Source organism: Scardinius erythrophthalmus, assembly GCF_964197995.2.
Source record: "Scardinius erythrophthalmus genome assembly, chromosome: 24".
Taxonomy (NCBI): Eukaryota; Metazoa; Chordata; class Actinopteri; order Cypriniformes; family Leuciscidae; genus Scardinius; species Scardinius erythrophthalmus.
Genome location: NC_138244.1, coordinates 12,073,265 through 12,193,603, shown reverse-complemented (window position 1 = coordinate 12,193,603; position 120,339 = coordinate 12,073,265). Strand labels below are relative to the sequence as shown.

The window sequence follows — 120,339 nt, the reverse complement described above, 5'->3', positions numbered from 1 at the left end:
TCACTGCATACTGGCATGTTCTATTGCTTGTAGAATGGATGAAACATTCATCTTCAGATTTTTCCCTCCTTCTGTGGTCAATAAAGAATGAGTGTTTGCTCAGTTCACCTGCAGTGCAGCTGCACATTCATTATGACGATAAGGGTGTCACGGCTTGACAGTTCAACAAAGAACAGGTTGTTCTCACCAACCCTTGGCATACCCCATTTCTCTGAATTAAAAAGAGATGTTGATTTTATAGCAACCATTTATATCTATGTGTGGTTTTCCAGGAAAAATTTCCACTGAGGTCTGCAACATAAATCCAGATTAAATTGTTGAAGACCTCCCAATCACCCCCCTCTGAATGCTTTTCTTTCACGACTGAGCTTAGCTCGGCCTGTGGACTTGTGTGTTAATTCACTGTTAGCCCTGTCATCGCCATTAACTGGTTCCACTGACACGGAATCTAATCACTTTATAGAGGCCATGAGGAACGAAGAATTGTCCAAAGTCCTCCTTCTCAATGAAGACGAGCTTGCCAGTAGACATTAGGCTCTACTGGCCTGACTGACTAGCAAAGCTAAAGTTCTTTTCGCTGAACTTTGTTAGATGCACATGTGAGCTGTTCTGATTTCTATTCCAGGCACTCGCCCAATCAGGTTACACTGGGCTGAAGTTCAACATTTTGAAGTTTGTGGTTTGCTTTCATGTCTTTTAAGTTTTTCAATGCACAATTTTTCAGTTGTTCGTGTTGTTGGTTCACCTGTACTTAGAAACAGAGAATGTGGTCCAGTGTATATATTCATATTAAACTCTGACATACAGTATTTTCACTATTATTCATTGAAGACTGAAAGGTGAAAAGTTTACGAGTAACCTTGTTGAACCTATAGGTGCATTGATGTCATTTTAGATAATCAAGTCTTTTTTTGGTGACGTTGCTTCGAGGTGAGGAAAAACAGCATTGAAATACAAAGATGAATTTTCTATTCAGTCCTAATTTACTATTAAATCTACTGACAGGTTTTTTTTTTTTTTTTTTTTTTTTCAAGTTAAGGTTCTGAAATTGGACTTTCTGGGCATCCAAAGGCCCATGCACTTTTATTCACAAATAAACATTCATCATCTCACTCATCAGTTGTGGTGAACGGAAGCTCAAACATGTTTGCTTGACGTGCGAGAACCAATGAGGTTCATTCTCGTGTTACGCAGCACGTTTGAGCTTCTACAAGAACCAATGAGGTTCATTCTCATGTTACGCACCACGTTTCTACAAGAACCAATGAGGTTCATTCTCATGTTACGCACCACGTTTCTAGAAGAACCATTGAGGTTCATTCTCGTGTTACGCTGCACGTTTCAGCTTCTACAAGAACCAATGAGGTTCATTCTCGTGTTACACAGCACGTTTGAGCGTCCGCAAGAACCAATGAGGTTCATTCTCGTGTTACGCACCACGTTTCTAGAAGAACCAATGAGGTTCATTCTCGTGTTACACAGCACGTTTGAGCGTCCGCAAGAACCAATGAGGTTCATTCTCGTGTAACGCACCACGTTTCTAGAAGAACCAACGAGGTTCATTCTCGTGTTACGCAGCGCGTTTGAGCTTCCGCAAGAACCAATGAGGTTCATTCTCATGTTACGCAGCACGTTTGAGCTTCAGCAAGAACCAATGAGGTTCATTCTCATGTTACGCAGCACGTTTGAGCTTCAGCAAGAACCAATGAGGTTCATTCTCATGTTACGCAGCACGTTTGAGCTTCAGCAAGAACCAATGAGGTTCATTCTCGTGTTACGCAGCACGTTTGAGCTTCAGCAAGAACCAATGAGGTTCATTCTCGTGTTACGCAGCACGTTTGAGCGTCAGCAAGAACCAATGAGGTTCATTCTCATGTTACGCAGCACGTTTGAGCTTCAGCAAGAACCAATGAGGTTCATTCTCGTGTTACGCAGCATGTTTTTGAGCTTCCTCAAGAACCAATGAGGTTCATTCTCATGTTACGCAGCACGTTTGAGCTTCAGCAAGAACCAATGAGGTTCATTCTCATGTTACGCAGCACGTTTGAGCTTCAGCAAGAACCAATGAGGTTCATTCTCGTGTTACGCAGCACGTTTGAGCGTCAGCAAGAACCAATGAGGTTCATTCTCATGTTACGCAGCACGTTTGAGCTTCAGCAAGAACCAATGAGGTTCATTCTCGTGTTACGCAGCATGTTTTTGAGCTTCCTCAAGAACCAATGAGGTTCATTCTCGTGTTACGCAGCACGTTTCAGCTTCTACAAGAACCAATGAGGTTCATTCTCGTGTTACGCACCACGTTTCAGCTTCTACAAGAACCAATGAGGTTCATTCTCGTGTTACGCAGCACGTTTCAGCTTCCGCAAGAACCAATGGTTCATTCTCATGTTACGCACCACGTTTCTAGAAGAACCAATGAGGTTCATTCTCGTGTTACGCAGCGCGTTTGAGCTTCCGCAAGAACCAATGAGGTTCATTCTCGTGTTACGCACCACGTTTCTAGAAGAACCAATGAGGTTCATTCTCGTGTTACGCAGCATGTTTGAGCTTCCGCAAGAACCAATGAGGTTCATTCTCGTGTAACGCAGCACGTTTGAGATTCTGCAAGAGGTTTGTTATTGTGTATCAAGCAGGTTTGGTTAAGCTTCTGTTTATGTTCGTTGATCAATGAATAAAATAATCTGTTCATCATATAAAACGATCGTGTCTCTTCTGAAAATTTGGACTAAACCACTCAATTCATATGGACTAGTTTTACAATCTCTTTATGAACTTTTTGAAGCATCAAAGTGGTAGTTGTGTAAGCTGTCACTTATGGGTTTGGAATGACATGAGGGTGAGTAATTAATGAAAGAATTGAAAATTCTGTTGTCATGATGTTCGTAATTCTGTCATCGTAATACTCTAATGTTGTTTTGTATTTACTCTGTGCAAAAAAAAAAAGACACTAGTTCCTTTTTCTATGCATTTACAATTTAAGAGACACTGGAGCTTCAAATGCTTCAATGCAAGGATGCATTAACACCATAAAAGTGACTATAATCATTTTTGGCTGAACTGTTTCTTTATTAAACATCGTCTTCTCTTGCTGTGCCATTGGATAACATTCTCTATAGGACACTTTTGTGACCTCTTCATTTATCTTTTGTAATGCTAATTCACTTTTTTTTCTTTAGAATACCATCTGATGCAGTTTGGGTTAAATTAGGTGAAGGACTACCCACTATTGCATTGTGGAAATCTTTTGTTAATTTCATCTCAACAGTGTTTAAATTCAAATTGGTTTCACATCAGATGCAAAATATTACATCCTGGTTTTAAATTGAATTGCATTTATTTTACTCCTCACAATAATACAAAAAAAATCCCTGGAGTTTAAAAAAGCAGAATGAGATGCATACTATACTTATACTTATCTGTGCATCATTGCATCTACTTTTTTTTTTTTTTGCATTATCATTTTTATGATAGACATGTTATGTCTGTCTGGAATCCATTGGAATTTAAGAGTCGTAAACATTTTATGATAAGGAAATCCCAAGTCTTTCTTTGCAGATCCTGTTCCCCTACCTATTTCTGTTCTATTTCTTTTTGTCCTTCCTTTGAGCTGGAAGCTCAGTGGCACAATGTACTGTAAATGGCCCCAGTGATGTGATGGGAGATGACTGGTGTTCTGATAGACTCAGGCAGCTGAGTTTTCTTTCCTTTTAACTCTGCCTTTGGCTTTGCTATTGTCTCTTAGCCCGCTTATCTTTTATGCTATTGAAGCACACTGGATAAGATCAGATGCATGCAGATAAGTATAGGGTGAATTCAGGTGAATGTGGGTCCATTGGTTACATCAAAACTGGCCTGATTTACCTGAATTCACCCTAAATGTAATAAAGAAATGAAGTTTTCAAACTACCCAACTAATATAGACTACTGTTCAAACGTATCTATTTTAATCCTCTTTCATCCATTCGTCCTCCATCTTTCTTTGTGGAGAAACGAGAATGTGGCTTTTTAATAAGTAAGTGACTGGGACTGAGGGTGTGAAGACCACCTCATGACAGTGGTGTGTTTTCAAAGGGCAAACCTCCCCCATCCGTGCTTTGCTTCGCTAAATAATAGATGCAGTCTCAGAAACGCCTCACAATCAGAGTAAGGGGCTGCTGAACACAAGCCTCTCAAAGACCCCCAGATGGAATTCAATTGAATAGTTTCACTGTGAGTGATTAGTTCACTTACATCAATGCCTGATCATTGTGTAACATTTAGTTACATTTTTTTATTTTATATTTGCACCCTTTAATTTTAAGTGAAGCAAAGTACTTGCAGTTCAAATCCAAAGTATATTCCCTTGCAAAAGTGACATTGATGTCTCTGTGAGAGCAGAAGAAAGTTTGCTGTCTCATATGGTATTTGAACACTGTTTTTATAAGTATTTAAACAAAAAGCATGTTACTGCCCTTTGCTGTGATGGGGTCAGTCTAACAGTAGGTGGCAGCACTGCTGCAAATTGCACATTTACTGCCAAGGTAATGATTATTCCCTAAGACTGGTTTTAAATACCACTTGACTCAAACTGAAAATGCCTTTAAGCTTACACTTAGGGTTTGGGTTCATATATTTAAAAAAAGTCAGGCTAAAATAATTGGGGTTAGCCTGCTAACTTATTAGAATTAGACCTTTGGAGATGACTACTGCATTGCGTTTCAAGAGAAGATAATATCTATAGGTTTCCAAAATTAAGTGTGCTTAGTAAGGTGGGTATTAATTTATTTATTTTCTGATATTATATAATATTAAAATGTTAATTAATATTCTACAATTTCTGCCTGAATTTTAAAATGTTTAAATTTAAAAAATATCCAGATGTTGAAGGAGGGACCCAGTCTATACCAATATTTATTGAATTATTATTATTATTATTATTTTTACAACACTCAGGCATTGTAGTGGTGAGTTTTGCAATGTAAAATCAAGTTACAGACAGTTTTACTTCTTGCTGAATATTCTGGAATCATTGCCACATTTATGCGATAATCCCACCGCTAACTCACTAAAAGGCTTGAAAAAGTACTTCCTAAAGTAGTTCCTGACTTAATTTGTCCCAGTGGTTGCATGCAGGCTGGTATATTCTGGTTCATTTTGCCATGAGCTCAGAAGTTTTTGGGGATGAGTGACATCATCACACAGGTTGATGTGTTTTTGGGGTTTTTGTGTGTTTCCTGCTATTAGCGTTAAGTTGGACTGCGGAGTCTAGAAGCGGGTGTGTGTTTAACCAGATATCAAAGCCATGAGGATCTGGCAGCAAAGAAGTCTACAATTGAACAGCCCCAAATATGACATTAATCGGATGGTTTGTTTTTATTTCTATCTGGCTCTGTAGGCAATTGATTTAACATGTGTTCTTCCTTTCCTCTAATTCAAACCTTTTCAAACCACCTAAATGAGACAATTTGGAGATTTTCTAAGTGGTGTATTCATTTCTAGAAGTTTCTGAGAATGCTTAAGCTTTCAGCATATAAGGAAGCAACTATTTATCTCATTGCAGTTGCTTGCGCCTTATCTCCCCAATGGGAGTGAGAAGAGCACAATCTCGGGTCCCTCAGACACCTCGTCTTATCAGAGGCATTGTTCCGTGTGTGTTCCTGTTTCACACGTTTGCTTCCTCCAGGCCAACTGTGTCTCATGTCGTGTGCCACTGTGATTCTCTTCTCTATCTCCTTCTATTTATACCTCCTTGCTTGTTCTCTCAGTTCAAGCAGTACTGCTCAAGGCTTTGACCTCCTCCTAGCTTAGAAAGGAAGGCCATTCAGGGAGTGTAGAAGTGCCGTAAACCATAAAGATTGATTTCAGTAACATCTCCCATTCTCTTTTAAATGGCACAGTGTACATGTATTGATGAGTAATGCATACTGTATGTGAGTGGTGATAGCCTGGTGCTCTCTAAACTGGTAACACATCAGGTTTGACCCCAGGTAGAGTCAGACTTTTGACCATCCGTATGAAGTTTGTTGCAGTTAAACATGTGGTTTGAATTTTGTTTTTCAAGGTTGATCTATAGTGTTAATAAGTTCCAGTTTGTTTTCAAGCTCATCACAACAGGCAAGCAATGTTTTCACAGATTCAACCTCTGTTAGCATGGCTCGGTGTACATGCTAGCAGGCATTAGGCTAAGATGCTAATCTTGTGTGATATGTCACTAATGCCCTTATGCTATTAGCAGTTTGTGAATGTTGCTTATCACTGCTGACTGCAGACTGAGCTGGAGATGTGTGGTTTTGGTAAGAGGATTCAGAAGCAGGTGGTGTTTGGTGTGACGACGTGACCTTCTGTGTTTGATTCTGAGCAAAACAACACATTCATTTACTTTGGAAACACCATGTTAAAGCCGAGACTCCTCCTTTGTCCTTTTTCTTCATCTCTGTTTGAACTGTTTTGTGGAAAAGAACATTTACGAAATTATAGTCAAATCATTTTGAGAGGCTCTTGCTGAATGTCAACACAAAGTTAAAAAGGTAATTTACTCACCCATATTTAATTTGTGGTTGAAATATAACTTTAAATCGTATTTATTGCTTGAAAGGTTATTTACATGAACATTGTATGACAGCTGTTGACGTTTGACATGAAGGGCAATGTATTTATCTGTGATCCCTCAGAAGGTGTGATCTTCCTGTCTCTGAACCCAGCAAATAAGCCAGTAACAAGATTGTTTGCTGACTGGGCATGCAAACTGTAATCTGATCATTGGCTTGGAAAAGTGGAATAAACTGCCGTTCCAAGAGTCCGTCTGTTGCTTCTCACCAAGCTTGCGAAAGGAAATGCATGGGGTGGAATAGATCTCCATAATGACCCTGAATTTACTAGGTCAAAATCTTTTTAACCCTCTTTTGCTTGTGATCACTACATTGGGTAGTGGACACATCTTTAAAATTCATTATCAAGGCTGATTGATTGATTGATTGATGAAGAGCCAACTACCTTTAAAACATCTACTTCAGTAGAATTAAATATTTTTTTCAGTGGAATAAGATCTAAGGAACACTTTCAAAGTACACTACCATTCAAAAGAATTTATGATATAACAACATTATTAGAGCATGTTGTTTTGTGAGTTCATAACAATTGTGTGCAGTTGCTAAAATATTATTTTTTAATAGTTTAAAAAGAGTATGCTCTTTGGTTCCCTACAAATTGGCAATCATAGCAAAATGTGGCAAAACTATTAACGCTGGTAATTATTGTAATCTTTTCCAATAAAAGAAACATTATGTCTCTGAATAGGTTTTAAAAAGCAGTACGGACCGCTTTAGGCATCAGTCATTCTCTGATAGTGTATCACTATCTCTGGGTCTGCATCCTGTTCAGCAGAAGCTTGCCACTGTCAATGTGCGGCTGACATTTGGCCATGCACTCGTTTAAAGTTGGACATATTGCAGAATATGCCTGAATATACTGTTTTGTGTTGATAAGTTGTGGACAGCATACTGCATAGTGCAAAAATGTTGGCGAATTTGATATTTTTGTTCTGAATTATTAACAGGAATGGGAGTGTGTGTGTGTCCACGTGTGCAGGAAGATATACCTCAAAGTGCCTGCATAGTTTTGGATCCGGACGTGATTCTGTTTCTGTCAGCAAGATAGTCCTGTGACTGTCCAGCACTGTGGAGATTTGCTGAAGTGGTGTGTCTGTTTCACATCCTGCACACACTTTTGTCTGATAGGATCCATGGATGGCCTCTGGTTCAAATTGGTCCAAAAGTGAGTTTTCACGAGTGATGCCTTAGAAGAACCAGTTTTGGTCGCCCAAATAACCTTTTAGTGATCAGTTCTTAAAAGAACCATTTTGTCTTAGTGTGAAGATCTTTTTTAAATAATCTAAAGAAACTTTTTTCACTATAAGCAACCTTTTGTGCAATGGAAAGTTTTCATGGATGCTAAAGGTTGTTCATGGAACCATCAATGCTTGGGGTTAAACGGATCGTAGTTGATTCGTGATCCGTACAGTCTAGGCCCCATGGTTCGGCGCGCATGTGATTCGCGGATTAATCGCAAAGTTTAACCATCATAGAGTGAAATTTTCTCATTTGCACGTTTTAGTTTACAAATTCAAGTGATTTTAAACCATTCCAGTGAAAGAAGAGGCAAAATAGGCAAAATTTGGTACTTGTGCGCTGTTACGTTCACACAGTCACAAAATTATGTCAAAATACCAATCTCAGCAAGTATTCCAAGCCTAATTATTACATTTCTGTACCTGAATACTAACGTTAGACCTTACTTTATTTGTAACTGTTATATTGTATTTATCTGTGCTTGTAGTTTGTGTGTTTGTCCTTGTTTTGTTTTTTTTTCAAAATATTATCCGACCCTTTACTCAGAAAGCGTAATATGCTCCGAACCGTGAGTTTTGTGATGTGTTGAACCACTAGAAAGCCATTTAAATAACTTTTATTTTTAAGAGTGTAGCATGGTGATAGCTTACTACTTTCATAAAGTTGTACACTGTTACACTTTTAACAGGCTAGTACTAAACACAATAGGTTCAGCAGGTTCATTGTCCATCCCGAGACCAGCGTGATGTCAACCTGTCCTTACAGTTTAAGGTTACTGTGACCTAAGAAGTAACCTGGCACGCTCTGTCCGCAGAAACGTATTGAGTGTGAAGTGGGCAGATGTCCACTCACAACAAGTGACCATATGGAATAAGCTGCTTCTCTTGGGCTCTGTTTAAAGGCTAACTTTAGTGAAGAGTTTGACAGTCAACGTCAGATGACCCCCCCCCCCCCTGTGGTGTGCACAGACATTCTCTGGTCTTAAAGAGAAAATATGATAATTTGCTGTTCCACAACCTGCCCACAGAAGCAGCATTTCAAGTTATCGTAGCTGTCCAGAAGGTTTTATGATACCTAATTTTGGCCAGATTTTAAGCCAGTGTATCATAGTCTTTCATAGAGATTGCATTGTGACGAGTAAAAAATCACACCAAGATAGTGGATAAAGTAAAAGAAATTTGATTACAATCAGTCTTGTTACTGCATTGTTTTGAATTTAGATAAAATTGTATTTTTTAGCTTGTCCTTTCCATTTAGTTTCAGTTTTTTAATTAGTTTTAGTTTTTAATTTGAGTATTTCTGTGCTGTGTACTGATATTTAAATAACATCATTAAATTTCCCAGGGCTGTATGGTGCATCTAGTGGCATTTTTAATGAACATCCATCCATCCATCCATCCTCCTGAGAGTCTCTCTTCCGTTCAATGACAGATGAAACGAATGTTTATATAGCCTACACCGTTCAATATAATGCCGAAAGAGCTATTCTGTACTGTAATGTCAATGTGTCATAAGAAAAGGGGATTCATTCAAACTAGTCTCACATAGCCAGAGGCGTACTTCATAATCAAACTATCAACAGTGTAATTTTAATTACCTCATCTGTCGACATGATGCCGGTGAATCGCAGTTCTGCTGCGAATGATCAGATGCTTTCTTAACTGCTGCTTTCTCGCTGCTGTCATTTTTGTTGTGCGTTTATTTTGTTGTTGAGAGGAAAAGCGCGCAGCACATATTTTCATCTGAACGTCACTCTCAGCAGCGTGGACAGCATCGGGATGTTTGTTAAAATATATAGCTGCAAATGTATTTCCAACTTTGTTTTACTTCTAAGCAAAATACTAAAAAGAACTTCACTGTGAGTATCTCACGGCATTGAATCATGTTCAGTCTGGAGCACAATAATTTGCTGGCTGCAGTTCACTTAACGGCCACCAGTGGTGCTAATAACACGGGTTTCTGAATTCTACACTAATTCATTTTAAAAGTGAAATGTGGGTGAAATAGATTGGGCATGTACTACTGCTGTAGATGTTGCCGTCCAAAAGCAGTTTGCCTTCAAGGAGTATTCTTGTTGCATGGGTCTGTAAAACTGATCCCATGCTGTGTGTTGTGGTTGCACATGTGTGTTTACCAAAGCCTCAACCTAGCAACCTGCAACCTACCACCCACCATTCCTGCGGTAGGTTTATTACTGTGTCCTCTGCTTGATTCCCAGTGCTGTTTTAATGATCTGAAATTAGTATAATGAGAATCCAAGTCCAACATGTCAACATTGGTGCAAAAATATCTGTTTGTTTGACCAATGGAAAATGAAGGGAGGGTTTGGTGGTGCAGGACTCATAAAATGTGGCTCTTTTGCACCTGTTGAGATAAACAGAGCATTGAAAATGGGTGATATCTCAAATTCACAAGAAAACATTGGCTGACACGTATCTGTTCAGTAGTAGTTGATATTTCAGGTTTCCAGATCCGTGCTGTACTGGCATCATCATCAGTTTTGCACATTCAACATAGTTTTGGAGTCAGTGGACAGTGATTCTCTGAGGAAACAATGCATCAGTGCCAGGCTTCAGAGAGGCAGTGGGTTTCACTCGTCCCCACAGGGATTATTGGGTTCAATCTGTAGACACTCAAAACTGCTGCTCCAACAGAATTTCATCCTCCCAAAGCCTCGGCTCGGGCTGCGTGAATAACCAAACACTCCCTCTCTCAGCATGCTGTTAGAAACGCAACCGGGCATGGGAATTCAGCGACTGCCGAAAAACAGGGCGAATGAGACTTAACATTTCAATCATGGTAAAACCGCATACAAAATTTTAACTGCAAGTAAAAATACTAAGCTTCGAGGCAGTTTTGGTCATTTGCTGATTTTAATCATGCCTAATAGATGTTTTTGGCAGTGGATAAATTGCTTTGTTGAGATGACAACAAGAACAAACAATTCTCCTTACCATTTTGCCTCAATTAGTTGTACTTGTAGTTGGTTATGATCACACAGCCAGATTGTTAAAAAAGTATCCATTTTGGATTTTCTTGGAACAGAATTAGACTGAGAGGGGTTTTCAAATTGGGGTTGCAAGAAAAGTTCAGAGAAAAGTTAAATATTATAATATATATATATATATATATATATATATATATATATATATATATATACATACATACATACATACATACATATATTGTAATAATTCTAATTATTTCAATGTTTTTTATTAATTATTTTATAATAGTTATAATTATTTAAAAAAAGTTATTTAAATATTAGAAGAAAATAAATATGTATATAATATAATAATTATTTAATAATATAATAATGTTTTTTACACTTTAAAAATGATGCTTTGGATGACATTAATCACAATTATTTTAATATGTTGATAGCCCTAGCTTTATTTCTCCTCAAGTTTATACATATAACAGTACTTTAATTGTGGGTAGAAAAAGATACATTGTCAAATCAATATTTTTCCAGATAATATTTTTATGTATTTTCCAAATTTATAATATTTTTTTTACTTCCCCACAGTATAAATGTGTCTTTATACTACTGTCTTTAATATTTTAGGGTTTGTGGCATCAAAAAGTTTTAAAAGCTATAAACTAAAGCAAGACTTTTCTTCTTTGCTTGCTAATTGTCCATTTCTCTGGTGCATTGGTGAGAAGGGAGATATTATGGCTGATTAGGCTGTCACCCAGGGGTGTTAGCGTTGAGTTTTCCCTATAAGACACATCTGCTGTCTTGCTAATGGCTTGTTAATCCTTCTCAAGCTTGAGACTCATGCCTTGCTGCCACTGCATCTGGGGGCTGGTTACACTTCCATGTACAAACTGTAGGTTTCTTCTGCTCTGACAACAAATTGCATCCTGCCTGCTTCCCACTTATCTGTGATTTCTGCCTGCCAGAGAGCTATATTGGGCGACTCCTCGCTGCTGTGGGACTAGTAGCAGGTGGCGGGCGGAGTCCAGATCCCAAGTCGAATATGGAGTAGAGCTTCATTGGACAAGAAGAACACTGAAGATACTGATGACGGGGAAGGATTTGGCTGATTGTCATGGGAAAATCACATTATTAGAAGGTTCAGCAAGACGTCTGTGTGCTGCCAAGCTTTCCAGTGCTGCATGAATGTGAGTTTGTGGACACACTTCCCACTGCATTGCTCCAGCTGTTAAGTCAGCGTGTGCGGTTGCTCCGAGCCTTGTGCCTCTGCAACCAGACAACTTTGTGCCAGCGTGTGCGTGGTTGAATGTAAAAGGATAAGAAGATGCCTGCTATTCTAGTCGCGTCCAAGATGAAGTCGGGATTGCCCAAACCTGTGCATGGTACCGCGCTACCCATTCCAGCTAGGGTAGCAACCCAACAAAATGGACCACTGAAGCCCACCCAGCCCAGCCTCATCCCTCCCATCTACAGACAGCAAAGTCAAGGCACTGCAACTTTACAGAAAAAGTACCAGAAGGCCAAAGAAACATCAGGAGACCCTCAGGTTGGAACATTGATGCTTAATTTGTATGTGGCTTTGTGGTTGCATTTATTCATGTTCTAACAGATGATCTCCCTTGTATGGATAGTTTGATTCCACACAGACAGTTTTATACTTTTATACTTTGATTAAATAAATACAAATGAATTAATAATTTGTGCATTGACCACTTGGTCAGTTATCTTTATAGTACTATTGATTGTCTTGAACCCTTTAAAAGACCTCATCAAAAATATCAGGCTACAACAGTTTTTTTTTTGTAATTGTGCAAATTATTACTTTGTTTCTTGCAATGCAACTTGATAAATCAAAATTATGACTTTGTTTCTTGTAATGGAAACTTTATATCTCACAATTGCAACTTTGTGTCTCATATACTTAAGAGTTGCGACTATATCTTGCAATGTGAATTTTCAAGTAATTGCGACTATATTCTCACAATATGACGTTATATCACAGTTACGACTTTATAATGGCTACTTTATATGTTAAACTTACAAATATCTTGTATCTTTTTATCTAACATTTGTTTTTTACACTTGCGACTATATCTTGCAGTGTGACTTGTTTCTCGTAATTGCAACTTTATATCTCACAATTAAAACTTTGTTTCTTGTAATTGCTACTATATATCTCAAAACTGTAACTTTTATCTCATCATTGGGACTGTTTCTTATATTTGCAACTTTATATCTTGCAATGTGACTATATCTCACAATTGACACTTTATATCTCGCAACTACGACTTTGTTTCTCATAATTGAAACTTTATATCTCACAATTGTGACTTAAAATCTCCTCTCTCACAGTGTGACTATACTGTATCTCACAATGGCTTTTTGTTTCTCATAATTGCAACTTCATATTTCGCAATGTGACTTTATATCTCACAATTACAACTTTGTTTCTTGTCATTGCTCCTTTATATCGCAAAACTACAAATTTCTTGTAACTGTTTATCGCATAATAGGGACTGTTTCTTATATTTGCAACTTTATGCCTCGCAATGTGACTTTGTTTCTTGTAATTGCAACTTTAGATCTGACATTTGCGACTGTTTCTCATACTTGCGTACTTACAATTGTGACTTTAAAGGTCCCATATTGTACACCTTTCTGAAGTTTTATTTTAAGTTTTGATGCCCTTAAGAATATTTATTTGTGGTATAAGTACCAAAAACCATCCCAATATATTTTTACTGCTCCTTTCTCAGGAGCTCTGCTAAGAACAGGTCGATTTTGTCCTTTCCTATTAATATTCATGAGCCTCTCTTCTGATTGGCCTGTTGTTTTCTGAGTGACGCACGACCAGGCCAACCACAGGTAACTAGGGTCATGTATGCTGTAGCCTGCTGTGGCTTGGTGATGCTCACAAGTAAGGTAAATAAAACACCTGTAATGATGGACTTTGCTGAGGGAAATGTTATCCGGCCTTATATGTTCGATCCCGAATCGGCGACGACAGGAGACAAACACCTCGTTATTGTTAGAGTATTATAATTACCATTACATCAATGCTGCACGCAACGTTAACGCTAATTTAAATTTCTGTAAACAAACTCAGACTTTTTTTTTGTCAAATTCGATTTAAATCTCCAAAATATGTACGTTAATACGTTATACACTTAACTGCTTTATAACAGACACTGAATGCAGTAAGCTATGTAACTATTGCTTTCCTACTGATACAGTAAGTTGACGTGTTACAATTTCTTTTACAATGTTACTTTTTCTGTAAAAGATGTACTTGTGATAAATGTGCAAAGATGCTCACAGAACGCGAGAACATATGCTGCAATTGACGCCCAAAACTTGTAAAACTATGAAGTGTATAGGGACTGCAGCATCTTTGAGGAGTAGCTTCTTTAAAAAAACGGCATTGAACTGTGCCTGATTGACGAAGCAGTCACTTGTGAAATATGCAGAACAGACGGTTAAGGTCGAACTAAACTGCTGTGGCGTTTCTGAATAAATAAACCGTAGCCACTGTTCTCTTATATTAATGTTGTTCGGAAGCCTGTGCAATGATGTAGTGTGGGCAGTGCTCGGGGTGGTGACTGAGTACTTCTGACATCACATTTATACGGAAGTCACAACGGCTCGTGAAAAGGCACAGCTACTTTATGCAGGCTGTGTGCATTTGTCTGTGGATTGACTGTTATGAAATGTATATGGTAGTTTCATAGCCCCTAGACCTCTGCTATCAGGAAAAAAGCCAGGAAATTTCAGTTTTGACAATATAGGACCTTTAAATCTCCTCTCTCACAGTGTGATTATATCTCACAATGACGTTTTGTTTCTTGTAATTGTAACTTTATATCTCACAATATAAAAATTTACATTAAAAAAATTACTCTATGATGGAAACAGGCTTGCTTGCAAGGTGTTAATTGTGTTTTTGGAATATTAATGAACAGAAAAAAAGAAAAAAAACACATTTATTTGTAACTGCAAAATGCTTTTGTTTGTCATGTTGAAGTTCAAACTTTGCAGAGTAAAGCTTGTGCCCATATTCCACCATGACTTGACCTACAACAGCTGTGTACATTGTATTCATGTCTTCGAAACAGTTTCTCTTTGGCCACATTACCACCATTGTAGAGCTTCCCGCTGAAAGCTCATGTGTTTATACATTTACATGTTAAAAATATTATGCTTTGTAAGAATAGATCCTGCTGACCTGGTCAAAGCAAATTGCCTATGAAAAGTCGCAATGTTCTTCTTTTGGTCCACGGCAGCGGTGTGTACGTTTATGTCTATGTGTGTATGCGTACATGTGTTTATATAGCTTCATACGTTCAGTCGAGCTTTGAAGGCAGCGAAGAGCCAAGTTCTTCATGTGGCGGGGTAGAATGAAAAGCTCAGCCAGTTGGCCTGTAATTACAGCGCACACGCACACATAGACACGGTCATGGAGGTTTTACTACAGTGCTCCATTAGTGGCGGTGAGCCGCACTGCAGGTGGGCATTTGGCCATATGGTTGGGATGCCACACACACCAATCCCAGAGGCCAATAGTGGGCACCCTTTAGCATACACTACTAATATACTACTATGCCCTCACACTGCACTGCTGTCCTTCTTTGTTTTGGCCAGGAAGCTGGAAAATGCTACACATTAATGAAAATGGCACTAAATGTGTTTTGGGACAGCATTGGTGTGATGATTAGTCATGGTTGGTTGTCTTGTAAAACAACGTGATGATTGCAGTTAGTTTGTTAAATATCTGCTTTTAGTCTTGTGTTTGGAAATGATGGAATTACCAAAAAAGACAAGGAATGGAAAGTCCATTACAAGTTTAGGGAGTACTTTTTGCTCTCTAAATTGTCCTGCACAAATTGAATTGCTTGGGTTTTATTGAGCAGATCTTTAAAAACTCGATCTTGAACCTTAAATGAAAAAATACAATGTGGCATGTTTGCTCTGTTTTACAAAAAGTGCTTTGGCGGTACCATAGTTTGGTGATACTGTCCAAATACCATAGTTTCCCATACTTGGATTCGGTATTCATATTTAAATTCGGTAGTGACATGGTACTCCAAGTCTGTGATACTTCAAATGGTATTAGCATGGTAAAAGTCCAACAAAACCGTAGTAATACCATGGTGCTCCTTTTTTTTTTTTTTGGAGGTATCTTGTTTTTAGCAGCACTGTAAAAAAAATATTTTGTCAAATCAACTTAGATAGTTAATCCGGTTTAGATAACATAATATTTTGAGTTCACTTTGTTTCTTGCAATACAACTTGATATATCAAAATTACGAATTTGTTTTTCGTAATGGCAACTTTATATCTCACAATTGCAACTTTGTTTCTCATATACTTCAGAGTTGTGGCTATATCTTGCGATGTGAATTTTCAAGTTTGCGACTATATTTTTACAATATGACGTTATATCACAGTAACGACTTTATAATGGCTACTTTATATGTTAAAATTACAAATTTCTTGTAACTTTTTTTCTCACAATTAAAACTTTGTTTCTTGTAATTGTTACTGTATATCTCAAAACTATAACTTTCTTGTAACTTTGTGACTTTCTTATATTTGCAACTTTATATCTTGCAATGTGACTACATCTCACAACTGACACTTTATATCTCGCAACTATGACTTTGTTTCCCATAATTGAGACTTTATATCTCACAATTGTGACTTAAAATCTTAAAAAAGATATAAATACTTATTTGAGATATAAGTATTTAAAAAACTAAAAATTTCTTGTAACTCTTTATCTCACAATAGGGACTGTTTTTTATATTTGCAAGTTTAAGGCAACCAGGTAACTTACTTTTTTAAGTTAAACCAACTTTTTCTTTTTTTACAGTGAGTGTTGTTATTGTAAACTATTAAAATTCAGTAATTGAAATAAAGCTTAAATAATAAAATATAAATATTAGATAAAATCTTCAACTTAAATGAAAATTAAAAATGTTGCCTTGGCTGAACTGATATAAGTTTCCTAAATTTATATTTAATATTTAAAAAAAATATATAAAAAAAAATGAAAAAAAAAAATAAAATAAAAGCTACAACAACATTTCAATAAATCCTATAATAATATATAAAAAATATTAAAACATCAATGTCGATTGACCATGAAAACACTACCAGCTGATTAATCTTGAATCTCAACCCTCATTTTTTTGTTGAGATTGACTTGAGATTGATTAATGTAATGAAGTTTATTAACAGTTCTCCGAAAAATCATTAACCAATATGTTTGTTATTAAAATGATTGTGGTAGACCCCAAACAGAACATGATGGCTAAACGCTGATTTGTTTAAATGTAATTGCGTATGTAATGCATCTTCATGTTAACATGGAACCTGGTTACTCATACCTCTTCCCCTATGTTTTTATTATTCAAGATTATTATTCCCACATGCTGTCCACCGCAGCCTAGAGGTTTTGTTTACAGTGAAGGGGTGGAGCGGTTCTCCAGGCTCTGTGGGTAGAAATACAAACAACCCCCTGCAGAACTCACAAGGAGTCTCTGTATTAAAACCAGCAGTGGCTCCAGTTTTAAATGGTCCATGCTTAGCTCTGATCTACATGATGGGCAGTCACACCAGTTCTTATGTCCCATTTAGACCCATTTAGACATGGCTAGACCAGCAACAAAACACCTGCAGCCCTTCATTTCTGACCTCTAGGGGCCTATTGAGACTCTGCTGCCTCCCAATGCTCACTTTTTGTAGTTGCATGATGATTTTAGAGAAGATAGGCATCAGGTATGTTTGGAATTGCATAGTACCATAATACACATGCTAATTTTGCATTGTATAGCATACACAGTATTCAAATATTTTGTATGCATAAAATGTCAAATTCATTCTGTATTATATAACCAGAACACATGACATACTGTATCACACAATGCAATGTGCCTAAGTTGATCTACCATTTTTGAGAACAGTAAATTGTCTGGAAGCCGTAACAACCAAACTTTTTTCAGACTGCTACTTTTTTCCATTTATAATTTTGTGTTTTATTTAAATTATTTCTTTAAATATTTATTCACAAAACAACAACAGCAAATATAATAATATTTGATCAGACTGCCATTTTTTCATTTATAATGTGTGCATATATATATATATATATATATATATATATATATATAAATTATTATTATTTTTTATTTTTTTTTAAATATTTAACAATAAATAATGTCATCAGACCTCTGTTGTTTATATAAAATGTTTTAAAGCATTTAAAAATATTTGTTCAAATACAATAACAATTATTATTATAATCATTATTTTCACATTTTTGCGATTTTTAATCCAAAAAGTTAATTGATCATGAAATCAAATATGTTTCTAAAGATAGCATACTACTGTTTAAATTGTATTTTTGTGTGTGTGTGTGTGTGTGTGTGTGTGTGTGTGTGTGTGTGTGTGTGTGTGTGTGTGTGTGTGTGTGTGTGTGTGTGTGTGTGTTGATGTTTCAAGTATAAGACTTTTTTTATTATTATATGTACAAGCTGATATTCCAGACCCTTTTGACAGCTTGCTTTTATTAATTTTCTTAGAAATTTCCCTGTCTACACTCTGATATTTAAATGGTAGCTGATCGGCCACAATGTGGCATTTGTCTTTCATCCATGTAAGCTCTAAACCCAGAGTTAGATGTTAAGTGCCTTTTCCTCATTCTGTCTCTCTCTATTTTTCTTTGGATGAATAGATTTATACAGATTGGGCCAACCACTACCTAGCCAAGTCCGGACACACACGCCTGATTAAAGACCTCCAACAGGATGTTGCCGATGGCGTTTTGTTGGCAGAAATCATTCAGGTTGTAGGTAAGATTAAAGATATAAAAAATCATTTTCCATAGTTCAACAAACCCCTCTTCTTCCTTCAGAAAAAGTTAATACATAAAACCTACAATTTTGCTCCACCGTACCAGTAAATCTAACTATAATGAGTAGTTCGAGGAGGAGGGCTGGGAAAGAAATGGACACACATAAGTATCAAGAAAACTCAACACCTTTGTTATTTTGAATGTGTTCTGAAGCTGTTTTATGAGATCAGTTTCTGAAAAGGGCCAATTTGTGAAGGTTTATGAGGCTACAAAACTGAGTTGTGAACATTTTATTAAGCCAAAATGTAATAAACGTATGCAAGAGGAGGATACGCATTCCTATTCCCATTCCTATTACAAATACAAAAGCCTGAAGACCACTCCAAGTGGATGATGTGTTCATAAAACCAACTAGCAGGTATAAAATGGTGTTACTTTAATTCAGTGCCTCTGTTTTCTTTTTTCCATTCAGCAAATGAGAAGATTGCCCATATCAACGGATTCCCAGAGAGTCGCTCTCAAATGGTAAGACTCAAAATTTGTTTATCGTCATTTCTGTCCGGCATGATAGGAAAAGAAACAAACCACAATATGTCAAACTCTCAATCGAATGTCACTGTCACTTGGTGGTGGATCTGGTGAAGAAGTGATCAAAATATTGGTTTTGAAGGTATTGAAAATGATAGTTTTGAGAATATGGTAGACAGGCCTCGACATTTAAGCCTTGTCATGTGCTTGTCCTTTGTTTCATCAGCTTTTACTTAAATCTGCATATTTTTTACATTTACCCCAGGGCGTTATTTACTTTTTGTTATTTACATTTGATCAATAAATTCATTTAGACAGGGCTGTTACCAATCAAAATAAATAATTTACATAGCAAAATTACAACTGCAACTAATAATGTTATTAGATTAATAATGTAAATAAATGTTTGAATATACATCTAAGAAAAAATCCAATGATACTTTTAAACTTGAAACTAAACCGCCAAAAGGTGGCGGCAAGTGACCGTCTTAATGAGTGAGTCATTGAGTCACTCATTCAAACGATTCGTTCGAAACACTGAATCATTTAGTAACAAAACACCGCGCTGAGTGTTGCTTTCCTTTGGAACCATTTTCGTCGTTGAAAATGGAAATAGAACAAAACAGTCTATATTGTGTCTAAAATGTAAGTAGCTAAACTAATTTTAACTACTTATTGAACTATAAAATCAATGTAACATTTTCAATCGTGATAATATTCAGCAAAACAGCTTCCTTGGTCGTGTTATGTTACTTAAGTATATCATATGTTTAGTTATATAAATATATATAACTCAACATTTTTACCTCAGTATGTGTTTTTTGTGTGCTTTTATGCTCATTTGTTTTGATTTCTCCACGAAAGTCACAAGGCAGCGCGAGCCTCAACAGCGCGCCTTTTGTTATCAATCGCTGTTTTAAACTGGATGTAAGTTAATAAAATCAGAATCATTTGATGCTTATTTTTTTTTGTCACTAAAGTTTTAAGCCACCTGACTGGTCGGGCAAGTAAAATTTTCTTTCACTTGCCCCTTCAATAAATCCACTTGTCCCTTCAATAAATCCACTTTTCCCTTCAATAAATCTGGACAAGCTAGTGTTAAGGGTTAGTTCATCCAAAAAGAAAATGATCCCATAATTCGTAGATTTTCCTATTCGCTGAACATCTTCCATTTAAGTCAAATATACATGACTGCAAATGAGAGTGAGTATATTATGACGGAATTTCCATTTTTGGTTAAACTGTCCCTTTAAGAAACAACCTCAGGGATGACAATGGCAGGTCTTGTTGACCTTAAAATCCTGGTGTTAACCAGCATGCTGTAGTCCGTCGTCTCGCCAGTGGTCAGTATATACATTATAATGTCACAGGAACACCGCAGGATGGACCCACATGGTTGTAAACCACAAATCTTCCCTATTGAGCACCATCTGTTTGGTTATGTTTCCTCTACACCTGAGTAAGTGTGCAAACCGGCCGTGGTGAGGTCACATTTACAGAGGGGAAAATTATTAGGCTTGATTTCCGACAGCAAGCTCTTGATGGATGTCCGTGTTTCTCTCTCAAACAGATTGAGAACATTGATGCCTGTCTGTGCTTCCTGGCTGCTAAAGGAGTGAACATTAAGGGACTTTGTGCCGAAGGTGAGCGGACTCTTAACTAATGCTCAATAATATTTGAAATAAGATGTCAACACTATTCTTTTCTTTTTCTGCCAAACCACAGAGATCCGCAACGGCAATCTGAAAGCCATTTTAGGCCTTTTCTTCATTCTGTCGCGCTTCAGGCAGCAGCAGCAGACTTTGAAACAGGCCTCCAGCAATGTTCAGATGCTCCAGAACAACCAGGCCCACCGATGCGCCAGTCCTGCCCTTCCTCCTCGCACTTCTCCCCGGAGCTCTCCCTGTCCTTCTCCTATCCAGCAACACTACACCTCCTCCCCATGTGCACAGAAAACACAGACAGACCTGCAGTCCAGGTATTGTTTTCAGTGCATCTACTGGATAGCTTCTTCATAGACAGACAACATATCAGCTGGATTGAAAGATCAAAAATCAATTTTTAATCTTTAAATAATTTTATTTTCTAGAAAAAGAAGCTCTTCTAGAAAAAGAAGAGCAGTATGAGATCATCTGAAAATGTAATATGTTGGCATCATGGTCACAGCAAGTCCAATGCAACAAGAATCTTATCTACAAATGTTATATATATATAGAGCGGGGGAAATAAGTATTGAACACGTCATCATTTTTCTCAGTAAATATATTTCCAAAGGTCCTATTGACATGAAATTTTCACTAGATGTTGGTAACAACCCAAGTAAGCCATACATACAAAGAAACAAACAAAAATATGTTCAGAAATTAAGTTATGTGTAATAATGTGAAATGACACAGGGAAAAAGTATTGAACACATGAAGAAAGGGAGGCACAAAAAGGCATGGAAAGTTACTTTCCAACTTACAGTAATGAACTTATTTTTGTTTGTTTCTTTGTATGTATGGCTTACTTGGGTTGTTACCAACATCTGGTGAAAATTTCATGTCAATAGCACCTTTGGAAATATATTTACTGAGAAAAATGATGACGTGTTCAATACTTATTTCCCCCGTTGTATATATATAAAATTTTATATTTATATTATATTTATAAAATTTTATATATATATATATATATATATATATATATATATATATATATATATATATATATATATATATATATATATATATAAAATTTGTAGAATAAGATTCTTGTTGCATTGAACTTGCTGTGACCATTATACCAACATATTACATTTTCAGATGCTCTCATACTGCTCTTCTTTTTCTTCCTCCTTTCTTCTTCTTTATGTCCTTAACATTTCAAATGATTAACCTTTCATTTTCATTTCCATTTCTAATTTACAAGTTCTCTGTTATTTCCAGTGTTATGTTAGTATTATTTATTTATATACTATTATAGTATTCATATTTTGAGTGAACTTTGATTTTTATTTGATTTTTTATTTTCATTTTAGTTTAAATAATTACATAATTTAGTTTAAATAATAATATGTGCTATTGTAATTTTTATTACATTTTAATATTATATAATAATTTTGTTTAGCTTACATTTATTTTAGTTTCATTTTAATGTTTTAGTGTTAGTATGTAATTTTTTATTGTATTTTTTATTGTAGTAACTCATCTTAAACTTATTTTATTTTAGTTAGTTGCCAAGGCAACATTTCTTATTTAAGATTTGTAAGTAAAAATTGTTAATCTAATATGAAATATGAAAAAAAAAATTACTTATAAGTATTTACTTAATACTTAAAAAAGCATTTTTAATCATTTTAGTTTTAGTTAACAATAACAACACTGGTTACACACAGTTCTCTAACACTTCTATTCATCCCTTTTTCTTTCTCTTTTTTTTCCTCTTGATCTTGAAGTCATCCATCAAAAGGCTCTGATCAGGAAAAAGCTGCGAGACTCTCAGTTGCTCAGAAAAAGAACTCTAGGTCAGCTTTCCAGATTTCTATGTCCACTCTTGAAAACATCACAATGTGCCTGATCTACTTGTCCTCCTAGTAAATTACTTCACAACAGCACCATCTACTGGTGATACAAGCCTATCTTGTTTCCTCAGGGCCAAAAAACATGTGAATCCCCTTCAATAGTCATTTTGTTCTCGATCATATGATCAGATGTGGACTTGAATATAAAAAGGTCACTGAGGTTTATTTATATAATTTGCACTCCAGTCTTGGGTCTTTGCAGCATAAATAGTTATTGTTTAAAGAGAACGGTTGAGTTTGTTCTGACTGAACTCTTTGTCAGGCTTCAGAGCCCCTCTGTGAGGGCGGCTGGAACGGGCGGAGAGAGTAAACCTCGAACCTCAAACACCAACAGACGCAGCCAAAGCTTCAACCAATGTGACCGATTAAAGCCGTCAATCTCTGCTTGCGCTCATGAAAGAGGTGAGTTAATCACATTCATTTACACAATCTTGAGAATTTTCCATGTGTGTTATGTAAGCAGTCATTTAGTAAAAACTGTTATTGTTAAATCATCCTGAAAAAAAACCCAAGGTGTCTTGCTCAGTGCACAATGAATAACTCTTTGAGGTATTCGAACCTATAACCTTTCACCCAGATCTTTAACAAGGTCACACCACCCATGGAATCGGCAGGCTTTATTTCAGTATTATTTTTTACTAGAATTACCTGTGAATTTTTTTCAAATTGGTATTGGTATTATTGGTCAAAAAACTTTTTTTTTTTATCAAGAAAATATAACTTTTTTTTTATTATATAAATATATTATTAAAAGACTGTATTATTATTATTTTCAGATTGGTATTTTTAATACAAACCTCATTGGTTCTTGTGGAAGCTCAAACGTGCTGCGTAACACAAGAATTAATTAATGTAATTAATTTGATCATCATATAAAGCGATTGTGTCTCTTCAGTAAATTTGGACTAAACCTCTCAATTCATATGGATAAGTTTATGAACTTTTTGAAGCGACAAAGTGGAAGTTGCGTAGACTGTCAATGGAGGGACAGATATAACTCAGATTTCATTAAAAATAACTCCATTTGTGTTTTGAAGGTGAATGGAAGTCTTACGGGTTTGTAACGACATAAGGGTGAATAAACGATGACAGAATTTCAATTTTATATGAACTAACCGTTTAAGCTCTGAAAAAAAAAAAAAAATTAAGTGGATAATGAAGAGAATTTGGGTCTGTTCCTCATGCTAAATTATCGTAATGCTTAAAAAGGCTGGGAATTTTATGGTAATTTATGGGTCTTTTGACCATAAAGACAACTTTATAGTTGTATTAATTTTTTGGACAGTTGTTATTGGACATGAATTGTCAAGTTCTACAAAATATTTTGATCCAAATTTTTCATCAGTTTCATTTGAACATTTTCTTCCTCACAATGAGTGATCCAAACCATCCTCCCATGATTTGTTTAAACTCTGAGTTAGGTTGATTCATTTTTATGATTCTTTAATTGCATGTTGTTGACACATTTTTGGCACGCTGTTGTTACATTATGGCGGGCTTGGTTTACACACTTCAGCATTTAGTTATTTAGCGTGGATGTTTCCCCACTAACATGTCACATAGTTGAATATGTGGAATTTTTGTATTCAAGACATATTCATAAAACCGTATAAAAATTATTTTTTCCCATTTGCACATGCATGATGTACATGTCTGTGTGCATGCATGCATCTGTGTGTGTGTGTGGTCTGGTGGACTCTCAGCTGCACACTGCTGGATCTGGTGTGTTGATGATGAGGCGTTTGCTACTTACTGATTCAGCTCTAATTAGTGTACTTGTGGCAAAACCAGCGCAAGAAGAGAGAGAGAAGTCAATGATAATGACAGAGCTTTATATACAGTGAGATCAAACAGCTAGGAAGACATGCAAGGAATATGATTGTTATGTGAATTTTGCTCAGATTGCCTGTAAGGTAAGCACCGCTAAACTGAGTTTTTATGCAACAGGCTAGAAAATAATTGATAATTAAATAATGCATACAAGGGCAACCACCAGTTTAGCAGTGCAGGAAAATGAAATCAGGGAAATAGGGAAAGACAGTGACTGATCAGAACAGGTAAAATGAAACATTTAACATTTTTAGTCAGGCTTTGCAAGAGTTTGCTTTCATTACATACTGAATTTTCATGCAATTCAGACTAATTGTATATGCTATTAAATATTATATAATGTATTGTATGTAATAATGATTAAAAAAAAAAACTTTTTGTCGATTTTTATTTGTTTTTTTACATTAGGATTATGACTGAAAGCACATAAATATGTACCTTGGAAATGGTTTGTTTTTATATTTAACCAAATAATCAGTTTCTTCACTCATATCTCAAATGTCATGAAATGTTCCACAGTCACTCTCCTTTACTAACCATCACAGAAAAATCCTGGATCTCGAAAATAAATATTAATACATTACTTCACATACTTTAAATATTTATCTTTATAGTTCATGCTTCCTTTTCTCAGCACTTCATCCAATACGCTCTCATATTTTCAAACTCCCACGGGTGTCACTCTTGCTAATGTTTGTGTGCAACAGCTTGACTGCACTTGCTAGTGTTTGAAAGATTTGACCCACTTTCTCTGTGCCAGATTGACCATTTGTCCTCCCTACTTGTCCAATTGCCTGTTACAGTAGTTGAGTGTACAAAAAGGGACACCAAGCAATGGATAAATGTATTTTTTTTTATTTAATTTATAGTCTAGTTTACTTAAGCAATTTATTTTTTTTACAATTTATTATATATTATTATATTATAATTTTTTTTTTAATGGAAATTTGACAACCTTGCTTTTCACCATTGCGATATTTCAAAATATGGATGTGTACTTGAGCAAAAGTTTTGCAAAGCACAGAAGCGGTTGTGATGAAGAGCTTATATATAAATGTTATATTTCCTCGTGAATTTACAGAGAAAACAACCTCATCACCAATAATGGTTGATCATGGACCAATCAGCTCTTCCATTCCTCCACCCGGCTGCACCAGCACCACAACTTCCACCTCTAAACCCTGGAGAAGCAAGTCGCTCAGCGCTAAACACACTGCTACATCCTCCATGGTCACGGTTAAACAACCAGCTCCAGATTCTCTTGAGGTTCCTCCTAATGTGATTGCCCAGAAGTCCATGCTGGAAAAGCTCAAGCTCTTCAACAGCAAAACGGGTTCCAGAGCCTCCAAGGTTGTCAGTACAGACGATGTGAATGATGTTGAACCAGAAGGTGGCCAGATTTGCCCCATCCACCCTGGAAACCAACGGCCTGTCACCCCCAGCAGTTCTGGCAGCTCAAGTCCCAAGCTAGCGCTGAAAGGCTTTGCACAGTTGACGCTTGGAAAGTCTTTGGCGCCGAAAACAACCTCGGCAAAAGCGTCTGAAAAACTTAAAGAGAAGTCAAAGCCTAAAGAGAAAGAAAAGCTCAAACAGCTTCCTGTTACAGAACCCGAACACCTTAAAGGAGACACAAAAACTGACGGACTTGTTGTACTAGAGTCTAAGAAGGCTGTTCCCAAAGGAAACAAAGCAAAGAAAGACAATGCAAAATCAGCCATGAGTGGAATTCCCAAACCAAGCCAAGGAGGAAAGGGTTCATCTGCAAATAAGACTGTAGCGTCGCCCCCTTGTGGTGCGGAGGGAGAACGGTTACGGAGCACAAAGATAGGAGGTCTGTCTGTGCATAAAGGCCAGAAAGATAACAGAAACAACAGCTTTACCTCTAGCTTAGCATTTTCAGATGGGAAAAGTTGCCAAGATCTCACTCTTGGTGCGCAGACCCACTCAACAACCAGCAATATGGTCAGTGTGCAACTTCCACAACTCCAGCAACAATACAGCCATCCCAACATGGCCACTGTCGCCCCATTCATGTACAGGTAACAGAACACATTTGTGGTGCTGTAATGCGTTATCATACATAATCCATGAGAGACTATTTGGCTCTAAACTAGTATGTTGTCCAGGTCTCAAACTGAAATTGATAAGACTGGGCTTATGGCAGGAGTGGAGGAAAGGAGGGAACGAACAGGCCTGTGCAGCAAATCCATCCATACTTCTCTTGAGAACCTGACAGGTAAGCATTATGAGCATAATGAGAGTGAGTACAGAAAAATAAACTTGAGTTGCAAATAGCAGTGTTGGGGAAGCTACTTTGAAACTGTAATTGAAAATAATATAACTAGTCACAGCCACAAGTGAGTTGTTTAATCATTGTAGTGATTCACAGTGAATCATTTCAGTGATTCATAGTGAATCGTTTTAGTGAATTGCACCATTATGCATTTAGCAGAATTATAGCAAATCATTTTAGTTACTCTTAGCAAATCTTATTGGTGATGTCATAGCCCTTCATAGCAAATCATTTTAATGTTTCATAGTGAATAATTTTAGCAAATTATTTGAATAATTTAACAATTCACTTAAATGAATCAGACATTGCAATTTAGGCATGTTTGTTCAGCTTGCTCAGGAAACCATGTGAGGTAAAAACAAATCAAAGGTAAAAAAAAAACAAAGTTTTACCATGTTACAAGGCTGAATGTTGGACATATCGCTTGTTACTGGGAAAAACTGTTTCAAAGCAGTCTAATATCACTACTAAACATTTTAGTAGTGTTGCCACTTTTGGATAGTTACTCCCCAACTCTAATGCCTAGTTAGGACAAGGTCATTTACTGTGTCTTTGTATAAAACAACACTGATTATTTAAGAATAAGTGAGCAGTGTTTTCCGAACTTTGAGGCCAATGTCAGGCCAGTCTGTGAGTGAACAAGAAAACAAAACAGCACTCATCTGCATTTAAAAGGCTATGAATGTCAAGGAGTTGCCAAGGCGTACCAGCATGTGTGTGTGTGTGTGTGTGTGTGTGTGTGTGTGTGTGTGTGTATGTGTCCTTTCTCAGTCTGTCAAACTTTGTGTAGAGAGAAAAACTCTTCTCCACAGGGGAAGTTCCCTGGGCTGGTGTGGACATGAGAGCTGTATTCTAATTTCCCCTCTCTTTTCCATGGAGGAAAGGAAAAGGCAGGACCGCCGTCACAAGAGCTTCTTTCACAAATCAATCGGGACATTCTCTGGGAAAACAACTCCGAATGTGTCAGACAGACCTTTTATCCATCTTAATAGAAGCGTAGGAGAGTCAGGGACACGTTGCCACCAGAAAAAGCACGGGACATTAGTGGCTCTGTGAAGTCTTTTTCTGCAACCGAGACAAAGATCTGTACCACTGGAAGAAGACCTAAACGAATCTTCTTCTCAATGGACCAAGCAGAATGTCATTGTCCTTTTGCATCTCCTCTCCGAACTGGTGGAACAAGAGATGGTTCTTATGAGGACATCTTAGACTTAGACGACTGCTTCAGTCTCAGGAGAAAGGACAGGTTCTGGGGTGTAGACAGTTCTGGTGGACCTCCAACATCATCTAAATGTATGGCTGAACACACTCACCCATGTGTTTTGAATGAAAGGGAGCTCAACACGTTCAGCTCTGTATATCAGCTGCATTTGAGCCAACACTCTTGTGTGTGGGATGGAATTGCTCGGGTTAATGAGGAGATCTTTCTAACCATGTTGGACATGTTTGAGAAGCATGAAAGTGAGTAGATGAGTGTTGGACGATTTAACACACCTGAAGTCTTTATTATCCATTTTTAGGGGCTTTTTGTCACTTTTTATTGATAAAGACAGTAACGAGAGGAGAAATGGACCTGCGACTTTTATATCAGCATGTGTACTAACTGTTAAGACACATCTATTTTTTCTTGGAAGTCTGCCATTGTTGGCTTGAAAGAGAAAACTGACTGTAGAAGAGGATGTTTTCGCATAGTGCCCCTTTTGGCAATTATAATCATGTGCGTTAACTGCTTGGCTACAGCAAACCTGTTAAAATGTTTTTTTAGTTTAGATAATGACCCTGCTTAGCAGAAATCTGCCATGACAGCAGTTGACTTGAAAACTGAATATAGACGTTTACGCTAATGCACGCTAGCGCCCCTTGCATTGAAAATCCAATTCATAGCCTACTTGCGTTGCATTATAAACTTTCATCCCATCAGATATCTTTGCAAATAAAGCCAAACTAAATGCTGTTTTAAAATAAAATGTTCTATATTTGATGTAGTTTGAGAAGAAGCTAGTTTTTTTCACCCAAAAGGCTGGTAGAGAACAAAGATTAGCATTAGCCTCAGCGAGTAGGTCTGAAAGAGGTTGTTTGTGGTTTTTACAGCCTCTAGGAATGTACTTTTCCACGGCACTCATTCTTTTACACGTTTTACATCATGTGTGAGTGTTTGTGTGTGTGTGTGAGTCTGCTCTGTACCTTCTGAGCCCCTTATGGACCTCTTATGATCAGTAAACAGCCGTTAATCCAAGCAGCCAAATCCCCTCTCACCTACGGCATACACTGCCTGTTTATTTTTAAGCAGCGGTTGGCTAACGTTTCGTACGTTAACATTGGTGCAAGAAAACAAAAAGCTCTTTAACGGAACGCTCGGAGATTTAACTTCACGAGCAAAAGGGGCAGGGTTAGTGCTGTGATGCTAATACAGAGTTCGAAGTTGCTTCATTTACACCATTCCATGATTCTCCAGGTTTTAGCTGCATTTCTGAAGCATTTTAGGTGTGTGTGTTCAGACATGCTTTAGAGTTATGGTAGCAGCTGTTTGCAGACTGTGGTGATGGTGATGAGTCTGGTTTCCTCAGGTGAGGACTCCGAAACCAAGAGGCTACGTACTGCGAAAAACATTGCTGATCTGAGGCAAAACCTTGAGGAAACCATGTCCAGTTTGAGGGGGACGACACATATCAGTCACAGGTAAAACCAGTGTGACGTGCATTTTATTTTTTCTCATATTTTGTGTATGTTTCAGCCTGATAGAAGTGACTAAAGTTAGTTTTATTCATCTAAAATATTACTTATCTTAAAGGAATGTTCTTGGACTTGTTCCTCATTTTCCACACTTACAATTGAAGCGAACGGGGCCAAGCCGTAAACGTTAAAATTTACTGAAGTTTTAACAGGAGATTTATTCTAAGTGATTTTATAGAATTATAAGCGTCAAATGTTTGCTTTAAATCATTAATTTAAAAATAGGCCCCATTCACTTCAATTGTCTAAAAGTGTCGAAATTATTTTGATCAACCCAAAGATGATCCGGCGAACTGGCGATCAACCCAAAGGGCTCCCGTTAGTGGTAGTTGCTTCTTACTGCACTTTCTCTAGTGTCAGTTCATGTTCAGACTCTAAATGACTTCTATTCATTAGGGTTGAAGTACAACATGACATTAATAATGACTGGGCACAGACATCACAGCACAGTTCAGAAAGCACCCCATTGTTCCCGGGTGTGTGAACCCTTTTATCTCTGGGGGTTTGTGAACGGTTAAACTCTAAATGGCTTTGAGGAAGACATTTTGATTGGCATTAGGAGCTCATTTGGGGGGTGCCGGGTTTTTGTCTTTGAGGTGATCAGTTTGATACGCGTCTCGGCCTTCCAGGGTACAAAAGCTGGCCGTGAAATCGTCTGGAGGCCACATACTGCCTGCTAATACTAGATAAAAAGCTTGTTTTAATATCCCAATGAAACCCTGTCCCAATGAAAAGGATGCATAATTTTGCCAGAAATTCAACGATGTTTTTTGCTTGCTGCTTGCACTCTTTCTTTCAAAAAGGTATATTTACCCAAAATAAACTTTCATAATTTACTCACCTTCATGTCATTCCAAACCCATATTATTTACTTTTCTTTTGTAAAACAAAAAAGGATTTTTATTTTTTTTTTGGAAGATATTTTGCAGAATGTCTATGCTGAAATATATTGTCAGATGTGGCTTGCATTGTTGTTAGTTAACTAAAACTACATGAATTAGTTGAAATCAAGCTGGAAAAAAAAATGTAAGTAAAGAATATTAAAAAAAATATATTGTCAACTTACTAACCAAAATCAATATAAATTAAAGCTAAATGATATAAAAAACAACAAAAGTGACAAAAGCACATAACAGAATTACTAAAATTAAAATGAAAACTGAAAACAGAAATAAAAGCCTATTTAAAATATTAGTTAATACTATAATGGCATAAATAATACTAAAATAACACTTTTTTCATTTATGAAAAACAGTGGTGATGTAATACTTTATCCAATAATAAATGGTTTGACTCTATTTTGTTTGAACATACAAAAACCTGAATTTGTCAGGTGCCTGAAAACCCTTTTTATCATGTAAACCTCTTATTTGACACTTAAAGGAGAACTCCGGTCAATTTTAACATTGATCTCATTTTATTGTACATTTGGAGTGCTGTCAATACAGAGAACAATGACAAAAATCGGTGTTGCCTACACCGAGTTATTCTATTTTTAAAATTTGCACCCTGTTGACTTCAATAGGGCAAGTACTAAACCTGCTTTTAGGCTCTTAACATCCTTTATGTGTCATTACAAGTGCACAGAAAATGTGAGTGATTCCTTCTGAGTGAACACGAGTGGATCTGACTGCAGTAGATGTGAAAGATATGTATAAAAATGATGTTATTTAAGCCAGCGCAAATACCTGTTTACATCCTGTTTTTCGGTTGAAGTCCAAAGTAGTCGATTGCCGAGTTCACGCGCGTGATCATAGGTAACTAAACCTATGCGCGTGAACTCGGCAATCGACTACTTTGGACTTCAACCGAAAAACAGGATGTAAACAGGTATTTGCGCTGGCTTAAATAACATCATTTTTATACATATCTTTTACATCTACTGCAGTCAGATCCACTCGTGTTCACTCTGAAGGAATCACTCACATTTTCTGTGCACTTGTAATGACACATCAAGGATGTTAAGAGGCTAAAAGCAGGTTTAGTACTTGCCCCATTGAAGTCAACAGGGTGCAAATTTTAAAAATAGAATAACTCGGTGTAGGCAACACCGATTTTTGTCGTTGTTCTCTGTATTGACAGCACTCCAAATGTACAAAAAAATTAGCTCAATGTTAAAATTGACCGGAGTTCTCCTTTAAGATTTTTTAGGTTAAGAATAGGTGTTATAGGTCTAACAAGTGTGCAAACAAAATCAATAAATAATATAAATATGCGTAGTAATTTGATTATTCGCTGATCATTGGTGTGTGTTTTGAACATCTTAAATTAATTTGTCACATGGTGTTGTCAGTGGTTACAACCCTTTTTTCAATATTGAAATCAAATAAAATAATGAACAAAGTCAAGATGTTAACAAACCTATGGTCAATGGTTATGTCATTAACTTCTCATGTTTTTTACCTGCCAGCACTCTTGAGACGACCTTTGACAGCACAGTAACCACAGAGGTCAATGAGAGGGCCTTGCTTACCCTCAGTTCCCGCCCTGCTTCTGCACTGCCCTGGCGGCTGGGCTCATCCAGCCCTCGTCTACAAGCTGGTGATGCCCCCTCTTCAGGAAACACGTTCGTACACCACGGCAGTGGCTGTGAGCGGCACACACACAGACATCAGACCTGCACACACAACGGAGTCGTCTGCGGCCTTGAGCTCTCAGAGAAGGTGGAGGAGCTGGAGGGCGTCGCCATGGAAACGCCAGGGTACATGAGTGATGGAGACATCCTGGGCAAGAGCATGAAGGTGGATGGTGTTTCCAGTGGGTGAGTGTGGTTTGATGGTGTGTTTGCAAAAGTTTTCAAATGTTTCATCTGCTAACTATTGATAGATGATACACCAGCGTTAAAGGTAGGGTAGGCAATTATTTAATAAAAATGTATATACTAAATTAATATAAAAAATTAATACTAAAACATGTACAAATATCTTCTGTGGAAGTCTCAGGACCAAAAAAAAATGTTCGTCCAATCATTGCATTCGGTCCGATACGATGTCCTACCTGCCTGTCAATGTTTACATATATGTGTATATACACATAAACAAAATTAAGATATTTTACAGGTAACATACAGGTAAGAATGCATCTCTTTGCATCTGCCTCTGGGTGGCGCTCTTTAGTTAGTCTTTTTTGACTAGTTTATTTTGAGTGAGTTACTTTCAAACAAGAATATTGTAATCAATAAATTTTCAATCAATCAATCAATCAACTTTTTTGAATATGCAAAATTTTGATGCCGGCTACAAAAATTTGCAATTCATCCTTTAAACAAGTTAAAATGTCCGTTTAACGCTATATATCAAAAGATGCAGTGTTAGATGCAAATGCGCAGTGGCTCGACGCGCCCTGCACTGAATTCTTACTGTGTCCCATGAGCGGTTAGCCACAGCTTTTTAGCATGTAATCATGTAACGCCGATCCAGCTTTCTTTATTCACTTCACTCTTTCATTGTGCCGTTCCCTAGGAGCTCTGCCAGGTTTTGCCTGCATGCTCAAAGTCCCCGGTGCACTGGTGTGGTTTGTGGCAACATGCAAATTACAGTATGTTTAGATGGCGTTGTTTCTTGGCTCTTGGCTTTGGTTTGGATCATGCAATCACATCCCAAGCCCGCCTGCTTCTTTATGCAGCTTTAAGTAGCTACTGACATAAATGTGCATTACTGTACGATAACATTTTAGAAGCCTCAATAGCTCTCTCATGTTAGCAGTTATTTTGTTCATATGTCTGTTATCAGCTGTTAATTTCGCAGTCCGTCAGTAGGACATGAAAACGCAACATGTAGCCTGTGGTAAGAGAACGGGAGTCAAGGGTCATGGGAAATATTCATGGTTGAATCCTGAGAGAGGGCGAATATATGAATATTTGGGGCACAAAGAGAAAGAGAGTACTTGAATTTACCTCACAGAGATGCATTTAGCTGACTTTTCATGGAAAAATGTGCAACCTTTTGACCCCATGGAAGAGATATGAGGTTGGATCCAAATTTGGAAATGCGACTAAATGCACAAACACACGCAGCAGATTCAGAAATGTCGTGCATAATCTTTCCCTAGTCCTGTTCAAACAGGAATCAGACAGACACCTTTTATTGGATTCTCATATTCCTTCTGCTCAGTGCTGAATTCCAGTAGAGTGATTCTGTCACCACAAGAAAATCTTTGTGAGACATTTGATCATAGTTGGAAAGCTTTTAAGCCCAATTACTGAGACCATATATGGATGGATTTTGAAACGCAGTCAACATTGGGTACTTACAGCAAATTCTGTTTCTAAAACCTGATGCTTTGGTTTGGATTATTGTCTTTTTACTAGCTTATCTTAGTACCATCTTAGTTACAGTACATGTTCGAATAATCGGATAAGGATAACATAAAAGGCATTTAAACAATGTTTTGTGGGAGATTATGTAGGGAGAGTCTTGATTATATCCACTGAGATTTGACTGAATTGTGGATGCTGTGATTTTATATATTTTTATTAGGGCTGTGTATTGGCAAGAATCTGGCGATACGATATGTATCACGATACATGGGTCACGATTCAATATATTGCAATATATTTCGATACTGTGCATAAGGCGATATATTGGGATTTTTTTAAAGTAAAATATATTAAAAATATTTTAAAAAAGACATGATGTGCATAAAAGTCAAAGAAGTTTACTTTAGGTAAACAATTCAGTACACAGAAAATCAAACTGCCAGTTTGGGATTGTGGTTCACAGGTTCTTAGTGAGCAAATTTTTATATGCTCAAGTAGGCCCTAATAAAAGAAAATAGGTACATAGCCCCTGTCACAATACAAAACAACAACGTGAACTGGACGAAAATGAATTAAAGTGGATGAAAGTGAACAAAATGAATGTGTCATATTGAAATCAAGTTTTATGTGATAAAAGATTTTAAAAGAACTGGACGCGCGAATGAGGCGAACCGCGCCGCGCTAAACGCCTCGTGCCGCAGGAACTCCAGACGCGCGTAAACGCGTCTTTGCATTGACTTAACATTGAAATCACTCGCGCCAGATGCTCTATTCGCGTTTGGTGCACGATGCACGCGATTACATTTAGAAATAGACAAGCTTTGTTTCCAAATGCACCAAGCAAAGATATCATTTCAATTGTATAAACTTTTATAAAACCAGCCAATATAATCACAATAAACACATCCAAAATGAAATATTTAACATAGCCTATATATAACAACTGCACAACGTCTAATTTGTAAACAAAATGATTTACGCACTAAATCCAGTATAGCCTAAACTCCGGCACAATTTGCATATGTTTAAACTCTCAAGACAGACGTCACATCCCGAACCTCACAGCAATTGGCTGCCGACTGCGTTTTTCGCTTGATATTTGTATAAAGGAACTTTTTGACGCTCTCGGTCGCTCTCAACGCTTTCTCCGGTCCGCTGTCAATCCTAAAATGTCCAGTGGACACGCACCGTTATAGGCGAGCCTGGCGAGGACACTAGTGGTGCGTCTCAGCATAGCTATCTAGTGGTAGGGATTTAAACAACATAAACGTGAACCACTGTCTTACGGTCTTACCATGAATATTTTTGGACGTAAAAAAAAAAAAAATCGATATTGCGTTTTTGAAAATCGATACAGTATTGCAAAATAAAATATCGCGATACTCAAGTGTATCGATTTTTTCTTACACCCCTAATTTTTATTAAAATTTTATTTTAACATTTACAGAATATTTTGTTAGAATGTGTAGGACAAGTACTGATTGTATCCATTGAGGTGTTTTTATTCTATTCTATTTTTAATAACTTTTAACTGAGTAAAACTGAATATTTTTTAGAAAAACATAAAGGACTGATTTTATCCATTGGGATTTGATTGAAATGTAGATTTCCTTTCCTTGCCTATTCAGCCTTGGTTATGTCAGCAGACACTATAGAGAGAAAGTTATTACATTTTGATGAAAGATAATAGAAACAAATATTTTTGTTCTTTACAACGGGGGTTTTCAACCATAGCACCAGGCTATTATTTGATTATACATTGTCTATCTATCTATCTATCTGTCAGTCTGTCGAGACTGCTGTTGAATGACTTGTAGCGGGTCACCAGGTCAGGGCAAATGAATAACTCCATGGGACAGAGTGTTTAACTAGTTTAAATAATCTTAACAAGCCTCTGTTGCTCAGTAACCGAAGTTAAACAGAAGCCGTTGATCCCAAATGTGCCCAGTATTGCACCTGTCAATGAGGAACATAATAGGAAATATTGTCCAGTTATAACATTTAAACAGACACTATTCACAATCATAGATAACCTCTTCAAAAAGTATAATTCAAGTACAGTTCAGGGATGGTATCATGGTATGTGATGTATACCATAGTAATGTTTATTTACCAAATTCATGCTGCCGCAGGCTACAGAGTAGACATACTAAAATAAAATTACTTTTAATCAGTTTAATCAACGTTAAATGGTCACAAAAATCTACTAAACTGGTTTTGTCACCGTTTTGCTGTTTAATACAAACAAGCCAATTTAATATTTGTGCTGTACTAGTTGCTAAATCTTTGCTAGATGCTTTGAAAATTATGATTGATCAACCACAGGATTGTGAAATTCATATTTCTTTCTGATCTGAATCACACCTGATGATTCATGTCTTATTTAATTACCTGTCTGAACTGAAAAACATAAATCATTAGTGTGGCGTAGGCTGTTTGGAAATGTCCCACCTGTCCAGCAGGTTAGTCAGCCGCCCAGATGATGAAACCGTCACCTGACTCAGAGTGTGATTGCTTCACAGCAGGAAATGAGAGATCAAGCTAAAGGATGTGTGTCTTTTAAGATGCTGTGACGTCTCCATCTGCAAACCTAACAACCAAAACTAACTCACTCCCATTGTAATAAGCAATCTGATAGTACCGTAAAAATTCTTATTTTTATATTATAAATCTGCTTAGTTATCTATTATGTGTAAACATTTATTAGATTATATGATAACACCTTTACAATAAGGTTCCGTTTTTTAACATTAGTTGCTTGTAATAGTTAACAAGAACTAACAATGAAAAATGCCAATGCATTTTGTGAGCTTATGTTAAATTCAACCTTTAATACATTATTAATATTATTTAATGGATCTGTGCTAACATGAACTAAAAATAAGTATGTATTGCTCATTGTGAAATTAATGTTAGCATTAATGTTATTGTAATGTGAATTACTAATTATCAGGATAAAACATATACTTGTTCTGTTAAATCTAATAACAAATATTGTGAAATAGGTTATATACCACCACATAATTACCAGGTAAAATCTATATTATTTTTTACCAGGAGAATTTATTTACTTTCAATAAAATAATGAATATTGAAGAATAACATTAATGATGGATAATATTTAATTATATAAATATATAAATATATATATTGTCTTTTTAAAAAAAAAAAACACCAACAAGGTGTTATTCAGTATTGTGTTGTAGTAGTTCTGTCATGCATGAGATGTACCTGTTTTACTGAGAAAATCATATTAACCTGAAACATTAAGCTTATCGGATCAGCCTGTTATCAGCGCTGCTCTCCCCCTGCTGTAGTTTTAAGTGTTTGGTTCATATTGCTTGTCGCCAGAGGGCAAATGACTGTCCTTTGAGAACCTGTAGAACATCCACTTAAATGGATCAACAGAGTAAACACTCATCCACCTTGTGCCTCAGGTTAAAACACACTGTCCCACACAGCTCACCTGTCCACTTCTGCCTGCAGTCAGACCCACAGTCTGTCTTATTCTCTCTCTCTCTCTCTCTCTCTCTCTCTCTCTCTCTCTCTCTCTCTCTCTCTCTCTCTCTCTCTCTCTCTCTCTCTCTCTCTCTCTCTCTCTCTCTCTCTCTCTCTCTCTCTACTCAATGAAGTGTGTCCAGTGTCCTTAGGGATACTAGTGCCCAGAAGAACACAGATAAGTGCTTACAGTAAGAACATAAACACATAAGCACACACCTTAACAGTCAACAGACATGGTCATGTGAAACCAACGACTTTCTTGATTGTCGCAGTCCTAGTTTGTGACTTTTAGTGAGGTGAGTGAATATTTTGAGTTGCATGTTGGTTATGGTTTTGTTTGAGTTAAACTGAAATAGGCATATATTTTATGGCTGCTTTGGGCTAATATGAACTGTTTTTGAATTGAGATTCATTTTAACTAGCTAAAGAAAATTGTAAAGTTTATATTGAGAGTTATACTATGTGAGGTTTCATCTGGAACTTATTAAAAATAAATGTTTGGGCATAATTGGTTTGTTGTTGTTTTTTTGAAAAATACGTTTGTATGTGTTTGTAAAATGTTATATATTATATTTATATTTTACGCATATAAACCCTTTATATTTCAAAATATCAATATATAGCATAAAAAATATCAATTATAATAACAAAATATCTTGGTTTTGAGGAATTCATATGGTTTGTCATAAAATAACTAAAAATGGTATCTTCCATAGCAATTGCTAGACCATATTTATTGAGACCCCAATCATCTCAGCCATGGTTATTATTAACTAAAACCAAAACCGTTTAAAAATAAAATAAAAAATAAAACATTAACTGAAATGAAATAAATATATTTCAGCAAGTTATTTTAAGTTGAAGTGCCTAAAACTAAATAAACAAAAAAACTAAAACTTAAAAAAAGAATAAAAATGAAACGAATTAAACCTATTATCAAAAACCATACTAGTATACCAATACTAAACAACACTGACCCCTCTGAAAATCCATATAAAATAAGTATATAAAAATACATAGTAAATGTGTCCTTTCGGTACAATCCCTGACAAGATCTTCTAACATTATAGCACGTCTCTACCTATGCGTTTCCACTACATGTAGTAAAACAGGTTTTTCCTGTGGCTGATTTCTCTTGACATTGACAACCGTTTGTATTCATGCTGTTTGTAGAGAGAATTGAATTCATTTGTTATGAAAGGGAACGTCCAGACACAACATGCTGTCAAAGGAGCTGGATAAGTATAGATCAAAGATCATCAGACGGCGGGCAACATCATGTAAAATATCTTTTTGTTAATGCGTCTCGCTACATATTTAACTCCAGTGTTTCACAAGTAAGCCTCTCCATGATCCATTAACAGATAAGACGCCGCAGTAGACCTGTAATTGCGTCTTGTTTATATCTTGTGTGTTAAACTACATTTGTGTGTGTGTCTGCAGCTACATGACTGACGGAGGTCTCAACCTATACTCCCGGAGGGTTAACCGGGTCTCGGATGGCATGAACTCCGTGAGAGGGACCGTTCACCACTTTAATCCCAAGAGTCAAGAAGATACTGATAGGTAGGACTTAACCTTTCACCTCTGCATTGCATGCACTAACTCACCCTGTAGACTCTCATTTTTCATGTATTCTGTTTCTTATGATCAGTATTCCTGAGTGGAGATCGCCACAGGATGTATGGTAGTCAAACCGGAGCATTTCAGATGGGCAACAGAGTTGCTTTTGTTTCCTCACAATGGAAGAGAGTAGTCATTGTCTTTGTGAGCGCCAAAGGCAACAGCTAATGCATCAGTTTAGACATACATCCACTTCTTTTTGCGTGTGTGTGTGTGTGTGTGTGTGTGTGTGTGTGTGTGTGTGTGCTCTCGCATTCGGTGTGCTTTTGTGCCGTCCTGCAAGCCCTGCGGCTGTTTAACATCCCACATCCCTCACCATTTGCGCTGTGTCTCCTCAAGCGCAACAACACTGTCTGTGAACATGGAAAACCGTCTGTGTTTTTACTAAACACATTCTGAACTGACAGTGGATGGCATATTTATTATTAAATGCGTCTGGTGACTCATTAGTTCAGAATAGTTCAGATGTTTGATTTGTCTGCTTTAAAAGGGAACATGAAAAATGTAGAGATAGAAAACAAATACATAAGAGAGGATTTGGAAGAAATGAAAGTGAAAAGCAGTGGGTGGGTAGGTAAGTAAGAATGATTGATGGGAGGATTGGATCTGAAAGAAGCCTCAGAAAAGACTGAATTTTCCTTATTTCTTCTCAAAGAGTTTTTATTAGTGATCATCATAAGCTGCTCATTGATCATTCATGCATCTCGTGTTGTCCAAACATGCATATATTCTGTGGAACACAAAAAGTTTCTTTTCTTGCTGTTTTGGACCCCATAGAGTTCAACAGTCAGTAAAAATCCCATGGGAAAGTGATTTTTAATAAGTTAAAAACCTTTAGAGACAGACCTAATGTGAGCTACAATGTTGATAAACAATGGCTTAAAAAGTTGGCAGGCACTGTTGCACTTTATTGACTTTCAAATATTTTTTTTGTGTGTTTTTTTCGTAAAAGAAAGTTTGCATAGACATGAGGGTGAGTAAATGTTGACAGAATTGTCATGTTGGGTGAACTCTGATTGGTCATTGACATTTTGGTTTGACAGTCCAGTCCTGCAAAGTGGACCAGACATTGTCTGCAATGAAAAGTCTGGCTCTTCAAGACTAAACTTCTCCTGCCCTTGATGAAGTCAGTGCAGAACATCTCGCAGATAAAATGGCATTCGATCAAAATCTTGGCAGAAAATGAGTCAAGAGTCAGATTGATGACGTACAGACCAGCTTTGTAAACCATGGTTTTCCAAATAAGGTCATTTTCTTGAGCCCATCCAGGTGTGTTCCCTGGATTCTGTGCCCAGTACCTGTCAAGAGATCGCCTTAGTGCCCAGATTGATACAGGTGAAAGAGGGATGATCTAAGATCTTGTGAAATGTAGCTGGAGGGCAGGGATGGTGAGAATCCAATGGGAATTCCTTTTCTGTCCTCTTTCTTACTGGAAATGCTTGATGTCATGTATAATTTTGGAATTCTTTCTCTAACAGCAGCTGGTGTAAAAAAAAAAGCATTAAATCATTTGGTCAGTGAAGAAAGATGAGGTGGTGCGAACTTCAGTGATGCATCCCACTGAGAGCTCCTTAAAATCCATCATGAAGGGAGCCATGTTGGTTTTGGAGTTGGATGATGTGGATGCTGTAGAAAATTATTTAGATTAATTTGCACTGTTCTGTAAATTCAGTCAGCACTCCTGTGATCAGATCAGAACTCTCGCTTTGATGGTTTGGTGATCCTTTGCAGCTGATGATTCTTCTTGTTTTGCTTTGACAATATTTGCCTTGCAGATGATAAATATATTTCATTGATATTTTGCTATGATTACTATAACCAGCGCATATTCGCGTAAACACGCTAGTGTTGTCATGATACTGGAGTTTCTAATTTCGATACAATACCTTGAAATGCATCGATACTCAATACCATTTTTGAAACCACGGGGAAAAACTGCCGCATAGATATATTTAATATCATCTCATATTTTTTGTCTATCCATTGAAAGTCTAGATATTCAATATTTTCAAGCTTCAAAAAGTACATGACACAAGTAACAGTAATCAATATGAATAAAGCGGGTTTAACCCAAGTCTTCTGAAGAGACATGATATATATTTATATTTATATATATTATGCATGTCGCACCTGTGTTTTTTGTGATAATGGAAATAGGACCACCCTGTACTTTTACATAGGCTTACAGACACACCCTCAGAAATGACAGTCGTCTCAAGCATGTGGTGTCTGAATCTCAGTGTAGTTTCCTGCCGGTGGAGGGATGTCCGTTTTTCAGGTCCGCGATGACTGCTACATTGTGTGTGACTGTGTAATTTGGCCGTGGCAGTTCAAACACGGCTCTGAAACGTGATCGGGGCGTCTCGCCCTGGAGAAAGGGGCTTGGGGACCACGTCTGGACTGAAAGGAGAGACCTGGTCAAATCCACACCCACACACAGAGGAAATGTGCCATATTGCACACACATTTGTGGGTCAGTGGGTTTCTGGTCTTCGTTTCATTGCATGTGAATGCCTTTGGTATGCTACATGCTCTAAACCAGATCAGGCTTTCAGTCAGATCAGATTTCACTACTGTACCTTTAAGACTTCTGTATGTAAATGACCTTTATGTAATGATTTTCTTACCTCCGTCTACCAGTGTACTTGACATTGTCGTTCATCAGGGTTGGCTAAGTTACTGAATACAGAATATACATTAATATGTAAACAGGGTCATGTGTTAATCATGTCATGGTTGTGACCTCAAACTAGGGCTGGGTAATATAGCTTATATATATATATATATATAGCTTGAATATGCATTTAAGACTATATAATACATATATCTTGATATTTATGTATTTGAAATCTGAAATCATATATTTCACATCTATGTTTACCTGGATGTATTTTTACCAAAACATTTTAATTAAAAAAGGCACACTGACACTTTTTTGAGTTATGGTGCAAACAGTTTGAACAGATTCACAGAAATTTATTTTGTTACTTGCAAAACTAATCTTCGCAAATATATTGTGAATATTCAATATATCACCCAGAAGGAAGCTTTGCGTGTGAATATGTCTAGAGCAGAAAAATGATATGCCCCCTTTAAGCAATATTTGATTTATGACTTGCGTTGCAACCTTAGATTATTTTTCCAAAGGCATTTACATGGAATTGAATGTGCTTCTTTCTTTTTCCTCTCATTGTTTTTAGGTGTCAAAATAATTGATATTTCTCTATAATGCAGTTTTGTATTTTGTCAGTGTTTGTCCGCCAGTGTTGTTTGGCTGTTGATAAACGAATGTTTCTGCCTACTGGATTTGACCGGAAGTCTTTGGGTCTACAAGACCTTCCTCCTACACAAATGTGCTCTCCAAAAGAGATGCGAAAAGAGAGATGAGCTGGCAACTTTCCTTCTTGCCAACAAGCAAGCCCAGCAGGGACAGTCATTAAGTTCATGGGAGGGCTGAAAAAAATCTCTCTCCGCTTTCACGCTTGTCTCGCACCCTCTACCCCTCACCGCACACCCAGACTCTGCAGTAAAAGCGCAGTGGCGATAGTGTTATGGCTGAGACTGATTAGGATCTTTGATAGCATTGGTGTATCTGGTTCTCAGAGATCTGATAATGTGTCCCTGTGATCTGCTGTACCTGTAGAGTGCCAGATAGAAATGGACTGAGAGAACTGAACGCACTGGACTTGACAGACTGGGCTAAAGCTTGTGTATGAGGCTGTGAAGTAAGTGTGCTGTTGAGGGTGACAGCTGAAGTCTCTTTGTATTTGTGTGTGAGTTTGTGTGCATTCATAGATGTGTGTGTCCAGTAACTATACCTGCAGTTTATTTTGGCTGGCTGGTCTCGAACACTTCTGATTAAGTGTTAACGCTTTACATAACCTGAATATAGCTGTTTTTTAGGTCAGATGTTTTCTTTGTTGGTTTGTTTTTGTTGTTCTGAGTTTGTTTTATTTTGTTTTGCAGGGATTTTTTTTATCTTGTTTTGAAGGGTTTTGTTTTGTTTTTGTATTTCATTTTATTTGCTTTATTCTCTATCGTTTGTATAATTGTTATTTTTAATATTTTATGTTTTTGTTCATTTATTATTTATTTTGTTTTTCATTTTATTTATTTATTTATTTATTTACTTATTTATTTTCATTTTGGACCAAATAAATATATTCATCAATAAATTGATGATGATGTTTTTTGCTCTTTTCATATGACACCAGAGCAAAGTCTTTTATATTATTATAAATATTATACATTTTTGTATTATATATTTGGTTATATTACTAAAATATTATACATTTTGATTAAACATTAAAAAGTAAAGAAAAAGTAAAAATTTATATATATAAAAAAAACGAATCGCATGTTTTAACACTTTTAGCATATTTCACATTTACATTGGCAAATAGCTATTGAAACGGGCTGGTCTATTATTGGTAAATTAGTAACGAGTGAAACCCAGAAAGTAATTGTAAGTTTGCCTTGCCTGCAGAATTCCTGCACAAAGGGAGACGCAGCCTCTGTCTATTGTCATCTGTTACGCTTAAGTCATCAACCTCATCCATCGCCAAAACTGCGATGAGTGTAAGTCTGGTTCTTTCACCTTAAGCCCTCAGGACAAGCTCAATGACAGCATGTGAAGCATTCTTCACTCTTAAGCTGCTTAAGTCGCCACCCGTGCAATTATTTTTTATTGGCGTGTTGAGGCAGAACATTTGGGAACTCTATCTTTTGGATGTTTTAAATGTAAGACATTGATTGATTTGTCGCTTCGGGTTGAATCAAGGATGCAAAAGAACATCCGTCCATTTGCCCTTGACACGTCTGGTATTGATGGAGAAAGCGATACGTAGAGAGAACTGTTTCCTCTGAGGTTTAGGACGGGTGAACATGGGCTCTGAGGGGGGCTTAGCAATCACATCAGAGCGGACCCCTCTCCAAACAGTTAAATGGATGGGACAAGAGAGAGAGAGCTCTTATCTGACATCTGAGGAAACAGCTACTTCCTTTACCACAGTCTATACATACAACACACGTCTGGCAGCCAATGCTCTGTGGTTTCTCATCTGATGGAGATGTACTGTATGTTGCTGGATGGGACCATTCAGGAATTATGGTATTGGAGCTGTTGACCAAGTATTATTGTTTGACTTTTTGTTTAGAGGAAAGCAGAAGTTGCTCATTCTTAACTGAGAACACTTCTAAAGGCCTGTTCACACCAAGAACTGTAAATATATAACGATAACTATATTAGCGTCCACATCTTTCTGTTTATTCTAAGCGTGCAACAGTTTTGTTGTCTGCTGCTTTAAATGCTTGTAAAAGCAGGATGGATTCTGATTGGCTGTCAATGTTTATCGTCCATCAGCTGAAAAAAAATCGTCCCAACTATATTATTTCTCTTTTGAATGATTTTTAGAACTTGCATTCCATTCTTTGTTTTCAGCAACATGAAGTGCAGTAAATAACACATACATGTTACAAATATTACAATACAGAATGAGAGAAGTTTTGCAGCTTGGTAGATTCTGAAGTCCACGTGTACAATTGTTCACGTGGACAATGCGATTGTTTTTACGGGGAGGAATCGCACCTTTAACCGTGCTAACTGGATGCTTGAGACAATGATCTTAATCACTCAGCACAGCCATCACACCCAGCAGCCCATTCACATGCAAATGTGGCCGGAGAACAGGAAGTTGGAGATGGAGGGACAGAGAAAAAAAAGAACAGACTAAAAGACAGAGGGAGGAGGATATCCATCAACACATGGGACCCCCATCCCCCCACAGTGTGTGCGAGAGAGAGAAAGAGAAGGAGAATTAGTCATATAAATGTATTGGAAAGTGTCAGTAATACTTAATTAACTACATTGTTCGGGAGCAGGACAGTAGCCATCTATCTATCTATCTATCTATCTATCTATCTATCTATCTATCTATCTATCTATAGTATGAGCAATCGATATTGTGATGATCTCATTTTGTACAGGTATTTCATATGAGAATTTATATTTTAGGGGAAAAAAACAATGCAAAATGTGCAGCTTTTGTCTACCATCATGTGCTGTCGCTGTGTGTATTCTGTGAGTGAAAGTGAGAGACAGAGAACGAGAACAAGAGAATATTTGTGTTGTTTCAGTGTGGCTTGTGTATTTGCAACAAAAGAACACATAGCAGTGAAATAGAGGGATGGAAACACAGGAAGGAAAGAGAACAACAATAGAGAAATAGCCATGAGCTTAATGTCCTCTTGTCCCGTACAGACCCATTGGCTACAATAGAGCTCTTCTCTATCTATATTCATTTTTATCTTAGCATTTGTTAGGTGAGAACTGTTCTACTACCTTTTCTAATTTTACACTTTTTTTTTGTTAATTTTAAATTTAAATGTTCAACCTTGTTGGCAAAGCATATTTTCACTAAATACCCACCTTTGCTCATGCAATTTACCCTTTTTTTTACAAATAGCATATTATTTCTATTTCAACTCAGTGTACCAAAAGATACAGTAAAGCTATTTAAAGTGTTACAAAATATTTCTATTTCAAATAAATGTTCTTGAGCTTTCAATTCATCAAAGAATCCTAAAAACAATTATCCAGAGTTTCCAAAAAATATTAAGCAGCACATCATCATGTGACACTGAAGACTAAACTGATGATGCTGAAAATTCAGCTTTGCCGTCACAGGAACAAATTACGTTTTAAAATAGAAAACTGTACTGTACTTCACAATATGACTATATTTTCAAATATAGACTTCTATCTTGTTTGGTCATTGCTTTGTCATGTAGCTGCATATTTGCGATGAAGGCGTTGTTAGATACTGAATTGTGATTGTTTTTTATGACGCATTTTTTATCACACGTATTATGCAAATCTAGTATGTTGTTGTTGCAAGCTGCTTTGCCTTTGCATGTTTTTTCCATATTCAAAACGATTCAAATCATGCTCTGCGGTTCCCTAGAAATCAGCCCAGAGTCACAACAACCGACGTTTGAGGGCTAAAAAAGTTGTTGTCTTGTTATATTTAATGTTATGTTTAATTCATGTTGAAGAGAAGAGAGAGAATGCGAGCTGGATGGAGAAAGGAACTACTCCGAATTCCTCATGCTCACTAGCAGCTCTGTCATTACAAACGTCTGGCGGCAAAGGTTTGGGCACGAGGGCTGGAATCTCTCTCTCTCTCTCTCTCTCTCTCTCTCTCTCTCTGTGTTATTATACAAAGTCACACACTCAAAACTGCTCTATGAAGACAGAAACCTCTTGTCACAGTCACACTATATATATATATATATATATATAGTGTGACATATATATATACACATTCCCAATGATTTTTAAACGTTTATTTGCACTTATAATGGTTTTAACGCTAGAAAGATTAGCAGCTACTTGTATTTTTATGTATTTGTGTATAAAAAAACAGATCAGATGCTACATATATATGGTCTCGTTTGCCCACAAAGTTTTGTGCCAATGTTTAAGGCCAAAAATGTGGTAAACGCAACAAAATTGCATCTTTGTTTGTTAGCATGATCTTTCCGCTAAGGATTAAGGCAGCTTGACCTTTAACTATGGGATGTGACCCTTAAAAACTTTCGTGAACAACAGGGCATGAGAACGTGAAGCATTGCGGAATGAACTAATTGGCCGGGTTTGGTGAAGTCTGTAGGTTAGTCACTTATTGACTTTGTGCCTTTTAGCCACAAGCTAGCCACACGCTAAACCCCAGACGGACACAGAACTGTAAACCGAAAATGGATTCCCACACTCGTATCACGGTGGACTATGCTTCCAAGCTGTAAAAACACACTTAAGCCGTAACTTATCACAAAAGATGGTGTGCTTTAGAAGATTAGCCTACTCCTTCACACACCTACACACACTTTTAACGTACACACAAACACATTTCGTGTAGGAACCTGCCTTGCCTCAAACCTGTAAGGTCACCTGGGATTTACGACGCAGCGCAGATGTCCAGATCTAACTCGTGTGAAGACGGTGACTGTCAAACCTCTCCTACTGAGATGAAAGACAAACTTTTGAGAACACATTTGCTTGCCACCAGTTGATATATGAAATAAAATATACACATAAATATAAGATGAAAATGTTTAACTTGAAATATTGCCTTAGCAACTAACTGAAAAAAGCTGAAAGTACTAAAATTACTTCAATAATTAAATTAAAGCTATATAGAATTATAGTTTTAAAAGGAATTATTACAAATGCACAAAACAAAATTACAAAAAAAATAAAAATTGAAATATACAAGTAAAAGCTAAAATAAAATTGTTCTCATCTTGGATCTCCCAAAATTTTTAAAGTGATAGTTCACCCCAAAATTCAAATTGTCATAATTTTTCACACTCATGTTGTTCGCTTGGAACATATATATGACTTTCTTCTTCTGTGGAACATAAAAGACAATATTTTGAAGAACTGTTTTTGTCTCTACAATGGATGTCAATGGGGTCCAAAACAACATTGCATGGAAATTTTTCTAAATATCTTCCTTTTTGTTCCATATTTTTACATATATTATATGGTCTCTTCTAGATATTAGCATCAGCATTGGCCATTAAGATGCATTAGTTGACCACTTCTGTTCACATTAATTCTATAGATCTATACTGAGATATAATATCTCCTACTGTTTGCCATTAATTGTCCCTCTCCCCATCTGAGAGAACTTTAGGTTGATTTGTGAGTATTCACAATAAAAGTTTATAATAGGAGGTTTTTCGTCCACTTGAAAACACAATTTGATTTAAAGCTTTAGCTCATTACACATGAATAATTCAACTTAATTAACATCTTGACATTCTTTCTAATCCAGCTCTGTTCTGAGACCAGTTTATAGAGTCAACAGCCATCTCCTTTTGAAGTCCTGCCGGGCTTAAAGACTGCTTTGTGATCAGATTACCATTCCTTCAGTTGGTAAAGCCGCTCCCCTCAGCTTGTGGTTGGCTGCTGGGTTTGTGTGTGTGTGTGTGTGTGTGTGTGTGTGTGTGTGTGTGTGTGTTTGCGGGGAGAATCGGTCTCTCTCTCTCAGAGCAGTGAGAGGCAGAGTGAGGGAAGGAGTGCAGTGGAGCTTTACTCATGAAGCTGCCTGCCACTCAGCCAAACTTTAGCGGCCTCTCGCCGGTTGTCCCGGGATCAGGCTCTTGCCAGGGAATTCTGCAGCCTGGCTCCGACACTCTGAGGTAGAGAGGAGGAATTTTCTTTGTTTGAGGATTTATGGGGTGGAAAGTTGCTTTGCCACGTGGGACTGTTTTTGTGTGAGTGTCTGAGTGTGAAAGAGAAAGGTGTGTGGTTACACCGCTTTACTGATCTTAGATTGTATTAGAATAAAATGAAATATGCATTTAATATATGTTTAATATGTGCTAAATATTGCTGTTATAAAATAAAATTTTATTTAAAACAAGTGAAAATTAGTTATATTTATATCTTGATGCTATTTTGTTTCTCAGGTGCATTTTTAAAGATTTTTTTGTTTGTTGGAAGAAAAAAAAAAAGAATATACTGATTAAGAATTGGATTTTTACAGTAAATGTGTATGAAAATGATTGTCGTCATGATTCATTTTATACAGTATTCTCAGAAATCACAATTTAAGCCAGAATTTCCAGTATGATTTATGCACTATGTATTTTGTAACAGTATGAAAGGTGAGGACTGTGATTGTGTTCAGGTTTGGTACATGTGTCAAGAAACGTCTTTCTTGCTTTTTGTCAGGTATTGACAATCTCAAAATGTAGGACACTGTCACAGCTTTGTCTGTTTTACTTTATTTAAACACATTATCAATCAATGGTTTGGGGTCCATCAAATTTTTTTTTTGTAAGAAATTAATACTTTTATTCAGCAAAGATGCATCAACTTGATCAAAAATGCCAGTAAATACATTTATAAGGTCACAAAAGATTTCTATTTGATCTAAATTCTGTTCTTTTCACATTTCTATTCATCAAAGAATCTTGAAAAAAAAAAAAATCCAACAAATTATTAAGCAGCACAGCTGTTTTCAACATTGATAATAATAATAGATGACACTAAAGACCGAAGTAATGGCTGCTGAATATTCAGTACATCGCCAGGAATACATTTTATTTTACAATGTATTAAAATTAAAAAACAGATATTTTTCTGTATTTTTGATCAAATAAATGCAGCCTTTGTGTGCATAAAAGACTTCTTTCAAGCATAGTCGCCACCACCATAACAATTAACATGAACATTTTTCTCAAAGCAACAAGCTTGTCAATGACCCATACACTTTTTGTCTTGCTGTTCCTGGTTAAAGTACCTTTCCTGATCTCCCACAATGCCTGGCAACAGGGCTGGGGTTGCTGTAGAGATGGGTATCCTTGCAGAACTAATTGATAGGCCACCCAAAGCAAACAGGACAAGGGTGGTGTGTGCAGTCAAGCTGTAGCTCACAACTCCACGCTGCTCTTCTAATAACAGGTCTTTAGAAAAAAAACCAATTTCCTGCCCTGTGGATCAACCCCCACTATATGCTTTTACTTCTTTGGGGCTTGACACTAATCTAATGTCCCAGACGGGGGAAGGGACGGGTGCCGGTGTTTCTGCATGCACGCGCGTGTTTGACTATGCTGGGATAGATGACAGGTTGTTTTGTGGCGGTTTGCGCTCGGCCGTGTCACACCTGTGTCCTCTGTCACTGTTAATTAATTAAATTTGACAATTCATAATATTAGTTTAAGATTATTGGTGAATGTTGTCAGTGTTGGTGGTGAGGGATTGTGTGTGAAAAAACAAAGCAGGTCAGACAGAGAGAAGGTTTCTGCCATTTTTATTCAAAGCAGGTTTGATTTGCTTCGTTGCCTCTTATACTGCAGTTGGGATTAAGTAAAGCACATTTTGTGATTGTTTAATCACCCCTGTGTCATTCCAAACCCTTTTTGTCTGTGGAACATAAGATGAGAAATTAGCACTTTTAAATACTCACTAAAGATATCAAGCCTAAAAAAGGACACAATCACCTTAAGAGAATCCTAAAGATTCATAAAAGTAGTCCACACAACCCATTTGCTATATTCAAAGTACTCTGAGGCCATTCAATAACTTGAGGTAAGAAACAGACCGAATTTAAGTCGTTATTCATATCTAATCTTCATCTCCGGTAAGCTGTGATCACACAAGTCTGAGTCATTTGTGAACAAATCATTCAGAATGGTTTGTTCATTGTCTCTAGAAGACCTGGTAAATAGTACATGAGATGTATGGACTATGCTTTTATCAAATGTTCATGGTCATTTTGCATTCTTTTTGAGGCTTGATGTTGCAATTTCACTTATGTCTCACAAATCTCACGTGAACGATAAAATCGACCTCAACCATTGTGCTCGATACCAACGATACCAGATTTTGCAATAAAAAGTCATATTTCAACATGAAAAACCTGTCATCAAATTCTTCCAATATCAAATTATCTGTGATATGTTATTCACATCAATGTCTCTGTACTTTTATTGTATGTCTATAATTGTCTTATTTTAATTGAGAATATGACAGATGAGCCATAATATTTTCCTCTGAGTGTTTGTAGTCACTCTTTACCAATAGTTCTTAAGTTTTTAACTCTGTTTTGTGCTTTTAATTTATTCAAAATGTTTATTTTCTCTCTGACATTTCAGAAAATTCCTTTGTTTGAATTCCATGCCTCTTTCTAAAGAGTTCAGAGGCAATATTTTGCACACTCCCCTTCTATTTTGGGCTGGTTTGCACTTGGGCAAAGCAAGGGGAGGAATGTCTTTGGATTATATTGGAAAGAAAGAAAGAAAGAGAGGAATAAATTCTTTGAACATGTATAAAAGTACCACTTTCTAACCCACCTCTACCCTCTATGCCACCCACACCCTCTCTTCCTCTCGCTTTCATGTGAGAAGTATTGTGTGGAACTTTTGCAGGACTTTGTTTTGTTGTTGTGAAGATCAGAGAGGTTGACTTGCTGGTCAACAAGGAAATTGTATGTTGACCTATTCTGTTGTGTAACTTAAAAAATGGGACAATATTGCATAGGAGTTGGTCGGGCTGACCTCATTTATTCAATACAACATATTTAAAGCATTAATTCATAGAGTTTTACTTGTAGTATAACTTTATCTGTACACTACCATAAAATACTACTTACTATTTACAATAAATACTGACCTACTTACTTTCGTATTTACTTTTTTAATATAGTTTTCCCCCTTTTTTACTTTTACGAGCAAGTTTCAGGTGGCAGGTTCTCATTCTAATTTAATAAAACTTTTCATTATTCTCATGCTAAATTAATATAATAATTTAATTGTAATATTTTTGCTGGATTTTCTTAGAAGACAAAGACTTTTACTAAAACTTTTAGTGGGACACTACTATGTAAATGGCTTTAACCAAATGCACTAAAATCCACAAAACAATGATTTGGATTTCATGGTGTCTTTAAAAAGGAAGAAGTGACTCATTCATGTCTGTTTTCTTTCTATTTTTGGGGGCTTTTTTGGTGTTTGTTTGCATTCGCCATCTATAGCATCTGACAGCATATGGCAAATGATGAATGAAGCAGATCATTTAAGCAGAGACGTGCAAGCAGACAAACACATTAGCACAGTGTGTGTGTGTGTGAGAGCTATTAGTGACAAATAGCTCCAATGGGACCAACTTTCTCACAGCTCATTAAAACAGGAACCACAGACGTCCTTTCACGCCAGTTATGTCGAGTCAGTTATGACAGACTTGAGCTATGGGGACTTTGCTCATATCAAAACAAGTATTTATTCAGGTCTTTCGCAGGACGTCAGGACTGTGGTGGATGTTTGAACACACGCCTCTCTTGATTCATGACTGTCTGTGAATGAGCTTATGGGCTGGTTTGTTTGCCTGAATGATCATGAGAAATGAGGAGGATTAGGTGGTATCTTAGGTGTTGATAAGATGTTTTGTTGCCACACACTGTTGATAAAGCTAGTTCTTTTAGCATCGCTCGAGGCTGGAGTAGCCATAACTGGTGGCTTGTGGGAGTTTGGGCAGTCTGTGTTTGGATTTAGCAAATAGCATGGAGAAACTTCCTGTTTACACACCCACAATACATTCATATCAGCAAGTGTCATTTTCTCTCTCTCTCTCAAGTCTTGAGTTGAGAATAATCTTGAGAATAGTGTGATATTAGCTTTACCAACATGGATAAAAATTCATTCAAAATAAATTTTCCAAATGTATAATTCTGTTATTGTCAGACTTTGTCAAATAAATAAATAAAACTTTTATTTATTTGAGATAACATATGTTTTATATATGTACTTATATATGAGCAATATCACACTTGTAGTTGTGCCATATTGCTCTATATCAGCACAGCTGTGATCACAGCCATGCTGATATGGAGCCATATTGCATATACTCATGTGATATTGCTCATATATGAATAAGAACCTTTTTTCGTGATTTGAGATAAAGTACATAATGTTGATTCTGGTATTGTCAAATAAATGTCTTTTTTTTTTCTTTTTTTTTTGCTTGATTCAAAATGATTTTTCAAAATTGATAATTCTGTTGTCAAATAAATAAATAAAAACATACAAATGTTGCCATATTTATGCTAAAATAGCTCAACTGCGGATTGTATCAGGTTTTTAAAAATTAGGACACTTTTTTTAGCCTGATTTAAGCTACAATAGCACAATTGTTAATTCTATTGCTGTCAGTTTTTATGATTTGACAGTAAAATGTACAATCCAAATCCTCTCACAACTAGGTTTTCCCTTTATCTAGTAGTGCCTTTGGTCCATATGATTTTGGTTGAGTCCTGCTGAGCATCCTAATGGATTTCGTGGGGGGATAGCAAAGCAGAGCGCACTGAGAATTTGAGGCGCAGAGCTAATTAAAACAAGTTTTGAGGAGCAGAGAGACGCGCCTAATGTCTGAAGCATGATGGGAATGCAGGATTTTATGCCCTCACTGTCCCGGTGCAGACTTCATGACTCTCCACAGATGTTATTTTTGCTTACCTTTCCTTCCATTCCTACTGTACATTTTCCATATTATGCTGAACATTCTGAATCCATGTATTCTGTTTTATTTCTCGCAGTCTTCCTTTCACTATATTGATATCATGTTCCTCAGAAATGTATAGAATAAACTGTTCCTCTCTCTTTCCTCTTTGTTCTCAGTTGGGACGACAGCAGCTCAGTCAGCAGCGGGATCAGTGACACCTTGGACACAGATGACCTCAACACCAGCTCGTCCCTTAGCTCCTACGTCAACACCCCATCTGTCCCACACAGAGACATAGATGAACAGGTCAGTCATTGATACCAAAGGCAACTTCAGAGCCTCGTGGTCTACAGAATCAGAAACATCTGTAGAACGTCACATGGGAAACAACAGAGCACTTAAAAAACATTAACATTATAAAGTCTACGTCTATCGTTCTATATATATATACTGTATATAGATAGATAGAAAGATAAATTATATTATATGTATATATTTAAAAATGTATAGAATGTTTAGATTTGACATTGTATTAAACAGGTAAAAAAATATATAGTGATGCATTTTCATATATCAAGATATATATTATTAATATATTAAATATATTAAGAAAGTCTGAATCTGGAATAATAGTAAATTAAAATCTATTTAATATTATTTTAATATAAATCTTTTGAGTAATCTATACAGTATAACTGATAAAGGCACTAAAAAGTTTTAATGTAACTTTTAATGTAAGTTTTATCATTATTTTTATTTTGTTCCAATTTAGCAGACTTTAAGTATACCAATTTAGTATACCAAAAGTATACTAAAAAAAGTATACTTAAAATTAATTGCAGGGTATTTAAGTACATAAATATGTACACTTACTTTAAAATAAATGTATTTCAAATACATTTTGGTAATCTTTTTTTTTTCACTAGGGTTGATAGTTAATATCAATAATAAATGCATTGTAAACCTTTATATAAAACTTTGAAATCTGTTCATTTGAATAAAAATCAACCCCTGGGGCATAAAAGTGCCTAACTTTGAAGACACCCATATATAGAGCCATAATACAGAGAAATCTTGCAGTCTTACAAATATCATGTTGAACTGTTAAAAAGTCCTTTAATTGTATTCACCATCTCTGTTTATCATTACATGCAATCAAAAACAGGCCTGCACATTTATAGCAGTGCTTTGGGAGCGGTTCTGTTGCTTCATTGTCCCTTTTGATTCAATGAAACATTGGTGGGCCCTTATCAGAATTGGCCTGAACCCGCTGTGTGCAGTCTTTGTGAGTGTGAGTCAGCAGACCGACTCAACTCTGCCCCGGTGATTGATCATCTTTACAAGCTCAAAGCAGGTTAACATATGCTGAACAAATGGACCAGTACAGTGAAGCTAAGCCACTGTGTCTATCTAGCCTGTTCTAACAAGATGAGCTCTGTAAGTCCAGACGTGGCACCCTGGATTCTGTGCCAATAAGTTTGTCCACACCTGTGGCTTCTCGGTTTGTGCATTTGTGTCGGTCTTAAAATGTTAAATCCATGACCTTATTTATCTACAGTCTTCCATATTCATCTCCTTAGATGAAAACACTCATGTTTCTCCATTTGTTTTTGATCTTGGTTCTGCAAAAAAAAAAAGGCCCAGATGTGGTTTTCAGTACCCAGTGTTGTTTTAGTATTATTGAGATACTATTTTAGTTTTTTATTTATTTATTATTAGTTCGAATTAGTTTTTATTTTAGTTTTTTTATTGTAATTTAATTAATTAAAGTTTTAGGAATTTTGTCGTGTATTTTTTTCACTTTAATGTTCTTATTCAGTTATTGTTTAAAAATATTTCTATATAGATTTTTTTATTTTAGTACATCAATTTAAACTAAGGCTACATTCACACTGACTTTAATTCACACAGTCTTTGGGAATGACAACCGCATTTACTTACAGGTGTGAATCTCGAAATGTCCCGTTCAAACAGCAACTTACAGTAGCGTCTCGAATATTGTCTGTATGAACGTGCAACAGGAGTCAAGCCCGTATTCTCTTAACGACAGTGACCAAAGTTATATCAAAGATGGCGACGTCCATACAACTGAAAAGTCTTATTTCTTTGGACTCGACAAGAGTCCAATTGAGCCCAGAGTTCATCCGTCAAATCATCAACCGAGCGGAGCATTTGAGTCACTATGGGAGCCGCTCCGGTTGAGAACAGTGACTGGATCTAAAACCTTCAGATGACACAGAGCTCATATCTCTGTCGCTGTAAGTTAACGAAAGCAAAACCACACATGAAAACCTACAACACACTCGTTTGTGCAGCGCAGAGCGGCTCTCATGCACTGTATGAAGTGACGGACAACTAGTTGTCCAGTCCGGTTCTGTTCTCTCAGCAAGGGTTTTCCGAGAATGTGGTTTTGAGTTCTAAAAAATGTACAGGTGTGAGTTCAGTTATAGACTGCGGTTTTCACACGGTAAATACCTGAAATGTGTGTGAACGTAATCGTATTAAGGACTCAATTACTAGAACTGACAACCGTATTCTGCTGCTGTGTGACCGTGGCCTAAATGAAAACCAAAAAAAATTTGCTTTGCCGACTAGCTGAAATAAGTTTGATGTTTATTTTATTTCAAGTAATGAAAATGTTTTTTAGGGTTTTAGTTAACTACAATAAACCTGCTAGTAGCCTGATTTCAAATTTAAAGAGTTTAGAACCATGACTCAGAAAAGTGCGTCTGAAGCCAAATATCTGCCACCTTTCACTTCCACACCCTTGTACATTTTCCCTATATAGTCTTCCCTCATTCTTCAGGCTGGAGTGGAGGAAGGATTTATTGTATCGGCGTTGAGATAACAATGTTTTGGAATTGGCCTGATAACAACTGGAGACTATTAACATTCTTTCCCTGGCAATAATTTTTTATGAGGATTTTCAGTAGCAGCTGAACAACGGACTTTCTAAAAGGGGGTGATATCATCTTGGCTACGTTGTGGAAGGTCATGTAATGAACGAGTTGGCCCTTATGTCTCACATAATCAGATTTTATGATGACTGTTGATGGTGTTGCTGAATAATAAGACGCAAATTAGCTGTCGGTGATATTGCATCTCAGTCATTACAGAATTTTTTTTTAGTCCAGAGACTTTTTATTTACTTTTTCATGCAAAGGTCTCTCAAATATGATGATCCCTTTGGCAGAGATCCGCTTCTGAAAATGAGAAAACAGTTATATGATTTTATATATAATCAATAATTTATACCATGTGTGAGAAATATCAAGTCTGATTTTATAAAATTAAACAATTGTTTCCCATATTAAATAATTGACTTTTATATTGACATTGTACTAAAGAAAATTATAAAAAAAATAATGTTTCACAAAACTATATGCATTATGTACACTCACTGGCCACTTTATTAGATACACCTTGTTAGTAGCCTTTGGAACTGCCTTAATTCTTCTTGGCATAGATTCAACAAGATGCTGGAAACATTCCTCATAGATTTTGGTCCATATTGACATGAACCAGTTTGAGATGATTTGAGTTTTTTGACATGGCGCGTTATCCTGCTGGAAGTATCCATCAGACGATGGGTACTACACTGTGGTCATAAAGGGATGGACATGGTCAGGCTCAATTGGTACTAAGGGGCCAAAACAAGTGTGCCAAGAAAATATCCTCCACACCATTACACCACCAGTAGCCTGAACTGTTGATACAAGGCAGGATGGATCCATGCTTTCATGTTGTTTATACCAAATTCTGACCCTACCATCAAAATGTCTCAGCAGAAATCGAGACTCTAGTCTTTTATTGTCCAATTTTGTTGAGCCCGTTAGAATCGTATCCTCAGTTTCCTGTTCTTATCTGACAGGAGTGACACTGGTGTGTCTTCTGCTGGTGTTCATCTGCTTCAAGGTTCGATGTGTTGTGCGTTCAGAGATGCTCTTCTGCAGACATTGGTTGTAATGAGTGGATATTTGAGTTACTGTTGCCTTTCTATCAGCTCAAACCAGTCTAGCCATTCTCCTCTGACCTCTGGCATCAACAAGGCATTTTCGCCCACAGAACTGCTGCTCACTCTTTTACAAACCATTCTCTGTAAACCCTAGAGATTTACAGATTAAAAATCAAAATAGAAAAACAGATTTATATTCTCTGAGGTTTGAAGACCAGAACATTTCTTTGCGGCTAATGATTTAGTTTTTTCACCCACAGTTCCAGACGGATGCGGAGAAGCACTCTGCAGTGAAACACAACCCCAACTGGTCCAACAACGACCTTAAACGTTCAGAAGGCTGCTCTAACGGTGGCATCAAAATGGAGACCACAACGAAATGGAACCACAGGTCTTCAGATTTCTCAGATGAATCAGAACGGAGCTTGATGGGTCGCAAGACTCCTACCATCTCCCAGACGGGCTCTTGGAGGCGGGGAATGACCGCTCAGGTGGGCGTCACCTCCCCACGGACGAAGGCAACAACACCTACAAACTGCAGCTCACTCAAGGCACATGGTAATAGTTTAGACGTGATGTTGCATGGATGTCACAATTAGCATAACCTTGTGTCTTTCAAACCTGTATGTCGTCGTCTTCTGTGGAACACAGAAGTTATTTTGAAGAACACTTCATCCAAAATCAGTGGGGTCCAAAAACATGTTTTGTTTATGTATGGACAAAAAAACAATGAGGCATTTTTCAATGTATCTCCTTTTGTGCTTCACAGAAGAATGTATGTCATACAGGTTTGGAGTGACATGAGGGTGAATAAATGATGTCAGAATTTTCATTTTAGGTTGATTTGTTCCTTTAAAAATAACTGAAATTTAAACAGTTTATTTTGCTCACAAGCTAAATACAATCTAGTCCAGTGTTATTTATAGAGTATTATAGTATTTATTAATATTTTGATTATGATTTTTTTTTTTGGTGATTGTGAAGTTTGTTTTAATCTAATATTTCAATTAACATTTTTTTAATAGTTTTAGTTAAAGATAACAACACTGACTGAGCCATATCTCTGTTTTCATGTGGTTTCTTGAGTGATGACAGTCAAAGAAATCTTATCACAGATCACCTTTGCTAAGGCTTATGTTCAGATAAGTCATGACATGGGCTGTGCTACTGTATTCAAAACTGTTGAAAACATGTCATTTTGTGCTCTACAGTCCGTGTCGTTGATCATCCCACAAGTAAGACCGACGATGCTAAGGTGTCAGAGAAAGGCCGCTCCAACGGCACCCATTCTTCAAGTGTTGATGACACCAAGAAACCTCCCCTCAATTCAAACGTACGCACCCCGACCAGTACTTTTGGCTTCAAGAAAGCTCCGGGCGCAATGGCGACAATAACCGCGAGTGGTGCTGTGGTAACTAGCGGGTCCGCTACAGTGGGCAAGATACCAAAATCGGTCGGATTTTCTGGGAGTCGAATTGTGTGTCGGCAGGCGGCTCTTGATGATGGATACCTTCCTCCAAGTGCTCGGACAACTCTTCAGTATCGCAGTTTACCGAGACCTAGCCGTACTGGCACTGCTCGCTGTTCTAACCGCACTAACATCTCGAGTCTTGATGCTAATTTTTGCAATAAGGGTACTGCCACACTTCCCAACCCTAAAAGTCGCAACTTAGTCAAGTCCCCAATGGGAACTACTAACCAGACGGACCGAGAGAAGGGTATATTTTCCGATGTGGAGAGCCAGGTACTTAAGACTAGCGCAACTACCCAGACGGGGATGCCAACTCAGTGCCAAGCTGGAAGGCAAACAGGAGGAAAGTATTCAGAAATGTCCTCGCCAACCCTTCGTAGGTAAGTTCTCCACATTCACAGAGTTTAGCTTATGAAGACTTGAAAGACTGTTGATGAAAAATGTATTTTGCAAAAGCATGATTTCTACTTGATGTGGATGAAAGCACCATTTTAGGTCCCTCAAATATTTACACAGCAGTTCTCAGCTGTGTTGTGTGAGTTCCAGAATGTTCTCCTCCTTGGGTGCTGGACGGCGTTCACAGAACTCATTGTTTATCTGAGCGATTTGATGTTGGTTGAGATTCTGAGGCTTGAAAGGCGTCTTCTGGCCACCACAAGTGCATTTTCTTAGGGCTTCTTGATGTTTCTCTAAGACATGGCACAGACCAAGAAGTTAGTGTTTGTTCTAGCTGATTAGCTTGCTAGCTGTGACTGATTGCTCTCCTAGTTAGTAGAACCAGACTACAGATAGACTGATGTTATCTGACCAGTCAGTCCATGAAGTAATGAGAAAAATCAGAGATGCCAGACTTTCCTTATCTCATATTTTCTTTTGTGAAGAGCAGGGGTGTCCAATCTTGCTCCTGGAGGGCCAATGTCCTGCAGAGTTTAGATCCAACCTGCCCCAACACACTTGCTTGGACATTTTCACTGATCTTGAAGACCTTTATTAGATGGTTCAGGTGTGTTTAATTAGGCTAAACTTTGAAACAAAGTGGCCCTCCAGGAGCAGGATTGGACACCCAACAACAAAAGACTAATACAATTTACTTACTTTGTTAATGAATAGCGTAACTAATAATATTTTTTGTAGAATATTTCATTTTTTTTAATAGCCATTTATTACAACAGATCTCTGTTTTGAAAATGTATCTTTAATTAACTGTTTTCATATTAATAACCAGTCTGTGAGATGATCAGAATGATTCCTACAAACCTAAAATATACATCACAGTAATAGTTCCAAGTTCACTTTGAATCTGCAATAACCAAAAACTGACTCATGATTCAGTGAGGGAGTCAATTGTGAACTCACTAATAGATGTGAATCTAATTTAAACCACTAACTCACAAGCAAGTTTGTAAATCTTAGACTGACGCATTAAAAAAAAATCATAAGAGTCATTGGTTTGCAAATCAGTCATTGCGGCCTAAGCTATGAACGATTCTCTTACTGATTGAGTCTGATTCAAACTGCTAATTTGCATGTGATTTTGAGACCGTTTCAAGAATCTTTTTAACTGACGCATCAAAAAGTAATGGTTCACAATAGTCGTTTTTTGGGAAGTCACTCATTGCATGCCTGCTCTATAAACGATTCCCTAACTGATTAAATCTGATTCAAACTGCTAACTTACAAATGAGTTTGAGAAAGTTTCATGAATGTTTTTAACTGACTCACTAAAAAGAACATCATGGCTGTGGTCATTGCTGCCTGCAAGTGACACTGGCAACTGACAAACCCTAGATTTTCAATTATTGTCACAAAATGTTTACTTTTGGTTGCGTTTACGACCATTTTAGTCACATTTTTTATTCGGTCTCATTGTTAAATCCCTCTCCCCCTTTGCAACCAGACTCTTTGGTAGCAAATCTTGCAGTAAGCAATCTCCGGTCACCACCATGGAGAACATGAAGAACTCCACCATCATCTCCAATCCCCATGCCAAATCCATTCAGCAGAATGGTTGTCTGGAGACGCCATCTGTCACCAGCGGAGGCAGCGGTCCAGTTTACAGTGACAATCTGACGGTGCCCTCTGGAGGTCATGGAGAGCAGACACTTTCCTCTGTGGCCTCCAGCCCAGGATCGGCTTTCTTTCCTTGGGGAGGCAGGGATGGAGTGGGCTTCCCTTGTCAAAGCTCCAACCACACCAGTATTGACTCTATAAATGTTTCCTTGGGAAAGGAAGGTTTATGTCTTAATCGGACCAACAGTGCTAGAACTGGCCTCTCAGACAGGTAAGAAATGAATTGTTCAACCATGCTAACTTTACATCAACACAAATGATGCTTCCAGCTGTTTGTGAAATGTAAATAGCGTTGCTATTGCTATCTACCTTCCTTTACATGTACTCCTCTTTAATCATTTCTTTATCTCCTCTCCTTTTTCTGTCACTTTTATCTGCTTCTTTTTGTTTTGTCTGCCCCTGTACCCTTCTCTAGCCCTCAGTCTTCCCCTTCTGCTAGCCCTAAATTTACCCACAACACTCTGCCACGGAAACAGGACAGGTAATGCTATATGTGTGGTCAAATTATCACTTTTGCTTCGTGTTTTTGTCTTGATGGTGTGCATTGTGATTAGGGCTTGTGATTTAAAATCTACCTGTAAGGTGAAGTTAATTACTTTAGTTTCCTACATGCAACAAATGCAGTTTCACCAATTCACAAGCAAATTACTCTTTTGAACTGGTTCTTGGAGTCAGTCAAAAAGAATGACAAAACGGTCTCAACTCGCATCTGAGTTAGAGGTTTGGATCAGACTCGGTCTGTCAGTGAATCTTTTTTGCTAAATTTTTATGTCTGATTCAAAATGGACAGTGGACCGTTACTTGTATTTAAAGATACACGTTCACGACAGATTTTTTTATAATAAATATTTTAATTCTTTCAATCTAAATATGTAACTCCAAAATGTTCAATTTTATGAGCCAGTGGCTTAATAGACTGAAGCACTGATTTTGTCATACCATATGATAATACTGTAGCATACCAGTATTTTAATAGTATGCCAGTGTAGAGTTTTGATTTGTTTAGTACACAATGAAATATGGTATTTATTTCATATGTACCAGCTGGTTAAATATTGCAGTATGCAAATAAATATGGGAGTTCATAGCTGTGGACTTAGGTTTTCTGTTACCCACCATAAATTGGATAACTGTGATTTTCCTGGCATTGTGGCGTTTTTCTTGGAGCTGTTTTCATGAGAACTTTTATGCGAAAGAGAAAAACAACATTCTGTTCTACGGACTTATGTACACTTGTTTTAAACCTGCAGGTATGCCCATGGGCCTCAGGTCAGAGGTCATGAGGAGGCCCGTGATTGGCTGTGTTCCCCCTCAGCTGTTGGCCTCTCAGATTCGACCCCCTACACCCCTGCCTCTACACTCAGCTCGCCCTCCGGCACACGCTTCAACTTTAACACACTTGGTAAAAACAAGCAAACTTGCGTAACCAGTGTCTTATCGGCTACTTCTGTGGTTTATACTAGGCATTAGTCGATATTATTATTATTATTATTATTATTATTTTTTTATTTTTTTTTATCAGTTGTAATTGGTATTGGTTTTAATTGTTATTTTAAATGGTATCAGTTGATATTTTTTATTTAATTGTGTAAATGTTATTTAAAAATGCTAATTTCCCCAATTTTTATATTTAGAGTACCTTTGCTGTGATCTAAATCTCAAAATTATTATCTTTTTCTGATCCTGTATATTATAATGTTGTGATGCCTAAATTCACTTGTAGCATTTTAAATGATTGATATTTAGTGTTTTATTTTTCATTTATTTAGTCAAAATAGTATAGAATTTAAAAAAAATTCCATTTATTGGTCATCTGCCATAACGTGAAAATAGTTAGATTTATCAAAATCACACATACTGTAATTGTTTTATTATGTAATATTTTTTATTATGTAATAATATCATAACTAGCAAAAAAAGGTACTAGCAGCAAGTTAACTACCAAAAAAAGAGAATGTTTATGTTAGAATCCTCACTTATGGATTATGATTTAATTTATTGGTTTACATGAGATTTAACAACTGAAATAAGTACTAGTCTCCCCCTTACTGTGAACTTTGAATGCACATTCATGTCATTAGGGTTTAATCGTAGTGCTTATTTAACCTTGATCCCTGTGTTGACACTCCAGGCAGTCCCACCACTGCTTCACAGATGGCAACTTTGCGTGGGACAAATGGTCAGGGAAATCACGACGGCCCGTATGACCCCTACAGTGACCCACGTCTGAGGAATTCCTCAATGAGCCTGGAGGAAAAGAGCCGCACTATGAGCAGCTCCGGATCGTTCCGTGAGTGCCTGGAAGAAGGTGAGACTTCAGAATGATACTTATATTGAACAGAGTTTGGTTGTAGTGGAGTTCGACCTGTGTGTGTGTGTGTGTGTGTGTGTGTGTGTGTGTGTGTGTGTGTGTGTGTGTGTGTGTGTGTGTGTGTGTGTGTGTGTGTGTGTGTGTGTGTGTGTGTGTGTGTGTGTGTGTGTGTGTGTGTGTGTGTGTGTGTGTGTGTGTGTGTGTGTGTGTGTGTGTGTGTGTGTGTGTGTGTAATTTGCTGTGTATACCAAGAACTATTATCATTTCTGTCTGCCATCAAAATTTACCATAACAACTCAATCCATAACGTCATGTTTTTGGAAAAGAGCTAAATAGACCTGCTTTGTTCTGTTACCTAATAGCTAAATGATAGGTTGTAATTAATGTTAGGGCTTTTGACAAAGTCAGGCTGTAACGTGTGTCCTTACTTGCGGCAAAGCACAAACAAACAAAGAGCGGCTTTGTTGGCCTGGCAGCCTTTACCCCACAGTTAATGTTGATTTGATGATTAACTCGCCTGCCTTGGCTCAACACCACTTGTCCCAAGGCTCTCTTTTGCTTTCTGTATTTATGATTCATGTCTTTCTAAGGTGATGACGGTGTTGATTTCAATGTGCCAATGAGCAGTGGTGTTTAGGCTTGTAAAAAAGCACGCAGTTGCTGTTCACAATGATGCATGACTCAATATAATGACATTTCAGGGTTATTTTTGCCCAAAGTTTGTTTTTTATTGGCTTAAAAATGTAAAACTAAGCTCAGAGAGGATTTAGCATTAAATAAATTTGTATTTCTTGAAATTAATGTGCACTGCAGACCCCTAAAAGCACTGTGGTGGTACCATGGTATTATGGTATTTTGATATATACAAATGGGATTTACATGGAGATTTACAGAATTACATGGTAATTACAATTATGTGATTATATAATAGAATTTTATTCATATGAACTTAATAAAAAGTCATGTAAATGTATTATTTATTATTAAATATATACTAAAATAATTATATTCTGTGGTCATAAAGGGATATGGACATGGTCAGCAACAATACTCAGGTAGGCTGTAGTGTTTAAATGATGCTGAATTAGTACTAAGGGTCCCAAAGTGTGCCAAGAAAATATCAAACACACCATTACACCACCAGCAGCCTGAAGCAATCCATGCTTTCATGTTGTTTACAACTAATTCTGACCCGACCATCTGAATATCGCAGCAGAAATCGAGACTCATCAGACCAGACAACATTTTTCCCATCTTCTATTGTCCAATTTTGGTAAGCGGTGCAAATTGTATTCTCAGTTTCCTGTTCTTAGCTGACAGGAGTGACTCCCGATGTGGTCGTCTTGACCATGTAAATGCATTGGTTCCCATCTATAAATATCCATGTGATTGGCTGATTAGATATTTGCGTTAAATGAGCAGTTAAACTGGTGTACCTAATAATGTGTCCGGTGAGTGTATGTGTGTGTGTGTGTGTGTGTGTGTGTATAAACAAATAATTATTTTCATATATTTAGGATTCAATTTACATGTATTCGTTTAGCAGACTCCTTTACCCAAATTGACTCTTCAGACATCACAAGCAAATTGTTAGAGAGCCAACAATATCCATGTCTTTCTAAAGTAAACTAATATAATGGCTTAGTGATAAAAAAAAAAAAAACTTTAAAAAATCGAATGTTCTCAAAGTTCAGTGAGGCTTTTTTTGTCCAGAGTTAAAACGGGCCCTTAAGCTGCTTCTCATGAGCGTGAAGGAACCATTTGTTCCTTAAGATTAGTCATAAACACTGATCCCTCTTTGCAACCTCAAAGGCAGTTTAGTTTAAGTACTTGACATAGTTATTTTTTTATTTTTGAAAATTCAATGAGAGGAACACACTAACTCATAATTCTTTGCGAATATGCAGTAAAGGGGATTTATACACAACGTCACGTTAAATATCCTCTCATTCACAAATGATTTCACTGTACATTTGTTTTTTCAAGCTTGTATTGCCTTTTTGTTTTTTCTAGGTTTTTTGGTTCAGAAACACATAAAGAAAAACATACACGTATACCTTATCAGAAATATACGGGCTGTGGTTTGCTGAAGTGATAAGCACTTGATGGTGTTTCAGCATGTGCTAGCTTATCCTGCTACTTTTTCATGCTAGTTTTGCAATGACTCACATCATGCCTCTGTAATTCTTGATATTATTTTGACTGTAGTGTTCTTCTCTCCATAGTTCATGGCTCCTCTTTGTCTCTGGTCTCTAGCACGTCATCAGTTTACTCTACAGTGAGTCAAAAGATTTTTAATTGATGCTAAATGCTAAAGTTTAATGGTTATTTAATGGTTAAAGTTTAATGTATAAATTTCTTTCTTCTGCTAAACACAATAGAAGATATTTTGAAGAATGTCAGTAACCAAACAACAATTGATAGGAACCATTGACTTTCAAAGTAGGGGAAAAAAATACTATGGAAGTCAATGGGTGCCGTCTACTGTCTGGTTACCAACATTCTTCAAAATATCTTCTTTTGTGTTTAAAAGAAGAAAGAAATTCATACAGGTTTAGAACAATAAATGATGACAGAATTTTAATTTTTAAACCCATTTAAGTATCTTCTCATTATGTGGATGCTCAAAAACTTTTTCAAAATATTAATCTTTATTTTTTCTTCCTTTTCCATCTCTAGCCTGAAGAAAAGGCTCAGACAGAGGTGAGAACAGCACCCATCATTTCTTATAATGTAAATTATTGAGTGTGTTGCCTGTAAACTGTCCAAAACACTGTTTTTCTCAGCTGGTTTGTAATTTTAAACACACTTTGAAGTAACTCTTTTTTTAAACCCTTGAAAATATCTGTGTTTGTCATGATGGTCTTCTTGGTAACTGTCCTTGATATCTACTCTTTAATCTCTGTGTTTTATGTCTGCAACCAAAGTTTCTCTTTCATGCTGATCAAGGGCCAGTCTCTCCTTAGCACATTATTATATGAGAAACCACAAACTGGTTCCACATTAGCTTCAGAAATCAGCTTCTAGCAGCATGACTTGTGTTTGAATAACTGACTTTAATGTGTGTTTAGATCCGTAAGCTTCGGAGAGAACTGGACTCATCACAGGAGAAGGTCTCGGCTCTCACAACACAGCTCAGTGCCAACGTGAGTACACTAGGCAGTTGTTTTGGCATGATTACCCACAATACACCTTCAGTACTCACAGAAACGCTTATTTCTTTCAACCAGTTTTCATTATCTGCATATCATAGATTTTGAGCATCAAGGATCATATATGTGTAAAAACATATAAGCAAGTCGAATGTGAGATAAAGTATTTTAAAAAGTACAAAAAAATGAGAATTTTTTTTTTTTGGATAAAGATGGCCGTGTATTACATGTGCTCCATTTATCTGGGGAAGTAATGGCACTAGGATGTACTGTGGAATGAGGACAAGCTGGTGGATATGTTCTGAGCAATATTCTGCTGGGAAACCCTGAGTTCAGCCATTCATGTTGATGTGAATTTGACACGTGCCACCTACCTAAACATTTTTGAAGACCAGGTACACCCTTTCATGACAATGGTGTTGAGGGATGGATTGAGGAATGTTGTTGGAATAGATTGAGGAACATGATGAAGAGTTCAAGGTGTTGCCCTGGCCTCCAAAATTCTCAGAATCCAATTGAGCATCTGTGGGATGTGCTGGCCACAGGACATCTTCAGGGGTCCATGCCTCGGCAGGTCGGTGCTGTTTCAACAGCACGTGGAGGACCAACCACATATTAGGCTGGTGGTCATAATGTTTTGGCTCATCAGTGTGTATATATTCTCAGTGGCAATTTAAAATGGTTTTTGGCTTCGGGAAATTGTGGTGTTACCAACGATGTGGTTTGTAATTACAGAACTGGTTCATGTTGGAATTTGTGCAATAGTGTTGTTTTGACTTTTGTACACTTTAACAGTTGGTAAAAAAGTGATTTAACTTTTATTCTAGGGTTTTACAGTGTATTGAGTAAGATTGTTTGTAATTTGATCTGTGTGTCATGCGGAGTGGAATTATTTGCTCAATAACAACAAATATGACAGCCCGCATTTGGCTTACACAACCTAATGAATCGTCACATCCTAAAACCCCCATCCATCCGTCAGCTCTCATACAGGCTTCACAAACAAAACTGGAGGCTTTTGCACTTCTGGGTGTTTGTTAAAGTTTTACACACACAAATGCACCGACTGCTACTCTGCTTGGACGATAAATCCCTTTGAGGAAAATGTATTGAAGGTTATCTGATGTTTGAAACAGCACATGCCCAAACACAAACCTGTGACTCCCTCCGATGGAAGTCATCCAGATCTCCAGTCCCTTGATTATCGGCTCATGTTGCATGTTGATACGCTTGTTGTGTTGTGTACGAGTGTGGTTGCTCATTTTTGGCGGCTACAACTGAGCAGAAATAGGTGCCCGTCGTCCTCGGTGTCTCAGTTCACACGCAGTTCATCACCCCAGAGATGTTGACAGGCAAAGCTAACCGCACTCAAGCAGTAATTTGGCAGCCTCTGAATTATTACCCATCCTTGAGGAGGGTCTGTGAGAGGACTAAACCAAAGCCACTCAGACACCGCAAGAGCCAAGTAAAATGGAGGAAGCGAGAACTCAGTGAGGTGGGCTAAAGATCGTGGTTTGACTGCTCTGTTTGTCTTTTTATGATGCTCTTAATGATTCATTTTATGAGCTGTTTTATTTTTTCGTATGATGTTACCTTGATGGAGTTTATTTTGAGGATTTTGATTGATGATTTGAGCTCTTGAGATTAATCTTTTGTTGTCGTAGAACAGGTTATGTGACTCATTAATGAGTTATCAAGCTGTTGTGTACGTGCTTTAGTGAACGTTACTTTGTGGTTTTCCATATACAGACCACAAAAGTTTAATTAAATTGCAGTTGTGGGTGTGTTTTGTGGGATGTATATTGTTTATTATTTCACAGCTCTGTGGAATACTTGATTCTGATTGGTCAATCGTGCCATCCAGCGGTATGTTATTCCCCAGTAACAACCGGTAAAAACGGATAACACAGGCTCATCCGGCTAACTGAAGTCAGTGCTATAAGCTTGCTACGAAAGTTTTTTCTTCGTGGAAGTTTTGTGTTTGGTGAGCTAATTAAAATATTTTGTGTACAGTTATTTAATTATGTCATCCGGTATCACGGGCTCACTCTCTTGTTTCATACAAACGCAGCTGCTGCCATATTGCAACGATTGTTTTGTGCACTGTAATGGATTATAAAATTAAAATTAATATCTCTTATCCCCCATAATTATTTATGTGGAAAAATGTGTGTAATAAGTGAAATGACTGGACCGTATCCCTTAAATGTCCATCTAGTTTGTACTTGCCACTTGCTAGCAACTGCTTTCTTCATGGAAGCTTTGCATTTAAAGACTTAATAAAATATTTTCAACTAAGTCAATATTTCATGTCTAATTATTTACTTATGTGGCAAGAATCCGTGTAATAAGCGGGATAATGTACATCCGGCCGGTTGTTATCGCAGAATAAAGACTGATTACCCTGTCTGGATTTTTTCTGCGATAACATACATTATTAGTAGCATTATAATAGTATATATTATATAGAAATTTATATTAAATTATATTTTATTATTGTTGTTAAAAATATATTATGTAATATATTATAAATACATTTTTATAATATGTTACCTACAATATTATATAAAAATTATAATTCTATTCAATATAGTTTATAAAAGTTTATTATATGTATTATTTATTATATTTATTAGTAGTAGTTATTATTTTGTAATTGTATTATTTGTTATTGAAAATATATTATCAATACAATTTTAAAAGGTATTTCTGTTTTATATTCCTGGTTTGTTTACTTTAGGTGAGGGTCTTTAAATTGGCAATGGAGATTAATGGAGCTTTTACCCGTTTCTGCAGCTTAACAACCCAAGTTCATGCCACAGCTTGTCTTTATCACAAAGCCCGGTCTCACAGACATATTTGGCACTTTTAGATGCATTACTGACAAGCTGCAACCCACATTTTTCTAGAAATGTGATCATGCTTTAGTTGACTGCTCAACATCTGGTTTAACTCTACCACTGCTTTAAGTCTTTGTCCATTTATGGCATTTTGCTGATTGCTGAAAATAAAACTAATTTACCTTGTAAATTAAATTGTGTGTGTCCCCAGTCTCACCTTGTGGCGGCTTTTGAGCAGAGTTTAGGAAACATGACCATCCGGCTGCAGAGTCTGACGACAACAGCGGAACAGAAGGTGTGTGTGAGAAAGAGCTGCTTTTTTAATTCTTGTGAGGATGAGAATATCTGAAGAAGTCCTCATGGAGATACTCTAAGCTGAAAATTGTACCATGTGAAATGTCCCTATAAGGAAAACAGCATCATAAAGAGGCTAAATAGCATTTTATGTGGTATCTAAAAATTATTTTGTCATTTAATATTGTTTTATCTGCAGGACACAGAGCTGAATGACTTGAGGAAGAACATTGAGCTCCTTCAGAAGCAGAACTCGGCGACTCAAGCCACCATCAATGGAGTCATTAACACACCAGACCCAACATTAACAAACCGCAAGGGTGAGCTCTCAATGTCTTTGGTACAATAAAATAAACAGTATCACACTTTTTTGCCTATGCCACATTTTTATTACTCCTTCTCTCGCTCAGTGTCTCTAGACTCTGTCAGCGGGTCTCCTCAGTCCCGGCGGGAGTTGCGGATCCACAGGCAGCCTTCCTCGGACAGCGTCTCCAGCATGACCAGCGCCACCAGCCACTCCAGCATCGGCAGCAACTTGGAGCTCGATGCTAAGAACAAGAAAAAGAAGAAGAACTGGGTTAGTGTTTCAGCCTGTCCATCCAATGCATACAGTTCTTCTAAAATATCTTCTTTACTCCTAATATATGCTTCTCTCCAAGACTAAAACATGCTATTTGGAGTTAGACCAATACTAGATGGGATTATTTTAACCATTTAAAAGTTTCTTTTTTTTTTAATTTGTTGATGTTTCGTAATGTGGAAATTTGAATATTTTACGAAAGAAAAAGTGTCCTAGTTTTTTAGCTGCCAAAGTCTCTTCACACCAAGGATGATAACTGTAAGGATAACATTAAAGATATAGTTCTAAAAATCTTTCTTAAAATAAAAGAATAGCAGAGTCCACATCACAACTATAAAGATAACAGCACAGAGAAATGATATTGTTAGAAATGCTTTCAGAATGATTTTTGATTAAAAAAAAACATTGACAGCCAATCAGAGTCCATGTTGCTTTAAAGAGCTCGCGCATTTAAGGTGGCAGATGACAGAACTGCAGCATGTGCTTATAAACAGAACGATATTGTGAGTTGGTGTGGATTGGCCTTTAAAATTGTGGGTTGATACTTATTGGCTTTGTTTTTGTTGAAAGTTTAGAATGAATATCAGTTATCAATATCATACATTCATTTGTCCTCTTGCATTCAGGCTGTATCATCTGGGGGAGGAAAAGCACCTGATAACTATGTATGTGATTCTAGCCTTGTTGTTATAGTGTTGATGGTGTTGTGTGGTTTTAGAGATGGCACCAGTGTGTTATCACTGAATTTATTCAATTTATGATCTCCCCTCCTTCAGAATGTCGTAGTATCCGAAACACATTTTTAGATTATATTAAACTCTACCAAAAGCTCCATTTTAGTGATTAACATTTTAGCTAAGGTGTTTAAATGTTTTTGTCCGATTTCCCCTGTGCTTTCATGTCATGGTACAGGTGTTCGAGGTAAGACGAGATAAATATCTCCTTCAGAATATCTTTAATATAACCTTTTATACTCTTTGAAAGTTTTAAAGGGATCGTTCTTAAAGATAAACATAAAAAAAGGATTGTAACCACTAGTAGATATGGTGACAAAAGTGTCATAGTAACAGATTTGTTTCTTCCACAGTTGCGGAGCTCCTTTAAACAAGCGTTCGGGAAGAAAAAGTCCCCCAAATCGGCATCCTCTCACTCGGACATTGAAGAGATGACGGACTCTTCTCTGCCATCTTCACCCAAACTTCCATATAGCGGATCGACAGCCTCTTCTCCCATGATACGCAAATCCCACTCCAACTCCCTGTAAGATCCTCACAACAATAATAATGATCATTTATTATTATTTTAATACATTTATTTTATTTTATTTTATTCATTTATTACTCTTTTTTTATTATTAATCTTATTAAAAATAATAATAATTATTATAATAAAATCTGTTAATAAAAATAGTTTTACAATGAACCCAAACTAAACCGATAATCCCTTATTCTATTTTTATTTAATCTCAGAGTGTGCAGGACTTACATTAAAACAAAATTAAATATTTTATTATTAATTCTACACTAATAAAATTGATAATTTTATTATTATTTATTACTGTTTGTTTTTATTAGTGTTATTGGTAGTTATTATTATTATACATTTATTTATTTATTATTTATTTACTTTTATTATTATATTATTAATTTGTCATAAATAATCAAAGTATTATTATTTCTTATTTTCCCATAATAATAATAATCTGTTAACAAATTTGGTTTGGTTCGCACATTTCTGGAAACTTCTTAAAGGGGTGATGAACTGAGAAATCAAATTTTCCTTGAGCTTTTGACATATAAGAGATCATCATACTATAATAATATCCTGTAAGTTTCAGAACTGAAAACTACCTTGTTAGTCCAATAAAAGCTTTTATAGACATCAGGCTCAGCAAACGACTCCTTTTTCAAAGTGGGGATCTATGACGTCAAAGAGGATAAAACACCGCCTCCACAAAAGAAGATCAACGCCTACTTCAACACGGCCTGTTTAGCCCCGCCCACCGATTCACCCAAACATGCTAAATAACATAGGATGACATGATGATTGCTAAACCGGATCGAGCTACTTCCAAGCAATAAACATGCTGTTTACTAAATATTGTGCGTGCCTGTTTGTGGAAGAAGACAGTCTGCATAAGCTTCCTTCGGACTCCAGCATGGTTAAACTTTATTAAATCAGTCAATCACAATTTCCCGACGGATCTGCCAGCAACATGTAAGTAAACCATGTGTATTCTAATGCCTGATCTGCGATCAGTGATTTCTGATGTGTAATTATTCAAGTTCAGATATCTTTCTCTTAAAATCGTTCAATACTATTAATGCATCAGTGACTAAACGATCAACTTCACATAATTTCTCGTAGTATTATGAAAATAATCTTTTTTAAACTGTTATTAAATTATATACAGAAAGCGATCAAAGAACGATCCATTTCCATTCGCCCAAGCTGTCAATCAAACAGCACAGCGCGAGCCGCGAGGGCTTATCTGGACACTTACCAAACTCGTGATGAAATAATGACACTGTTACACTACACAACGAAGCTCTTACTGTGTATTCACATCGTGTTTGCATTGTGATTTGGTGTAAGCATTTGTGAGAGTGCAAAAATTGCATTGCAATGATAAGATCTTTATTCACGCGATCAACAGACTGTCTGTCATCCGCTCAGTGCTCATCATGCTGCAACCTTTCATGTGATGGAATAGATTTACATATAATGCTTTAAACGATTCTTTTCACGATTTGTTAATCTCGATAGCTGTAATAGTAAAAACGTAGTAAAAGTTTTCGAGAGAGTTCATGTAATACTAGCTATTTCATATGCAAGCATGTCAGCCAATCACAGCAGTCGGCGTTTGCACTGCAGTCTCACAGCAGACACGCCCCTTAAAACGGAGCGTTCAAACCTGAGGCTGAAATCAGGCTTGGAAAAATGGCTTTTATTTATAAATTATGACAATTTTTGATATAAAAATCATACTAACATTATAAGGGCACCCCAGGCAACATTATAAAATAATAAAACAATCCAGTTCATGACCCCTTTAAAGGGGATAGTTCACAAAAAAATGAAAATTCTGTCATTATTTACTCGCTTTCAATTTGTTCCAAACCTGTATGAATTTCTTTCTTCTATTGAACACAGAAGGACATATTTTGAAAAATGTCAGGAACCAAATAGTTGTGGGGCACCATCAACTTCCAAAGTTTGGAGAAAAAATACTATGGAAGTCAATGGGGCCCACCATCAACTGTTTGGTTACTGACATTCTTCAAAATGTCTTCATTTCTTTGGTGAACTATCCCTTTAAACCCTCGTTTTGGACGGAGGAATGATTTATAATAGACAAGCACCATTTACAATGTGATTTAGTCTAGGACTAGGTGGTGTATTTGGAAAATACCACCCATTTTATAAACTAAAAAGTTACACACACCGAGATTTTATGTTGCTACTGAGTAACTCCCAATGTGATGGCACTGTCGGATATAACAGTTTATAAATGCCCAATGCAACATGGAACACCCTCAGAGTTTCTCTCACGGTTGATATATGTGTATGTTCATAGTCCTCAACTGTCCTCCCTGCCTGCACATGGGCCTGTCTGGGGCTGTAGCAGCAAGACCATGAGGTCTGCCTCTCTGGCACGGTAAAAGAGAATGGCACAAATCATACTAATATTTCTCAATCTCTGATGATCAGTTCCAAGAACTGATGTTCAACCAATGACTCCTAGAGTAGCCTTTCAGGACTTATTCATCCTGAGCAATTACCCATTTTAAAACACTGTGCGCCCTGATTCATAAATAATTAAATATTGCTGGTATTTCTGAATGGAGGTATTCATTCACTACTTCCACAGTTCATTAATAGAAAATTCACTTTCACAGTTAATCATTTTCTGATGGTTTGTGATTTTTCCAAAACACAAAACAATTAACTAATCTTAAATGATTGTGTTTGTTTGTTTTGTTTGTATTTATTTTGTTTATATATTGCTTGATTTTTTATTATTTTTTTTTTTTTTTGCTTTAATTTTTTTTTTTTTTTTTTTACTTTTTTTTATTATTATTATTGGCTTTTTTACTAATGCATTTCAAAGCAATCTTGATTATTTTCTTTTTTGTGTGTAATATTCCGTATGTGTTTTTCACAGGATCTCTGAGTGTACGGACAGCGAGGCTGAAACAGTCATGCAGTTGCGCAGTGATCTGCGCGATAAAGAGATGAAACTTACAGACATCAGATTGGAGGCTTTAAGCTCTGCCCACCAACTGGACCAGCTTCGAGAATCCATGAACCGCATGCAAGTGAGCATCTTAACCACATTTTTTAAATGCTCTTATACATACTTAATCTTACTTAAACATTCAATATGGTTTGATGTAATGTTACTTAATTTTGTAGAGGTGTCACAAACGTAATTTTATTCTAAAAGATTGAGATCGAAAGGCTAAAATTGGAAAATGACCGATTGAAGATTGAGAGCCGAGGAAGCGGCAGCAGAGCTCCTTCTCAGATGTCCATCTCCCCTTCATCTGTGGGCCTTTCCTCTCAACTCAGCCTCACAGAATCCACAAGCTTAGGTATAAATCTTTTCAAATTTAAGAATTATGGTATTTTTCAAAGAAATCTGGCATTATAAACTATTGAAATTCTTTGCTTAGACATGCTGCTAGAAGATAGTGGAGATGGAAGTTCCTGGAAAGAGGGACAGCATGTGAAGGTTGTGGTCAGTCTGGAGAAGGATCCAGACTGGAAAGAGGTACAAGTCAAAGACATTTCAGCAAAAATAACCCAGTGATCACATCAGTGTCGCTTCAAGCAGTTCTTTGTGTTGCTTTTGGCAGGAGTGTAGACCTTCTCAGTTCCTGCTGGGCTGCATTGGTGTCAGTGGAAAAACCAAATGGGACGTGCTAGATGGGGTAGTCAGACGCCTTTTTAAGGTACAAAAACTCCTTAGCTTGGAGTTTAGTGACATTTGAGCTGAAAACTTCTTCACAACACAATCACACGTCATGTTTTTATCACTCCAACAGGAATATATCATCTGTGTAGATCCTGTCACACAGTTGGGTTTGACCACTGACAGTGTGATGGAGTACAGCATTGGAGACATCCATCGCGCCAGTGATGCAGATACACCAGAGCTCCTGCCCTGCGGTTATCTTGTGGGAGAAAGCGATACCATCTCTGTCAAGCTGAAAGGTACGGTTTTATAAGAAAACATGACACATCGACAAAAGAGGTCTCTGGCAGTTTCCTCATGATCCAAACCCTCTCTCTCCCTCTACAGACTTCTCTGACAACAGTCTGGACAGCTTGGCGTTCGAGACGCTCATTCCAAAGCCGGTTCTGCAGCGATACATCTCTCAGCTCGAGGAGCACAGACGAATCATCTTTTCAGGGCCCTCTGGCACAGGGAAGAGCTTTCTGGCCAGCAGACTAGCCGAGTACGTGGTCCGAAAAGAGGGAAAACAGCTGGAGCATCAAGCAATCGCCACCTTCAATGTTGATAACAAAACTACTAAGGTCAGCGAAGCTGCTTGAATAAATAATATGGAATGCAATCATTTATTAACAGGTTTAAATGCTACTCAATTTTTATTGTCAGCAGTGGGAGATTATGGGAAGCTGTTTGTGCTTCAAAAAAACAAAGTTTCGCTTTCAGCGTGTGGTAAATTTGAAGGTTCCTCTAATAAGGTACAATGTGTATTATACAGGAGCTGAAGCAGTACTTGTCCAACCTGGCGGACCAGTGTAAAAACAGTGAACCGGCTGTGGACATGCCTGTGGTGCTTATACTGGATAACCTTCACCATGTCAGTTCACTGGCCGAGATTTTCAACGGGCTGCTCAACTGCAAGAACCACCAGTGGTGAGCAACACACACAACAGTTTATATCAATGAAGGATTCTGTGAAAATGCAGATATTTTCATGTTTCATAATATATTTAATTTATATTTATTTGTATTATTTTCTCACAGTCCATGCATCATTGGAACCATGAATCAAACCCCATCTCCCACTCCAAATCTGCATCTTCATCATAATTTCAGGTATAATCCCATTCAGATTACAGTGTGATGCTGTATTAGCATTATTTTCATTATTTATTCATTAGAAGTTTTGGTTTGTTTATTATATACATATATAACAAAAAATCTATAAATATATAGTAAAATCATTAAAATACCATTTTTTATTTTCATTATTTTATATACATATATATATATATATATATATATATATATATATATAGGATGGGTAGATAAAATCAAATCATTAAAATAACTTTTTTTTTAGTGTGTGTGTGTATATATATGTATATATATGTGTGTATATATATATATATATATATATATACACACACAATACACACAATTAAAGGAGAACTCCGTTCAATTTTAACATTGAGCTCATTTTTTTGTACATTTGGAGTGCTGTCAATACAGAGAACAACGACAAAAATCGGTGTTGCCTACACCAAGTTATTCTATTTTTAAAATTTGCACCCTGTTGACTTCAATGGGGCAAGTTTTAAACCTGCTTTTAGCCTCTTAACATCCTTGATGTGTCATTACAAGTGCACAGAAAATGTGAGTGATTCCTTCAGAGTGAACACGAGTGAATCTGACTGCAGTAGATGTGAAAGATATGTATAAAAATGATGTTATTTAAGCCAGCGCAAATACCTGTGTTTACATCCTGTTTTCAGGTGAAGTCCAAAGTAGTCGATTGCTGAGTTCACTTGGTAATCATAGGTACTAAACCTATGCGCGTGAACTCGGCAAATGACTACTTTGGACTTCACCTGAAAACAGGATGTAAACACAGGTATTTGCGCTGGCTTAAATAACATCATTTTTATACATATCTTTCACATCTACTGCAGTCAGATTCACCCGTGTTCACTCTGAAGGAATCACTCACATTTTCTGTGCACTTGTAATGACACATCAAGGATGTTAAGAGGCTAAAAGCAGGTTTAGTACTTGCCCCATTGAAGTCAACAGGGTGCAAATTTTAAAAATAGAATAACTCGGTGTAGGCAACACCGATTTTTGTCGTTGTTCTCTGTATTGACAGCACTCCAAATGTACAAAAAAATTAGCTAAATGTTAAAATTGACCGGAGTTCTCCTTTAAAATAAAAAATATGAATGTGAGTGTGTGTGTATATATATATATATATATATATATATATATATATATATATATATATATATATATATATATTAAATAATTAAAATTATATAGCATATACAACTTGAGTTAGCTGGTTGCTATATCCCAAGTCTCCACAAGATGGCCCACAAGCATTTCTCAAAGCTTATTTAGCTTGAGCTTTTTATGCATGGATAAAGGTGTAACTGGTCTTAAACTTGGTCTCTTATTTCAGATGGGTTTTATGTGCCAATCATACTGAACCAGTGAAAGGTTTTCTGGGTCGATTCCTGCGGCGGAGGCTTCTAGAAACCGAGATCAGTAGTCGTGTGAGAAACGGCGAACTAGTTAAAATTATAGAGTGGATCCCGTGTGTTTGGCATAATCTCAACCGCTTTCTGGAAACACATAGTTCTTCTGATGTCACAATTGGTGAGTGAGGCCTCAGCCAGTCACACTCACCCAGATGCCTACCTGATAGTTTCTCAATTCCTTCTAATGATGGTTAATATAAATAAAATCACCGTAGGTCCTCGGCTCTTTCTGTCCTGCCCAATGGATGTAGAAGGCTCAAGAGTGTGGTTCACTGATCTGTGGAACTACTCCATCATTCCTTACATGCTGGAGGCTGTGAGAGAAGGGCTACAGGTAAGGGCATCTTCCATCATATGTTGTATCTGTTGCTGTAGTTGGATGCTAAAGCAAGCAAACAACACTTCCCCGTGTGTTCTGCAGATGTATGGGCGTAAGGCAGCATGGGAAGACCCGGCGAAGTGGGTGATGGAGAGCTTCCCTTGGGTGGCAAGTCCACAGCAACACGAATGGCATTCCCTGCTGCGTCTTCGGCCAGAGGACGTAGGGGTCGACGGGTACAATATATCTCAGGAGGGCAACCCAGGCAAACAACCTGCTCAGGGAAAATCAGAAGAAGACCCACTGGTCAGTTTTAAGCATAAAATGTAAATTATAGAACCCAAATATCTCTGATATATGTGGCTGTGTGTGTGTCTGTAAAATTGTATACATAAACAGGGCTCGACAATAACGTTTTCCTGAATACACTGAACACTGATTTCATACGACAGTTTAAAGGCCCCCTAAAAGTTACGTTTTTTAGCTCTTAGTATGAATATGTAAGCTGGTGTGTTCCAAAACAATGACAAAATTTGCATTTAGGAGGTATAAGCATTCAAAACTTACAGTCTCTCACTTCCGCTAAATTGGATCATGGCTTTTTATGACATCACCATGGACTTCAGCTTCTCATCACATCTTCTGTCCAATCAAATGCTCTCAAAAATCTAAAGCGTCCTACCCCCTATGCTATAAATTCCACTTGTTAAAATAAATGTTTTATGTATTTACAGTAGGAAATGTACAAAATATCTTCATGGAGCATGATCTTTACTTAATATCCTAATGATTTTACAGATGAATATGTTAATGAGGCTGAAGGAGACGGCCCACTGCACAGGAACGGAGAGCTATGATAGTGATTCCACCAGCAACAGTCTTGGTGACTCTTCACTAGAATCTACAATGTGAAAACACTTTCAAATGTTAAATTACGAAATGGAGACTTTTTAATATCAGGTCCGGCTTTCTGTGAATCTACAAGGTGCTGGAAACCTGCAGAACAGGGTGCTGGAAACCCTGAAAAATCATCATTGCATCATTAGTAAGACACTAATCACCTGAAATACGAGGGAAAACATGCTGAGCAAGAGCATTATTTCCTCAAATGGACTGTAGATGGCGGTATAAGTCTTTTCAATAAGGAGAACAACCTAGTTCAAATTGAGTCACACTGGTACCAAGTCACGTTTATTTTCTTTCATAATATACTTTCTAAAAGGATCTCATGTTGCCTGACTTTAATGCACTAGTGAACTTCTTTGGTGCTGAACTTGAGAACAATGCCTTACAATTTTTGTGTAGGTTGAGATGGTCTAGCTTGATTTCTACCTTTCTACAAATACAAATAATGCAAGGACATTATAGCCTTCAAATGATGCACTATCTGTGGGACCTAACAGAGATATATAGTGTAATGTGAACTATATTGTGGTTGCTTTTTGGCACCAAAAAAAAAGAGTGTTTTGGTAACTTGTTCTTATCATTAAGAGATGTTTGAAAGTGTTGAAAATATCAGTGATATTGTATGTTCTATCATTTTGTGCCAGGAGAATATTTTGTGCCTCTTAATGTAGAACAATAATCTCTATGCAATATTGTTACATTCAAAGAATATTTAACATCATCATGACCGAGTCTCTGTTAAAACTTTAGTCAACTGAACCTGGTTCTGATGACAAAAAGTTCTAAACAATCTGAATAAACAAAAACCATCACAGACATCCATCAAGAGACAGTGGCATTACACAATGCAACCTGTTGATATTAGGCAGACATACAATAAAGCCAAAACGGACCTCTCTTTTATAATTCTCATTCCCAAATAATTCTGAGGAACACATGTGAGTCCTCTTTGTTCAGTGTAAGAGTATGTTTTTCTAAAATACTTGTTGAAGGGAGAAAGAAACTTCATGGGGGGTAGTTAGACATACATTTGAAAAGGTCTGGCACATGGATCCGTGTGATGTGCTTTAGTCTGAATTGAGGGTTAGCGTGTCTACTGGCCCCCCAGCAGTATTAATGTGGCAAACATTAGCGTGAGATCCAAATGGATTACTGGGAGTTGCTTTATTTAAAAGATTGCATTTTGTTCACCAAGAAAATGTCTGGTGTTTTTTTTTTTTTTTTCAAAATGTTTAAAATAATTTCCTGGAACATGTTTTAATAGACCTTATGCAGTATTTCTTTTCTTGTTTGTGTTTTTCTGTGTAATATCCCGCCAAATAATCTTGTTGTGCTTCAAGTACTGCCAAGATTTAAAAAAAAATTTTTTCACTTTAAACACATCTACATGTGAAAACAATTGTGTAAATATAGCCTATTGAAATGGGTTTAAATAAAAATAATAAAAGAGGCAAATAGTCTAATTTTCCATAAATTGCAGGTAACGAGTTTTGATTTTATTTGTGTATATTTTCAGTTGTACTATATTTTTGTAAATATTTGCCTCATATTTTGTTGTTGGTGTAGTCTTTAAGAGAAATGGTTTTAAAGTTATTCATGTTTAATTATCTTTTTCAGCCTAGTGATCGCATGTGACCCTTTTTTCAATAAATGTGATCATTTTCCTGTTTAAATATCAGTTTCTGTCAGTTATTCAGTGGCAAGTTGTCAACAGTTGTGTTTTTCAGAAGTTGAGGAAGGAGTAAACAAGTTGTCAAATTGTTTAATTTATTTTATTGGCAGTACTGATAATATTGGGGACCACTACTGGGAAATGTGAGCCATTTCTCTTATCACTTTTTTTACTTAAGTGTATTTGTTGAAACTCTCCAGACACGCAGTTACAAATATTGCTTGTAAATTAAGAAAGAAAAAAAAATTTCAATCTAGGCAAAAATTTTATAAAATTATATATGGCCATTTAAATAACATAAAATTATAATTTTCAAGCCGGACAAACACAAAAATGAAATTTTGCTTTGGATTTTTAATTTGTAAAAATATTTTTTTTTCACATGTATATAAATTTTTACAAGAAACATCAGTATACAAAATAATATATGATTTTTTAAGTTAGAAATGTGCCATCTACGTATTTAAGATTATTGACAAGTATCCAACAAGAAAGATTATAATAATCTTGGCATAAAAATTCCATACAAAATATTCATACAAAACACTATACAAGCTGCCAAAAACGCAGCGGTTACAACATCCTCCCTCAACTGAAAGCTTTCCTATCAGTAAAGTTCACACAGCTACCGTGTCAAACAAGACAAAGTTTCTGAAAGTTTTTGTGCATTTAAACATAACTCGTTGGAAATTACATAGTCTGTTTAATGATTATGACACGGTTATTTCCTCGTCCTCCGATTCTGAGAAGTCTGAGTGCTTGCTGGAAATGGAAGGCGACTTGAAAAGTAAATCTGCGTTGAACTCGTGATCTCTGATTGGCGCGCGCGGGCTTTCTCTCAGAGCCGCGTCATTTTCGAACTTTTTTCCGACGTCGCTCAGGTCAGGATTGGGGTTCATTTTCGTCGGCAACGTTTGTTCCCTGCAACCTCCTGACGACAGAAGCTCTCTTTCTTTGGAATTGCGCCATTTCATTCTTCGGTTTTGGAACCAAATTTTTACCTGACAACAAAGAGTAAGCAAAATATGAGCGCGACCAATTTACCTCAGACATCCACAAAGGTACGATACAAAATATGTTTGTGGACAACTTCAGCTTACCTGAGAGTCTTTGAGGCCAAGTTTCGCCGCCAATTTCTTTCTGTCTGGTTTGCTGATGTACTTCTGTTTCTGAAACATCTTTTCCAATGCTTTGCGCTGCACGTCAGAGAAGACTGCCCGTCGAAGCATTCCTCTCCTCGGCTTCCCTCGAGCCGTGAGCGGCCATGCGAAAGTTCCGGGAATGGGCACTGCTGAAGATGCTATAAGAGAAAAAGAAACTAAACAAATTATTTTAAAAGTCTATATTATTAACGTTTCCCTCAAAATAAGCAACTATTGGTGTTTTCTAAGAACAGGAAGTACTCATTTGGGCTTGGAATGAAAGTTGGGCTTTAATGTTTTTTTAAACCAGTCCATTTGAGTGATACTGAACGAGGAAGCTAATTAGCACATTGCTTGGTTCCCAAAAGCATTGGTATGGTAACAAGGGCGAGCAGTCATTCAGAGCGCTCCAGTGAAAGATAGAGGTGCTAATGAAGCGTGGACGGTAATTGTGTAGTAATGAACTGACTGAAAAAGGCTTAGGACAGGCCACTAAAGCCATATATTACGGCCACAAAAGAGATTTACACTTAAAAACTAAACACAACGGCATGCCAGGGACATTTTGAGAATACTGATGGCGGGGGACTATGTTTGCCCCCAAATATTTTCATTAAATGGACACGAAAAGCCATTCATACTGCTCAAGTTGTTTTGTTGACGTATTCACACCGCGGTGAAAAGAATCAGTCTATTATCGTTGGTCTGAATGAGTGCACGATCCACAAGGCTATTTGTAGCCCGCATTCACTGGAGTGATGGACATGAAGCTTAACGCAAAGTAGACCCACTTTTATTGGTTTTCTCTGAGGTATACGTAATAGATTTAGCGTTAACCCACATACAAATACAGTTGTTGTAAACATTAAATTGTTTAGAGTCAATTTTAATTAACTATACAATCCATTTATATTGCTACTTGAGACACACAGTACCCTAATTAAGACTACTACACCTTGTTAAGCAATTTTCATGCTGCTACATGAGACCAAAACTTTAGCTTGGACGTCCCGTGAAGACTCCCCACACGCTATGTGGTCTTGTGAGAATATTGAAACACTGAATAGAAGCTAATAGGGGAATTAGTCCATGACTGGTAAATGCCTATCAGCAGCATGCTCAAGTCAACGACGGGTCTGTGTGTGGCTGCCCAGAGGGAGCTGACCAATTGGTCATGGTGCTGAAAGCATTGTTGCCAATCGGTAACTAAGTACACTGGCTCGGTGGGAAAAGGCAGCGATGAAGAGAAGCCAACAGTTTGCTTGTGAGAGTGGACCCGCCTTAAATTGGGACCATGACAATTCCGGCTAATTTGTGGATTAGGGGAAGCGGTGCAAAATGTCAGCAGTCACTGCGTTTGCTAAATAGGGCATCAAATTAGCGAGACTGATTCCACAATGTCCTACAAATTCCAGCATTGGAAGCACATTCTGAAAGCCCATCAGTTTGACCGAATTAAGAAGTGACACAGCGATTTTTGTATGAATAGTGTAGTTGACCCACCTGGGAAATATGATGCTCTGATGAATGGGTGGAATGAGCCGTCAAAACATGGGAACGGGAATGTTTTCGCATTCATCCCGTGCACTGAAGGTGGTGGTGAAACTATGACACAAATAAAGTGGACATTAATTAAACGAAGTCAACTTGTACAAGTTGAATATGACAAAAAAAAGTAGGTAAATGCGTAACATGAGTGTCATCGCTATTTCCTTAATTAGCGTATTTTAAGAAAAATGTGAAAAAACGTTTTATCAACTACATTAAGTTGCTAGTTTCTATACAAATGAGAAACCTACCGTTTCGTGTTGTTGACGCGAGAATCGCATTCACTCCAAACTTCAAGTAATTTGGATCGTTGGAAATTGAAGTTTGTGGAGAGCTTGATCTTTTTGGCAAAGACGTAGACATGGCGACGTGGACAGCGGAGGAGTTGTTCAGAGTTGTGGCTCCTGTGGCCGGAGGAGATGCACTTGGGGACGGGATGCTCCTGTGCATGAAGGTGGCAGGTCTGCTGATCCGCAACAGGTCCTCCACCAGGAAGCTCGAGTGCGCGGTGAACGCCGAGTGGAAAGTGGGAGGCAAGGAAAGAGCCGCCGATGGCCGCAGAAAGTTCGGATACATAGCAGGTGGCGCAATTACACTTGGCAACATCATTGCACCGTTTTTAAAGAAAATGACAGCGAGGAATTCACGTGCTACTACTCTCACTGCAATGGCTTGCGTAGATTAGAGTCCAAGAGGGCAGAATGAAGGAGCTCTTGCCCGTCTCTCTCTCTTCCAGGGGTTTTATAGTGGACCGCTGGAGAAGCCTTTTCATGGGTGACAGCTCTAACAATGAAGTTCAGCCAAATTCTCCACGTGAGTTCCGTTTACTCTAGAGGCGACGCGCCCTGATTGGACAGAATAAATTCGGATTGGATTAGGAACCACGAGCAAACCGCGGACAACGGTCTTTTACGAATAAAAAGAAGGGACTCTTTAGTTAGTCATAGTCATCATCATAGTCATGCCGTTACGAAGATTGCAATAAAATAAAAATACCCTTTGTCTGCTTTGCCTACAAACGCGGTGAAACTATTTTTAGGCAATCTACATCTTGAGACAAATAATAAACCATAAATAAGATAAAAAAGGAAACTCAAGCGCTGGGGAAACAGTACAATTTATTTTATTTTTTTAATCAGTTTAACTTAAAACTTTACCAACAACCTGGTAAATGTATTACTTTTAACCAGTTTAATATATTGTCTTTTTAAATATAATTGAAAAAAGTATCTGAAAGCTCAACTAGGAATGATAAAACACTTTAAAATTTAGTTTTGGACCTAATTTATACTGTCTATTGTTTGTAAAAAAAAAAAAAAAAAAAAAAGACATAAACATAATAAGTCAACCTAGTTATCCCTGTTTTCTGCTCAGATAGATAGATAGATAGATAGATAGATAGATAGATAGATAGATAGATAGATAGATAGATAGATAGATAGATAGATAGATCCGGAATAACAAGATAACATTACTTTCACCCATAGTTGAAGGTTTCATAGGTCACTCTCACATTTTCTTCCATTGAGATACCGAGAGCAAAAGAGGGATTTAATTGTGTGAGGAGCTGGGTCAGAGAACATGCTGTGCCACACGTGGATAAGGTTTAATATGCTATGGCAAAGCACAACCTTTCAAGTTTTGCTGCTGAACCACGGGGGGAAATGGCCAACGCCTACCGATAAAATATATTATAAAACGAGAAAAAGTGCGAACAAAAGGATTGATCCTAGGAGGCTTTTATTGGGACAGACGCTCTCTTCTGTCAGATGCAGCAAAAGAGGTGAATCCCGAGGCCTGTGGGCTAAGACCTGTGACTAATGGCGTTTGACCGCTTCTCTGTCAGGATTTGTCCCACTAACCATTCATTTTCTTGCATCTACCTTCACATTTATCTCCGCGGAGTCAACTCGTGCGCTTTGATTTGGACAGGAAAAAAGACGAGGGGAAGATATAGTCCGCGTGAGCCCTGAGCGATGACACGGCGAGTAAATCTCCATGAAATTATGCGCCAGGCGTTGCTCTTTCGCACAAATGGATTGTAATACTGGGTCTTTAGACAATATTTCAGAACTTTTTCAAACGGGATCAGCTCGACAGCCTTCTTAGTCCATCTTAAGAAGTCTTAGCAACCATCTTAGTAAAAGAAGAGAGGTCTTTGTGGGGGAGCATCGCTGTGTGTGTAGAGTGGCATAGCGCAAGTAGTTTTGGGGCAACTGTAATTCCCCACATTACACCCCGTATCCCCGGCTTTGCAAGTTTTCTATTGTTTTTTGTTTTGTTTTTAGGCTGGCCAACATAAAGCCGGAACTTATTTGTAGCTTTATTATATTAATTATTATCATTTTCAATCTATCAATCACTATCTTGATTCACATTACTGATGGGCCTATTTTCTTAACTAAATGCTATTTTGTTGACAGCCTTTTCTGCAGCTTAAACAAGTAGCCTATTAAAATCTATCAACACGCAAATAACAGGAACATAAGTGATTAACATATAATTATTCCTATTTTTACCAAATAATAGCCTACTACGACCGTTAGATTTGAATCAGTTGTGTTTAGCACCGCCCGGAGCAGTCGTATTAAGACACCTCATCACCTTCAGAAAACCCAAGAGGACTTCTGCACGTTCAAAGCACTTTATTCTTTTTCTTGCACTTGAAAATCCCTCTATTGTACCTATCAAGCAGATGGTTTGCAGGAAATATAGCTTAGCCTCGGTGACCGAAACTAATTTCTGCTTGCTTTCCAAGCCATGGCACGATTGTTTTCTCTTTACCAAATAGAGGGAGTGCAGCTGGTCGGGCGCTGAATTAAACCCATTAAAGACACATTTCTAAGATATTATATCCACATAAATGTGCCTTCCCTCCTCCTGACACACACCAACGCGCGCGCTTTTGCATAATAGATTGTGCCGAGATCATACATTTCTCCTTATATGTGGTGAGCCAACCCGGTCACACTAAACGCGTCTCTATAGCACGCATTGTGTTTATCGTGCAATTTATACGCGAAAATTAGTTTTTACGTGCATTTGATACGCATGGGTAGGTTTAGTAGTGGTGTGGGGTACGTAGCCTATGTATTATACGTTTGGTTTGGATTAGTGGTGTGGGGTACGTGTTGGTTTCATTTTATTATCAGAGTTCTTTATTATTGGACCCTTAGCAACTTAGTGAAATGACAATGCAATGATTACAAAACTTTAAAAAACTGTTAGTAATTTTAACACAAAAAGTGTGCCAATAGTCTTCCTTAGACTTTCGCAGTAAATATTATTGAAATTGTTTTTGTTGGTGGAAATAAACGAAAATATTATAATAGCTTAAATAGTTTGGTATATTAATAATATATAATTAAATGACATGTAGGACAGTTAAGAACAGTATAAGTCACAAAAATCCATCCTGTTATGCCTAGAGCTAGCCTGACATTGTCATTTTTACGTTGTATTTCTACATTTCAAACCCCATCTACCAATTTCATTAGGCTATTTGTCGTAAATGTATGGATAACCTAGTCCAAATTATGATTACTTTTTTTTATTAAATGCATCATTTTTACGTAGCCTACATGATTAACACTACATTTTGCGTCTGGTTTTAACACCTTAATCCGCCACTTCGCTTCGTGCAAACCATTTTAAGACTGCCCAGCATCTGTTTCTGTAGATCCGAGCACGGCAGAAAACAGGAGATTAACCAAGAGCCAAAATACAGAAAAGCATTGACAAGCATTAAATTGATATTAACTCTGCATTAAACATAACGCCGGAGCAAACTCAAGTCTCAGCACAAAGAGTTTTGATTTGCGACAGACATGCACCTGTTCTGTCGGTTAGACAGCGCAACATGTCTCTGCACCCTCACAAATCAGCAACAGGAGAAACCTTTGTCTATTCACTTGAAGGACTTGTTAGGAGGACTTAGGCTTAATTTGGGTTTAAAGCGTGTTTTGGGTTAAATAATGATTCATTTTATATTTAGTGACTACTGAATTGTCCCTAGCAATAATTTTGATCAAACAATTAAAATACTGTTGGCCGCATATGAATTGGGTCATACAATTGTCATAACACTGCTAAAGTGGCCTATAAACTGCGCTCTTTCAAGGACGCGTGCATTTATTGGACGGATTAAGAACATGTATGCTAAGTGTTAAACATACCTGCACAGTTCAGTTGAATTATTAAGTTTTTAACTTCAGTTTAATGTTGTTGAACTGAACATACGAAGCAAACTGTTCAAATATCCACAACATTAAAAACAACTCTGAAATAAGAGCGTGCGGTTCATGTCAATCAGATGCGCGTGAAGGTTGTGTTCGTTACTATAGCAACAGTAGACTCACAGTAGCGTTTTCTTTCTGAATCATCTTTAGTTCAGTCCATATTTTGATATTAAATTAAAGTGATGTACGCTACAGTGCCCCTTAAAACATTGCCTAATTCGCACCCTGCCTGTAGCATACATTATGTATAGCTGGTGCTGATGCATGAGAGATGTTGACGATTGCAATATCTCTGTTAAAATGCTTCCTTGTCGTCATTACTTGCCTTAAACTTAACAGAATTGATTAATTTAAGTCCATATATACTAAAACCTCAATTTTTATCGTTATAGTTGTTTAGATATATCATGAAGTACAAAAAGCTAAATTGTAATGTTTGTTTACGTAATGGAAATAGTTTTGAGTGTGTTACCATATAAATAAAAGGCTTGAATGACATGAAAATGAAATTGCGATCAAAAGTTTGGCTCTCTATATGCAGGAGGATTAGACAATTTGAATGTGAGCACTAAGAAAACTTTAATAGCAAAAACCTTCACCCAAAGGCTCTTAAAGATATTACCATCTCAAAAACTTGAGGTGTAACATTATAAATGATCTTTCTTTGATAGACAGGGTAAGAAAACTTGCAGCGCTTCACCAAATCCTAATTACTAATATACAAAAAAAAAGTGATATCAAATTAATTTAAACCTTTTACACAGTTCCTTCGTTTAAAGGAAGGACATTTATTTTTAATTTCAGAACATGTTGCAAATTATTTGCATTAAATGCTTTGACACAAGCATGATGAAAATGTTTAAAATAATCGGTGGGTTTGTGTGTATTTCAGTTTTAAGTAATGGTTGATTAGCTTAGATAATTATGAAACAAAATGAAAAATCAATTTCCCATGGATAATATATTTCTCATCATCCTCTGTTCTATTAAAAATAAGACTATTTAAATACATTACAATACAATAACTATCAATATAATTGACCATGCATTTAAAAGAAAACAACAAGCTTTTGAGATTAATAGAAAATCTCACAGAATCTGTTCATTAGATTTAAATTGGTCATGGGAGCTCAGGCTACATCAGTGTAGCAAATGTATTTTCTTTCTTATGTTAATCGCTAAAGTTTCACAGTTACGGCAAATATCTTTAGAGTCCTCAGCACCTGGCAGGTTGTTTTGAAATAAAGCTTGTAAATGGCCCTAGTTAAATTGTGTTTCTAGTGAAGCCCAAGCGTTGCTATGCAGCCTGAAAAAAGGAACAATCCTCGTGGTTGTCAAGACCACTTTAAATTAAGGGCTTGTTGCTAACAAGCAATCAATGCTGCAATTAAAATGACCCTTGGTCATGCTAACCTGTGCCATTTATCTTGCTGAAGCATGCTCATAATGGTAAAAGCCACTAAATGAGCTTAAAATGGGACAAAAAAAATTCAGTGCTTGGAGGGAGGACTCCCTATTTAACGCTAAACACTTGTATTGGGTGGTGTTGTGAGTTTGAGCCCATCAGCACAATCTTTAGCTTTGTTTTAGACCTGCACTCTGAGAGCAGGGGAGAGAACCTTGTCGAAAGGGTCCTATTGAGCACGCCTGATAAGTTGAACATGGGGCAAAGCAGACGTAGCCGAGGCGCTTGTGTACTGAGGAGGAGCCGGGGTTGTTCGCTGGCCACTTGAATGGGGGACGCCAGCGCCCGTTGGCTGGCTCGTATTGATGTGGTTTAGCCGAGTAATCGGATTGAAAGTGAGCCATGGTATTTGTGTCAGTTCACATTTCGTCAAATGCATAATATGCATGGCCTTGGCGTGGGGATTCTGTATTGAGACTTTGGCTTGCAATTCAGTGTTATGAAAAGGCAAAGCCTCATTTAATTCAAATATAACTCTCACTCAACCATTTACAGATTGCTATATTTGCATAACAGCAAAGAACTTTTGCCTTTTCAATGCCTGTGCGGGTGTGTGTGCGGGTCCTTTTCCTTCGCTTCTCCTTGGCCAGGCCTTAAAAGGGAGAAAATGTACGCAAATGTGCGAAATAAACGTGTACATTGTGAAGGAGTGGGTTTTCTCACAGGGATAAGCAAACAGGGGTATGGGTGAGAAAAAGTTAGACTATGACATTTAGCTTTTTTCCCACTGCTGGAGCAATATGTTGAGTCGGACAACAAAGCAAATGTGCTACAGTGGTGTAATTCACCTGAAATGACGTGCACTCTCACACGGTGGAGATTTTGAATGGAATTTCATTGTAGACTTTTTTTTACGTTTCAGGGTTTTTAAAATCTCTCTTTTGTTGAGCCCTCATTTTAACTGTAATTATGTATTCTTTGGATTGTATTTGAATTTATTTTTTTAAAACATGAAATTGTAATAATCATTTTAAATAATCCCCCTTTTTTATGAACAACAAGACTCTTAAAGGGAGTCTATTGCCAGAGGTGTAGTCCAGGGGTCAGAAAGGAAAAGTCCTGCCATATGTTTATTCCACCCATGAACTCAGCCAGCTGATTTCACTAATTACTTCTATCTCCTGGCTGAAAAACTGAGCTAATTAGCAAATCCAGGTGATTGGAACAAAATACTGAGGAGGAATTTCACTTTCTGAACCTGGACCATCTCTGTCTATTGCCAAAGGAGAACCATTTTTTGTTCCACAAAAAAAGTTTTATCCAAGACACCAACATGCATATGAAATACAGGTGAAACTTTAAAAGTTGAGAGCAAAAGTTACAATTTTGATGATTATGGCTTACAGCTTATGAAAACCCCAAATTCAAAATCTCAGAAATTTTGAATATTACATGAAATCAGTAAAAAAAAGGATTTTAAATACAGAAATGTCGGCCCTCTGAAAAGTATAATGTATATAGTTATATATACTAAATATATATAATAGTTTCACCTTTTAATTTGAATTACTGAAATACATTAACTTTTGCACGATATTCTAATTTTTTGAGTTTCACCTGTATATCTTAAGAAAGTATAAAAATTTTACATTATAACATTTTTAATGTTGTAGTATAACGTAACAATTATAATATCCAAAGAATACAGCCAAATTTAAGAACTATAGACAAACAAAAACATCTCTCGATAAGTTGCTCCAAAGAACCACTGAATAACCTTTATTTTGTGTTGTACCAGGTATCACAAAAAGGTAAAACATCTGGATGACCCTGAAGTAAATGCACCAATATTTCAATCCTCAAGAATGTGGCAAGTAAGACAATTTCAGGCTTCTAAGGTCTAAAGACACAGAGAAGGAAGAGACATGTCGTCTTTGAGAGTAAGAAAACTTAAATGAACGGGTGGGACAAAAAAAGTCTTGAGGAAAACATGCAAGTTACTGGATCCATAGTGCTTTAAAAAACAACCCCAAGTTTAAATATTCACCATGAACTAGACACCACCTTGGCTGGTGTAAGAATGATTCCCCATCCTAATTCCTGGAAAAATCCAGACCTTTGATCCTCTCTCTATTTTCTAGAACATGCCATAATCCAGGTCCTAGACTTGCATGTGTTCACCAACCTAAACTTCCAAAAACAGATGCAACGGCATTCCTCCTTCTGACAGAGAGTGAAGGGTGGGAGAGGTGGTGTTAATATCAGCATGTCGGACCTGAGATTAATCCTAATCTCCTCTCTGTGTGCTGCAGGCCGTGGGGTTGAAAGGCATGGGGAAGTACCAGTGGGGGTGCTCTGGCCTGGGATCTCCTGCCCAGAGAAGATAATGCCAGCGGAGGAGCCTGCTGGTCCTATGGAATCCAGCCGGAATCCCCACTGCTCTGTGCTTTCAGTGCACACTTCCTGAAGAGGTGCGTGATATTGGCCTCCCACCTCTCGGGCCCAAAGAAAGCTCAGGCTAACAAACGGTTTCTGTACCCCAAAAGCTGTGTGTCTGGCACACATCAAAGTTAAAGCCACTTCTTCAGAAACTGTGGAGATGTGTGCAGGACAGATGAATGGTAATCTCCACAAGTAATAATTCCTTATGGAGAGAGAATATGGCAGCAACAGGTGCATACTTGACTCAAATCACTCCCGTCGCTGGATCCTAAGTGTACAAGAGGAAATTATATTACAGAACTGGTTTGTAGAATCAAAAATCACTATATGATGACACTAATCTGAGTTGATCATTTACTTTCAGCCTTTAAAGATGTCTACAATGAGAGATTCTTCCCTGATTTCAAATTCCATATATTCTCAAATTCTCTTTAATCTCTCCCTCCAAATGCAGTAAATATCAAAGCCTGTTTCCGCCTTAAAGGAAAAAAAAGGTACTTTCGAGTTGCGACTTATTTCTTATGATTGTGACTTTATATCTCACAATTGCAACTTTTTGTCTTCCAATTGTAACTTTGTAACTCACATTTTAGACTTTTTGTCTTCCAGTTGTGATTTTGTAACTCTCAATTGCAACTTTGTTTGTGATAATTGTGACTTTATATCTCACAATTACAGCTTTTTCCTCGTAATTGCAATTGTGACATCACAATTTGACTTTTTATCTACCTATTACGACTTTACATCTTCCAATTGAGCGACTTGCAATATTATGTGTAAATTTTTATCTTGCAATTGTGATTTTTTTTCCTCATAATTGCAACTTCATATCATAAAAATGACATATCTAGCAATAGCAATTTTATTTTTTGTAATTGTGGCTTTATATCTTCCAATTTTGACTTTATGTTTCCCAATAACTTAGTGTCTAATGATTGCATCTTTATGTCTCATAATGTGGCGTCACATTTTGCAATTTGACCTTTTAACTCCCAAAAGCAATTGCAATTTATCGTAACATTGACTTTATATCTCACTGTGTGACTTTAGTTCTTATTTTAAACTTTATCTCACAATTACCTTTTGTAATTGAGGCGGAAACACGATTCCATAGGTGAAAGAAGACAGAAGCCAAGAGAAGCACAATGCTTTAAAAGTAGAGGTAGAGAAAGAAAAGAACAGGAAAAAAGGCCAAAGAGGGACCTCAATTCTTCTTTTCTGAGGGGACTTCATAAAGTGAACAGCCACTCTAGACTCAGTGTTATTTTCTGCTGTCCACTGATGGTCAAGACTGATGGCTGTAAGGATCTATACATTCTTGCAAGACCTTTGACCCCCTATACATTCTAAAGACCCTCTTTTAAGACTGGCACTTATTCAAGCCCCTGGCAGTGAATCGCTGAAAATGCAGATCAAATCAACCAAAAAGGCCACAAAACTGTTCAGGAAAAGTATAAAACTGTATATTGGCTACAGTGTAATGCTATGTGGAATAACTGAGCAGTAGTAATGCTCACAAGACAAATTTATTGTCTTTCTTTTCCTTAAAGAAGGAGCGCTGGAGGCCTCTCCTCAAGCTTTGCACAAAAACCCATCCATGAGTAAAAAGGCCGGCTGAACACTTGGCCTGCCCAGCTGCCTTGAAGTGAATGGGGTTTCTTTTTGAGGCCATTCAATGCTTTCTGTCTCTCTGCATACAATGTAGGTGTTACTGCTTAGAGAGAGAGTGAGAGAGAGAGTCAGGAAAATAGTCACTTGAGAACTGAGGCTGTTCTTCATTCTCAGTCAGTCATGAAATCTTTCCTTCTTCAGATGAGGAGGGGTCTCACTCACAAAGGGCCAGGGGACTCTCAATGGCCGTCCTAACATTTTTATGGGACCCTTTCTTATCCAGATAATAAATCTGATTTTGAATAAAACATAGATCCTCCTGTATATTTTTATATGCTGAGGACAGCCATTAAGCCGATAACTTGTAATTTAGGAAATGCGTATTCATTAGCAAACTCAAGGATGGTAATAATCGTAGAGACCCTTTTTTGTGCCTTCATATTAAAGGATTTGTCATTTTGTTCTTTTTTTGAATTTTATTTTTGAATTTTATTGACTCTTTTTCCCTTTTTCCTTATCATTCTCAAGACTAGGGACAAAAGGGACTCTTTCAGCAGTCTATAACCCTCGCTGGGTCAAAGCGAAATCTAAAGACTATTAGGACCACAGTGAGAACAAAAGGATCGGTGGGGGAGTTGTGAAAATGGAAGCCCACCATTCTCCCGCAGTCGAACGGGACGCGGAGATCGAAAGTTTCGTTTCTGATTCTGCCGTTTTCATGGAGGTCGAGGGCTTGAATGGGAGTCTGTTGGATGTCTACCTCTGCGCAGGGGACTTTTATTCTCCGCAGCATTTCAGGCCGCAGTTTGACTTGCTCTCAAAAGAGTGGCATGCTGGAGACCTCGACCGGAGGTGGCGAATGGTGCAGGCACGCGAGCTCGTCCTCTGGCAGGGGGTTACTAATCAACACCCCAAGTTGACTGTCGGACCCGACTTCAAGAGGCTGCCTCTAAGAGGCCAGAAAGTCTCTTCCCCTCCCCACTGATGCTTTGAGTTGGTATGGAGAGACTTTTTGTGCAGCTGTCTGTGATGTCGAGCTCGGGCCGTCAGTAGAAACATGTCTATGTTAGATACACACTCTGTTAGAAGACAAGAAGAGCATGTTATTTGCAACATCAGAGAACAGTAACACAAAGTTTGATAGTACAGTCAAATAATATTTTTTAAAGAGCATTACAGATATACTGACATAACTTCATTCCCAGTATCATCAGGTTTTGTCTTGTAATGAACATGTTTTAAATTTCTGAATTAAAATGAATTTAAATATTTTACATGGGGCTTGAATTAAAAAAAAATGTCTAGGTGGTATAACTGTCTAGAGACTGTAAAAAAGAAAGAAAGTCTAATTAACTAAAAGTAATAAAGTCTAATTAATTAAATTAATTTAAAAAGTAGTTAGATCAGGCTATAATTAATATTATAGTTGCAGTATGTGAAATATATTAAATTAATTTGAAATGTAAAGACAAATTTTGTCTGCCAAATCAAAGTTAGGTTGTCCAACCAACACACACAGTGAGTCGTTTTGTTGTTTTGACAGATTTTTTGTTTTTATTTTTAAACATTTAAACCACACATTTAAACATTCAGGTTTTAAAAAACGACTAAAAAAATTGCAATACTGTAAAAAAAGAAAAGAAAAAAAGTACCTTAAAATACATTCAAAACATGTTTGAAAATAATGATTTAAAACACGTATTCAAAAAGAAAACATAAAATATTGGATTCTTTAAATTTTTGAAGTCATGAAAGTAAATTTGTTATAGAAAATGGTATGTTTTTTATATGTTGTATTTTTTTTATGAAATCAACATGAATACATAGATTAAATATCTAAGAACTTCTTCGATCATATGATATAACTATATTATATATAATCATATAACTATATATATAATTGTAGATATGAGATGAAAGTACAGACAACAAATAAGACAAAAAAAAAAAAAAATGCATTCCTCTTCAGAAAGCAATCACTTGCATATTTTGCTCTCAGTTTGAGAGCCGTGTCATGTTCACCATACCTTCTCTAAGATTATAACACACGCTCAACCTGCCTTCCTTTCAGTCAGGGCCCCAAATCAGATTTCTCAAGGGTTGCCGTCACACACACATGCACACACAGAGAGATAAAAAGCAAAGAGGAACTTGCGGCTATTCCCAAGCAACGCCTGCTCTCCGCATATTAGCCCCTGTTGAAAAGGGGTCTCTGCAAATGAAAGCGTTCACTGGTCATTCATCTCCCATTGGCTGCTACTGGTTTGCCAAAATGTGCCATATCTGTAACACTTGAAGAAGTCCAAAGGTTAGGCGAGAGTGAAAGCAGGCACTTGATGCGCTCAGTGTCTTGGTGGTTATGGTGTTTGCTCCCTCTTTGTGGTTTCCCAGCAGGACGCCTGTTGTCCGGTCACATTCACGTGCCGTCGCCACACACTGGAGGCCTTCACCTGTTAGAGTCACCAGACTTTTAACACCACAATATCTGCCTTTGTGCTTCGCCTGCTCTGGCCTTTTCACCCGAACAGACTGTAATTTCATCCATTTTTCATGGCTTTAGTTCCCATGAATGCCTTACATTTCCATGTCTAAACATCAACAATGAGGGAATTTCATGGACCGTAGAGACAAGATACTGCTGCTTGCAGCTTTAAAAATGTAGAAAAATCATAAAGGCTAATTTAAAAATAAACTTTTGAGGGGGCCGCGCGGTTGGGTTGGGGGTGTAGATGCAAAAATAGTGATTATTATCAGCCTTAAAGGAATATTCAGGTGTTAATACAAGTTGGGCATTTGTGGATTTGTCACTTGTCTCTCCTTTTCTTTTAAAAAAAGAAAAGAAAAGAAAAGAAAAAATCTGGGTTACAATGAGGCACTTACAATGGAAATGAATGGAGCCAATCCGTAAACATTAAATACTCCCTTTCTAACTGCATAGCCACAAGACCTATGCAATTTAACATGATGTAAGTGTGACTTCAAAACCTAAAAAACTTTTCTGTGTGAAGTTATTTCCAATTTTATAACTTTCTTGCCATGATAACTTAATGTCATAAACACTAAAACTCTTAAAATGACTGTAGAAATGATTTAAACCACTCTTCAGCTCAAATAATACAGATAATAATCATTTAGGTGCTTTATAAAATAAGCTTCACATTTCTGCTTTTAAATCCACCATAAACTGGCCTCATTCACAGGTGCATCAATATAACTTCCATTTTTGCCTTTTTACAATAAGCATCAAATCAAGATTATTTTGTGTGATGATTAATATTATGCCAATGAGGTCAATCAAGCTTAACTTGTGTTGAAACTGGAATATTTATTTTAAAAGAATATACTATTTCGGCCTTTCCGTTGATCTAGAACATTGTAGGAAATCAGCAAAAACGCATCTTTTCAATGTTTTTTTTTCTCTCTCTCTCCAAATCAAACTGTTCCATGTCATGCATTCAACTTTTCGGATTACGTTCAAGACAAAAATATGCTATCTGTTATAGTTTTCAGAAGGCTTCAGTCAAGCAGTACTTTTATCAGCTTCAAGATAATTACTTTTATCCTAAAGAGGCTGTCCGTCTTTGTTAACTACTTCTTCCCTGAGAGCAGATCTGGGCATCAAGTGGCCGAATCTGTTGGATGGGACGCCCTTCACAAAAGTGTATCGAGCGGTACAGACAGACGGCATTACCCCCTCCTAACGGTATGCTTTTGCATTTGAATGCATCTGCGAGCTCCTTCTCTAGCAGAGGGCCGCGCCACTAACATCTCTAATCCTTAAAATATTGTCAGAGCCCATGAATGCTGGCAATCCGGGCATATGTGTAATTATTCTGTAATTCCCCCACCAATGTGATTTCTCTTGCGTGCGTTACGAGTCGTTACCCCCCACTCTTTTGTCATCCAAATAATTGTTTCTCTTTTTTTAGGGATAAATCTGGGAATAGAAAGGGTGGCTCAATAGATAGAGCAACATGAGCAAGTCTCATATGAGCATGCAATTTACATACTGATGGTTTCTCCCATCTCTTGATTTGAACAAAAGGGGCAGTTTGAAAAGATGAGTGAAAATGAGGACGAATTCAGGGCCGTCGTCTCAAAGAGAACAGTATTCTTAATAGACATTGAGCCAAGTCACGTCCAAGGACTTGGCCACAAGACCGTTTTTAGAGAAACAGGCTTAAAATTTTCAAGTAGCACGCAATATTAAACAGATTCTGGTTGAAAGAAGTGAGCTCATATAAAAAATAATTATATATTACAAATAACAATTAATTATACTGGTCAATTTTTTTTTAAATGTGACCCTGGACCATAAAACCAGTCACATGGGTCAATTTTTTGAAATTGAGATTTATATATCATCTGAAAGCTGAATACATAAGCTTTCCATTGATGTATGGTTTGTTAGGATAGGATATTTGGTCGAGATACAACTATTTGAAAATCTAGAATCTGATGGTGCAAAAAAATCGAAACATTGAGAAAATCTCCTTTAAAGTTGTACATTTATGTTCGTGATTGTGCTGCATTCACTCACAAAAATAAACGTTTTATACATTTACGGTAGGAAATTTACAAAATATCTTCATGGAACATGATCTTTACTTAATATCCTAATGATTTTTGGCCTAAAAGAAAAATCTACAATTTTGACCCATACATTGTATTGTTGGCTATTGCCACAAATATATCCATGCAACTTATGACTGGTTTTGTGATCCAGGGTCACAAATCAGCATATTAGAATGATTTCTGAAGGATCATGTGACACTGAAGACTGGAGTAATGGCTACTGGAAATTCAGCTTTGCTATCACAGAAATAAATTAGATTTAAAAAATATTTAAATATACATTTTTTATTTTAAACTGTAATGATATTTCTCAGTATTACGTTTTTTTGCTGTATGTTGATCAAGTAAATGCAACATAAGAGTCTTCTTTCCAAAACAAAAAAATCGTAATTATTCCAAACTTTTGACCCAGTGTACTGAATATAAACATATCAACCATGGTAAAGACATTTTTTTAGACACAACAATGTGATTAAATTAAGAGAAAATAAAATATACATAATATATTAAAATAAATAACTTTATATTAGGTCTCCTGTTTCTCAGGATTTTCTCCTGAGACAAATTCCCTATTCTCACATGTGACTTCTCCAGAGTTTTAATAGATTTCATCAACATCTTAAACTGTGCTCAGATTCACCAAGATAACAAACCTTAAACTAGTCGAAAAATATGTATGAATTCAAACATTTCTCGTCAAACTCTTGATCTAATCCATGATCTAATCCATGACATTCACAATAATTTTATAACTCTGTACTCAAAAATGTCTCATTTGTATCTGTTTTTAATCTTCAGAGAAATACTTGAATGTCTTTAAAGTGTTAGTTCATCCAAAAATTTTAATTATGTCATTAATTACTCACGCTCATGTCGTTCCAAACCCGTAAGGCATCTTTAGAACCCAAATGAAGATTTTTTTAATGAAATCTGACAGCTTTCTGTCCCTCCATTGGGAGCTACACAACTACTACTTTTAAACCCCAGAAAGTTAAAGACATCATTAAAGTAATCTCCAGTGGTTTAACCTCAACTTTATGAAGCAAAACAAGTGCTGTGGTAAAAAGTGGTTGCGCTGCTGAGACAGAAAGCTCTCAGATTTCATTCAAATATCTTCATTTGAGCTCCGAAAGTCTTACAGGTTTGGAACGACATGAGGGTGAGTAATTAATGACAGAATGAATCTTTGTGTGAACTAACCGTTTAAAATATACCAAAATAACAGATGATTTGAGATCTCATGAGCAACCTCTGAGCAATAAGATTGTCCTCTGAGCATATGCAGAGGCAGTGTTGTCAGTCTTCCTGAGTTCTGCTCATTAATTCCACAACAATCGTCACATTTCTAGAAAGGCTGGAAAGCTTCCTTGAGAAATGAAACAGTATTTAATTCACAGCAATTGAAATGAGAGACTCAGACACCCAGAACCTTCGACCTCGTCTCTCCATGACAAACGAAGACGATACCTATCCACACTGTTAATTACCAACAAGGGTTATTTGAAGGGGGACTTTGAAGATGCTGTATTCTTCTCCCTTTCAGCTCCTCATATTGGAAATAATGAGAGTGAATGGCATGGGCAGTGGAGGGGTCTTGCCAGTTTTAATTTGAAAACCTCTCCAAGTCATTGTATCTATTAAGACCTTATACTGGCAGCGGCAAACAAGCTGAACTTAAAGTGCAACTCCACACTTCTCCCTGGCTTCTTTCGGCATGCAAGAAAGGAATCCCAAATAAGCTGAGCCTGCTTGCAATTCTCTGCCTTAATTAAGACACTTGTGGCTGACTATAGGGCTTTCTTTCCCATAGTGCTGCTCACGAGTGTGTGTGTAAAACGACCATGAAAGGAGAGAGGAGCCACAGAAGAAGTGTTTGGAGAGAAAAACATAGAGATTAATTAATGGACAACTTCACTTGAATGAGATGGGGTTCAGGGGTGTATGTGGGGGGATCCGCTATCCATTAAGCGTCGCTCCAGATGGGACAGAAAAGAATTCCTTAAGAAACGTCTCTTTTTGCGTTTTATGCGTTACTTTGAGATTTACATTCGGCAACAACACAAAAACAATTCTGTCAAAATTCAGTCAGTGTTTCTCTCACTTAGACAACTTAAACAGGTTCCCATATGAAAGGTAACAGCTTGCTCTACATAAATCCCATTCCCAGGGGCCTACTGATTTTATGAATACATTTACTTCTTATTCTCTCTCTCTCCCTTTAATGTTTTCCTTGATCTAAGCTTATAGTTTCTCTCGACTGGGAAGACACATGGGGTCAAGGCCGGTAACAAAAGGCACGAAAAGCTGTTCTCTCATATTTCTCGGAGATTTTTTCTAATCTTCTGCATCAACCCTGAGTGACTCAGTGATAAGTCAGATTATAAACAGTGGCTTTAAAGCAGAGAGATCCTGTGATCTTGAGGGGATTTGGCCACTGCTTGGGGTGTCCAGGTTCATGATGTCACTCCTCAGGCTGTCAGTCATTGTACACCATGGCCCGGTGTGGCCTTCGGTGTCATTTGGCGACGAATCATGTTGGAAATGCTTTAACGAGGAGATATTTCATTAAGGTGTGAGTGTGTGTGTCCAATTAAAGCAAAACACCACTTGAAGTCGTTAAATTAAGCTACATTAATTCATATAAACAGGGCCTAAAATTCACACTCACCAAGCGCCAAATGCGAGTAAAAATCGGTGTGGAAATGGTGTCACTTGCCAGTCGGCCAGTAACATTTTTATGAATTCTAACAATGCATGAACGTGAACAAACGTGAACGACGCTCGTTGACCAGCCAGAGCTTCATCAGCTTGAAAGTTTAAGCCTTGACAATTGAAATATTCAAGTGCAAGAATATTACTCGCACGCTGTGTGGAAAGTTCTGCATGCGCACATATCTGAAGCGCTTATATACTGTATATATATATTTGTTTATCTATCTATATATATAATTATCTATCTAGCTGTTTTTGTATGCCAAGCAACATAAAAAATGGCCTCATATAGAACTGATGTGTGCAATAACTGGTAATTTTTCTTCAAATATACCTCATTCAGATTTAGAGTTAGGACTACCAATTATATTATATAATAAATGTCAAGCTAGTAAGTATACCCTACAGTATGTGTTATACAAAGTCAGTTCAATTGATTTACAAATCTGCTGTAATTTAACATCATGCATACAGTGTTGAACTCAAATTCTTTGCTGAGTGTATCCTGCATGAGAAAGAAGTTATTGTCCAAATAATGGGCAGATTAGCCTGAACAGATGGAGGGGTCACAGTCCAACAGCTAAACACAGAGCATATAAAGACAATGTTTAAGCAAAGTCTATTCCCTCTCAAAGACAATGTCAATCAAACACACTTAAAAAAATTCTGATGGACATCTTTACAACATTCCTTAAACAGGTGGAGAACATGCAAGTGTCAGAAAGCAATATCCTACATGTGGAGACATTAAAAAAGGTCCTCGAACTACTGCTTTCAGTCTCTCAAACAATAAGATTTCATTCATTATGCGATTAAGCTAAAAAAAAAGCTCAGTTAAGTCCAGAAAGCAATGAATGGCAACAATATTTTCCGATTTCAAAGAGATGTCATTCTATGTTCTTAGTCAAAAAATGGAGGATTGCTTTATCTCTGATCTCTTTTGTTAAATCAATCAGTTTAGGGTCCAAAACTACTATTATGCAAGTGTTGTTCTTTTTACACAAGATCTGATGTGATCTCTTTGGCATGACATGACTCAATCCCTTTCATGTGATCTGTAAAAGCGCGTTTGTCGGCATCCGCATTGTCTTGTTGGCTTAAAACCCTTTGACGTTGGTGGTAATAGTTAACATGTCTTTAAAGTAGTTAAAGATCTGGTACCAAAGCCCAGCATGTTCCACTGTCAGTCTATCCTCATTAACAAGTGAAGAACAATCCACAGGAAGGAGACAAGACAGTCAGACTGATTTCAGCAAACAATCACTCACTGTACAGCTACTATGTGTAAGTCTAGTCTGAGCTACATTCATTTAAAATGAGATCTTCAATCACTATCAGATTCCCAACAGAAGCACAATGGTTGGCAACCAATAGAACCAATGTCTTCAAGAAATGAAGCACGTTTAGATATTTTGTTAATTAAAGAAAAAGTAGTTTCGCTACGTGGTTTAACAGGCCGTACCTGCATTGGTGAAAATAAGAAGTTTGCTCTTCGGTGGGCAGGGTCTGTTGCACCCCGTTCTTTGTGCGTGTGCAGAGAGGGTGGACCCAGTGGGCTTTGGTTCTCAAACAGACTCCCTTTCAGACGCTTCCCCCGAGCCTGGCTCTGAGCTCCTCTGCTCACATCCTCGGAAAATTCGGGAGGAGAAAAAGTTTATGGAAGCGAGCAGTAGTTTATTCACCAGGCCGCCAAGGCCTTTCAGAGCCTTGAGAGTGAGAGTCTATAAGGAGGCAATCAAGCATGTGCTGGGAATAAGCTCAGTTGCCTTCCTACCTGTGACGGCCCCCCTCAAGTGCGGATAAGAGACTCATTGAATGGAGGGAAGAACAATGGGCGAGAGGAACAAACAATTCAGAGAAGTCTATCATTCTGTATGCTGTTATCTTAGGCACTGAATAAAAGCGGACTCTCCCCCTTTCGGCCCGACAGTGAGCACAATTTTCAGGGACCAGTAGCACTCCTTAGGTCCCTTTCAGAGGCTCTCAACAGGTTCATAAGGGCAAGAAGTGCAGTATATTAAAAAAAACAGCGGTAGTAACTTCACTTGACTGAAGTCGCGGAGAATCTGAAGTGAGCAGCCTGTGTTTAAGTTTTCAGTGCTAAAGGGTTTTCCACAGCACATAAACCAAACCAGCTGAAATATGCTCGCTAATTTCAAATATTTTAGAATTTGCTGAAAAAAAAATGCATTTAACAAATTATTGTTTTCAAAAATTCATAATTTTATAAATAGATTTTCTTTTTTTGTAAAGGATAATTCACTCAAACATGAATTCTGTCATAATTTACTCACACTTTCATCTGTGAAACACAAAAATAGATATTCATATAATAAAAGTGGAAGGGGACTGGGGCTGTCCAGCTCCAAAAAGGAGAAAAAAACATCATAAAAGCATACATGTAAAGACTGAAATTGTGCTTTGTATAGAAAAGAGCAGCTTAGAGGTTCTTCTTTAACTCCACAAAAAAAGTTTTCATATTCGGATGAACTAAGTAAACTTATTTTATTTTAAACTTAAATTACTGTCTATTTTAAGGCGTTTTCCTTTTGAGCAAGGCATAAAGAATCACATCTCAATCATTCACCATTACATCCTCGTTTCTCTCCCTTTCTTCACCCTTTGTGTTGTTTTTTATAAAGCAAAAACCTTATGCCTAAGTAATGCTGTCCAAGACCGTAAGCTCTTGTGTAAAGTCGTAAAGCAAGGCTTCCTGGCCACCAGTGCTTTTCCTCACAGATGCACTGGCCCCTGCCTGTGGGAAAAGGGAAACCATGACTTATCTGAACATATGGTTTCCCAATTCAAGTCAAAATGTCTGAGCCCTGTTGCATCTGGTGCCATTTTAGTTGGTTAAAAATGCCACACAGGACTGTGACGAAAGGAGAAGAAATGGAGGAAAATACAGTTATTACACACCCATGGGCTCATTTTTTCAGCTCATTAGCCACTGGCCTCCGTGACCAATTAGGCTTTGTCACCATTGCCGGGGTCATTATGCTCACATCTTCTTGCATGCTCATTCAGCTGTCTTTAGGGAGAAAATAAAAGACAGAGAAAGAGAGCTCATTGATAGAGGCAGGAAAAGGCAAACCCTTATAAATTGATTGAAAATTAAAGAGAAAGTCACAATGAGATCATTTCGCTGCTGATGCTTGTGTCTTCATGAGCAGGAATGTGTGGGATTTACAGATGATGCCTTAATGACCTCTAACTGATGCCCGATCTTCACACATATAAAGTAGCAAAAACTTTTACCCAACACACTTGATCTTGTGTCATTTTTAAGCTTGTTTCGCTAATCCGACAAAGTGGCTGTAATTATAAGAAAATAACAAACGTCTCACCTGAAGTCATAAGTTAATCTCTGCTTAAAAACTCTGCAAGCGATCGAAGGCCAAGCCAGTTGAGAGTTCGGTAAATGCGCTGCCTCCCCTGTGCAGGTCAGTTACTGGCCAGTATGTGTAAATGGGGTCCATGGGGAGAGGGTAGAGCCGATGTCAATCACAAAGTTAGCACACACAAAAGACCATAATTGGCATGGGTCCACCTCATCCTTGCATCCGAGAGCTGTGTTGGCCCCGTGGGGCCTCGTGAACCCCCCACCACCCCCAGACTGACCACAGTCCATTTATCAGAGATGGGGGGGGGGGGGGCAGCTTGGCAGACCCTACACACACTCCCCTGCATAAGCATTGTACACACTCTCACACAAACATGCGAGCGACCCAAACAAATATGCTGCGGGGACCGTGGCAGACACACCATGTAACAACAAATTTACAACGGGCGCACCATGAAAATGGCTGGGTCAATATGATGACTAATGGTGTAACTGTGTGGATAACGGACGAGTGTGAAATAACCAGATTACATGTTTAGCTTTAGTGATCGGAGAATCATCAAGAGATGAAAGATCATTTACTGGGCAAAAATAAATGAAGAAAACATCAGGAAATTGATTATGGAAGATCATAAAATCGTAAAAGTGCAATGATAGATAGATAGATAGATAGATAGATAGATAGATAGATAGATAGATAGATAGATAGATAGATAGATAGATAGATAGATAGATAGATAGATAGATAGATAGATAGATAGATAGATAGATAGATAGATAGATAGATAGATAGATAGATGGATAGATAGATAGATAGATAGATAGATAGATAGATAGATAGATAGATAGATAGATAGATAGATAGATAGATAGATAGATAGATAGATAGTACATTATGTTGTTTTTTAATAATACATTATAATTTTTGGTGATTTTCCATTTCTGTCAGATGCAGTTCCCAGCAGGCCATGTGTTCGCTCTCTCTTGAAATGAATGGGAAACCAGGCTGCTAACAGCACGCTGAACAGGAGGCTAATTCCTTGTGTTTAATACAAAAGGACCAATTATATGCTAATCAGCACATCTCAACACTGCTTCAGCTCCCCATCCTTCACCGGCAACACAAGATAACGGTTAGTCATGCTTCTTTTAGGGTCTTTCCTCCAACTGGGTTCAGCTGTTAAAGATCACTATAAGCTGAAATCTGTGTAAATGGTGAAAATTAGCAATAAATTCATTACTTATATGTCTACAGGTAGCATAAAGTGGCAGTAAAAGTATTTGAAATCACATAGAAAATGTAGGTACGTCATTGCATTAAATTTATTTTTTAAGACAAAAGCATCTCAAGCAGAAACACTTTTTTTTTTAATTATAGAAACAATAGATTAAAAAAATTAAGTATTTTGGACTAAATTAAGTTTTATATTAGTGTATATTTCACAACATATACTTAAAACACAAAATTCTTTCACTTTTCACAAATGTCAATCAACCCAGTCAAAACCAGCATCAGCACCAGAAAAGCATCAGTATCCTAAAGGAAGTGAGTTGACCACGTCTCGGCTAATCATTAGCAGTCTTTTGTCTTTTGGCAAAATCAAACAGCATGCCTTACACTCTTTCATAAGCCTGATTCAGTCAGCCCAATTGTTTTAATATGAACTTCCTCAAGTGTTTTCATTTAGTGTAGACTAGCCCCCTGCTATCCAAGCAGCCTCACCCCCTCAGAATATCTCCACCCCCAAAGACCCGAAGAGTCTTTCTTAATCAAATGTACATTTACTAGTCGCTTGACTTGAGACATCTGCCCCAAGCAACCAGTCAATATTGTGGCCCCAGTTCAAAGCAGTCAGTTCATTAGCTGTGTCAGCTTTACAACCAGAAGGTAATGGGTTTGAAAGTGAGCAACGACAATGCGCCGCAATGCAGGCCTCATTTAATAGTGATTTATCACCAGCCAAAAGCCCTGTTTAACCTTTGGCCAGTGCAGACCTCCCTTCCTCTCTCAAAGGATCCATTGTCAGCTCCCCAGGGTATCTTACTGTGTGAATAAGGAAAAGATGATCTAGTTAAAGTCACATTATATCACTATCCATATCATCAGAAGTGGAGCAGAACACTTTGTTGGCAAACAGGTATAGTGTTTCAAATGGTTCATTTTCTGTTACAAAAATGAAAATACTGTCATCGTTTACTCAACTTTTTTTTGTGCTCCACAGAAGGAAGTATCATAACAAATGCTGAAAGGCAATGGGGTCCAAAGTTGTTTGGACTTTACCATTCTTCAGATTATCTTCTTTTGTTTTCTGCAGAGGAAAGAAAGTCATACAGGTTTGAAGCGACATGTCTCTCAACATTTACTCTATGGGAGAGAATTTACATTGTTGGGTGAACTATCATGTTCAGCCATTTTGACACTCCGCAAATATAGCTAAGATTAAGTCGGAAATGTAGATGCTTGTGATGCCGAAAAATGCCTTGAAATTTTTGAAAGTGCAAAAATGTCCACTGCCTAAGTAAAACGACTACTTAAAGTTTTGGCTTTTGGGGGTATTCTAGCAACAGAAGCATCAGGTTGAGCATGTGCTGTTATTTTCTAGTGATCTAATGCAGTTTGGTCCTGTTAAGTAGTTGAATGACAGGAGGACAATACGGATGCTTGGCGTGGTCCATATGGACGGCATAGGTCTTTGACGGCACCCTCTGCACTTTATTAACCACATGTCTTACCAGCACTTAGTAAACTGTTTTGTTAACAAAGCTCTGGCAGGAAGAATAAAAAAAGGGGGTCGGCGTTGAAAATGTGAACAGTTGGTGCGATGTAAAAGACAGTGTTTTCTGCGGAGAGCCTGATGGTCCCCCCTCCCAATCCACCTCACCTCCCTCCCTGCCTTCAGTCTACGCCACTCCGCCCCGTCCTTACAAGGCATGACTTAGTCACACCAGCTGCCTGGACCATTCTTCACTGGTTGAGCTGCCCCCTGTCACGACCAGAAGCCGGAGGCTTCCATCCCTGTACGACTGAAGAGAAAGAACCTGACGGGTTAAGTGGGCCAAAATCCAGGGGGATCTTGAGATGAAGTGATCAAAACAATGCAGATATTTCAATGCAGTACTGATTGGTTAGGAAGACTAGTTATCTAGTTGTGTGAGCTATTTAACTTGGTGTCGTTTGGAGAAATATTATGGGGGAAAAATTAGACATTACTATGTTTTAAAGAAACGCACCAACAATTGTACATTTATTATGTATAAAACACTTTCATATTAGAACAATTAGCCATTAAAATATTTCATATGTATTTTCTTTATTTTTTGTATATAGAATTAATATTATGTTACATTAAACTATGTTAAACACAACATAATACATATAAAAAGAGTACTAGCTATTATTTCAATACATAGCCTACATATTTTAACATCTTTAATATTTCAGCTTTTTAAATAAAATATATGTTACTTAACATAATATTTATAAATATTTAATGCATATTTTGTCATTCTTCTGCTTCTAGGGTGAACATTATATATTATACACTCACCTAAAGGATTATTAGGAACACCTGTTCAAATTCTCATTAATGCAATTATCTAATCAACCAATCACATGGCAGTTGCTTCAATGCATTTAGGGGTGTGGTCCTGGTCAAGACAATCTCCTGAACTCCAAACTGACTGTCAGAATGGGAAAGAAAGGTGATTTAAGCAATTTTGAGCGTGGCATGGTTGTTGGTGCCAGACGGGCCGGTCTGAGTATTTCACAATCTGCTCAGTTACTGGGATTTTCACGCACAACCATTTCTAGGGTTTACAAAGAATGGTGTGAAAAGGGAAAAACATCCAGTATGCGGCAGTCCTGTGGGCGAAAATGCCTTGTTGATGCTAGAGGTCAGAGAAGAATGGGCCGACTGATTCAAGCTGATAGAAGAGCAACTTTGACTGAAATAACCACTCGTTACAACCGAGGTATGCAGCAAAGCATTTGTGAAGCCACAACAAGCACAACCTAGAGGCGGATGGGCTACAACAGCAGAAGACCCCACCGGGTACCACTCATCTCCACTACAAATAGGAAAAAGAGGCTACAATTTGCACAAGCTCACCAAAATTGGACAGTTGAAGACTGGAAAAATGTTGCCTGGTCTGATGAGTCTCGATTTCTGTTGAGACATTCAGATGGTAGCGTCAGAATTTGGCGTAAACAGAATGAGAACATGGATCCATCATGCCTTGTTACCACTGTGCAGGCTGGTGGTGGTGGTGTAATGGTGTGGGGGATGTTTTCTTGGCACACTTTAGGCCCCTTAGTGCCAATTGGGCATCGTTTAAATGCCACGGCCTACCTGAGCATTGTTTCTGACCATCCCTTTATGACCACCATGTACCCATCCTCTGATGGCTACTTCCAGCAGGATAATGCACCATGTCACAAAGCTCGAATCATTTCAAATTGGTTTCTTGAACAATGAGTTCACTGTACTAAAATGGCCCCCACAGTCACCAGATCTCAACCCAATAGAGCATCTTTGGGATGTGGTGGAACGGGAGCTTCGTGCCCTGGATGTGCATCCCACAAATCTCCATCAACTGCAAGATGCTATCCTATCAATATGGGCCATCATTTCTAAAGAATGCTTTCAGCACCTTGTTGAATCAATGCCACGTAGAATTAAGGCAGTTCTGAAGGCGAAAGGGGGTCAAACACAGTATTAGTATGGTGTTCCTAATAATCCTTTAGGTGAGTGTATATAATATATGAAATATTATATTATATTAATATAATGTAATATTTATACAATGCACTAAATATTATATAAACATTTAAATATGAATAAATACAAAATGAATACAATATATATGTATAAATACATTTGTAATATTTAAATAAAATATGTTACTTAAAATATTTATAAATATTTAATACATATTTTGTCATATTTTTACATCACTGTAAAAAATTATATGATCAATAAGCTATGACAACATATATTTTTACATTGCGTTAACTCATCAAAACAAGTTGAGCAATTTTCAACTTTTTTAAAAAAAGTTTTTGAATCTTGTATAATTTATAAAGTCAGTTTAATATAATTTAAGTTGAAATTACTTAAACATCCAAGTTGATTGTACAAAATTCTGCAACTTTTTTTTAAAGTGCGGTTTTCTTTTTTCTTCCATTCCTCTGCTTCTAGGGTAAACATTATACATGAAATTATATTATATTATGTTATTTAAAATATTTTTAAAAAATATATTTAAAATGAACCAGACTGTACAGATTTAATTGATGCAATCGGAATTCCAGTACAGATGTTCAATCAGCTGTTCAAGAAAACCAACCAACCAACCAACCAACCAAACCAAAAAGAAAGAAAAACCACAATGCAGGCAAAATGAGCTCCATTTAGAGCCTTACAATAATCCTTTTCTACCCTGACAGAATTTTTTACATTTCAATTTTCTTTGAAGTAGTTTTCGGCACATTTGATGGCGAGCTTCGAAAGCACAGCATTATCGGCGCAAGAATGGGGCTTTTTTTTAAGGTGTTTATAAATTTCAAAGATCTCTCTGTTGTAGAGCACAGATTGTGTGGTCTGATTGGGTCACTCCCTCAAGAGTCACTTGAAAAATCCACGGTATTTGGCCTAACTCCCGATACTATGTGCGAGCCATGCAAAGACTTCAAGGCATTTGCTTTGTCGTGGAATCTGCTTAGGTTTAGTAAGCATCAAGAAGTCCTCGCACACACGTACGCACCCTTTCCACAAAACCGTTCCCCAGTGGTGAAATTGAAGAACGGGCGACCCATCCACTAAGCAAACAGAATGAACTAATGGATCAGGCATCTTCTCCTCCCATTCCAATTATCCAGAGCCATGTTAAGAATATGGCCGCATTGGTAAACGCTGATGCTAATACAGATAATCCCTTACATACATATACATATCACATTCAGACCGGTCACTTAGCCACCGAGCCACCCAAGCAGTCAGAGTGCAGGAGTTGAGACCGCCAACAGAGAGAAAGTGCATCCTTCAGGTTTGAACAAGCTAATGAGGAATATGTAAATGCTGTGGGGGCTTATGAGATTACCACTTGTTTGATAGTTATTACAGGTGTTAGTAAACCAGTTAATGCTGGTCCATTCAGCAACCCTGATTGATCCCTTAATACAGGCGTTTGTGGCCATGTTTGCCCTGAATTGTGCTGTGGTGGGTCCACACTGTGTACTCAATACTCACACAAACTTGCTCTCAGTTTCCGACTTTTCTTTCCATTTCTCTGGCCTCTGAACATGATAACATGCTTGGAAATATTCACTAAGATGAATTCAATTGCATAGATTTGATGCTTTTTCCTCCAGATGCAAAACCTCGATTAGAGCAGTTCTTCTGTGAAAGTATCCTTCTTATATTTCCTTGCTTTGGAAGGCGCTTGCAAGTTAAAGAAGTCATTAAGCTTATCCAGACACTACAAAAGAAAGATTTTGCAATGGCAAACAAGAGTGTCAAATCAAACAGAGATTTGCCAAAGAGGCTTTGGCGAGTTGGTGAGGTCCATACCAATTTGGAGATTTCAATGCTCTCTTTCTTACTCATGGGAAAATCACTGGACTTGTTGGAAGAGGACAAAAGCGTTAAATATGAAGAGAACAACTCGAGAACATTATGTGAGATTCAGCAAAACATTCCACAAAGCGGAATGCTGAAACTTGCTACATGTTTATGTGCAACAAAGTGAAACTCACTATAGTTTTAGAGTTTTTAACTGAAAGCAGCTGGGTTTGCAAAGAAACGTTTAACTAAACTAGAACTGTTTGAACTGAAACCAAACTAATGCTTCATTTACATTGGTAATACACCATTTTTTATTTCTCTAAACCTCCTCAACTACAGTCAGATTTCCCTGTCTGGATCAACAATTATCAGGACCATGTGAGCCAATCAATGTAAGACATAAAACCACATATACTGCAGGAACTCAAGTAAAATCACTGTGCTCACTGCAATTTCCTTCGCCTGGACAGAACAATAGTCCAACATTTGCTTGGCATGGGTTGGAAAGTTCAGGCAAATTACTGAGTATACGCAAATCTTTCTTCAAGAGTGCGCACTCTTAATTGAACAATAATACCGGTAGTTACAATTGATTTAAAGTATTTGCTGAAAGAAAAAGAAGCATTTCATAGAAAAGTTTTCACCAAAGGGTTAAACAAAGGAACCTGGAATCTCTTAATTGTACTACAAAACAATTAAATTTCAATTAAATTAAGTATTGTAACTAGGCCATTAACTAAAAACTGGAATGAATTAAGCCTATTTTTATTTTATTCAGGGAATTAAGAATGTAATTCTTTTTAATATCTCAGTTAAGTTTATGACTGTTAAATAAAACAACACATGTTGGATTGATAAAATTTACTAGACCTTTTGGCTTTTTTTAATAGTCTGTAAAAATGCCAGTCAACAAAAACCTTTTATGTTGCAGATAATAATAATAATATATATATTTTTTTTAAACAAAGGAATACTATACTAAAGTATAGTATATTTTAAATATTAATTAGAACTATTATAGATACTAGTCACATAATCACTTTTCCATATATACATATTTCACATAAACACTTCTCCATACACACTTGTCTGGTTTACTATCTTTGTGGGGACTCTCCATATACGTTATGGTTTTTATACTGTACAAACTGTATATTCTCTTTCATAGTCCATGATTTATTATAGTCCATATCCATAATAAATCATTTACATGTCAGTGGGACTGTCAACATAAAGACAGCAACTATATCAGCAGTGAGAGATAATAAAGTATTTATTATTCAGAACCGTGTGATCGTAATTAGTGTGGAAATACATTGCAAATTCATGGGAAACCCTATTTAAATAGTCTTAGATGGCTTTAGAATTATGAATTCAAAACACTTTCTCTGCAGGATCCGCGCTGACATCGCCCTCTGCCGGTGGCCTAACAAAATATACAATTGTGTATGCAGGCTATCATGCGAAAGTTTTCAAATCAGCCCAAAATAAGGACAAGTGTATTCCCGTTTTAAGACTTGATGGGGATAAGTTTTATTTGAAAATAATAATAATAATTTAAAATGTTTTTTAATTGTTTATTGCTAATGTTCAAATGACGTCAAAGAGTTCAATAAACTGCACACAAATGTTTGTTTTAAATGTTAAGGTTTATTTGGGGAAAAAAAATGGTTAAAGCTAAAAAGCTGATTAAAGTTCTTTAATTGCGGGGGAGGGAAAAGGCGTCTTCTTTAAAAATACTGAAACAAACCTGAATAGCCTATAAAGATTAGGCTACATCACTACAATCTTGACATATATGATTTAAAACCGTTCTACCTTTCATCATCTCGGACATTCTCATTTACCCACATAAATATTAAGATTTAAACTGCGTGAAGGCGCTAAAGAGTCTGCTTTGTAAAGAAATTGTCTCTCTCGCGCTGCCAAAACAAAGCTGTTCCCTTGAGAAAATAGCTAAACACCATGTAATTTCAGCTCTATTGCACCGTTTTAAAATTGATTGTGTTCCGCGACCTATAGGCGAATTAACGCAATGCATTTAAACGTTTTCAACGGTATGTCGGTTTCTTGTGTTCCTCTTGTTCCAAATGTGGCCAACAACACAAGCCCGGTCATTGTGACATGGCGCTATTCCTCCCTCAAAAAGACCAAGCACGATGGGAATTCAAGAAACGAGCTTTATTTTGGAGGTGCCACCTATTTGCGGCTCATAAAAACAATATTTAGGTTGTGCTTGAGCGTTACCTCGCTGAATAGGCCCTATTCATGTGGGGTTAAGAGTGTAGCGTGGGTCCTGTGAGGAGGTAGCGTGGGTCCCTGTGTTTCGGGGAGGAGCTGTCAGGGCTTCGGAGGACCCGGAGAATAGGGACCCGCCAGAGTCTCTTGCTTGGGTTCGAACTGCGGTGATTTAACTGCATAATCGGATTGAAAGTGAGCCGCGGAATTTATGTCAGTTCACATTTCATCAAACGGCGAGTGTGAATTGAAGTCGACAGAACAGAGGGTTAATCCAGAACTAAAGCCAAAATAATTAGGGGCCCCCATCTAATCTCCTGCTCATTCTAACACCCTTGAATGACATTAAAATATGGCAACGCTTGCTGTTGGCAGTCAAATGTGTTCCCCAACTTTAAATGGGCCAATCAAAGCCTGGACTTTGAAAGCAGAGGTTTGTTCATAGAATCCATCATAGCTTTGGGTGTCAACCACACAGACAAGCTTATTATGTCATGTTAAACATTTAAGACCATCTAGAACTGAAATTCAAACTGAATTTTAAGAATTATCCCATGACAAATAGTGAAAAAAATTTTTTAATAGACGCTACCGAATAATGGGCCACAAATAAGGGGTAAGTTGTCACATTGTAACCTGCCTATTATTTGTTAGGTTTAAAAAGTAAATTATGAAAATCATTGATTTAGCAAACAAACATCATAGTTAATAAATTGATTAAAACATAACATTTATTTAGAAGAAGAAAAAAAAACGTTCCTTCCTCATATTAACCCTTGCATGAAGGTATGCTAGAATTTCCTTATATTAAATATACAGAGCAAAAATATAATAACACTGATTTTTTTGTTTGGAGGACACAATTCATAAAAGAAAAAGAGAAACAAAATCTTTTATTCATAGTGTAAAAGTTTTGCCGGCTTCTAATGAAGAATTTTTCTTCAATATAAAGTTTTATCTCTTCCTCCTTTTACTTGATTAAAGGAAGCATGATGCATGCACTCTACATTCAAACATTAAAACTTATTAAAGCATTCTAAAAGGAAGCTTAACTTGGTTCGTAATATATTTTTAAGAATCAATTTGTTCATGCCATACGCCTAATACAAAGTCTACTGGATAGATTTAGACTTTCCTTTGTTTGCCAAATCTTAAGCCAAAGTGTCATTACATGAATATATTCTTAAATGCTCCCCAAAATTTGCTTCCCAAAAACTAACCTCATCCTTAGACAAAATCCTAACCTTGGCCATTGGCCACCACCCCAACACTGACCACATCACAAATTTTGCTATGCTGGAATGTAAGGCATTTGCTCCAAAGCAGTGGATGTGCGTGGAACGTTGTTAATTGTTCTTAAAGACGGACATTTTTTTAAACGCTCTTAGGCCACAATTTACAAATAAGATCCCTTAATTGTTTTCATGCAGCTGCAAGCCTCTCAAACTTGCCTTGTTGATTAGATCGAACAATTCAACCTTACGCTGATTTAAAAAATTAAGACTGAAATTAAGACATTTGTCTGTCCATGTCTGGGAGAGCCGAGGAGAAGCAGGAAGTCAGCCCAGGTCAGGAATGTCAGACAGGAAGTCCTCCCTGTGTTTGGATGACTACTTCTGAAATAGACTTCCTATTCCCTGCGATCGGTAGGGTGGTGTTTTTATTTTATTGAAGGTGGTGATAGGGGAGGGTGACCACAAAACACACAGCTGCATAGCCCTTAGCTGATAATACATTGGTAAATAAAGAGGGCGGCAAAGTAGAGCCAGATGCAGTTTCTTATATAGTTTCTTTTCTGTATAGCTTATATACAGTATATTTGCTCTGTAGTTATAAGGGATGCATCTCCAACTTTCTACAAGAAGCTACGTCACCCCTCATTTCAGTCAAAAGGGAACTATTAGCCTCAGCGGAAAAGCTCTGTTAGTCTGTCTCGGTCCTCTGGTTATTGGTGCTCTGCAAAGACAACAAAGTCTAGTCACAGCTATTTTTAGCACATACTGCTGCTAAGGAAGAACGGTATTTTTTTACATTAGAAGGCTTGCAAACTATCAGAAAGCACAGAACAATCTGTATCGGCTAGATGCGAAAAGTAGTGTATCAGCCAGTCATTATAGCGAAATAAACAGAAGCAGGGTGATCAAGGCTTGTATCTCAACAAAAGGGTTTATTTAGCAGTAATGACCAGCTGATTTGACATCCTGCTTATTATATGGCAGCAAACCAAATAAATGAATAGAAATGGACATTAAAACAGGGTTAAAAGAGAAAGAGACTAAGGAGTGAAAAGCTAGACATTAAAGGAATAGTTCACTTAAAAATTTAAATTCTGTCATTATTTACTCACCCTCAAGTTGTTTCAAACCTGTATGAATTTCTTTCTTCTGCTGAACACACAAAGGAATATATTTTGAAGAATGCTGGTAACCAAACAGTTGATGGACCCCATTGACTTCCATAGTAGGAAAAAAATACTATAGAAGTCAATGTTGTTCAGCAGAAGAAAGAATTTCATACAGGTTTGAAACAACTTGAGGGAGAGTAGATGATGACAGAATTTTCATTTTAAGTGAACTGTTCTTTTAAACTATAGTTGTGTAGGAAACTGTTTGCCTTGGACTACGGTCAATTATACAATTTAGAGTGCAGAGAGAAACAATTAAAATGTTAAAATAAAGCATTCCAGAGGGCTGAGTAATTATAGTCTATTTTTGAATAAACTTACATCAAAATCCATTTCAACACATCTTCATCACCAGCTGTGTGTACTAATACTCAAGTTAGTGATTTTTGTGTTTGGTAGAGTCTGGTCTGGGGATCCAGAGAGATGTGTAAACACAGTCATGGGGTAAGTCACAGGCCACGACACTTAACCAAATAAACAATTTCATTAAGGGGCCTCTGAACTTAGATTCCTCTCATGTTTGCTCTACAACCAGCAGCTGTGAGCGATCACAAGACACTGGTAAGAACTTTAAGGAACAATACAAATGATCGCCAATGATTATGTCAAACCACATACAACCTTTGTTCGATTATCCCAAGCACTTCCACTGAAATATATTGGATTATAACTACCTCAGACACAGAGAGGCACTGTTGCACATGAAGGCCACCCCCACATCTCACCATCTGGATCATTTAGAGGGCGGAGTGCCCGCTTTCCCTCCGTCCCTCTTGCGCTCTCTCCCTTCCTCCCTTCCCTTCCTGCCGGCCTCTGAGCAGAGGATGTGTCTGGGAGTATGAGAGAGCAAGGCTAGCGGTGAAGTGGGTATGCACCCTCTCTCTTCTTCCTCCTCATTACTCTCTGCGTCTCTGCTGATTGCTGTATCTGGCGACACTGAGCAGGCCCTCTGGGCAGGGCAGTCTCTTAGTGGCAGAACGGTGGACGGTGGAACAACAAGCCTAAATGTCAGACGGAGACACGAATGGCCGAGACAATCATGAAGGTACACATCCTTTCTGTTTGTTTGCAATGATGATATGCATTATGCAAGCGTTTGTTTATAAAGTGATAATGTTGCGCTAGTAGAGAGATCTAGAGTGTAAATCTAAATAAAAGAGAAAGAAAGACAAGTCATAAAATTAAATATAAGCAGCATATGTTTCTGCCAGGGGAATTATGTAGGGTTCCACCTACCCTCATAACGTCCAGCCATAATAGCCTGCTTGACTTTTTGTCCTTATATATGTATAAAAAACTATGGGTTGAAGGACTTGAATTTGGTCAAATGGATGCATTTCAGCACCACGGTAAATTAATAACAAGACATATTCATAATGCACAATGTACTCAACATATAACATTGTGCCGTGCAAAAATGCTGTCAAAAAGGGAATAAACCTGAACACAGGGTTTATATCCAAATAAAAGCACAATAGCAAATAACAGTTCTCCATAAATACATTTAGTTTTAGTAGTAATGTATCAAACATTCAGTACGTACACTAACCTCTGAGGTCTTTAAGTGATTGTATATGGTTCTTGTACAAGTCATGAATCATTGTGGTTTTGGCCAAATTCCTGGTGAAGTACTACATTATCCACAATCCTGAAGAAAGGGACACCAATTAGAGAAGTCAATGTAACCATGGTAATGTGAATGGCAGCACAGCAACACAGCTTAATGAAGTAATTAAATCATGGCTGAATAGATTACATAATTTCTAGTGCTTTATGGGTTGTTCATTTTCTAATAAAGGATTAAAAAGTCTTACAAATTTTTGCTCCAAATCAGACTTTAAATCAAACTGTAATGTTGTGAATAAAAGATACATCACCTCCCTAAAGGCCGGAGAAAAAGTGTATGGTCAGTTGTACATAGACCTCAGCTGTAAGCTGGCAAGCACTTACAACTGGTCACTAAATTATGAACCTCTGTTTTGCATGATTCTGTCATTTTTCATGGAGAGGGGAAAAACATGCAGTTTCTGCCCTGAAAGTGTCTTAGTAATTGTATTCTTACATACTTTCCCGTGGGTGTTTCAGCTCTTGAGCACCCATGGGATTGAGGCTTACAGAATGGAAATTTTGAAACTTCAGCCTTCAAAACGATCAGAACACCGCTGAGTCATTCTTAGGAGAGGAGATCAATTCATCTGCTGAAGTTTCAAAGTTTGCTAAAAAGTCTCTTTTAGATGTAGCCTTATGCTGGTTTAAATAATCTGTCTCGTGAACATATAGAGACTGTTAAAGTCTTTCATTGTGCAAGTCAAACAAGGCTTTCAAAAACAAGTATGCATTCTCTTACACAATCAGCAATAACTTCATAACATTGAAACTGAACAACTACCATTCACATTGGATTTTCTTTGCTGTGGGCATAGTTATTTCTTTATCACATGGGCTAAGTATTTTTTCCCCCATTTTGACTGAAAGATGCCCTTGTCCCAGTTGAGGTGTGGCCAGAGCTGGAGAGAGCCGAGTGTTTGGCTCGGGGCGCTGCGCTGAAATGGGCCTCAGGTGTCTTTTGTCGTCCAGAGCATCTGGAGAGACTTGGACAATACAGGAAAAGAGAAAGTCAACGAACTGCGTCGATTCATTCAAGGTTAAAGGTAAGTAGTGATACTTTCAATTAGAAAGCCTCTAAAAACCTGATCTAAATCTAAATGATCTAAAAATGTCTGCAAGAAAAGTAATCTGCTCATTTGCATTTTTAAGTCAGTTGTACAGTCGTACCTGGAAGGTGTTGACTGGGGTCTGGGTCAATTGCGAGAAGCACGAGCTGAGCTCAGAGAAGTGTCTCATGACATGCACAAGGTCAACTTGGAGTCCAGGAAAAATTCTGAAGAAGTAACTACACTGGAGACACTTAGGGAGGTTTCTGTCAATCACCACCAGCTCTTTGCTGCAGTTAGCAACCTTCCACGCCTCTATAAAGGTTAGTGATTCCCTGCCCTTTTCAGTGAACTGCATGTCCTTATTATTTTTGCATGCCCTCTATAGATATTTTGGTTAAGTATTGAATGTCAGAGCAAGGGTGTCCAATCCTGGTCAAGGAGATTCTACAACATAACTGCCTGGAAGTTTCCAGTAATTCTGAAGTCCTTGATTACCTTGATTGTGGTTGGAGCTAAACTCTTCAAGACAGTTGGCCTCCAGGAGTAGGATTGGACAACTTGCCTAAAAGCCAAATATTCTCAAATACATAAATTATGTGAAAACAAGCAATTCTAGCCAAGCAAATTTGATTTTATGAGTCACTGCAGGACAGACTGAATTGCAGACACTGTAGCGGGTATAGTGTAAAATGTCTTGGTCTCCAGTTTTTAAGTCCACTACTGTTATGGCAGAGCAAGAAAGTCTCTATTAAAGTTGACAAGTTTATAGCTATCTAAATAATAACACAGCTCTATCACCCACTTAAGTACTGAGGTTTGTTAATGCCAAAGTAATACAAGATTTGCTGTCTCCTCTTTCATGTCAGTGCGGAGTATGGTGCTAGAGACAGAGAGGCTAGTGGAGTCTCGGAGACTATTGGAAGCTCATGCTCGGCTAATGGAACTAGAGCGCTGGCAGGATGAGGTACTGCTGCAGCTCCAGGGAGCCAGGGGATCATCTGCAACAGGATTAACCTCTGAGGATGAGGAGTTGGTGCGGAATTATTTCTCAGGTGTTGGACGCCTGGTGGATGCCCTTGCCAAGGAGCTTTGGGCAGTGGTGGGGAGTGGGTTGACGCATTCTCGTCAGAACCCCACACCTTTTGTGTCAGCTGTACGGATAGTGGAGCGTGAAGAAGCACTGGATCAGATCTTTCTGGAGGAGCGGAGGTCAACATCGGGACACAACACACCCATGCCCCCTGGGAGACCACGTTGTTGGAGGGACCGCTTCTTCAAGGTTTGATGATAAGCACTAAGTTTCCTATTGGTAGAAGTAAAGGAAAAAGTTGTTTGTATGATGGCAAGACTAAATTTAAAGTGTAAAAAAGGCTTGTGATTTAAATTTACTTAATATGCACCTGTTCAAACTATTTGGTTAGGTGATGGAGGAGGCAGTGTCAGCACGTTTCCGTAGCGTGTCTTACTTGCACACTCAAGGACCAGGGCTTGCAAGTCACTTGTCTGCACTACAGCACTGCATAATGGGAGATCTTTCAACAGTGCGGCATTTTCTGGAACAGTGTGTTCCAACTCACTATCATTTAACAAGAGCTTACCTGCGCTCCTGCCACCAGTTCTTGCAGAACCATCTTGGACTGGTTAGTGGATGGGAGCTAGAGGGTGGGGAAATCTTTGCTGTTCTTAACTGGGTTCTGCACATATACAACAGGTAGGTAAATCTTTAGATTATATTTGAATTTGGTCAATTAGTAACCGAAAAGTAATACATATTAGAATGTGTTCTTTAAGCTCAGAGATGATGGGTGAGCCAGCCCTTGTAGCTGAGCTAGACATTGAGGACATGGGACCTCTCATATCTCAGGAAGGTCTTGAGCAGCTGCAGAACAAATATGTCCAAAAAGTTCGGGTAAGAGCCAGGTCTCTAAACTTTTACCATTTACCTTGTCTTCTCTGGATTTACAGGCCACATGTTCGAGACATTTTACTGTGATTGTTTGCAGAAAAGTGTCTCAGAGTGGATGCACAAGGCTCTAGAGGTAGAGCTGACAGACTGGCAGAGAGATCAGGAACCAGATATTGACCATGAGGGCTGCTATCACACCAGCCTTCCAACCATCATCGCTCAGGTACTCCACCAATGGCTAGATCAACAGAAGCAATGTTTCCATCCAAAGTTGTGAATTTAACTTGTGCGCCAAATTTATGCGCATCTTGGCGTTTCCACCCATCATTCTTTTGCAATATCTCAAAATGCACATAAAATAGGTGGATGGAAACATAGCTAATGAGAAAGATTTTATCTAATATCAGCACTGATATATATGAACTGCTCTGATGTCTGGGTTATTAGATGCTAGAAGAAAATGCACGGGTGGCCTTGATGATAAGTGAAGCTCTGCGGGACCAGACAATCCAAATGGGTCTTTATGAGATGGAGAATCTCCTCAGCCGGTGTGTATGTTTAGCAATACTGGTATCATTATTCTAATTGATAATTCACATTTTTGTCCTTTCTTCTCACTATATTGTAACAGATTTCGAGATGCAATCATAGAATTTGGGAAGGAGCATCGCAGGGATCAAACCATAAACAGTAACAAGTTCTACCTCCATTATCTGCTGGCCTGCATCAGCAACTGCATCATCCTCAAGTGAGATGATGTACAAGTATCTTTTTACAGTATGTCTGTATTTGTGTGATGTTTGTTTGAAAATGTGTGTGTTTAGAAGTTTTGTGAGTGTTAGAGGTGCTTATAAACAGTATATTTAAATCTTTGATTTAAATATACATCTAGAACCTCCACAGAAAGTCTGCAGAAGCAGTTGTGCTCCTTCCCTTCAAACCGGCATTCTCGCATTCCACTTGGACCTCTGGCTGCCCTGGACCGTGCTGTGAGAAAGGCATGTCGCCTAGTCATGGACCATCTCTTGTTTGAGCTGCAACCTCATCTACAAGAGCTCCTGTCTCGTACCTGGCTGGACCAGGGAGATGTAACCTCAAATATGTGTGGGGTTCTAGAACGTCACTGTGAACTCTACAACAGAGTGCGGCAACCTTGTCGCCAGGTTAGTGTTTACACCAGGCATCAAAAATTACATAGACTACACAATAAAATTAGTGTATATTTTTACCAATTAACATTTTGTGGTCATCCATCATCTACAGAGGCTAAAGGAGGAATGTCAATGGCTAACTGTTGTTGAGTATGTCCGAGCACTGATGCAGAAGAGACTAGTCTGCAAAAGTAATGATGAGCGAAATCAATTGGCCCAGCGAATGTCACAGGATGCTCAGCAGCTGAGGGACCACCTTCAAAGCATGGTGAAAGCCCATTTACATTCATTTATTTAGGTATTTTTGTACTTTAGGAGCATTTAGAAGTCTGCAATGGTTTTAAACTCAACCTCGTAATTGGGACTCTATGACCTGATTTGGCCCAAG

General features: G+C 37.4%; 3 protein-coding genes and 1 long non-coding RNA gene across 4 annotated transcripts in view; 2 read left to right on the top strand and 2 right to left on the bottom strand.

The window, feature by feature from the left end:
• The first annotated feature begins 11,769 nt into the window (after nt 1-11,769).
• nav2b (neuron navigator 2b) lies at nt 11,770-80,014 on the top strand. The gene is made up of 39 exons (XM_081356414.1): nt 11,770-12,316; nt 18,503-18,620; nt 19,095-19,147; nt 20,721-20,793; nt 20,876-21,128; nt 22,587-22,655; nt 22,975-23,114; nt 25,624-26,581; nt 26,669-26,778; nt 29,403-29,514; nt 31,979-32,329; nt 38,771-38,893; nt 53,132-53,261; nt 57,171-57,468; nt 58,122-58,761; nt 60,279-60,662; nt 60,867-60,932; nt 61,702-61,853; nt 62,583-62,759; nt 64,988-65,040; nt 65,442-65,465; nt 65,834-65,908; nt 68,966-69,049; nt 69,248-69,368; nt 69,459-69,625; nt 70,716-70,888; nt 73,206-73,286; nt 73,794-73,947; nt 74,076-74,223; nt 74,305-74,402; nt 74,488-74,583; nt 74,677-74,845; nt 74,934-75,169; nt 75,361-75,515; nt 75,627-75,698; nt 77,041-77,237; nt 77,335-77,453; nt 77,541-77,744; nt 78,237-80,014. Exons 1-39 carry the CDS (start codon nt 12,095-12,097, stop codon nt 78,348-78,350), a joined length of 6,969 nt encoding a protein of 2,322 aa, XP_081212540.1. The 5' UTR covers nt 11,770-12,094; the 3' UTR covers nt 78,351-80,014.
• A 712-nt stretch (nt 80,015-80,726) lies between these two features.
• Nucleotides 80,727-83,315, bottom strand: dbx1b (developing brain homeobox 1b; the record flags this gene model as incomplete). The annotated part of the gene is made up of 4 exons (XM_081356922.1): nt 80,727-81,017; nt 81,117-81,316; nt 82,662-82,763; nt 82,958-83,315. The coding sequence occupies 4 exons, from the start codon at nt 83,313-83,315 to the stop codon at nt 80,727-80,729; spliced, it is 951 nt and encodes a 316-aa protein (XP_081213048.1).
• Nucleotides 83,316-115,052: 31,737 nt separating this feature from the next.
• The window catches only part of exoc3l1 (exocyst complex component 3-like 1), a 6,758-nt gene continuing 1,471 nt past the window's right edge, over nt 115,053-120,339 (top strand). Inside the window, exons 1-11 of the mRNA XM_081355807.1 lie at nt 115,053-115,282; nt 116,713-116,888; nt 116,995-117,214; nt 117,761-118,173; nt 118,316-118,605; nt 118,686-118,803; nt 118,898-119,023; nt 119,248-119,348; nt 119,432-119,548; nt 119,693-119,963; nt 120,064-120,219. Of these exons, the coding sequence (XP_081211933.1) occupies nt 115,243-115,282; nt 116,713-116,888; nt 116,995-117,214; nt 117,761-118,173; nt 118,316-118,605; nt 118,686-118,803; nt 118,898-119,023; nt 119,248-119,348; nt 119,432-119,548; nt 119,693-119,963; nt 120,064-120,219 (2,028 nt within the window). The 5' untranslated portion in view covers nt 115,053-115,242. The remainder of the gene's footprint in view (nt 115,283-116,712; nt 116,889-116,994; nt 117,215-117,760; nt 118,174-118,315; nt 118,606-118,685; nt 118,804-118,897; nt 119,024-119,247; nt 119,349-119,431; nt 119,549-119,692; nt 119,964-120,063; nt 120,220-120,339) is intronic.
• Nucleotides 116,517-120,339, bottom strand: part of LOC308684553 — a 6,110-nt gene continuing 2,287 nt past the window's right edge. The window contains exons 3-5 of the long non-coding RNA XR_014029381.1: nt 118,493-118,588; nt 118,295-118,410; nt 116,517-118,197 (exon numbers count right to left, since the gene is read on the bottom strand). This is a non-coding gene — a long non-coding RNA (uncharacterized lncRNA). The remainder of the gene's footprint in view (nt 118,198-118,294; nt 118,411-118,492; nt 118,589-120,339) is intronic.

Bases quoted from the DNA above. Each gene is read 5' to 3' on its own strand.
- nav2b (XM_081356414.1), top strand. From the start codon at position 12,095: ATGCCTGCTATTCTAGTCGCGTCCAAGATGAAGTCGGGATTGCCCAAA. The intron at 23,115-25,623 runs GTGAGTTAATCA...GTGAATTTACAG, and splicing joins TGCTTGCGCTCATGAAAGAG to AGAAAACAACCTCATCACCA. The intron at 61,854-62,582 runs GTAAAAACAAGC...TTGACACTCCAG, and splicing joins CTTCAACTTTAACACACTTG to GCAGTCCCACCACTGCTTCA.